Consider the following 102,411-nt stretch of genomic DNA (forward strand, 5'->3'; position numbering starts at 1 on the left):
CACTCACACACATAATACACACAAACATATCAATCATTCTATTGTAAGAAAGACCAATTTTTTCCAGTGCTTGCAGAAATTTGAACAGGAAGCATTTAGACATGCTGCGTATTGCTCTTGATACTTGTAGTGTTTGCCTTACTGCCATTCCTGTTATATCCTGTGTGAAACACAGATCAGATGACCAAATACTCTGGGACAAACATTATGCTTGTGTATATGTTGAAAACTCCAGCTGCCCCGAAAGGGTTCTTTACAGTTTCACTTTATAATGAATTTCTTACTTCTGCATACAGTATTTATGCCTCTCCACTTCCTGCTAAAGGACTACCCATGGCCTTTTTATTGTATTTTATCAATTTCAATGCAGAAATTGTGAAATATGGTCCTTTATTCCCCATCACTTGGTTCACTTAGTTGAATCGAGTGATAATCTAATGGTCTATAACACAATCTGTCCCAGTCCACAGCTCTGTTAAAGTAATAATAATAAATAATAAAATCTTTATTTATATCCCGCCCTTCCAGAAAGATCAGGGCGGCTTACAATATAACAATACAACAAATACAGATTAAAAACACAACAAGGTCAATAAAAATAACAATAAAAAGCCCCATTAGCCCGTCCTCATGGCCACGGAAGAGGAGGGAGGCCCACAGGATGTTAGTCGGGGAATGCCTGCTTAAATAGGAAGGTCTTAAGATCCTTCCTAAATTGGGCCAGGGTAGTAGATGAGCGGAGCTCGGTGGGCAGCGTATTCCAAAGGGCAGGGGCAGCTGTGGAAAAGGCTCTTCTAGAAGTAGAAGCAAGCCTAGCCCCTGGCACCTTCAGCAATTGCTGCCCAGATGTTCTGAGGGTGCGAGGCGGATTGTACGGGGAGAGGCGGTCCTTCAGGAAACCTGGGCCCAAGCCATTTAGGGCTTTATAGGTAATAACCAACGCCTTATATTGAGCTCGGAAGCGAATAGGCAGCCAATGAAGATCTTTAAGTATAGGTGTTATATGGCTGGTCCTGGTAGCGCCAGTGACCAGCCGGGCTGCCATATTCTGTACCAATTGAAGCTTCCGAGTTTGGTATAAGGGTTGCCCCATGTAGAGTACATTGCAGAAGTCCAATCTCGAAGTTACCAGAGCATGTACAACAGATTCTAGGTCCCTCCGGTCCAGGTATGGGCGCAGCTGGCGGATCAGCCGAAGCTGATAACAAGTGCTCTTGACCGTCGCATTCACCTGAGCAGTTAGATGAAGCGACGAATCAAGAAGCACGCCCAGACTGCGCACAGAGTCCTTCACAGGGAGCGTGACCCCGTTCAGGACAGGTGGAACCACGGCCATTCCTGGACCGGGGGAACCTATCACTAGTACCTCCGTTTTCTCTGGATTTAGTTTGAGTCGGTTTTTCCTCATCCAGTCCATTACTGACTCCAGACAGGCCACGAGAGGGGAGACGCCATCCCTGGTCACTGCATCAGTCGGAGACATAGAGAAAATAATCTGGGTGTCATCAGCGTACTGATAACCCCGCGCCCCATGTCTCCGGATGATCTCTCCCAGCGGTTTCATGTAAATGTTAAATAGCATGGGAGACAGAATGGCTCCCTGAGGGACCCCAGTTTTAAGGGCCCGCTCACTGGAGCACACGTCTCCCAGCTGCACCATCTGGGACCTCCCAGAGAGGTAGGACCGGAACCACTGGAGCACAGTGCCCCCGATCCCAACCTCCGCCAGGCGCCCCAGAAGGATACCATGGTCTATGGTATCGAAAGCCGCTGAGATGTCCAAGAGCACCAACAGGGACACGCTTCCCCTGTCGATGCTCAGACGGAGATCATCGACCAAGGCGACCATGGCCGTCTCGACCCCGTGACCCGCCCGGAAGCCAGTTTGAAATGGATCCAGATAATCAGTTTCATCCAAGACCGCCTGAAGCTGGATCGCAACCGCCCTCTCGATCACCTTCCCCAAAAATGGTAGCAGCGAAACAGGCCGATAATTATTATGTACCAGGGGGTCGAGGGAGGGCTTTTTTAGGATCGGTCTTACTATGGCCAATTTGAGATCCGATGGAAACTGCCCGTCCCTCAAAGAGGTATTAATTATTCGGCGTAACAATGTCGTTACTACCGGTCCCCCCTGGGCCGCTAGCCATGAGGGGCAGGGATCAAGAGAGCAGGTCGTTTTCCAAACACTTCCGAGGATCTTGTCCACATCCTCGGTACTCACCAACTCAAACTGATCCAGTGTAACACAGTCCACGGAGGCTCTGGACACTTCTACCCTAGGTTCTGCATTAACATCGGCGTTCAGACCTTCGCTTATGCGAGAAGTTTTATCCACAAAAAAGTCATTGAAAAGGTCACAGCAGGCCTTAGAAGGTTCAAGGATCTGGTTCGGGGCAGGAGGGAGCTGGGTTAGCTCCCTGACCACCCTGAACAACTCTGCCGGACGTGACTCAGCGGACGCAATACGAGCACCATAGAACGAATTCTTTGTTGCTCGTATTGCCTCTCCATAGTCCTTCAACAGCCGGTCTAGGAGAGTCTTGTCATTTAAGCGAAGGTGTTTCCGCCAACGGTACTCTAGTCGTCGCAGGACCCGCTTCCTTGCCCGGAGATCTTCCGTATACCAGGGCTTACGATTGGAAGCGGGCCTGAGAGGACGCTTGGGAGCGATTCTGTGTATAGCCCCAGAAAGACCGGTATTCCAGATACCGGTAAGGGCATCAACAGAGTCGCCGTCATTTCCAACCGTGAGCCCCTCTAGGGCTTCTTGGAACCTCTGAGGTTCCATCAGCCTTCGAGGGTGGACCATCCTAACTGGTCCACCACCCCCGGGAGGGATCTGGGTAGAAGCCTTGATTTCCACCTCTACCAGGAAATGATCCGTCCATGACAAGGGGGAAATTTTAGCAATTTCCACCCACGGATTTTCCGCATCCGTACAGAAGACCAAATCGAGGGTATTACCCGCACAATGCGTAGGACCCTGTATCAGCTGGGACAGGCCCATGGCCGCCATGGTTTCCATGAATTCCCGAGCCGCACCGGATGGAACATAGTTGGACGTGAGGGAGATGTTGAAGTCGCCCAGGACAAGAAGCCTGGGCGTCTCCAACATCAGCTCAGCGACCAGCTGTGTCAGCTCGTTAAGGGAGTCCGCTAATGCACGGGGTGGCCGATACACCAACAGAATCCCTAGACTGTCCCTAGCCTTTAGGGTCAGGTAAATACACTCGATATAGGTGGTCTGTCGGACGTGGTTCCTGGTGAGGGACACGATGTTCCTATGTACCAAGGCCACACACCCCCCCCGCCCACCTAACCTGCGCTGGTCCTTCACCGAGTACCCGGCAGGCAGGGCCTGAGCCCACACAGCATCCCCTTCAGGCCCCAGCCAGGTCTCGGTAATGCAAGCCAGGTCACACTTAGAGTCCTCCAGGAGGTCATGGAGGATGTGGGACTTGTTGTTAATAGACCTGGCATTGCACAGGGGCAGCGACAGGGTTTGTGGCACGGTTGGAGAGACCCTCAGGTTCTTTCGGTTGGGAGGGGGACAGGAAGGCGGGATAGATATAACGCATCTATCTCGCCTTCCCCTGGAACGCAAGTCCCTTCTCCCACCGCCATACCTCCCCCTGCCCCACACTACCTCAATAGGGGCTCCGCTCTCCCAGATGTCATCCCTGGCCCTGGCATCCCCCGCGCCCCTAGCCTCCCCCCAACCCTCTATGGTTGCGTTTAACATGGCTATTTCCCCCCCACTTCTTTGGGAGATACTAAATGCAGACACCACAAGTGTGAATGGCGTGTGTGTATTCACGGTGCATTTTCCTTCAAATATATGTGCATCATTTAATGTGCATTTTAAAGTGGAGATGCAAAAACTGGATGTACACACCATTCCTGTGATGCAGTACTTTATAAAGAGAATAAATATTTTGTAAAAATCTGGTGAGAAGCTGCTCTGGAGTATGATTTGCATTTGGATGTGTGTCAGTCATTGACAGTAATCACATACTTATCACCACAGACTGAAGATATAACCAATGCAGTCTCAACTCAAACAACATTTGTAAATGCAGACATTTCATACATTCCACTGAGAGTCTTCAAGGACTCCATTATTCTGGAATGAGGGCCAAACCATGTACATGCACATAAGTACCAGCCCTAATATATTTTGGGGGGTCAAATACTTATGTGATAGCAACACCTGTTCCACCTCAGTGTCAGAAACTGCAACATGAGGGTTTGGAGCTGGGTATTACAGGCAAATACGTGGAGTTTGGGATTACAGGATCAGAGTGTCAACGGACTTATATGCAGGTACTTTAATTTAACTTGAGCTGTGGGATTACTTAACTGCATATTTCAAACATGGCATGTCCTTGACATATGTTTCAAAGGATACCAATTCAACAGATTTCTGTTTAACTGCTGACAGCTAAACTCTGAGGTTCAAACCATGAGACTGAGAGACATATTTATTTAAAGTAGAATCTTCCCCAAATGGCTTGATTTTGAGAGCAAAAGGTGTTCATTTATGGAGACATCAAATCTTTCCTCCTCACAGTCTTTTCCTCGATTTTCACTGATCCCACATGGGAGAAAATCACCTTTGAGAGGGCAAATACGCTGTGGATGCAGACAAGACTTAGCACCCCAGTCACCCTTTTGCTTTAAATACTGGGCACACAAATGCTTCGCTATATTGGGACAGATCTGGAGTTAATAAATGGGACTGTGTTTTGAGCCTCAGTGACTGATTTTCTGACAAACAAGCACCCAAGCTAGGGAATAACTACAGCGTGTGAATATTCTGTGTGAAAGCCAATCTAGTATATACCAAGTGACTTGAATGACTTTTCCTAACTTGTTTGCAACCAATAGATCATATTGAATGTTTTTATGTAAACTTTGTATTGTTGGGGGAAGAACCACCCAATCAGAGATTTATATTTTCATAAATGTTAAATTTAGTTAAATTTTGTTACAGAGTTGTTAAATTAGAAATCTATTGCTGTCTTCAAACAATATACAGTCTTGTGTATGCATTGTTTGTATGAATAAACATAAACTATATGATGAACCTAATGCAGACATCTTAATTCTATTGGAAAGGATCTTTCCTTCTAGAGAGAATGAAATTTCAGCCCTGTTTCAGTGTTCTCTGCTGGTGCTCTTCCAGCTTTGTTGAGCAGTATAAAACTGGTTCCCAAGGCTTAGTCACTTACTGATATCACATCACAGATTGAACCAAGAGCTGGGAGTTCTTGTCTCCTTAGAAACAGAGAATACCAGCTTCAGGGGTGAGCTAAGCCCCCACACCATCTGACTACAGAGCTTTTACTGTAACACAAATACCCAGCTTTACTTTTTCCCCCACTATGTGAATGGCTGCTGTTGAATCCTATGAGAAAAAGTAAAATACTGCACTTCAGCAATGCTTTGTGACCTAACATGCCCACTGTATATGGCACTAAAGGACCTGCCATCCCTCTGGTTAAGAGTGAGAGATGCCACTAAGGCTGCAATGCAGTGGTTAACAGGACACAAGTTAAAACACAGATTTCTCATTTCATCGTTCACATACTACTGCAAAAACTTCTAGGCCAGAAATTTTTGAAGAGGCCGATTATAAAGCAGAAATGGCTACTGGTTGGCATATAATCAGGCTGATTGCAGTTGGTTTTAGGGTGAATTTGGAACAAGGATTTGTGGAGAGGATATTTCCAGGTCAAGACTAGGCCAAGATATTTGTGCTCCCTGGGTTAGATGAGCAAATCAACACCATCGCCACCCCCACAAACCACCGAAGTATACAGTACCCAATGCCAATCAAGTTTACTTTGGAACATGAGGCAGTACATCCCACAAGGACCTCCCCTCTTTCCTAGCAGTATATTGAACAGTTTGCTGCCCTTTCACATCATCCAAAGTTTACTATCTGCATCAACGTAGGGCCAACCCTCTTGTGGATCATTATCAGCAAGCCCAAGTAACATAAAGTCAAAATTACATTGTTCCTCCCCCCGCCCAGGTTTTGAATATTCCTGGGAACTACTATTGTCAGAATGACAATATTATTCTGAGAGTTGAATTGAGAAACAGCAAATCTGCAACAATTGTTAACTGTCATCAAGTTGAGTTTGATTTATGGTGACCCCCCCTGAATGAGAGACCTCCAAGTCACCCCATCACTGACTGCTCAGGTCTTGCAGACTTGGGGGAGGGTCTGTGTCTTCCACAGTTGAGTATCCATCTAGTTTGCAGTCTTTTCTTTGTCCTACTGCCTTCTACCTTATCAAGCATCATTTGTCTTTCTTAGTGTGAGTCATGTCTTCTCCTGGTATGACAATCTCAGTTTAGAAATCTTGGTTTCTAGGATTCAATTGCTCTATGAGCCTTTGTTTGACCTTTTTAGCCATGCATAAACTCTTCCCCAACATCACATTTCAAATGAGTTGAAATCAGCTTTCTTCACCTATCAGCTTTCATCTCTGTCCAGCTTTCACAACCATACATAGAAATGGGAAATACCATGTCATGAACAGTCATAACTTTAATATGTATTTTGACACTTCAGGATCTTGTTTAGTTCCTTCATAGCTTCTCTCACAAGTTCTAATCTTTTTCTGATTTCTTCACTATTATGATTAATGACTGGGCCAAAGTATAGAAAATCTTGAATTATTCCAGTGTCTTCATCATCTGCTTTAAAGTTACGTAAATTATCTGTGGTCATAAAAAAATACCTTGTGTTTTATGCAGGGGTTAGTTGTGTTGGCCATTTAGTAAATTCAAACAAAAAACCACCAAAGAGTGATACTTTTTATTGGCCAACTGAAATGCACAATATACTTGTTTCAAGCTTTCAAAGCGCCACTGGCTTCTCCATCAGGCAAGAGTTTACATTGGTATTTAACATCTTGCCTGATAAAGAAGCCGGTGGAGCTTCGAAAGCTTGCAACAAGTATATTGTGCATTTCAGTTGGTCAATAAAGGTATCACTCTTTGGTGGACTTTTGCTTGTGTTTTATGTAGCTATAGCATTCCCACTAGATGGCAGAATAGTCCTGCACACATTTCCCCCTTGTGACATCTTTTTCTGTGATGTCACAAATAAAAGACCATGTCATTGGAAATGGTTGTAACAAGCTAGGATTGCAATATGTTAGGAGAATATCAAAATCTAGTCACCCTTCTACTGAGTCAATCTCTGTTGCAACCAGTCCACAGAGCTGAATGTAGGAATAAATTCATACTACATTTTCATCTTCCACAGTTTTTCATGGCTCCTCTTTTTCCCCGTTCAAAGTAACCCACCCAATTGGCATATTTGTTGTTGTTGTTGTTTTAAGGAAAAGAAAATAAATTCTCACAGATAAACAGCCAGTGTTATCTCAAAGGGATGAGGTATATGACGTCCTTTACTCATTTCATGAGAAATCTTCTGTAACATATTCCTGTATTTTACAGGTAAGAAACCAAGGGGGAAAGCGGATGGATGAGTTCATACTTGAGTCAACCTTTCCAAATCAATCCCTGACAATTCCTTGACTGCACTCTATTCTGATTAATGACTGAGCCAAAGTATAGAAATTAATAATAATAATAATAATAATAATAATAATAATAATAATTTTTATTTATATCCTGCCTCTCCCTATGGATTGAGGCGGGTTACATGATGAATCATGCTAGTTAGTATACAGTGTTCAAAATTTTCTTTTAAAACTTTTAAAAAACCCCCAGTGTGCCATAGAAGATTCTGGAGCAAATCAGGGCACTTTTTACCTATTCCCTTAATTGCTAGTCATATGTATTGAGCCTAGATTGAATGTAAATGGAAAGTAAGTCCTAAAATATACTCCACACTCCCCTGCAAGTTCACACTGGAAAAGAAGTTGACGGTAGTCCTTCGGGTAGCTTCCCTGCCATTTCTGGACCAATTATAAATAATTTTGCTATTTAGCTTCTTTTTTAAAAAAATGCTTATTTTAGCAGTTTTTGTCCCTCAAGAAGCTGTGTGGCTCTTAAATCAGATCGTATTTTTAACTTGGATTGGGCCCACATGCATTTTTCAGACTGAAAGTCACCATACCCACCCATCCAGCTGCTATTTGGCCCTAAAGGTGTTCACAGTTGATAACACATTCATGGATTTATAAGCAATGGGAGAGAAGTACTTTTTGCAGGAAAATGAAGCAGGAGCCCATATGTTCTGGAGCTGAGGCCCAGCTGCTGCTTTTCATATAGCACTATATAACATGCATCAGGCAATATAGTGAAGAATCTTTTTTTGTAAGCTGAAGAAACATTGGATTTCTTTACACTGGTTTGGAGCTAGATTTGGGTGCACGCAACTCAGTTGCTAGAATTTGATTCTCACTTCCTTCCCATAACACCCATACCAGCCCCTCCACCAACATCATGCAAGTTACACATTTCATTATACATCATCATCATCTTCATGCATGTTACTCAGAACCTTCTCATCCTGCTGTATAAGAAATTCTAGTTTTGCCTGTGCACTTATGTTCGCCTAAAACTGGAGTTAGTCCATTTTTTAGGAAATGCTGTTTTTAGAGCGAGCCAGAAAAGATCTTAGGAAAGGAAATCCAAGGCAGTGGTTATTCAAATGTTTTGAATTTAAGTCCCCAGAATCAAAAAACACTGATCGTGCTTCATAGAGCCTCTTGGAGATTGAGTCCAAAACATTGGCAGGGCCAAAAGTCAAGGATCACTGATCTAAAAGATCTGGGCTAAATATGTCAGCCTCTGACCAAGTGGAAGAAGGAGCAGAAGATATGGCAAGTGGATGCAAATTAGCATTCCAGTTCATATAGTATTGTGTGCCTTCAAGTCATTTCTGACTTATGGCAACCCCAAGGCAAACCTGTCATGGAGTTTTCTGGGGTTGAGTGCAAGGTCACCCAATGGGTTTCTATGGCCAAGCAGGGAATCAAACCCTAATCTCCAGAGTCGTAGTCCAATGCTCAAACCTCTGACATTTGCACTATAAAACTAATTAAAATAACTACTTTCAGCACCATTTGTGAAACATGTTTATCAAAAGGATTCCCCCTTGAAGGTGTTTATAAGCAAACTGTGGGTTTTTATAAGGAGTGTGGAGGGTTGTGGTCTACTAAGGTCTCTTTAGAGGCTAATGCATCACCCCTTATTTTTTATTTACGGTATTTATATCCCACCCTTCAGCCCTAAAGGCTCTCAGAGTGGCTTACAATTATTATTATTATTATTATTATTATTATTATTATTATTATTCATTACACAGCTCCCTGCCCCCAGGCTTACAATCTAAAAAGACACAACACAAAAGGAAAAGGGAATGATGGTGGGGAAAGGGATCAAATCCAGTGTTTTTTTCTCTCCCTCTGAGGCCTGGCACAAGGCAGATGGACTACAGTGCATCCACATCATATGCAAGTTTGATATATGCGGCTTTCAGCACACACTGAAAGCCATGCCGGAAGAAGCCTCAGCGCGCCCAGAAGGGGTAATGGCTCACACGTCGCACCACAGGCACAAGCCCAATTATTTTTAATGGGGCTTGAGCATATGTGGAATTCCCCTTATGTGGGGGGGGGGGGGGTCTGGGAAGGGCCCACTGTACTTATTTACTTCCTTCCCACACTTCCCATAGTTGCCCACACCAGCTTTAAAACCAGCTGATGGATGCTAGCTGTTTGCATTGGCAGCCAACAAGCTATAGAACAGGGGTTGGCAGAATGCACACCTGCAGATGTTGTTGGACTGCAAATCCCAAGAGTGCTAGCCAGAATAAACACTGGTGAAGAGGGATGGGAGGTGGAGTCCAAAAAGACTCAGAGGGCTACCTCTTGCCCTTTTGGTATAAATGGCACTTTAGGTTAAGGTTAGAAATTGATTGCTTCCCCCCCCCCCCCACTTAAGTGTGCCACCAATTCACTTTGGGACCTAAGATGAGTACCAGGCTCTCCCACCATACCCCTGGGCTGGCTGTGTCTATTTCCAAAGATATGGGAGCAGTCCCAGTGTTTTCTTCTGCTGATCAAGCAACTGTGCTCCTTGCCATAGTTTAGAATAACAACCCCAAGGATATTGTTCCAAGGTTGTATGTAGGCATGGCAGGAGCTTGTTGTGTGCCTTCTGCTCAACTCTGAATAATGGTCAGGGTTTTGTTGACAAAATCAGTTTGGTGGAGGTTTGTCTCTAAGGCAGTGTCTTTCCAAACTTTGGTGTTTTGAATTTCACCTCAAAGCCCTATCCAGTTTGGCCAACAATTGCCAATCCTGGGAGCTGAAGTCCAAAACATTTGGAGGACCAAAATCTGGGAACCACTGCTGTAAGGCCTAGAGAGTGGGACTTCCCCAAGGTCACTCAGGGGGTTTCCATGGATGAGCTGGGGTTCAAACCCTGGTCTCCTGAAGTCCTAGTCCAACACTGAAACCACTACTCCACACTGGTTGGTGGTCATACTTTGAGGCAAAACAGTATAGGTTTCTTAGGAGGCTTCTACTGGAAGGGCCAATTGATCCCCACAATAGCAGCTAGTGGCTCCCATGTCAATAGGGCAGTGAATCTATTTATGGTACCGTCCACGAGGCTGCATATATAAGGGGAATATGGTTTAGCATATAGATAACTCTTTCAAAATAGATTTCAGCCTGGAACAGATTCACCACCCCAGTTATGGCAGTAACTAGCCTCTACTGGTTCCCCATTCATCATCCTACATGACTTATCAGAGAGTAAACCCCACTGATCTCAATGGAACTGAGTTCAGAACTGATACCTTCACAATGAAGGGGTCTGAAAACCATGCCCTATGAGGAGAGATTTGGGGAGCTGGGTGTGTTTAGTCTGGAGATGAGATGGTTAAGTGGTGATATCATAAGCTTGTTTAAGTATTTGAAGGATGTCATATTGAAAATGGAGCAAGCTTGTTTTCTGCTGCTCCAGAGAACAGGACCCAGAGCAATGGATTCAAACTACAGGAAAAGGATTCCACCTCAACATGAGGAGGAACTATTTGACAGTGGAACACACTCCTTCCTGGAGAGTGGTGGAGTCTCCATCCCTGGAGGTCTTTAAGCAGAGGCTGGATGGCCATCTGTCAGAATGCTTTGATGACAAGTCCCTGCATGGCAGAATGGGGTTCGACTGGATGGCTCTTGAGATTTCTTCCAACTCTACAATTCTATGATTCTATGACTACTCCGGCCAGAATTGTCAAGATATTGAACCTTTTTATACTCTGACCAGATGTCCTCACCGCAAAGGAGGGCAAGGCACCACAATTTGTCAAGTGTCAAGTACACAAGAAAAATTGAGGACATGACCAAAGATGAAGCTCAAAGCACTCATCGAACCGTCAGTCCATGCCTCTTAGTCCTGCTTGAAATGGAGGACATTTTGGGATTCCCTCCTGGACAGAAGGTAGAAATGTAGGACAGACCCTGGATAAAAAGGATGTGTCTGGTCAGCCTGTTTATACTCCACAATGATAGCACGATGTTTCCACCTGAGTGGCCTCTTGAATAGTGGGACCTGTGGTGGAGACTTGTATAGAACTCTTACCCAGAGAGCTTCACCATACCATAAATCTCAGGATTCCATCGGATGTTGCCATGGTGGTTGAAGTGGAATCATAGTTTAGAATGGGGCAAGGTTATATTGCACTTCCCAGCTCAGTTCACCTAAGAAGAGAGAGAAGCAGGGAGGGAAGAGGAAGGAAGGAAGGAAGGAAGGAAGGAAGGAAGACAGAAGAGAGGGAGGGAGGATGTAAAGAAGAATGGGAAGAGGAAGGAAGGGAAGAGGAGGGGAGGGAGGGAAGAGAAAACAAAAGAAAAAGGAAGGAGGGAGGGAGGGAAGAGAAAAAGGGAGGGAGGGAAGAGGACAGAAGGAAGGAAGGAAGGAAGGAAGGAAGGAAGGAAGGAAGGAAGGAAGACAGAAGGGAGGGAGGATGTAAAGAAGAAAGGGAAGAGGAAGGAAGAGAAGAGGGAGGGAGGGAAAAAAGAAAAGAAAAGGGAAGGAAGGAAGGAAGGATGGGAGGGAGGCAGGGAGGAGGAAGGAAAGAAAGAAAGAAGGAAGGAAGGGGTGGAGGGAGAGAGGGGGAAGGAAGGAAGGAAGGAGAAAGGGGTGGAGGGAGAGAGGGGGAAGGAAGGAAGGAAGGAAGGAGAAAGGGGTGGAGGGAGAGAGGAAGGAAGGAAGGAAGGAAGGAAAGAGGCAGGGAAGAAGGAAGGAAGGGAAGAAGATGGAAGGAGAGAAAGGCATGGAGGGAGAGAGGAAGGAAGTAAGGAGGCAGGGAAGAAGGAAGGGGAAGGTTTCTATCCTGTGACCTTCTGCCCCCCCCCCCAAGTGCCAAGGATGCCACCCGACCCCCATCCTGCCATTCTGCCCTTCTTGCCTTGCCTTGCCAGCCCTGTCGCTGGTGTGTCCAGAGCCATCCAGGAGAGGCTGTGGTTCCCTTTCCCTCCCAGGAGGAGGCTGGGCAGGGCTTGGGTGGCCTCCCTTCCCCCTGGAGCTTGTTGCAGGTAAAGGGTTACTACTCCTGGGAAGGCTCCCGTGCAAACTTTTGTTCCTCCTCCGTCACATGACGTCCGGCGAGTGCCACCAAGAACAAGGACCAGCAGCAGCAGGAGGAATAGTGTCGCTGGTGGCCAGGTCAGGGAGAGTCGCCTGGCAGGATCTGGCTGACTGTCCCCATTCAGAGGCAAGAAGAGCCTGGGACCAGAGATGAGGGACCCTGAGCCTGGGAGCTGGGCTGCAGGTAGGGCCCCCCTTGGGACACTTTGCAGGGACTTTCCCTGGCAGAGGAGGGACGTCTAGTCCTTGAATGGGACCTTGGTTTTCACCATCCCTGGATAGATCAGTCTGGGACTGCATCCACACTGGGGAAAGGATCCGTTTGGAGACCACTTTCCCTGCCCTGGCTCCATGCCATGGGATTTCTGGGATTGGCAGTTCGTTGTGGCACCAACAAACTGCCAATCCCAGAAATCCCATGGCATGGAGCCAGGGCAGGGAAAGTGGTCTCCAAACGGATCCTTTCCCCAATGTAGATGCAATCCTGCTTGCAGAGACGAATCTCTTAACCCCTGTGCAAGGATATGCACCTCTTGGTTGCTAGGACTTCAGAAAAGAAAGCTATTTCCAGAGTTTGGCAAAGGGAGTGGGGGGTGAACTATAGATCCCAGCATCCCTTCCACCCTCAGGTGCCACATCCAAAGCTCTGCACCTTTGGGAAGAGGTCTCTTAGGAGAGGAAGCTGCTTCACAGGATGCCTCTGCTGCCATGATCACTTTTCATCATCTGTGAGTGTGTGTGTGTGTGTGAATATATATATGAAGATGACATGCAAACTAGTTGCAATCTTTCAATGTGGTACCAATGTCAATGTCAAGTCTCCAGTGTAACATGGGAAAGGTTCTCAGGCCAGGAGGGAAAGGAGAGACCTTGAGGCCTGGGAGGAATGAGGGGATTTAAAGGTCAGAGAGTATATAAAGCCATGGGTGGGTGGGTGTGTTTGCAAACATATGTTGTGTGCCTTCAAGGCATTTCTGATTCATAGAGACCCTAAGGCGAAGCTACGGCTGGGTTTTCTTGGTAAGGTTGGTTCAGAGGAGGTTTGCCATGGCCTTTCCCCGAGGCTGAGAAAGTGTAACATGCCCAAGGTCACCCGATGGGTTTCCATGGCCGAGGGAGGATTCGAACCCTGGTCTCCTGAGTCCACTCAAACCACTACACCACATTTGTGTCTGAGAAGAATGTGTGAGTTGCACCTCCAAAGCTGTGGAGTATTCTCTTTGTTCAGAATGGACAAGGGCGAAGTTGCTCTTTTGACCTTTATGGACTTAGAATCATAGAGTTGGAAGTGACTGCAAGGTCTATCCAGTCCAACCCCATTCTGCCAAGGCACCCCCGACAGATGGCCATCCAGCCTCTGTTTAAAGACCTCCAAGGAAGGAGACTCCACTACACTCCGAGGAAGGAGTGTGTTCCACTATTGAACAGCCCTTACTCTCAGGAAGCTCCTCCTAATGTTGAGGTGGAATCTCTTTTCCTGTGTCTTGCATCCATTGTTCCAGGTCCTGTTCTCTGGAGCAGCAGAAAACAAGCTTGCTCCCTCCTCAATATGACACCCCTTCAAGTATTTAAACAGGGCTATCATATCATCCCTTAACCTTCTCTTCTCCAGGCTAAACATCCCCAGTTCCCTAAGTCGTTCCTCATAGGACATGGTTTCCAGGCTCTTCACCATTTTAGTCACCCTCCTTTGGACACATGGCTCCAGTTTTTCACACGAGGGAAAATTGGAAGGTTAAAGTGGTCCCAATGCAGGGTCATCCAGGGCTTAGGTGTCGTGGGGAGGAAGCATAACACTACGGAAAAGTGAGACACCTTCCCATAGTTACCAGTCGTTTAATCATTCAGCGTTTCTCTGTTTCCTGGTCTCATCATGCCCAAACGCTAAGGGTTTCCCTTCCATGACCTGCTTGCCAAAGTCTAAGCTTGCTCACCTTTTGGAAGTACAGTACTCTTAAGATCTACTTGGGTCTCAGCATTTGAGGAATTCTTTGTTCTTCTCTGTCATTGCCTTTATTTCCTTTTGGGAGGGATCAAAACCAACATAGTGAGACCTTAAAGAGGAGGTTGGGATCAGGTTAAAATGACCATTCCCTTGGAAGTTTAGTGGGTTACTTTGACCTTGGGCCAGTCTCTCTCTCTCTCTTTGCCTAGGGCTGTTGTGGGGACAGAAGAGCCTTCCAAACAATGTACTCTCCTTTGAACCTCTTGGGGGAAAATTTGGATCAAAATATAGCAAACTAATAGGACTGGCTGGAGGCTACCATGTCAGTGGCGTGGTGAATCTGCTCTGGGTTTTGGTCCAAATTTTAGAGAGGCTATCTACCTTTTTAAAGAAGGCTCATGTGAAATTCTGGTGAGAAGAAGGAAGAGAGGAAGGCCACATGCCAGATGGATGGACTCTATTAAGGAGGTCACAGGTATGGGTTTACAGGACCTAAGTAGGGCAGTGGCGGATGGGAGGTCTTGGAGATGTCTCATCCATAGAGTCGCCATGGGTCGAGTTAACAAAAACTCTGACCAGACTCACCATCCCAATGGTACAGAAGCCAGCATTGTGTTGCTGTTCGCCTTCAAGTCGTTCCTGATTTATGATGACTCTAACGCATGGAGTTTCCTTGGCAAGATTGGATCAGACCATGTTTGCCTTTGCCTGCCTCTGAGGCTCAGAGAGTGTGACTTGTCCAGTTTCATCCAGCGGGTTTTCATGGATGAGCAGGGATTCAAATCCATAGGAGTTTATCACACAGGACAGATCCCATGTAGAAACTGGATTTAAAAATCCAGAAACAACCTGCAAAAGTGGATTGATTTTCAGACACGTTGGGGTTAATAAGCAATAACGCGACATTAAACTGAATGGAAAGTCGACAAAACCTGCTCTTTTTTTACTTTCAGGATTTTCTGAATGTAAAAAGGAGAGGGTTTTGTCAACTTTCCATTCAGGTTAATGTTGTGTTAATGCTCATTAACCCTTATGTTGTATGAAAATCAACCCAATTTTGTGGGTTTCATCCACTTTCTGTTTGGTCTAACCCCCAACATCTCCTGAAAATCTACCCGCTTTTGCAGGGTTTTGCAGTTTAAATTCAGTGTCTGCACAGGATCTGTCCCATGTGATAAACTCCATTGTTGAACACTTGAACTACTATACTACACTGGCTCTTCCACTCACCAACGTTTGCTTGTTTTAAAAGATGTTTATAATGGCATAAACTAGACTTCATCTGACACTAATCCATGAAAGACGGAGCTGTAATAAAGGTGTCACAGGTCTCTGTTGTTTGAAGCAACTGACTGAAGAAAGTTACCCCTCTAGATACTGCTGCTTTTAGATAGAATAGCCTATAAATCTATTATCAGAATTGTTTTAGAACATAATGGCATATTTACTGAGTTGATGTGCTCTGCATCCTGTCATGTTGCTGGTTGTTGCAGTTATTAATGAAGTTGTATTTATTGATTTCTATAATTGATTTCCAGCAGAGATTTGGAGGAACGTAGATACACGTTGGGTAAAGCGCTATAGATGAAACTATTACTTTTCTCTTTTTAGGATATAAAGGGTTTTAGGAGTTCTCTAAACAAATCAATGGGAATGTAATATTTGTTTAGTTGCAGTTCTGCAGATCTAGACTTCATATCCCAGTCTGAAGAACTTTATAAAGGTCTTCCTGTTTCAACATTATGAAAAATATGGGCATACTGGCTCCACACATAACAGTTAAATATAGGATGTATAAGTGTCTCTGTTGTTGTTGTTCTTATTTGCCATCAAGTTGACTTTGACTCATGGCAATCCTTTCAATGAGAGACCTCCAAGTCACCCTGTCATCACCATCCTTACTCTGGTCTTGCAGACTCAGAGCTGTGGCTTTGTTGAATCCATCCAAATGTGGTGCAGTCTTCCTCTTTTCCTACTGCCTTCCACTTTACCAAGCATTACTGTCATTCTTTCTCGTAATATGTACTTTTTCTTACTGCCTTCCACTTTAACAAGCATTATTGTCTTTTCTAATGAGTCATGCTTTCTCATGATATGTCCAAAGTACGAGAGTCTCCCTTTATTTAGCTTGGCTCCTAGGAAGATTTCAGGCTTGATTTGCTCTTGGACCCCTTTTTTGTCTTTCTGCCAGTCCGCAGTATCAGTAGAATTCTCCTCCAGTACCATATTTCCAATGAGCTGATCCTCTTCCTGTCAGCTTTCTTCACTGTCCTGCTTTCTACACTTGATCTTAGCCAAAAGGCCGAGAAGCCTTTCACAACCATGCAGAGAAATTGGAAATATGTTGACATGGATAATCCTGGCTTTATTATTCAATTGATATATCTTTACACTTCGGCACAAGCATATTCCACGGTTTCAATCCATTTTCTACAGAGCTGTAGACATTAAATCCTGGGAGAGGAATTAGATGCATCTTTGCATGCATGTATTTAATGTAGAAATATATTTGCATGCAAATACATGCACACACCAACAGACTTCCAAGGCACTCATCCCCTGCTACCTTCATAACCAATAGCAAAACAGGTTTGAAATGAACACAAGCAGATTCATGACAAGATTAGACCTACTATTAAACATGGTTGAGTTAAACACCACAACTGGAGACAAACACAACCTGTTAAGGCCAGTTTCAATAACACACCCTGTTTCAAGATCCAGTGCAGGAGTAGAATAAATGAGCACAATATAGAGGAAGCAGGGGAGAAACCTCCTCCAAGTAGAGCAAGTGGAGGAGGCCCTTAGGCCCAGAGATCCTTGATCTGAGGATATAGGAATGTTAGAAGCACATGAGGAACGTCCCTGGATATGTTGTCAACATCTATACTGTGTCCAAAGGTTTATTTTCAAATACAGAATGGATTTCTTTGTAAGGTGGTTTATATCCAGAACAATCCAGTGATCAGGAGCGGGTGGCATTTGATGCAAAGCATGGAAGTAATGAATTCCAAGTTATGTGTAATAAGTGACTTTCTGTAATGCGCCCATGATAAAGTTGTTTCAAAAACAGCATAACACGTGGAAACCATGTGATTTGGTGAAGAAAGACACATTTTCTAATTCCTTTAAAAAGCTATTTTTAAATGACTTCTTAAAGACCTTTTCTAGATGCATTTTGAGTGAATGTTTCACGTTTTATGCCATTGTCTTATCACTCGTAAGGCTGTCTTTTCGGAAGAATAACAGGTGTTTTTAAACAAGTTATTTTTAAAATTGTAAAGAATGGAAAATTACCTGAGGGATTCAAAGTACATGCTTAATTATATTTAAAAGTAATTTTCCAAGCTTTGGCATGATTGTCAGATACTTTCTATATAAAAGAAGTTATTTATTCGAGGCAAGGCATTTACTATTTATCACTTGTCAGTCTCATGAGGCAATGCATTTTGAGTTATGCACAAACCCCATATGCCTATACACAACCCCATTGCTGTTGCTTTGTTCTTCCCTTTGCAAAAGATGTGACTGGACCTTCTTGACTTGTTTCCCTCTTCTTGCAAAGGAAGGAGCAAAGCAGAAGTGTGGTTTGTTAATCCACATTTGATTATTCTAATACCACCATAATATATATGTGTGAAATTCTGAGCCCAAACCTCTCAGAGACATTCAGGAAAGGCTTATAGGTTTAGTGCTGAAGACTTGGAACTGCGGTATTTACCTCCTTGGCTAAATATTTGCTATTCCTTTTCCCCCTGCAGTGTTCCAGGAGTATTATGTAACTAAAGTTCATCCCATCTGCCTTTTCAGAAAGTCAGTATGGGATGACCAGAATCCATCCACTTTATATACAGGCATAATTTAAATAAGAATGGAGACTATAATTTCAAAAGGGCCTGCCAGTTTCAACAGTTGGTGGCTACTCTTCCCTATTCCTCGCCCTTCTGTCCATTGGCTAATGGTTATACATTAACCAAACAGCAACATGAATAGTGTGTGCTTCCTTAAATAGGTATACAAAAATATTATTGCCACCACATAGTATTATATAAGGACACCACCCAGCTAAGCATTTAACTGGTTCCACAACAAACTACCATTCCCAGAATTACATAGCACTGAGCCAGTGCAGTTAAAGTGGGGTCAAACTGGATTATTTCTACAGTGCGGAAGCAATCTGTGTTACACCCCATTTGGATTATTAGATGCACTCCCCATATTTGAAGAGTGGGCAGAAACTTTAACTGATCCAAAATGCTATAGCTAGACCTTTGATAGGGGCTGGTTAAAAAAACCACATAACTCTCCTCTTACATCAGCTTCACTGGATATTGATCTTTTTCCAGAGCCCATCTAAATTTGGTTTTGACCTATAACTATTCAAAGTTGCCTGTTTCCAAAGCTGGTTGTGACCTATGAACACCAATACAACTTAAATCTAGGCTATCTAAGGCCCGGTACAGACCGCCACTTTGTGATGGCCTGGGGCTGAAATTAGGGCTCAGGATAACGGAGCATACACACACTCTATGCGCTCCCGGCACCATTGTTGGCACACGCATGTTCAGACAGCGCACCGCCAATGGCGTGCCTTGTGTACGTCTAAATGGGGCAGTGCACAAGAGACGTAACCATGCCACTCCAGGGCACTAATGGCACCTTGGCAGCGGTGCAGAAAAGAGCTGCTTTTCACAGCTCCTTTTTGGAGCAGGTCATTGTTGTGCCCGTGCAGTTGTTGCGGCAATGATCCAGGGCAGAAAGGAATGGTGTCTCGCCATCCCTTCCTGCCCATCTGTACCAGGCCTAAAATACTATGTTTTGCCCAGGTGTTACCAAAAGAATAGGTGGGGGGGGGGGCTGGAAGTCCCCACCAACTGTCAGCAATACCTCAAATGATGGGGAAAGTGGCTCTTGCAAGTTTCTTGGTAACCACTGGATAATTTGTACCAGTGTGCACCAGTACTGAAGAGGACTGCAGGTCTTAGATGAATTAAGAAGGTTTTATTTAGAAAAACGCAGATTAAAATTGCATTCAGACAGACATAACATACAGAGCTAACTGACATGGAAATATGGAAAGGAAAGGGGATAGTGGAGTTTTTAGGGGTTTGCAGTGGGGTTATAATGTGTAATAAGAAGACAGTGGAAAGCTGGAATGGCTCAGATTGGGAAGTCTAAGGATGACAGAGAGCATACACAGAGTGTGGGAGGGTATGCCGGTTGTGTGCCATCTGTATGTGCAGAGGTTAAGTTTTGAAACCACATTTATACCTTAAATGTGCAATCTGGCCAGGTAACAAATCACTTGTCCCAGGAATTGACAGTGAGGTTCTGGACTGCTTGTTGGATTTAATTTTAGTGTAACAAAACCAGTGATTTGATTGAGATATCCCTGATATAGATTGACAGGAAGGTTTGGTTGGGGACACAAAGGGAGTAGGCAGGGAGACTGGCTTACTGCTTTGGGTGCAAAGAGATCCTTTGCCTCAAGTTTGAAGAGGAAACACACATTACTTGGGGCCCAGAAGGAGCGCTTTAGAATTGATTATTTTGTTTACCTGGATGCTCCCATGCCTTGAGGAAACATTCTTTTTCCCTGCCGAACCTGACCTAGTGTTCTTGAAAGGTCATCCATCTCTCGTAAACATGCTATCTCTAGATATGAGATATAAAAATATGAGGACCCCAAAATACATGTGGGGTGTGCAGGGGTGCTTAGCATAGGCTTTGAATGCTACAAGAGAAGGATCTCTCTTGGTCATATTGCTGAGAGTATAGTCAAAATGAAAGATATGGCCATCTCAGTCGCTGCCCTAGATTATGGAACTCTTTTCCATGGGAAACTAGGCTAGCCCTCTCCCTCTTTTCCTCACCAATGTGCAGGACTGTTTCCATTCAGGACTGATATGGACAAATGCTTTAAATGGATGAGCTGGGTTCTCGAAATTGAGGAATGCCAAATTGTTTTAATTTTGTGTTTTAATGCCATGACCAGTTTAATTTATATTTTAGTATGTATAACTTATTTTGGTTGGGTGAGTCTTGGAGTTGTAGCCCCAAAAAAGTATCTGAGGCCCCATACAGACGGGCCAAAATAAAACTGCTTCGGGTCACTTTGGAGGTATGCTGTTTAAATGATGCATGCATCCTAAGAGTCTGGAAGTTGTGCCAAAGCTGCGCTCCAGTCCTGTGTAGTATTTCCTATTCTGCTTCCATGCTGAAAAGACCTTGCACTGATTAAAGTCTATTTATCATGCAGCAGTTAAAGGCACAGAGCTTGGGAAGTGTGTGGAATGGAAAGGTTGACTGATGGGTCAACTGGTACTAATAATTATTTCACAGCAGAGAGAGCCAGGAATCACAATGAAGCAGTATGTCTACACAAGAATGACTTCTGTTATAAACAGTTTGATTGACTTATATATTAAGAGCTTGGAAAGGTTAGGGATATTGTGATTAAAAGGTAAAGATAGTCCCTTGAAATGAATATCTAGTTGTAACCAACTGTAGGCGGCAGTGCTCATCTCCAATATTAAGCCGAAGAGTTAGTGTTGTCCAAGAACAACTCCAGTGGTCATGGGGCCAGCATGACGGCACCAAACGCTATTACCTTCCCACTGAAAAGTGGTACCTATGCATGCTTTCGAACTGCTAGAAAGCTGGGACTAGTGACAGGACTTCACCCCATCATGCAGCACTTGAGCCTTGCAACCTTCCGATCTTCTGAGCCTCAGAATTGGCATCTTAACCACTTTCAAACTGTTACTTTTCAAATTCTGGGATGCCCACCAAAGAGCAACATTTCTTTTGTTTAAAAAGACACTGATGTCTTTACTAGCCCAGTTGGTAACAAGAGTTCCAAGTTCTTTCTTTGACCTTTCATACAACCTCACTGTTGCTTATTTTTTTACTTTCCACAACACCATGGAAAGCTCATCTTGCAATGGATTTCTCCAATATTGGCATGTTGAACTAGTGAACCTTTGACTACAAATAACAAATTCACACCCCTGCAGGTGACATGCATGGTTGCAAACAATATGATCTTTAACAAAGAATGACTGCTTATTGTTTGGCTACAGAAAACAAAAGCTAAACAGATTAGTCACCAAGTACTTTTTCTGCTCCCAAGTGAATGATTAAGAATCAAGGTGCCACTTTGTTTTCTTTCTGGCAGCATTCTTTTGCCTTTAACAGTTACATGACAAGTGGAAACACTAGTTAGAATTATAGAATTTTAAAGCTGAAAGCAAATCATAGAGGTCCTCCAGTCCAATGGTTATCAGTCTTTAATCCTAGGAACTCTAGCCAACATAGCCAATGGACAGGAATTCTGGGAGATGAAGTCCTAACCTTCTGGAAAACCAGAGGTTAACAATTGCAGGTCTGTTGCCATCTCCCATTATAAGAATCTTTCAGCTACAACACCTGACATATGGTTGTACGATCCACATCTTGACAAATTACTTTCTGGATTACAACGCCCAAAATCCCCCAGCCAGTGTAATGACAAATCTTCTAGTGTCTGCTTATAATTATGGATTACAATTCCCCCAGTCCCACAAAATCTCCTAGTGTCTGCTTAAGTAACTCAAGAAAAGTCCAGTAACACCATATAGGATCTAGTCTAATTCACTGTTGAACAGTGTGCACTAGAAGTCATTTTGTCCTTACAGTTTCCTTACAGTTTCCGCCCAATAGTTTGAGTTCTTCCCCTGAAGCAACAGAAGTCTCCATCTGCTGTGTGACAACCATTCAGCTATAACTATGGTTGAACTATAGCACTGCTCTGACATTTGTCTGAATAGCATAGGTCTAAAACTGGGGACAGGGACATGAAGACACACAATCACACTCTTTAAGTACTGCAAGGGCTGCCACAAAGAAGAGGACACAGGCTTGTTCTCTGCTACCTCAGAGGATAGAACTAGGTCTAATGGTTTTAAGTTACAAGAAAGTGGATTTCAAATGAATATTAGAAGGATCTTCTTAACAGTGAGAGTAGTTTGGCAGTGGAACCAATTGCCTAGAGAAGTGGTGGGGTCTCTGGATGCCTTCAGAAAGAGGCTGGACAGCCACTTTCTGGGAGTTTTCTAGCTGGAGATCCTCTACTGAGCAGGGGGTTGTCCCACAGGATTCATTCCAGCTCTATGGTTCCATAATTCTATAAGCCATGCTCCCAGTGTTCCCTAGTAGTACTTGGACACAAATTAGATCAAAAGGCGGGGGTAGGGAAAGTGTGGCCTATGGGACACATACTATTCTTGAGACTCCTAAGGGCATCCCCTAAAGTCCCCCCCCCAACCCCCAGACCTCCCAAATGTTTGGGCCAAGTTGGGGGCCATTCTTCACCACAAAACTCACCAAAAACCTCCAAAACCACCCACAAATGCAGCAGTTTGTTTCACTTCAAACCACACTCCCCTACCCACAGAAATCCCAAAGGCCCAAAAGTCATCCAAGACAATGTAAAGTCAAAGGCTTTCATGGCCGGCATAAATAGTTTTTTGTGGGTTTTTCGGGCTATATGGCCACGTTCCCAAAAAGTTTCTTCCTGACATTTCGCCAGCATCTGTGGCTGGCATCTTCAGAGAAGATCATCCAAGACAGTAGCCAAATGAGTGCCAAAACACACCAGTATGACCACACACCTAGGCAGATGAAGGAGAAGGAAAATGGCCCCTCCACAGTTGTCCACCCCATGGTAACATGTTGAGCATGAAGATGTTAGGAGGTCTTTGTAACCACATTCAGCTGAACATAGCTACAAAGTTCCCATCAGCAGAAACCCTGAAAAGGTTGGGCAGGAATCCTGAAACAGTTGAGTTCCTGATTGTTGGTGCTTTAAAAACCACAATCATCCAACATGGTTACAGATCTTTCTTCAGTGTCTTCATGTTCAGCACATTATGGCCTAACGTACTTCTAGGTGCTGGTGAACATTGCCCTCCGGACTCATGTACCACCCTCATCCCCATCCCCACTTTTAACCCTACGTGTGTTCATGTGAATGCTTGAACACAGCTAAAGCCTTCTGTTAATGTTTTCCTCTACTGACTAAATGTACCCATCTCTTTTGAATGCTTGTTCACCATTCTATTCCCATACCAAGCAAAGCTGCACCTGTTTTGTGCCTTTTGTGCTTTGCTTTCTGTATAGTTACAGGAAGGCTGGCAGTATGACAGGGCTGATAGGTTATTTACCCAAGTGTATTTTTTACCAGGATGTGAAATTGTTTTTCACTATTGTGATAAAAACTACATTTTATAATCAGTTCTAACCTTTAACATTTTCTGTCCCAATATGATGAGATTCATGAATATGCTCTTTAATATTGTTATACCATTACATGCATCATTGCTGCAGCTTACAATTTAATTTTAGTTTCACATTCCAAAGTGCAATTTTATATAAAAACCCAGATTGTTGTCAGAATTGTGTATTCACCAGAGCATTTGCAGAAATGTTTCCAACTGTGTACACAGAGGCATTAGTAGAAATCGTTTATGTCCTAGCTTTAGATGTTATTCTAAGACACAATGTGGTTGAACTGGATGGAGGGGAGAATTGACAGCATCTCTTTAAAAATGGATATAACTACCTTTAGAATCAGGAACAGAACAAAAATTGTGATTAGCATTGTTCTGCCAGCATTATTGTAAATTTCTTCTCCATGTGCCAAGATGGCATTCTCTAGACACTCTCAGTATAACACCTATGTAATAGTTGCACTGATAAAACATATTTGGATTGAATTTTCTGTTCTAGGGCGCATTACAGACGCGCCTAAAGTCCGTACTAGGGTTAGGAAGGGACGTAGTAGGGTTGAGAAGGGGCCTCACTTCCTGACGCCCCTCAACCCTAGTATGGACCGAGTCCGTACAAAATGGCGGTGCCCATACACATGGAGGCTGTCATTTTGACGTGGCAGATGCATAGCATCCTGATGTCGGGCGGCGGAAGTGACGTCGCAAGTGCGTGACTAGCACCTCGCGGCGCCACCTCCAGGGTGCAGAAAGAAGCGCCATTTCGGCATTTTTTTTCTAGCTGCGTCCAGGAACCACGTGGTTTGGCCGCTGTGGTTCCTGGATGCACCAACCAGTGGCGGTGGCAGAGCGCCCTTCTTGGGCACTCTGTAACACGCCTATATTTCTTTTTCTAACACACCTCTCTAACAGAGAAATCAACAACTGTGGCATTTAGAGGGCCTATTCTGTTTGTGGTACCTTCTGAGCCTCCCATAATTCCAAAAATGCCACAAAACAAACAAAAGTGAGAAACTCACCTCTGGCTTTGTAAAGCAGCAGGTTTTAATTTGAAAGACTGCAAACTGGGTCTGAAAGGCCAGTACAGACAGGCAAAATGTGACGGTCTGTACCAGGCCAAAGTCTATTTAAAGAGATAGTTGTTGCAATTTTCTGATCCCCTTGTGAGGATGGTAGAAAAAGCATCTGGAGCAGTCAAGGGCTGCAAAAAATATTCTAGAGGCTTTGTGACCTGAGGGCTATATTTTGTCTGCTCCTACGCTAACATAAAGTGTAAAACAATGTAGTAAATAGTGTAAAAAGAGTTTAAAAGGGGAGGCTTTCTGTGAACAGAGATCATCTTCTCCATATGAAAAAACAGTTACTGTTGGATCCAGCCCTGTCTTTGGAAGTATGTGACTCTTGAGTGCCAATTCTTTTCATCGCACTTAGCAAAAATTTCCCCTCATATGGTCAGCTTTCCCATTCAATTTTCCCCTCTAATATATCTGTGTCTAAGGCTACATCTCATGTTATGATTAGTATTCTAGTCTTAAGACCTATGAAATCTACATGCATACTATCAAATATAAAGAGGACACAGACACAGAGAGAGATCCGCCATATTACATCTTTGGAGGCATTTTAAAAGGCGATAAAAAGGCGATAAAGCTGGATCTCTTCCTGCGGGCCTTTTCACACTAATCTCCAGCTGAATTAACCAAATTGATCCATCCACTCTTTCACTACCTCTCCCGATGGTCTCTTGAAATAATTCAACCTGTGTCAATCCTTAGTTCCAAAATTTGTAACTAAGTACACTGTACTGGGGATATTGTCTTGTATCTTGATGTTTATGTGCAATTTTAGCAGAAGGATGGAAGGTTAAGGGGAGTAGGGAAATTTTACTATTGTCTGTATATTTGTTTTATTGGAGTGTTGTTACCCGCCTGGATCCCGGAACGGAAAGTGACCAAGGTACCTCAGAAGTAGAAACATTTCTTAGGACTCCAGCAGATCTTAAAAAAAACACTTATTCAGATGGTGAAAATAATCCCAGTAGAATGTGGGTTGAATCTTTTTGTTCACATGTATTTCAAATGTACCTGAGTTAGGGTTTTTTTTTTTTTTTTTTTTTTTTTTTTTTTTTTTTTGGGCGGGGGGGAGCTGCCACCACCACCCCTTAACCCAGGATAATTGATCTAGGAGTTTTTTCTGAGTTTTCTCAAAAGATTCACATTCAAGTGTGTGAATAACCAATGCAAATAGACCTGGGATAAACCAGGATAAAACTCCGCATGCCTTGAATATGTTTTGAATACATTCACATCATTGACTCCATCGTTATTCAGAGTGCTATCACATGTGAGCAACAGAACATGCAGAGTTGCATATAGATGTGGTTTCGATAAAAAAAATTGGAACAACAAAACCAGAATGCATGGGTGAGATTATTTGCATAGTCGTGCTAAAAAATAATAATCTGAATAACTCCTTAGAAACATTGCTTTGGTTTTGGGTTAGGTAAATGCAACTAGGTTTCCCTGTTCCCTCCTCTCTATGTCAGCCTCTTTCCCCCTTTTCTGACATGCTACACAGACAGAGTTACTGAAGTCTGAGACTTGTTGTGCTTCTTGGTATCTCCGGTGGGGGAGGGAGCAAAATCTCTGGATAAGCAATACTCTATGAGGAAGAAGTTGAATTTTGTATTTGAAGTAGTTTTAAAGCCCAGGTACTCATCTCCACCCATTTCCAGCTGGTACCAGGCCTTTGTGGCTCTGTACAAAGGTTCTTGTATGTGTGCTGCCCTTGTGAAACATTGCTGCACAGAAAGGTCAGGAGGAACGGGAGAGGACTGGGGAGGGCAATGGTGAGTGTATGCACATGGTCTCACCCTGTCTTTTGGAGCAATGAAGGTTACGAAGTGCCACTGTTGTGACTTGTGAGATGGCACCAGCAACATCAGGCTATAGATGAATCACTAGGTAAGACTTTCACAGGCCTCAAAGCAGTATGCGACATGAGATCCAAACCCTGGTTGGAATGGCAACAACTTATGCAGATACTGAGCACATTTTACAGCTTGCTTGACTATTTAAAAATGTTTGTTCCTCACCACCACCACCACCACCTTTAGGTTCCCTATTAACCAGTTAGGTTGACCTCAATACCAGAAAAGGTTTGGAAACAAAAACATGAAACAGTTAGTCTGTACACACTTAGAAAGGAATGCTGTAATTACTAAGGGCCAGCATAGGTTTCTCAAAAACAAGTCATGCCAAGCCAGCCACCACCTCCTTCTCCTCTTCCTTCTCCTCCTTCTCCTCTTCCTTCTCCTCCTCTCCTTCTCCTTCTCCTTCTCCTGTTTGTTACAAGCTTTGTAACCCAGAATAGTGCTGTGGATATAGTATAGGTTTATTTCAGTAAGATTTTTGACTAGGTCCACCCAACCACATTATATTCTTTAAGGCAAGCTGGTGAATTGTGGAATAGACAGTGCTACTGTTAGGTAGACTTGCAATTGTTTGACAGACCAAACCCAAAGAGTGCTCACCAAACTTCCACTGCATCCTGGAGAGAGGCGGCTAGTGGGGTGCCTCAGAGTTCTGTCTTTAGCCCAATTATACATGACTTGGATGAAGGACTAAAAGACACACTTATCAAATTTGCAGATGACCAAATAAGGATTATTAGCTAATACCTCAGAGGACAGGATCAGAATTCAAAATAATGTGGACAATTGGAAGAGCTGGGTCAAAACTAACAAAATGAAGTCCAACATGGATAAATGTAAGGTAGTACATCTAGGCAGGAAAAAATGAAATGTACAAATGTAGGATGAGTGACACTTGGCTTAAAAGCAGTTCTAGGGCTCTGAGTAGACCATAATCTAAACATTACAGTGTGATCCAGTGGCCAAAAAAAGTCACTGGAGCCCAGTGTTCAGATAAAAGAAAGCAGTAGTTCCAGTCTGTTCTGCATTGGTCAGACCTCACTTGAACAGTGTGTCCAGTTCTGGGCATCATAGTTCAGGAAGGATATTGAGAAGCTGGAATGTGTCCAGTGGAGAGCAATCAAGGAGTTTATCGCATTGGCTTTGTTCCTGCAATAGACGCGGGATGTAACTTTAAGAAGGCAGATCTTATCACATTCTCGGGTCACCGAAGACTACGCAACCCATTTGAAACACAAGCTTCTGCTGCATCTTTTCAAGAACAGGAAGATCCCATTCTTGAAAAGATGCTGGAGAAGCCCAGAAAAGTCTAGGTTGCAAACAGGTTGTATACTCCCCGGTGACTGGGAAATGCTATGAGACCTGCCTTCTTAAAGTTGCATCCCAATTGCAAAACTCCATAGATGTTCAAAGTCTGGAAACCAAGCCCGACAAAGAACAACTTAAGGAACGGGGTATATTTAACATGAAGGGAAGACTGAGGAGTGACATAATAATTACTTTTAAATATCTGAACAAAGATAGCATAATAGTTATCTTTAAATATCAAGCAGAAGATGAAACAAGCTTGTTTTCTGCTGCTCCAGAGACTAGAACATTAAATCCAACAATAGACTCAAGTTACAAGGAAAGAGATTACATCTAAACAGTAGGGAAGAATTTCTTGACTATAAGAGCAGTTTAACAGTTTAAGAGACTGACTCAGAGGATGATGGACTGTCCTTTGGAGGTTTTTAATATTTTATACTAGACGGCTTTTGCAGTCTCTTCTCTAATTTAGCCAGGCTTTATCCCAATTCTGAGCCCATTAACCAACTGTCCCCATTACCATTTCCATAGTTATCTAGATGAGAAGCATTCTGATTTACCTTTCAGCTCTAGCCTGTTCTGCCTCTGTGACATTACCAGGATCCATCTACCTCTTCTTTCAGGTTTTGGCCCCAAAATCTATGGGAATGAATTCTTAGTGACCTCGCAAGCCCATAACACAGATCAACTCCCAAACTAAGTGGAATCGCCTTCAGAAAGTTATTGACTGGCTCTCTGATTTAAACCACTTGTGTAGTTTATCTTTTTTATAAACCAGCATTTAGCCAAAGATTCTCTGGGGAAAAAATGTACAGTTTAACATAGTTTTAAAATAATCACAAAGAGAGACGCTTATAAGAATCAGAAAAATCTAGTAGAAAGTCATAAAAACAGGTTAAGGAACCTCTTCCTCACACACTCAGTATTTTGGACTAGAATTCCAGAGCTCCTCCCAGCCTGGCCAGTGGGCCAAATGTTGCCCAGCCTTACCATAAGAAATAGACAAAGATGGAGTAAGGTGGATGCCAGGTGGTTTTCTCTGGTCGGCATTTTAGATGTATTCACTGAGGAAGCTCTCTCCCTAGACACTTATCTCCATAATTTCAGGTGGTAGGATGACTTTGTGCGTTCATTCATGGATTTAAGTAGGCTAATGTAGTTGAAACAGTTCCCTAGATTCTCAAAGTAACGGATACAGGATTTGAGACTGTCACTCTTTTTGCTAACAGGCTCTTTTATCTTAATTTGTTGTTGGTGTGTGCGTTCAAATTATTTCTGATTTATGGCGACCCTAAGGTGACCCTATCATAGGGATTGCTGGATCAGATTTGTTCAGAGGGGGTTTGCCTTTCCCTTGGTTTGAGGCTGAGAGTGTATGACTTGCCCAAGGTCACCCAGTGGGTTTCCATGGCTGAGAAGGAATGCATTCCCTGGTTTCTAGGGTCATAGTCCAAAGCTCAAAACACTACACCACACATAATCAGAAACTCAGAGCATGAAACTTTTTATTACTCCATCTCAGTTTTGAGGTACCTGTCTCCCCCTCCACAAGTTCTAGATAATGTGCTGTATTTTGGGGAGTCCTGATTTCACATACTATTCTTTTAAGTTCCTGTTATTTAAAGTTCTTAATCTGTAGAGCTCAAGTCCATAGATCCATGGATTCACAATTTTGTTTCTGTCTTTAGATACCCTCCGCTCACATCAGCAATATGATCTGTGAGACTGGTGTCTAATCCTCTTGCATGATTGTTGATCATTTGGTCTTTCATGGGACTAGTTGGGCCTACAGTGAAAGGAAAGCCAAATATGTGTCTCTGTTTCAGACTTTTGAAGGAATAATATTAATAACATCAATACTAATACAATCCTATTTCTCAGTATTTGAAACAAGTTATTGTCCCTTCAAAGGTAAAAGAAGTTATTGTCTTGATGTTCTATTTTAAGCTTGTCTGCTCTGGGTGGAGCATAGAAAAGGGAATATTTGCCTGTTGTGTGGTTCTGTTCTTTTGATGTTTGCGTGATATATTATATTTTTCTCCAATGAATTTACCAGATGTCACATAGATTTATGTCAGGCTTTCACTTCAGTTGTCAGAATACATGGAACTGTTTGCTGATATATTTCTTTAAAGTCACCAATAGTCTCTCTCTTGTATCAAATGCCAGCATGAGATTAGAAATGGAAGCAAAGTCCCCAGGTGGATTTTGTTTCTTGTTAGGCCTAGAAGACTTTCCCTCTTCTGGAACATTGGTTTTTAGGGATTTTTCAAGTTTTAGAAGGGCTTAGGAAAAATAACCTTTCAAAAAACAATTTCCAGGATCCATTAGCCAACATGGGGAATTCTTGAAACTGTATATGAACAAGTAACATTTCCAAGCTCTTTATTGTGGTTCTAATTTATGGCTAGCCAAGTGTTCTTGTTTAAAGAATATTGTGCTTGTTTAAAACCAGTTATAACCAAATAAATAAACTAACATGCCAGTGGGGGGGAAAATAAATAAAGATATTTCTTGGTGGTTCTGCTTATGTGTGTGTCACTGTTGCTGTTCTGAACTAAACTCATTTTGGCTTTCAAAAAAGAGCTCTTTATAGGTAGTGTTTGCATCCTTGACTCAGCATACTCCAGCACATTAAATGGCTTGGAACAAAGGTGACATTCATTTGGGGTTTGTGGGAAATATGGTGGTGGTGGTTGCTATTGTTGTAGGTGCTTTTGTGCGCATGGGCAACAGGAACAGGAATAAATGCTAGGTGACTCAAATTCTGGGACAGTTTATTACTGTATAGGTGACAAACATCCAAAAAGAGCCTTTTTCAGATTAGGGTTCTCTATAGTTCCCATGAGTCTGAAAAACAATACATCGCAAGTAGTCAGGCGTGATGTGCGCTGATTTTAAATCCACATACGTAAACCCACACATGTGCAATATTATTCCCACATATAGCATTTCCATAATTATATGGAGGTTTTCCCAGGCAGTGTTGTAAATAATTTGAAAAAATTAACCAGCGTAATTGCTTGGAGGTGTTCAGGGAGGCAGGCGCTTCTATGGACAGCATGAACAATGAAGGCGGAGGGGAGAGAGATTTGCCTATGTACACAAACCACTCCTGTTCATTTGTGCAGTCAAGTTATAAACAAGACGTTACTGGAAAAGTTTACACATTACTTATGGAGACGAGAGACCATAAGGTACCTTACTATATTGTGCCTGAAGTAATTGTGTACAGTTCTGGTTGAACAGAGACCCTATTCTTCTTCTGAGGGGAAAAACGGATTAAATGGCAAGCTGGCCTGACTCCAGACAATACTAAATCTCTCAAAGGAAGAAATGCTTTCTTGATCTCTAAGCATTGTTCCAATACAAGCCTGGAAAAGTCTGCAAATAATGTTAAGATAAAGAAATCAAACACCTTTCCATTGAATCATGGGATGGAAATAGAAACAATGTTTCAGAGAGGCCTCATAATTATAGATCTTTCCCTGTCTATGGATTGCAGCTTACCCCGTGGTCAATGAAGCAGCTTTACAATGCACTAACGAAATAATTGCTCTGATTTGGACATTATATTCCAAATTGTCACACTTTCTGAGAACGCAAATCCTCTTGTTACACATCTCTTAAGTCTATCAAGAAGATTGTCTTTTTAAAAAATCAATTGAGGAAAGTATCATAGACCAGGCCTGTGGTACAGATTAAATTACCTTTTTCTTCACAATCGCTAAAGCCTGTATTTCAAGAAACTGGGATAATACTGGATATAATGGTGATCTGGAACAATGCAATACAGTAGGAAAGGAATAACTGTTTTTCATAGAAAATGTAAAGAAGGCATTGCTTATTTGCATATAAACTGTTGATGTATAGGAAATGCGTCCTCCATCCCTGTCTAACTGAGTGCCTTAAAGGATTCACCTGCATGAAGACATCTGCTATGTCTCAAAGTACAAAAGGATCTAAATATGTACTTTACAAAAGTATCCCCATCAATGGATCAGAGCCTGATCATTGAGGGACTGGATTTTATTGGTCATAGCTTGATCATTGGTTTCCTTGAAAGTGGGGCCTATCAAATATGATTGCTTTTAGTTTGTAAAAGGATGGTTAAAATGTTATTCTATTTAATATATAATAATCCATTGCCATTACCTTGACTTGGAATGATAATTTCTTTGTATGTTTTCTACCTTTGTATGTTTGTGTGTTTAACGACTTTTATTTGTTAACCCCCTAAGGATACAATTTGAAATAACTGAACATTGCTATGATAGCTTGGATGATTTTTATGATGATCTATTAGGAGAATGTCACTCAAACTAGTGGGATTTGGTTGACTGACATTCATCTTGAGACAACATTTACAGTACTTAAGAACTTTTTGTGGTGGTATTAACTCTAATTGCATTGATATCTGTGCTCTCTCACACACACCTTTCATAACCTTAGATAGGTCCATGCTGTGTAGAAATGGCACCTCGTCCACCAGATGGAGATCTTTAAATCTCTTGATGTAATAGACACAAGACACCCTGCAGCTGTTCCCTTCTGTTCTCCCCTGGGTTGTGTTTCTCTCCCTCTTTATTCACCTGCTGTCCAACAGACCTGAGATTTGTTTTCCACAGTAGAGAAAGAGGGCTGGAAGGTTGGCCTGGGAAGAAAGACATAGGAGCCTCTGCAGCCATCTTGTCTGATGTTGCACAGGAGATATAAACCTCCATCTGAGGTAAGAAGTAACAACCTATCGAACTTTTAGACCACAAACACTGTGAGTCAGGGATCCTTCTTTCTCGGTTTTGCACCTCCAATGTACAATGAACCTACCTTATATGTTTGTGCTGTGAAGCATTTGTGTCAACATTAAGACAGCATTTCAAAATGTCTACAGTCAAAATGATGGATGCATCTGCACTGTAGAAATAGTGCAGTTTGACACCACTTTAACTACCGTGGCTCCATCCCACAGAATCCTGAGATTTATAATTTTGTGAGGCACCAGTACGCTTTGGCAGGGAAGCCTCTTGTAAAACTACAAATCCCAGGATTCTGTAGGATGAAGCTACAACACTTAAAGTGGTGTCAAACTGGATTATTTCTCCAATGGAGCTGCACCCCGTAGGCGCATAAGAACATAAGAAACTGCTTTATACTGTCAGGCCATTGGTTTTTCTTCTAGCCCAGTGTTTTCAATAGTGCTTTGACTGATAGCTGCTTCCCAGGCTCCCTGGCAAGACTTTCGTCTGACCTACTTGGAGATATTGGAGATTAAACTATATCTTGAAAAGTAACTTTTTAATGTAATTTGTTTAGTTGCTTTTTACAATGCTGAAACATAATTGGCCATTATTACTCATTCCAAAGTTTCCAAACCATCTTTGCAGTAATCATTGTTTTTCTCACCTTTTATTAATGGGAGGGAGCTTTAGGACTGAAATTCCTACTCAAAAGCCTAAAAATGCCCTTCGAAGGTAACTGTAAAAATAACTAGAAGACATATAGCACCAGTACAACAACATTGTTCCTATTTGTTACATTACTATTGAAATACAACTTCATTAAGGTCTTGCTACGAAGAAAGATAACTCAATATAGACGGGTGTGATGATGTCTGTGCTGGCCCGGATCCTCCAGGAGCAGCTCAGAGTATCCTGCCCTTTCTTTGTTCTGATACCAGGCAACTGTTTGCATATGTATCATTCTGTGCCACCTGACATATCCATAGGAGTGCACATCACTCACTCTGAGCTGCAAATGAGGCACCCAGCGACAAATACCTTATCCTTAACTTAGAATGAGTGACCCGACACCATGGTAGATTCACCAGGCAGCACAGCAGGACATGTATGTGTAAAGTTGCCCAGCATCAGAATGGAGGGCTCTGGATTTTCCAGGAAGATTGACAATAAACAGTTTTTTATTCTGTTTTAAGAAGGATATACTCCAGGTTTTGTGCTGAATAGACTGGATGTTGTCCAATCTGTATACACCACACTCAGGGATTGGGCCCTGCATCGTCTGGATTCCCCACTGAGCAGACAGAGAGGAGGCCATTTTAGTTGGCCTATGCAGACAGGACCTGTGTTGCATAAAAATTCCCAACTCTGCATCAAACATGCAACCATTTCCATGTGAAGCACATATGCTGCCATTGGACCTCCGTGGCTGTTCTTTAATAGCACTGTAAACTCATGAAATCTGCAGCTGGCTTTTGTCGCACGTGCGCATGTTTTTCTTATGGATCAGTGTGATGACCTTTGTTTTTCCTGTAAACTCTTTTTCTATTGTTCCTACTTTGCAGAAGAATGAACCAACACTAAAAGGCAATGACTTGCCCAAGGCCATCCAACAAGCTCCACAGGTGAACTCTGTATGTGAACCCACAGTGAGGCCAAATGTACTGCCTGCTGGGTCACTGTTTTTCTCATGTTTAGTCATTTCCAATGGAAAGATACAACTGAGGTGACAACCTGGCTGTTTGGTTTTTCCTAAATTTCCCTTTCCCCTTACCATAAGAAATGGAGAAATGCAAATGGCGAGTTAAATGGAATGTTGTGGGGAAAATTTGTCTCCACAAAAGGAGTTCCAGCAAAGTATTCCATCACCATTCCAATTCTATTTTTCCTTTCTGGTATTACTTTACATTACTTTTTTTTAGAGGAGGGACTATTTACTGTGATTTTTCTTTTCAGTTTTTTTTAAATGTTAGCAGCTCTGGAGCATTTGCCCCAGCCCCAAATGCTGTTGTTTTCCATTAAGACTATTCTAGGATATTCACCACTTGTGACTGATAAACAGATACACTGACTCCCTCACTTCCATGCCAGCATTCTCTGAAGATGCCAGCCAAAGATGCCATCAAAACATCAGGAATAAACTCTTCCAGAACATGGCCACATAGTCAAAAATCCCCACAAAAAACTATAGATACACTGACATGTAAAATTTCTGTTTACTGAATGGATGGTAGCCTTTTTCATTTATAGGTGGGAGGGAAATCCCCTCTCTTGTATATAAAGATCTGAGACCATCTACAGACAGAGAAAGGCACAGAGAATTATAAAATATATTTGTCTGGTATGTGAAAACCAGGATTCCATAAAGTAACACATGAACACTCAGGGCAGCCAAATCTTTGGTCTGGTTTATTTGTTTCATAGGAAAGTTGTATTGCCCCAGAGTGACAATTGCCAACCCACTGCAAACAGTTAATTTGAGGGATGGGTTATTCTGGCACTATCTGTTCTAGTTTTACTAGGAACATTGTTTTGGACCTGACACTATAGTTGCTTTATTGAAAGTATTCTGCATTTTCTGTAAAATAAGTATAGACTGTAGAATTTGGATTATACTGTTTCAGACTCCAAGTGGGCAAAAAGTCACATTGACCGTTTACGCACACAAAGACACAAACACAACCTGCCTATATGTAGTAACTAGTCAGGTGAGAGAGTGGATGTGCTTTCTTGATAGCCTTGTTTACTGTGTGTGTGAGAGAGAGTGTGTGTGTGTTTTAATACAGGGAAAATATTCAAAAACATTTGCATTCTTAAATGGCTCAATAAACCCTACAGCTTTCTGAACAGCATGTAGGTAGTATCTTAGTCTCTCCCATAGTATGCATATACAATTCATTGCAGAGATATTGAGATTCTGTTTCTCCTTCAGTTAGATTCTCAGCATGTACCAATGAACTCTTTTCATTTGTGTTCGTTTTACCTTCTACCTTTAAGATCTGATCAGCACTGAAAATGACATCTCTCAGCTGGTGTCTTTGTCTTTTGGGCAGTAACATATCAAGGGAACAAGTGCTATATTGTTCTCCATCCCCCATTGCCTCCGCCTAAATATCCTATTCAGGCTTCAAGGAGTTAGCAATCCTGTTTAAGTCTCTTAAAGTCTGTCTCATGATGCAGTGGCCTGCAATTGTTAGTTCTGTAAATTTCATGACACTTTCCCACCACCGCCTTGTTTCAGTTGGGGGAGGGACAGATGTTTGATACTTACAAACATTTGTTTTTCATGTTTCTAGCATGAACCTGAGGGTCATATGATTTGGGGCTACCTAAGTAATCCGTATTGGAATATATATAATTACTGTAGTGATAGATTCTTCTTAGGGCAACTGCAAACGTGACTGAATTTCTCTGAGGTTAGTCTAATGTTGATAATGCAGCAGCTTGACCAACCAAAAGGGGTGATATATGTCACATTATGTTCTGTAAATACTCTAGTATCACATCATCTGATGATGCCATAATTGAATAATGTTTATGTAAAATAATTTTGTTGTTAAAAACTGATGCCAAACTGAACATTAGTAGAGTGAGAAGATCCATCAGTTTAGTTCCATGGCAGAGAGGAAGAGAGGAGACCACACCAACACTGACCAGTGGGGGAATGGAGCTGTGTTCAGGTGCATAGTTGGCACCTCACAAGTATTATTATTATTATTATTATTATTATTATTATTATTATTATTATTATTTATATCCCGCCCCTCTACGAAATGCAATCTGGGTGACTTACAACATTACATGTAAACAGTATGTCAGCCCACTGTGTTGCACTACCCAGCTACTGTACAACAGTGGGAACCACATACACAAGGGGTTCTGGGATGCCTTCTTGTGTGAGCATGGAAAATATATAACTGTTATATAACAAGCAGTTTCATTGTGCCAGAATTAGAGTCATGCCTGGGAACTGAGTCTCTGTTGTATTTTAGGTCTCAGATGGCCCAAAAAGACTGCCATCTGGCCAATCCAAGGATGGGGCATGCACATGTTAAACACCCCTGGATCACTCTGAAGGAGAGGCTGCACCAGGGCCACCAAATGCAGCCCAAAACTGGCCATGAAAGGAGTGGTTTCTTACCACTCCTTTTCGTGGTCCATTGAGGACTGTGGTGGCATGCCCTTGAGACAGCAGCATCTGGTTGCTGTGGTCCTGGGGCAATCAGGGTGGGAGTAGCCGGAGACCCCATCTTTAGTCCCGTCTGCTTAAGCCTTTAGACTTCCATGGTACAGTATAATTTTTTAAACCTCATAGAAATCCCAGTTTAACAAGTTGTAACTCATCTATATCTCTCAATACATTGTGAGGTAAGCTCAATTGGGAGAACCAGTGCCCATGAATCAGATTCCTGTCTAGAGGGAAGCTTGCACCTCAGGCAAATATTGTCTAATATTCTTTTCATATGACTGAATACAACTAACCTTAAAAAGTGAAATAATTGTGAGAATTATTTTCCCAAACACAAATTCTGTATCCCCTACCAATCCCAACACCATGTAGCACATACTTAATCACTACTCCATTCAATATCTAGGCTTTGAGAGATGCCCAAAGTAAAGAAAAAATGCTCATTTTACTGGCCTGGAAGCAGCATTGTCATGTGAATCAGATCTGGTTTATATGTGGCATGTACATCACTTGATTATCTGACACTTCATGACTCCCAGATCAATGTATGAACCATCTTCATTGAAAAGGTTTGAGCTGGGAGTGAGAAGAAATGCAGATATGTGAGTTCTCTCTCTACTATTTGACCCATCACCCAGACAGACCATCACTTCATGCTGCAGTCATCTGATAATGTACATTCATGAAGGCCTCAGTCCTGTCAAGAGCCCTTTTGATCAAATGACCCATTTGTGTTTCATTCTGGATTATGTACAGATTCTTAACATTGGAGATATCAGGAAACATACAATACCCATTAACTGCAGCGACAGAAGCCCCCAGTGCTCCATCTGAAGAATCTGGCTTTCAGTGCAGGGTGTATTTTAAACAGTGTTTTGCTCAAGTTACAGCCAAAGCAGTAGTAATTAATCAGTGAAATACACGATTAATCACAGTAATGAATGAATTTAATGCTTTCTTCTCTAATTATTGCTCTCATATTCATGAGTTGGGAACTGAAGCAATCATAAGGAAGCAGTGCTCACAAGGTCAGAAAGAATCTGAGCAGAGAGTATGTTACCTGCCACCACTTCTCCGCCTGCCACACAGACACAAATTTTAAAAAAGAAAAAGCACAGAATCTAGCAAGTCCAAATGTTGTACTTGTATTTCCTGCTATTTCATTTAAGTATAATCATCACTTCATGACTGCACCATCAAATGAGGACATGCTTGTTTAAATAGTTCATGAGATAAGATATAATTCCATAGATGATACTTCCACACACATCCCCTGTAAACAGGTCAGTTCACATATTCATTTTCCAGTCTTCCTGTATACAGTTTCCACATGTAGAAGAACTTGAGTTATACATGTATGTGCATGCCAACCTAAAGATTCATGAGAGAGTGGAGAAATATATTATTCCAACAGGAGGACTACGAAGAAGCAATGTGAAACCAAATTACATTGTACCTACTGGAATATTAATTATGATTGATAGTCTTTTCTATTGTAAGCCTTTAATAATACTGTTGGAGATCTAATCACTTATCTGAGTAACAAGCTATCTAGGCCACAAATAACTCTCAGTATAAGAGTAATGACAAGGTACGAAGAGCGACTTGAGACAACCAGGTGGGAATTGTACAGAGGGAGGCTGAAGGAATAGTGATTGATTCCTGCAGTTTACACAAGGAGGACACCACCTTCGTAGGTAAAGCCTACAGCTATTTTCTTCAGATTGCCTCTCCAGACCAGTGCTAAGAGCTAGCCAACAGGGATTTCACTCTTGGAATGCAGCTTGACTTGCTAGGCAATTATGACAACTAGAAAGGGAAAATAGGCATCATGTGTAGCAACTCCGATTCCAGTGCCAATGTAACTACATCAACATTCAGCTCATAAATGCATTCCTCCCCACACATACTGACAGAACTCCTGACAGCTGGAATACTTGGTGAGTTAAAAAAAAATGGAGGTACATTTGGAATTTAAAACAGAAACTGTGTTTATTTGAAAGCTTTGCAGGGCACCCTGTTGTTGGATGTACCTCTCATTTGAAAGTAAAATGGATAGGCATTCTCCTCTGAGGTCAAGTAATGTTGCTGCGTCTCTGAGCAGAAAATAATTGAACTGAAGTGATGCAGTATCATCCCTGTGGAGAACAGCAGTGGAATTAGCTGCCTCCAGCAGAAACTGAATGAAAGGGCAAGAAGGTTTGTAGCTCAGTAGTCGAGTACACAGGTCCCAGGTTCCCAGACCTCTCCAAGTAAGGATTGGAATGATTTCTCTGTGAAACACTGCTGATTTTATGCCAGGCAAGTAAGGTGTGGAGAGGAAATCTGTGTGAGAGGACTCAAACCTTGCAACCCTGATTTATTTTTTGTGGCCCACTAGCAAGTGTGACACAACATAGGCCACTGCCTGAGACAGGAAGATATGTATTATCTGCCACTACTCCTATGCTCCTCTCTACAACTTCCTTGGTCTCAAATGTCTGACTCGGAGGAATCCATGCTTGAAAGAGGCAATTGTAGCTAATTGGCAAACAGATGGAATAGATTGCCTTACACCTTCAATTGTTTATTTTGTGCACACCCATTTTTAATTGTCATCAGCACCACCTTCTATGACATATTATTCTCTTTACAAAAGAATCATTTTCAGTTCTTCACAAACTTTACGCTTGCTATGCACTAGTAAGGCTATTGGAGCTTCGTCTGCAGACTTCTGACAGTGTGAGAAAGTAGTAACATACTATGTATGTTCAAGGAGTTTTACAGAGGAACAAAAACAAATGTCATGCCCCTGTCCCAAAGGACCTTACCATTTTTATTAGTAAGACTCAGAAATGGCAGATGAATAGGTGTATCTGTTGTTATCTTCACAGATTTCATTTGTTTCTTTGTTGGGTTTGTGAGGTTTAGAAAGTCAAATTTCTAAAACTTAGAAATAGCTCTGCAGTGGTTTAAAATGGGTTTAAAGAGATGGTCTAAAATGGGTTGGGATCTTTTCAGGAGGTGAAAGATTCCAAATTTTAAGCCTTCGGTGTCAGAATTCCCTATTCTTGTCTAGGCCATGACTTTTCAGGTTCTCCTTCCTGATCTATTTGCTCATCTATAAAATGGGATGATTATTCTATGCAGAGCTGTTGCAAGAATGGAAATGAAGATGGCTGACACTTGCAATGTTCTATATAAATGCTAATCATTTTATTATTAATGTTAAGAGAAGCTTACTTAACAGATGTTCAAGGACATGAGAGAACACATCACATCAACATTTTGACTTTTAATAGTCTGTTATATAACTTGGGGGTGTAGGAAATGACAGCGTCTTCAGCAGAACCACATAAACTATTATATTTTTTTTTCCTTTATGAAGAAATGAGTGTCTTCCCAGGAATGATCTGTTTGCAAAATTGTTCTGTTTAATAAAATCTCCATGGTGTGCATGAATCCACACACAGAGGGATGAGCACATGCAAACACAGACTGTTCTACTCTTGCAACCTCTTGTTGCTAAACTACATTTTTTTTCCTATAGCAAGTCAGACACTTTGAATTGTTTTTCTGCTACTGTTTCCTTCTGAAAGACAATTGTGTTTGAAAGTATAGGAAGCGAGAATTTGTGGTTGGTTTTGTTTCCAATAGTCACCATAGTAACAGCCTCGCTAAAACATTAACTTTTGCAAAATCCGTGTTCCTGCTGTCAGTGAAACAGATTATGCTGTGCCAAAGGTTTCCAGCAACTTTTCAGAGTGGCATGGTTTTATTTCGTGAAAAAGGAATCATTTTGATGATGCTTTCTGGTTATTAGTACAAAACTGGAGACCAAGAGAACCTTACTCTGTTCTATTGTTTTATCTCCAAAAAGAGTATAGCTTTATGTTAACAGAGCCACAATTCCTTCTGTCTAAGCATACAAACTGCAATGATAGAGACGTCTCTCATAGCAATAACAAGTACATTTCTATAACACTTACCAGTGAACTAACACTCCCTAAGTGGTTTACAATGTGTAAACTATTTGCCCCCAACAAGCTGGGTACTCATTTTACCGACCTACAAAAGGATGGAAGGCAGAGTCGACCCTGGTGCCCTGCCTAGGATCGAACTTGCAACTTTGTGGCTGTGAGTGGCTGCAGTAGTGTCATTTTACCACTGCGCCACCAGAGCTGGATAAATAATGGCTAAATAAATAACAAAATAAAAGGAATAGGAGGAGCAATTCAAGATACTCTTGACCTTACTCCTTGCTTGGAGAATGGTATTCTAGAAAGTAGATAACAAATTTCTCTCTCTCCCTCTCTCTCTCTCTCTCTCTCTCTATATATATATATATATATAATGAGAAAAGTGCTAATGAGGCAAGAAAGTGGTAATTCTTGCATTCTGCTGTAAAGGACGGCCCGAGGCAACCCTAGCACATATCCAGGCCGATACCGCCATAGAAAGGCTTCTCTGCCAAATCAGTATTTTCTTTATTCTAACTACCCATTTGAAATCAGTAATCTTAGCTTTAAAAAAAAATGCTTGCCTATTCTGTTTTACAGCTATCGTATGAAACTTCTGAGAATTTAGTTTGCTGCTTTGTGGTTATTATATATTACATTGCCTTATTTTGTTTGCTTGTGAGTCACCCAAAGAACATTATTATTAGAGAGTCTGAATAAATAAATAAATGCTTTAAATAAATAATGGACTATCTTGCACAAATAGGTTTTTCTTTACTCCCCAGCCCACCCCACCCCACCCATTCCATAAGCTATCAATGAGAACAAAAGCCATAAATGAGAACATAAAATGGACCACCCTCTTTCACTCAACCCAGAGCCAGAGGCAAGGGCAACAGCCATTTCTGTGGCCTGCCCTCTTGTTCAGCAACTACCAGGACATTTATTGTTTGCAGACACAGTGAGTAACACGCCTTTGTAGAGACAGGTATTCATCCAGATCTGAAAGGGATGGAACGGAGCTAGCCAGCTATTCTCAGTGACAAAATTCCTCCAACAAAAGGAAGTGTGCAAGATGAGCCCAACACTGAAAGCTGCCTCAAAGCAGTCTGGCCAGCTTGGTATATTTACATTTTTAGCTCCAGGGATTTAGCTCTAACTGGGTCTGTATCTACATCCACATGACTGTCACATGAGGAAACAAGAGAGTTCAGTTCATAAAATAGTGCCCGAATGAATCAGAATGCTCCAGGCTGTCTTAAGCTCATAGCCCTTGCCTGTATAAATAGCCCTTGGCATATTTTTCTCTCCGTCTTGTCAATAATCTTCAGTAACTAACTTGTACTTTGTAATGAGGAAGACATTGCCTTGTCCTGCCTCCTCCCAAAATATTCAGTGCCTTCATCCTTTCTGTGGATTAGTGTGAGCTTCCTAAAATAGTAACAAACCAAGAGGCATCTCAGTTTCTCATTTATCTACTTCTCAGCACCTTAATAAATAATCCTGACAAAAATGGCAAGAATGCTCCTTTTTGTAGGAATCAGTGAAAAATTCATTCTGTTCACATTTCAATGAGAACTTACCAAATGCACAGTTCTTGAACTTAAATGTGAACACATGTAGACCTCAAATCAATACTTTTTCAAAATGGATGGTGTAAGGCCCATACAGACAGGCCAAAATAAAGCTGTTTCAGGTCACTTTGGAAGTATGCTGTTTAAATGATGCATGTGTCCTAAGAGGCCAGAAACCATGCCAAAGCCACGCACCAGTCCTAAGCACTGGAGCGCAGCTTTGGTGCAGCTTCTGGCCTCTTAAGATGTGTGTGTCATTTAAAGAGCATACTTCCAAAGTGAACCAAAGTACAGTAGCTTTATTTTGGCCTGTCTGTATGGGCCCGTAGTTTGCAACAAAAAAGTGTACAAATCTGGATATATTTAAAACAGTCAATATTGAAAACTAAGATATCCAGCACTGTGTAGTAGTTTGAGCATTGGACTACAATTCTGGGGATCAGGGTTCAAATCCCCACTCAAACATGGAAACCCAATGAGTGACATTAGGTAAGTTGCACTCTTCCAGCCTCAGATGGAGGCAAAGGCAAACCCTCTTCTGAACAAATCTTGCACACAAACACACAAAAATGATAGGTGTGCCTTAGGGGAACCATAAATCAGAAACAACTTGAAGGCACAGGACAACACTGAGAAGTGTATTTATTTATTTATTTTTAGAAAATGCACACAGATATGCTTGATTCCTGGGAGAAAAAATAATATGGAATACACAAAACTATATCTGTTGAAAAATAGGGACACACTATATATGTTGAAAAACAGGGACAAAAATACACATTTTTGCAAAAGTACAGAATTTTGTGTGAAACGACAACAAACAAAAACAATTATCAATCCAGGACAGAAATTCACAGTCCAAGGTGTATAGAGGGTAATCATGGGGGAAAAATCTGAATGAATTCAAGCATGATAGATACTCCCATCCTTATGGAAAAACGTACAGGCAAGTTGCTGTGTCAGTCCATTACAGTAAAAACAAGAGTCATGTGACACCTTAACAATCACAAATTTCACGTGAATAATGCAGCTCACCTCATCAGATATGATTCACTTTATCAGCATCTGATGAAGTGAGCTGCATGCCAAGAACATTTTTACGCCACATAAGGTGTGTTAGTCTTTGAAGTACCATAAGACTCCTTGTTGGTTGGCCCAACTGGATACATATCAAAACAGGATACGTTTAAAAATTATCAGAATTCAAGAACAAATAGTTACCTGTTAGGTAATGGATACACATTTCATTGCAAATCTTCTACCTTAATTCTACCTTATCCTGCTGTGTCTTTCTTCCCATTGTTTTAAATTTAGATTGTAAGCTTCTTGGGACAGAGTACTATATTTTGTTCATGTTTCTCTGTTCTCTATAAAGCTATGGAGACCAGGATATATGAGAAGGGAGTATTATAGCTTGAGGGCATCCTATGTCCTAGTCTGTTCTCTATCCGTTCTTCTGTTTTCTTTGGACACTAGTTGGAAATAGGTGTGTGTTGGCTTATTGTGATGTTTTGTTTTCCTTATTTTGACAATGCTTCTATCGAAACCAAAGTCCATCTCTAGAAACATTGAGCTATTCCACATTATGTCATTCTCCTTTACTCACTGGGAATATAACTGCAAGCGAGGATACAGCTTTAGGCCACAATCTAACATATACAATCAAGCCCTTTCTATTGCAATCCAAGTGAGCATGACTGGGATTTGAATGTAACAGGCTGGGCCCATGTGTTCACTTAAAGTGTACAGAAGAGCATGAGAGAATATTAAAATGTAATTTTACAACAAGCATAACAAGGGAAATACAGTGGTCCCTTGCCTTATGCGGGGGATCTCTTCCAGACTCCTCCTCATAAGGCAAATAGCATGTATGCTTGAGCCCCATTGAAAATAATGGGGCTCATGCATGGCACACAGCGTGGTGTGGCATGGCATGGCGTGGCGTGGCATGCACACCATTGCCATTTCTGTCACACAGCTTTCAGCATAAGCTGAAAGCTGCATATAGCGCACCCATGTATGACACGGGTGCACTGTATTAGGTTCTGTCTGCCTTTTTATGTTAATTATTTGTTTTATCCTGCTTTTGATTTAAATTGATACATTAATTTTGAAGTGCTTATTTTTGTGCTCTATGCATTTTAAATTTTGTAAGAATGTTTGAGTTTATGTAATAAAGTGTGATAGAATTTTTCTAAATAAATTCAAACTTGAATGACATTAGGGTTGAAAATGTTAGCCTACTTACTGTTCCACTTTGATCCTTATCTCAAACAAGCTTGTGTGCTCCTGCATTGTCAAAAACATAGACTGGTTTCATGTAACTGTACATAACAGGAGTCCCAGTCTGAGGTGTGAACATCTTAAGGAATTCATTCCTTTACAAAAGCAAAATAATCTTTGCATAGCCTGCAAAGAAGAAAAAAAGAGGAGGAAAAAACAACCTGAGCAACCCAAAGCATTACATTTGAATTGCTGTGAAAACTGAGCACCCAAACCGCACTCCAGTGCCTCTCCGCCCCACAGGCTGCAAAAGGTCAAATGCCAAAACAACAACTGCTTTGATGACTTCTTTGCTCATGCCAAAAGAGAAACATGAACATAACCACGAACTAGTGTGAACTTAAGGAAGGTGCCAAAGCTGGCTTAGCATTTTTCATTGAGATTTTAACCATGTGATATGGAGGGAATGTATAATTCAGGAATGAAATGGAAGACTGTAGCAAATACTGAGAAATATCATAATCTAGACATTCTTGTATTCATTTATTTATTTAAAAGCCTTTCACGCAGTTTGCTTGTTTTTTCAATCACTAGTATGCTCACCAAATTATTCTTGAAAAAACATAACAGCCACACTTAATATTTAGAGCCAAAGTACACAACCTTTCAGCTGTAAATGTCAGCTATGGGGTAAAGAGGCACTCTTGCGTGAAAACACATGTATACCATACATCTTAGTGTAGACTCATACCCAAAATAAAATAGTTGCTTATTTTGTTTGCTTGTTCGTTTTTATTTCATCTATAGCCCACCTTTCTCCAACATGGGATCCAAGGCGGCATACATTCTTTTAAAAACATAATGTAACCAACAAGCTTTCAATACAAAACTTAAAACATAAAAAAAATCACAACAAAATAAAAGAAAATGAGATGGACAGGCTTTGAAAAACACTATTGCAGCTAATGGCACAACTGCAGAGGAGCTGTAGACAGGTAACACCAAGCAACTATGCATTCTCAAGAACTGCAAACTGCTGTCTTCACTGTTCCCCTAAAGAAGGCAGAGAGGATTCAAGGAGAGTGCATCTAGACTGTGGAAATAATGCAATTTGACACACTTTAACTGCTATGGCTCTATTCTACAGAATAATGGGATTTGTAGATTTGTAGTTTAGTGAGGCACCAGCACTCTTTGGTAGAGAAGGCTAAAGATCTTGTAAAACTACACATCCCAGGATTCCATAGGATTGAGCTTCAGCACTTAAAGTGGTATCAAACTGCATTATTTCTACAGTATAGATGCACCCTGTGTCTGAATACAGCCAGTACGATATTCTTTGTACAACTTGCCAGACTTCAAAGTGCAGCGAAACAATATGCAATCCAATCACGCTCAGATACATATAAATGTTCCATCCGTAACGTTCTGGATAGCTTAAATAAATGTTTTAAACTGGGAAAGGAACTGGGAAAGGAAACAAGTGCAATTTCTCTAAATAACCAGCACCCTGCAGTTATAACAAAGCTACTATTTACATGGCAACAGGAGGAGGAGAGTATAACACCTTGGCAGCAGGTGTTAGGCTGTTCTTCTGCCTCACCTCTGCCTCTATCGCACTTTTTAAATTTAGTTTAATTTAAATATTTATAACCCACCCTCTATCTAAAGATATCAGGGCAGCATCAGATCAACCTGACCAATTTAAAACAAGGGAAACAATAAAATGATTTGTAAGGGGATATAAAACAATTTACCAGGTTAAATGAAGACAGGTCAAAAAAGGATAAAATAGTTTTAAATGATTTAAAACCATGCATAGCTACATAAAGGTAGGTGGAACACAGAAAAATCTAACAGGGAAGAGAACAAAGAGGATATTCTTTCCTTAGAGAAAGGGGTCAGGGGAAGAATTTGAAGGAAAGTTTAATATTTTAAAACTGTTGTTAATTGGGTTTTTTTTTTTTAATGATAAGAAGAAAGGGGTGAAAGAGATAAGAGGAAATGAATGTAAAGCATCAGGAAGGGCAGCGAAAGAATCTGGCAGTTGGAAATAGGTTGTATGTTCAACGGGAAAAAGATAAAAGGAGAAGGAATGACAGGAGGTGAGAGAGAATACTTTGAGAGACACGAGGGAGGGAATATCAAATATAAAGTCTTTTTTACTGAAAGCCTCCTGATAAGCAAATTCTTCCTGAATTGGAGGAGCTGAATCATGATACCTCAAGAACCAATATTTGCACTTCATTCGAGGAAAACTGATTGAACTCCCTTCTACCAGGAACTCACTGTAGCAAAGAATTCAGCCATTTCCAAAGAAGGATCATATAAAACAACAATAACAATTGTCAGCATGTAGCAAAAAAAGTCAGCAATTTCCAAAGGCAGATTTTATAAAACAGCAGTAACTATTGTTAGCATGTTACACCAAACTCTGCTTCCACTCGCCACCATTTTGTGATGGGCTCTGCCTCAGTGCTACCATTTCATGGCCAGTAGGCCTCAGTCGCATTCATCTCTTTCAAGGGAGTGCTGGGGGGTTGAGAAAACCCAATGTGCCAAATCATCTCACAACCTCAAATGTCTTGTATTTTCCTGAGGTGGGGTTGTGTGATAGAATTATAACCTCACCACCTCCTGTTGTCTTCCCTCTTTTTATCCACAACAGGCTAATAAACCCATAACATAAAGACATATAAGAGAAGCACGGCCGCCATGTTCCTCTCAGATGTTCCCATTCCCAGCTCAAACACACTAACCCATAATAATAATAATAATACATTTTATTTATAGACCGCTATTCCGCAATGATCATAGCGGTGTACAGCAAAAAATTGCAATACAATACAAAATACAATGTGACAGTTAAAGGACACCATAACTTATAAGCAGCCCCTCATACTTACTACTTGAGATTTCCACACCTAAATTTTGTCAAAATGTAAACATTTTTAACATTTATATATTAATTTATTAACATTTCTGCATGTTTCACCTGCTGGCTAATGTGGGCTTGTGTGCATTTTTCAGACGTACACATATTTGTGTATATTTTTTCAGTTCAAAAAATGGTTTTGTGCATTTTGAAGGGGAGTAGTAATTGCACTGCAAACCTTGGGCATTTATGGATTCCAGAGGCAAGATGCACATTGCCTTGTTTCCAGAGGTAATAAATGCAAAACCAACACATTTATTTGCTGTCCCTAATACTATGGTAAGAAGGATGGTTAATTCTCTTGTTTGCGTAGGAGGAAGCAAAAGACCCACCATGTTCAGACAATTCTCATACAAGCACTGGGAATATAGACCTCATTTATCTGGCTATATATGTTAGCATTATCTACTTAACAGTTGGAACTGGTCTGAGGTTTCATCCACACATTTTAGGGATCATTCTTGCTGAAAGGGAAAGGAAAGAAGGAAGAGCTTTGGGCTATAATTAAGGTGAAATAGCTTCTTTCATAGTTTATCTTTTATTTTATCATCAGGGGAAATGTGTGCTTATAAATTCTACACAGAAATATTTCAGGCAATAATATAAAGAGGAGGTATGTCTGAGATAACCATCACTTAGCGATGAACTGTGAAATAGTGAAAATGCCCTAAGGTAATTCTTACCGACTTCTTGAAGGTACTTTAAGGGGGTACTGACAAGATTAAACTGTGAGGACATTTTTATAAATAGCTGCCTTTTAGTCAAAAGCACTTGTGTAACAGTGCATTTTGGAACTTGCTGGTTTATTACCTTTTTTAAAGGCTTGAATAACTCCAGACCTTGATATGCTGTTCTCTCTCCATGAAGTTAACAGGTGAGGCTATTTGGTATGTGCCACCCTCATCTCACATAGGTATGGATAGTGCGGAGGGGTGAATGAAGGCAAAAAGCTTCTCAGTTTGAACGCCCCCAAAGTGGAACTCTGTTCACCAAGGCATGGGTTTTAAATCCTATCCTCTGTTCCTGTAACATCCCCTGCCATTCCCTCCCATTTAAAAAAAAAATGTTTTGAAGATCTTTTGACTTGACCTTTTTTATTCCTTCATCTTCTGTTCAATTTCAGAATAATATTATGCTTTGATCTGCTATTTAAAGAAGTTTTTCTGTGTGTTAGAAAGAGAGAGATGGAGACACAGGAGCAAAGCAAAAAGGCGGCAAGGAGGGTCATCTGGCCACTCCAGCCACAATTGGGCCATGATCAGCCCAGGTTCATGGCAACCACACAGCCTGTTGTCAAAGCAGACTGCTGCCATGGTCACAAATAGGCCAGCAACAGGAGTGGGTTTTTTACCATTTCTTTCCCAGGCGGCTTTGGGCCACCTTTGGCAGCTTCAGAGTGTCTTCTGGACGCTTCAGGGGCATGCGTCATCTGCACGCCACACCCTCAAAGCATCTGGAAGCCGCTTCTTTTGGCCCATCTGTTTCAGGCCACAGAGAGAGATGCTTTAAATTTGTACAGTGCGTCCTCGCCTTACGCGGGGGATCTGTTCCAGATCCCTCTGCGTAAGGCGAATTCCGCCTATGCTCGAGCCCCATTGGAAACAATGGGGCTCGTGTGCAGTGGCGCGGCGCCACAGGCGCCGCGGCTTGAGCGCATACACTCAAGTCCGTGTATGGCGCGGGCGCACTGTACTTGAAGTTCTTTGGATATTAATGTACTACCTACCTGGAGTGTTTCATTTGGGTTGAAACTTCAAAATAAATTAAAATAAGGGTGGCTGGTGCTTAGGTTTACTAGAGTGTACTTGGTTGCATGACCAGCACCACCTGATGAAATCCATAGGCTTAAGTCTACTTTCTCAGATGCATGGAGTGAAGTGCCTAGGAAAGGACTTTGTAAGCAGGCTGTGGGTGTATGTGAATAGAATAAAAATGCAAAATTTGTGGGTATGACAACGACATGGCAAATTCAGTTTTAACAGTAGTTGTTGGGGGACAAGGTGCAGGAGGAAGGATATTACCTAAAGCCAAATGTGAGTAGATAACCATATGAATGGTGGTGGGTGTTACTGGAATGTAGTGTGATGTTGGTTTGGAACCAGAAGAGAACCCTCATGAGGCTAGATTGTTAACTAGCATTATAATGTGTGTAGTGTGCCAGGAAACTATTGTATCTGTTAAATCCACTGTCAGTGGACTGGAGTTTATGATATATTCTAATTCTGCTGTTTCTCTTTCCAAACTTCCTTTATAGTTTTTTTTTTATTCAAGGACCATTGTTCTGAGGTCCGAGATGGAATACCCAAGGAAGATTGAAATGTTCTGCAAATGCTTTTTGTGCATTCCCATTCCTAGTGTCCAATTTATATCTATTTATCTTCTGGTGTAGAGACTGGCCTGTTTTCCCAATGTAAAGTGCTGAAGGGCATTGTTTTCAGAAATGGTAGATATCACATTACACGATGAGCAAGTGAAATCACCTCTGATATTGTGGGTGATGTGATTAGGTCCTGTGATGACATTTTCTGAGTAGATGTGTAGGCAGAGTTGGCATCTGGTTTGTGATAAGGTCTTCTATCCATCTCTCCATGTCATGATTAACTCTTCTCCTTATCGATGACCATCACTAAAACTGAACTTGTCACCTCATCACCATTCCCACAGGTTTTCCATTTCTATAGCTATTCATACACACCACCTCCTAGGCACTTCACTCCATGCATCTGAGAAAGTAGGTTTAAGTCTACAAAAAATTATGTGAACAACCCCTTTCTTTCTGTCAGATAGTCTCAAAGTGCTACAAGATTCCTCTGCATACTGATCCAGACTAACACAGCTATGTCTTTGTCTTTCAATACTAGCTATTTTGTTTGGGGGGCCCTTTCCTGAGTTTCACCATTATCTGCCTTGATATCATTTTGACCTTTAAAAAATCTTTTCAACTGGTTTAAAGCAATTCTGTAGGCCTTGCCATGATTAGGCTTTTCTCAGACCTGCTATTGTGTTGTCAGAAGGTGAAAAGCATAATAATCATTGGATTGTTTTGTTTCTTTTATCCCTGCATAATTTCTACTATGTGGAATACAAAGTCATAAGTACCAAGGTTGATTCAAGAAGTTTAGATCTATGCTTCTTGTGTGTGTAGTGTCAACTGATGCTTGCAAATTATGTAAGTATTCACTTTGAAATTTCAGAAGCTCACCCCCTGGTACAAAGTTATGATGTTTACAGTTGGCAGACAAATGGAACACCAGCACTGGAACTGTGAGATCCATCTGAGAAATGGTTTCCTAACCCAGAAATTTGATGTGATGGTGGCTGTTAAGCAAATATAATCTGGTAAACATTTTGGTGATATCTGAACTAGCACCATTTTAACAATAAAATCTCACCCAATGGGCTTGCCCCTTTTCTTGCCCTGCATTATACCATATATGAAACAAAGACGCTCTTTTGTTTAGCTATATCAAGGATCACTCTGTTAAACTTGCCCCTGCTTTTGTTTCTGAAGTTGCATGTATTAGCAATGTTGTCCATACATTAATTTTAAAATCCTGCAGATCTGTACTTGTAGCATTCACCAATATTTACACTTTGGATAATTTGGTTGAAACTTAATTATTTGGTTGAGATGTAAGCAAAATAGCACCATGGCATTTTGTATTCATACACTTGACATTTACATGTATGTTCACCAAAGTCAAAAGGCACCTACCTTCAACCTGTGATCAGCAGCTGAGTGGACTGAGGGGCTGTGCAGACCGGCCATTAAGGCTGGCCTGGGGGCAGAGTTGGTGCATGGTGTCCATACAACGCATGCCTTGACTCCACCCCCATGGTGGTGTGATGCCACGCGCCACTTCACATGGCCACAGTGTCACGGCTCTCCTCTGGTTCTGCGTCCACATGACGCAGCACCAAAGGAGCATGTTAAAGTTGAGGCACTGCAGCACCACGGCTATCACAACCTTTCCAGGGTGCAAAAAGGAGCCACTTTTTGCGGCTCCTTTTTGTACCCTGGAAAGGCCAGATCACCTAATTTGAACAGTGATTTGATGTTTTGGCACAAGGTTAGACAGACAAGATGAGACATTCAAATAGCTTCTGTTAAAAAAAGTTATAAACCACCTTGTCAGATCTTTTTTCAAAGATTTCTGTTCCCACTCTTATCTATTTGAAGCTGAGAGAACTTTACCATCCTATCTGAAGCCTAACTAGCTCCTGAGGCTGGTGAAAAAAAACATTATAGCATTCCTGAGCTTACACTTTTATTTTAAGATCAGAACTCAAATTCTATGTCATTTTTACTTATATTACATTTGTAGCCATCAGTTCTTAAAACTTATCCTGGATGTTGAACATCAATCTGTATTTGCTTCTGTTACATCACCTCCAGGATAATATGTATTCCATCCACCCCCTTTTGCAGATCGCTGCTGCTCTCCTCATCAGTGAAGCTTCAAAAATGCAAATAAAAGGCAGCATTCTTTTGGTAATGTAAACACGAGAGTCCAAACAGAACCTCTCTCATTTGCCTGTTTGTTGTCTCAACTTTAAGGAGATAACAGCAACATTCAACCCATAGAAAACTGAAGGGTTGCTCAAAGAAAACATTCTACAGGAGAAAATTAATGCAGTGTGATGTAGTGCATGAAGACCCAGATTCCAATTAGAGAAACATAGGTTCAAATGTCAGCTCAGCCACGAAGTTCAATTGGTGGTGTTGGATGAATGACCATCACTCAAATTGGCATTGCTCAGGGGATGGTTGTGGAATATCAGGAAGTTCTCCCCATCTTTAATGCCTTGAGAATATGGAGGGGGGGGGGGAATGGATTATTTTCATACTATAATTTAAAATGTTTGTTGGTCTGTCTGTCATGCTATTTCACATGCTTGATCACAGAGTCATCAAATTCAATGTGCTATTTAAGAGGATCCAAAGAAAGACTGTGATAAAGTTTTGGACCCAATCCACAAAATAGGTCAGGTACCTTCCACACTTCCAATGTTGACATTATTATTTTCATTATTAATGCTCTAAAAATAACTTTTATCAAATATTTTTGATATTGTACTTAAGCTGGCTTCACCAGCATTTTTATGCTAGTTCAGGATTGATTGACCCACTCCAATTTTTTCTGGAAATGGCTGGCTGTGGTCCATTTTACATGGAACTTGGTATGCGTGGAACTTGCTTTTCTCTAAACTCTTGCAGGTTGGTGCCCAACTTCAGGACATCAGACATAAATCTCTCATGAGCATCCCAACTCTCAATTGTTGTGTTTGAGGATCCCAAGAAAATCTGTCGCCATGCACACAGTCAAAAGGAGAGGCTAACATGTCTCAAAAAATAGCTATTGTTCTTTTTCTTTTCTGTCTCGCACCACAGAGTATAGGAAACTGATTATTAACATCCTAGCCTTTTCATTTCTTCTTCAGCAGGTACCTACTAAGCACCATCTGTGCAACGTCTGGCGTGTGCGACTGTTTGGCCCGAACCCCCAAATCTAAACTAGGGTAAATGTGACTGACAGCAAAGCTACCTTTCTAGATAAATAGCAACCAGTTAAGTATTGTTGTAACTGCTGACAAAACACTCATAACTGGTTTTGCCTTGCAGCATCCAGTTGTGATAGCATTCTTCAGCAGCGACAAACTGTGAAATTTCATTGCAGTTCCTAAAAGAAGACTGAGTAGTGGAAGTAACTTAAACACTATGTGTTTTAGCGACAGTCCTTTGTCCTTTTCCATTCCTATGTCTAATTTGGCTTTCTCAAGGGAACCACCAGTTGATGCAAAGACAACTTCTAATCACACTTCAATGCAGAACACAGAACAAGATATAAAGCAGTGATCCCATGATAAATCCAGCTGGATCACCTAGCAACTTCCATGTCACTGGGGGCAATGAACCTGCTCCACACTGTACTCCTAACTTCAAAAAGAGATTTCCACAGTGCCAAAGCCTATCCCCAAACCACACTCAGCATCTTGGACAATTCCTTTAAAGTTTAGACTAAAACCCGCAGTGGATTCACTGACATGGGAACCACCAGCTGCCACTGAAAATTAGCTGTTCCTTTGTGCGGTTGCCAGCCTTCTTTTCCCAGCTGGGCCCCTGTACATTTGCAAGCTTTCCTGTATATCTGCAAGCTTTGATGTCTATGTAACAGTTGGAAACTATCACTAGCATGCCCACTCCCTAATGCAGAAAGCTGTAGTCTGTTATACTACTAACTTTCATGCAAATGTCAAAGGCACCAGAGCCCTGCCAACCTAAATAAAAGGTCTGAAACTCTCTTAATCTGTTTGCTTTCAGAATGTTCTCCATGGCTGATGCTGTTCAACAAAAGCTTGGGCTATCTCCCCGGTTCTTTTTATGATGGTAGAGGTGATCAAATAGGAGCCTTTAAAAAAATTATGTTAGATGATTTCAATTCTGCTTTTCAGTTGAAGAACAGGGTGCAAGATGACTAACAGATAAATCATTTAAAAAAATTTTATCCTTACAGATGAGACATTTGGGCCCAGAGTCACATTTTCTTGCAGAACTCAGACAGATCTAAGCACTGATGGCAGACATTTTGTGACAGTGTCACTTGAAGAGTTGTAAATAATGTCCCCCAGTTTCACCTTCCATGTATAAGGCGGTTTTAGCAGGAAAAAAATCTTTGAGAAAAATTGTCCAAACAAATCTTCAACATTTGGGATGCATTCTTTTTCTTTTTCTTTTTACGAAAAGTACTTCGAGCAACTCAGAATAAATGTTGCATTTCATTGAAACATGTTTTTTTGGCATTGGGTGTTTGGATATTGTGGAATATTCTTGGTTCTGCACCTACAAACAATCTTGTGGGTGTGGGGCTTTTTTGTATCTTTTAGCTTACCCTGCACTGGAATTCTTGGGCTGGAGATGATGTTTTCTGTTTTGCTTTGTTGTTCTTTTGGATAAGCTGTCTGGATGAATGTTAAAATCAAACAAGGAGATAATATTTAAAAGCTATGAGAGATGGTATACGAAATAATGAGAGGATTAGAATCCACACAGAAACCTACGATAATGAAAAGTTCACTTTAACTGCCTTACTTCATCCTGGTGCCTTCCAGATGTGTGTGACTGCAACTTCCATAAACTCTAAACTATTTCCAACACATCATGGTGGTATACACAAAAATAAAGTATTTAATATAATAAACCTTTTATAAACCTCAGACTGAAAAAGGAATCAAGCAGAACCTTGGAGGCTGCTTTATTTTAGCATGAGCTTTCATGGATATCAATCCCTTTCTTCAAAGGCACTTCCATTTTATATGCATGAAAGCTCATGCTAAAATAAATCAGTCTCAATGGTGCTTCTGTTCCATTTGATGCTGAAATAGGCTAGCATGGATGTTTCTTTGAAAAACAGTGTAAACTGAAACACAAATACATGAAAGTCATAAAAACTTTTCAACTAGGTAACAATGTAAATTTAAATTTAAATATTAAAAATTTAAAAGGCAAGAAAGAATACAGTGTTGCACCAGCTATATCTCCTAAGAAAGGATATTCCAAAATTGGTACCCTAAAGAGAGAGAAAAACTTATTTTGTTGAAGGAAAACATATTTCCATTAACACATAAGGAGATAAATCTAAGAAGAGGTGCTCCTTTAGACAACACAACTTCCAAACCATTTGGGGCTTCAAAGATAAGCCAAAGCTGGAGCAGTACAAATGAACATGAGAGTATTCCATCTTGAAGATTACCAAAGCATGGATCACTGCATCCAGTATGTGATATCAAGGAAATGCTCCAGGTGAGAAACCAAGCAAACATGTAATAGAATAACTGACATTGTTTTAATGTCTTACATTCAAATCACGAGTGAAGAAGCTTTCCAGATGTTTGGGACTACAACTCCCATAATCTGGGGTTGGTAGGAAACCCAGATATGTGGCAGGGCAAAAGTTTTCCACCTGATGTCAACTATTTTAAGTTTACCTTAGTCTTCTCACTTACAAGGTAGGCATGGCTGTGTTTGTGTCTTCACTTTTTTTTCTCCCCCTCCCCTTGCATCCTTTCTCAATCACTTAAAGTAAAAGCTCTGGTATAAAAACGGGATGTTTTTTCCTCAATGTCACTACCAAACTGCTATATATGTGTTGTTATTATCTGCCATCAAGCCATTATCTATGAATAAGAAACCTCCGGCCCTGCTCAGGTCTTGCAAATGCAGGGCTGTGGCTCCTTTCATTGAGTCTAGCCACCTGTAATGCAGTCTTCCTCTTTTGCTTCTGCCTTCTGTTTTATCAAGATTTATTGTCTTTTTCATGGCTTTTTATGATATGTTTGAAGTACAACAAACAGTCTCACTTTAGTTATATTGGCTTCTAGGTCAGTTCAGGCTTTATTTGCTTGAAGAATATTTCATTTGTCATTTTAGCAGTCCTTGATATCTGTAGACCTTTCTTCCAGCACCGCATTTCAGATTCATTGATTGTCTTCCTGTTAGCTTTCTTCACTGTCCAGCTTTCGTGCCCATACATGGAGGTCAGAAATTCTGTGCCATGGATCATGCAAATAAAAGAAATCAAGTCACTGGCATATTCTGCTCCGCTCCTTCTATGTTTCTAAAATGGACAGAATGCTGCTATTCTGAAGGGCAAGAGTCACTCATTAGCTGCAAATGCTCACTTTGCAAGCTGGCAACATGGAACCCTGACCATGCTACTGTCCTTCAAGATTGACATGGTGTCAGGCTAACCTCTCAGATGTGGACGTTAGTAGCAGAAACCATTTGTTTGCTTGTTTTTCCCTTGAAAAGCTGGCTGCTCTGAAACATTCAGATAATTTCACAGTGTGTTCTATTGGGCTCTGTCTTGGAAAGGCTTTTGAACTAAGGGAGGAAATTTACAAAGTGTTATTCAGTCTTTTAATAGCCTGTTATTGATTACTTGCAATGTCTGGCATGTTATCTGCATGAAGTCTTCCTAAAAGACCCCTATTGTTTATTTACAGTGTTCTGTCATATTACAGTAAATGCAGGAAGGTTATAGATAAAAATACACTTGTTTCCGGGTGCTGCATAGCCAAATATATTTCCTGGAGTTGGCATTGAAGTATTCATAGTGGGGCTGGTAATCATATTGATATTTCAGCCTAGTTAACACTCTGTGTGGTGCTTCGAGCCACCTTCTTTTACAAGATGGCTGTTTTGGAGAAGCAACACCACTTGAAAGCTATATGGCATCTCTGATGTTTTCAAAGATCAACAGTATCCATCAGTGGGAAGCACTTTTTCTCACAGATAGACTGAAAGTAATATTCACAGACTTTCTCGACGTCATTTAGAAAAGATGTCTGAACACATTATAAGATCTCTGTACATTATACACTTTTGTGCAAAGGTTTTGTGTATACAAGATTGTATTTTGCACAAAAAGCAACATTTGGGGGGAGGCGTAGAAATATACCTGAACAAAACATAATGCTTTTGGTTGAATAAACTGCACCAAATTGTCACCAATTTGTGAAAAGTTATTGTCTCTCAGCAGGGAGAAAACCTTTGACATTTTTTAGTCTTCGCTATTAGAGTCAAATAAGTTAACCTTGATATCTCTATTCATAAATGGCATCTTCACAGGAGCAGCCAAAACCTGTGCAGAACATGTGTAACTGTATACAGCTAAATTCCAGTACTAGTCCCAAGTAAAGTAGAGACACTGAATGAATGGGACATGTTAAGTCACTGCTGATGGAAGTTGCAATGATCTGATGGGTTTTCTTTATCTGTGATTAATAACTGAATTTAGAATGACACAGCAAACAATGTGCACAAGATATAGTGGCAGGCATTACGTTGAAAGGCAGATACAATATATAGCTGAAATCAATTGCTTATCCCAACTAAAGTAGATCTAGTCAATCAGTGGAATTTACTATAATGTTTACTGAACATTCAGCAGTTTAATCAGTGGGTCTGTTTTAGTTGGGACTAGCAATTGGATTCAGGCCTATATATAATATTAAACTCATTACAAATAAGCTTATCAGTGATGAGGAGCTGAATGGACCCTCCATGTTCAGAGGCAGTATAGTACTAAATACCAAATAGTGGGGGGAAACAAAGAAGGACGGCTGTTGCCTCTGACTCACAAACTGAAGCTATCTGGTGTCCTAAATACTAAAGAGAGCTGTGGCCTGATGCAGCAAAGCAACTTAAGCTGTCAACCCATGTCATTTTTTAAAAGATTCAAATGATTAGTAGGTTGCATCAACAAAACTGTAGTGTCCAGAACAAGGAAAGTAATATTATCACTGTATTCTGCATTGTCCATATCTCACAGGAATAGTATTACCAGCTATGGTCTCCTCGGCTTAAGAAGGACATTGACAATATGATCAGAGGAGAGATGAAGATGATAAAATGTCTAGAAACCAAGGTCTAAGAGGAACAGTTGAGTGGGTTAAGTATGTTTAACCTGGAGAAGAGAAGACTGGGAAGTGATATAATGTGTGTGTGTGTGTGTGTGTGTGTGTGTGTGTGTGTGTGTGTGTGTCGTCAAGTGGTTTTTCAATTTGTGGTGATCCCATGAATTTCATAGGGTTTTCTTAGGCAAGTGATATGATAGCCATCTTTAAATCAATCCGAAGGGTTGTCATATACAATCTGTTTTCTGCTGCTCCAGGGAAGAAGACTTGGGCCTTGTCTACACTGACTAAATAATCTAAACTCCCCATAGGCTTACCACGTCTTGTTTACATGATGCATACTGAAACCCCCAAATCAGATCCAGACTGTCTTTAATCTACATTTACTTAACTCAGCTTTTGCTGCAGGTTGTCCAGTCTTTTCACAGCAATGATGGTGGCTTACTTATGTGGTCCCAAGCCAACCACCACTGCCATGCATGACTGGGCACCTCGTTCTGGCCTCAGAGCAATGTGCCCATCATGGCAGAGGCAGCAAGCAGTCTGTCTCATCATTGCAGAGATTTAAGCCACCTCTACACTGCCACTACAGGCATGTCGCTCTGGGGCAATAACAAGGCCCCCAGTAGCCTGGGCAGCAGGTGGCTTGGACCACATATGTGAAGGCAGCATTTTCACTATGAAGCAGATAAGGGGCAAGTTCAGGACCAGAACACTTCAGGAACATCCCAGAGTATTCTGGAAGGTGTAGACAAGCCCCACAGACTGGTAGACTCAGATTACAAGAGATTCTACCTAAACATTAAGAACAAGAGGAATCGTGGAATACAGTGGACCCTTGTTATACACTGGGGTTTGGTTCCAAGATCCCCCATGGATAACAAAATCCGTGGATGCTCAAGTCCCATTAAATATAATAATGTAGCAAAATGGTGTCCCTTATTTTAAAAAATGGAAAATCAAGGTTTGATATTTGAAATTTATACTTTTTTTGAACATTTTCAAACCGTGGATGCTTGAATCAGTGTATAAAAAATCCATTTATAAGAAGGGCTGACTGTAGTCTATCTCAAATACTGGTAGACACTCCTTTTTTGGAGGTTTTAAGGTTCTCACCTCAGGGGTGCTTTAGTGATGGATCCTTGCACAGGCTGGGGGTTTGGATTAGATGGTCCTGGGGTCCCTTCCAGTTGTGTGAGTTTGCGTGTATGTTTATATTAAGTAAAGCAGTAATATTAAAGAAACAACCTTTCTGCAAAGTGGTTTAAGACCTGAGGCTATTCCCACCTTTTGCAGTTCCTGAGCATTTCAGATAAGAGCTCCTGATGAGTAAAACAGTAACAGTGACATGCCTGTGTTCACAAGATGAATAAAAGATTAATGAGTGTAGCATTTGCAGTCCAGAGGTAAAACGACAAGGCAACAACAGTACGTTGCTGACATCAGACTATGAGAATACTAGTCAAACCTGCTATACTGCTGCATAACATTGGTTCACGTCCAAACTGGCTGTGTGTTGCATATTCCAGTTGTGTATTTTTTTGGAGTGTGCCCTTTCAATGTTGATAGCCATCCCGGTCTAGATTGACTACATGCCAATGCTTCCAGTAATCATATATCTTCAAACAGATTAGCAGGGTGGCTCTGCCAATTGAGGCCATCCTGGGTTCTTCTGGAAGATTATTCAGAATGTCTCAGTGAGAAGACAGATATTGACTGAGAAGCTGCCTGAAGCCAGCACTGCTTATTATCAATAGGGAAGCTGTGACAAAGGTGATGAGTGAATTGGAGAGTTCACTGTGGGGTAACAGGCACTGTAGCCCTGACTGCATGAATGGTGACTCAAACCTAGAACACATCTCTGCAAAGTGCAAGATCTCCATGAGCAAACAAGACTTCTACCACAACCAAATTGATAAGGCACTGAACCTGCATTTGCAGCATGGCTGGTACTATCACAAAGAATGGCATGGCAAATGGGAGAGAATCTCTGCAAACTACAAATATTTATGAATGGAGGTCCTTCATGGTGGAAACAATGCAACTATTCTTAGATTGCCAGCAGTGAGGCATGGTATTAGCTCATCCTTCTTGTTCAGGTTACAGCTTCTTTATACCTTCCAGCATGCATCCACAACTCACTCCTTGACTCTCTGAAATAGCCTCCTTGCTATTCTTCCTTGGTTCAGCATTTATTGGGTATTAGTAAATCAGGACATTTACTATTTATAGCAGCCTGGGTAGTATAGTTGATAGCACTAGTTGTGACAGGAGTATGACTCCTTCTCAGCCAATCTATGACATATCTACACAGGCCAAATGAACCACCACCCTCCCCAGCCCTCGTGGTACTTTGCCTTCATGACACCGGCCAAACCCCCACTGGAATGTGGACTTTCTTCATGATGTGAATCCAATTCCGCACTGACTCTGGGCCATACCTCCCTTAAACCAAATTACAAAGACTTACCTTTTGCTCCAGATTTTCCAGGAACATCTGAACACTCTGAAGCAACACCAAGTGGTTGTATACACATACATGTTGCTGTGTCACCTGATGCCACTGCTACTGGCATAAGTTGCTATCTCTGATGTCACAACGAGGTGTCCAGCAATGTGACTGATGTTGGGCGCCTCATTTTCGACCTCAGAGAGAGTGACTCATGACAACAGTGGTGGAGGCGGGCAGCCACCCAGCATCACTCAGAGTTCAGAGGTAAAGGGGTGGGATTCAAGGCAGCTCTGGGGCCAGAATATTTTGGAAATAGACTCACCTTTAGAGACTCATTTAATGGCCTTTGGAAAGATATTCCTCAGGAGTGAAGAACTTGAGGCTCTCCAGATGTTTTTTCCCCTCTGAATACCATTCATCTTGGCTGATGATGAAAAGAGCTAGAGTGATCATCTGAAAGACCACCAATTCCCCACCAATTCATTCCTTAAATGAAATTTTAAAGTATAGGAAATTTTAAAGGTATGAGGTACCCATTCAGGCAATTTGCGTTATGCACAACAGGACTCCAGCCAATGCTTTTGTACAGTAGTGATGCTGCTAGAATGCAAAGAACAGGAACATGGTGAAATGTATTTGCTTTGCATTTTAATATAAATCAGCCTGAAGTGCAAATCTCAGACTAAAATGTGCAGTCTACAAAGTAATTGGGAGTATGATTTGTTTGTTTCATTTTTTCTGATTTTTACAGTGAAAATTTCCAATCATAAATATGTACAAAAATGAAACAGCTGAGAAATAAAATTCAAACATAATGGAAGATGTCCAAAAAAGCATATACATTTTCAAGTGGACTTTTTAAAAAATTGAAAACTCAGGCCAAAAAAGAGTGAAAGAAATGTGTACTTGAAAAAAAAATCTTAATATTATGGAATGTGAAACTGATTTTCACTCATCTGTTATCCAGAAATCTCAAAACAACATTGCTTTCTTAAAGTGGGACAGGAATCATTAGGACATATCATCAGGAGTATAATTTTATCTTTTAAGGGACTCATCAGGCTCACTTGTGAAATGCTAATATGTCTGGATTCAAAGTGCAGAATTTCTGCGTATGGGGGACCATCTGCATACAATAGAAAGATATTTTCTAACCAAGTTCCATAATTACTATTACAGGTGCCATTGCTCATCCAGACATTAAATCATGATTCTCCAGCTCCCACTGATTTATTGGTAAGTAGGATTTTTTTAGTTGACCCAGCATGATGTAATAGTTTGAGCATTGGACTAGGAGTCTAGAGACCAGGGTTTGAAGCCCTGCTCAGCCATAGAAACCCACTGGATGATCATATGTAAATCACACCCTCTTTGAACAAATCTTGCCCAGAAGACCCCATGATAGAATTGCCTCAGGGTTACCATAAATCAGAATTTAGCATGGATTCCACATTGTTTACAATTTTAGCTTGTCCACAATTTTCCCTTGTGAGGAAGTGTTTTGCTACAGTTAAGGGGGCTTTCTTTCTAGGTAACAATCTGTCATGCCAACTTCTGATCTCCTAATCCCTCAAACTAGAAAAGAATAATTTGACAAGAAACTCGGAAAGTCAAACAATGCACCCCTCCAAAGCCAGAAATTAACACACAAGAATATACATGATGATTATCCCAGAATACCAACTGGGAAGGAATGGGAAGTCTTTCTAAATTCTCTCAAGTGATGACAAATGTAGACTCCAAACACCAAATTATAGTGGCCAGTTATACATGGGGAAATGCCCCCCTAAAAGGTGGCACAAATTGCATAAAAGTTGCATGCCCTGATTTATATATACAAATGCAAATTTAAGAAATAATTACTGTTGTAACTTCATGGGGTAACATCAAGGTTTCTTTCTCTCGAAATTGGACAGCCATCCAAAAATAAGACCCTCTTACACAGGTCACATGGGTGCCATTTCTCAGCGTAGAGACAATAACTATTAAGCCAGTTTTAAGTCTGTAGTGTAAATATGTCCACAGTTAGTCAGGCTCTATACTAAGAACTGTGATCTCACTAACCATAAACAGTGTCCTTCTCATATGAATAGGAAGTACAAATAAAATAAATGTATGTTTGTGAATAGGTCCAGCTGTATCTGGGAACTTTTGTGAGTCAAAGGGCTGAGGCAGTAGGTCAGAGGTGGTGCAGAGAAGTCCATGCCACCCTCTGCCTAGTTGCATCTCTGATGGAAGGATGATAACACAATTTGTTAGCTTTATGATGGGAAGAAATGTAGGTCAGCATTGCAGCTTTGTGAAATGATTAACTTCCAGGCAAACATACAGTTACTCAGAAGTCCAGGTATTTTAGTTCAGGGAAAAGGCTTATGAAAAGTCCTGCTCTTTTTTCCAAGACTCTTTTGTCTTGACCATCTGACTGGATTAAATACTTTCCAAAAGGTTCTCAGGAAGCTTTGACAAGCTTTTCAGGTTTGGAAGCCTGAAACGCTACATTTCATTTCGGACAAAAGCCACTAAGTGGCGAAACATGGTACACACCAAGTGCTCAGCTATCTGCGGTTGTCGTTTTTCTTCTTCTCTTCCAAATGAACCCGTCTCATCATCTGTATTTGGAATATCTCCCCGATATCTGTTCAAAACATGGCTTGTATTGTAGAGAAACAACACCTTCACCACACAAAATGGGCAGCAATTATTTAATAAGAGTGGGTGAATGGCTGCAAAGTAAGTTGCAGTGCTGTAATTGCCATACACTTGTAATCATAGAAGCTGAATGTGCTTTTCCCTGCTCCTACCTCTCTTTTCAGGAAGAGTTTATATTTAATTTCAATTCCTTTTGTCAGGTTGAGTGCAAGATGGTGCTGGTTAATATTTAACCAAGGAAACAACTCTCAGTTTCTAGTTTTACTGTATTTAGTAACAGGGAAACACCCTTGCTTTTCTCATCCATGATAATAAACTTGAAATATTTTGTTCTCTCGGGGCCCTGACAGCCTGGGGGCAGATTGGGGGCGTGGCATCCACCAAACACATGCCCCGATGCTGCCCTGATGCCGCAGTCACACCATGCATCCGACCACACAGTGGGCAGCTTCACAGCACTCCTCTGGTGCTGTGTCCAAATGGTGCAATGTCAAAGGAGTGCTGAAAAACTACACTGGCGGTGGCTATGGTGCCATTTCTGCAGCACAAAAAGCAGCCACTTTTTTGCAGCTCCTTTTTTTTTTTTTGTGCCATGGAAAAGCCAGATTGGGGTGTGGCGTGTAGTTGCCACTACCCCAATCCATGGATTTTGGAAGGATGTAGAAGAGAAATGGGTGATTAAGGGCTGAACAGACCTCCCCTAAGGGACTGCCTGCAGCTGCCACTTTCTTCTCTGGATTGGAGCAGTGGCAACTACACGCCACAGCCCCAATCCAGCAAAGAAAGAGGCAGCTGCAGGCAATCCCTTAGGGGCAGTCTGTTCAGCCCTTAGCCACCCATTTCTTTTCTACGTCCTTCCAAAATCCTTAGATTTTTTTCTGATCCATACAGTTCTATTAAAATGAAGGTGAAGACTTGGGGAAATAGAGAGCAAACAACTGTTTTTTTTCAATTGGTCATACTTTATACTATACATGAAGTACCTGATCCCTTCTATCCCTTTCTGTCTGTCTTTTCAGATATTAAACAAGAAGAATCCAGATGGGGTGCAGGTGCTGTAAAATGTTACAAAGGTGAGGGCAGATTCTGCATTAATTGGGGGCAGGCTAATTTTTTAAGGGGGAGGGAGAATGATTTTTCTAAAGGTAATTCGAATAGTACCATGGCAAATGATGCATCCTTAGCATATACAGTACCTAGTTTAAACAGCCCCATCCATACAAGCAGCAGAAACAAGACAAAGTGTGGAAATTCTGCAGACTGTGAACCACAAGCAATCCATGAAACCCTTATTTGCAGCCCTAGTACCTCCCAGTTACTCCCATTCCTTCTACTGTCTGTCTCAGTCACCCATTCAGATATCACAATTTATTACTGAATTTCATCAGCAATCCTCTTCTTCCTCCCAGGTATTAACATGGCATTTTTCAAGAGCTAGCAAACTGCTCACTTTGCTTGAACAAGGAGGGAAGTCACAGCCATATATTCTCTCCTCCAACTGAAGCAAGCATACCTGCTCCCTTTTTTAAAATGCTGTGCTTGCTTCCAGGGATTCTGAGAGGGAGCATTTTTGTAAAAGGTGGCAGCCTCACTTTCCATGCAAAGGAAGTGTGGCTGCTGCCTTTAAAAAAATGCCTTGCATCTTTGGAGTAAAGGAACATTGCTTGAAGCAAAGATCCCCACCTCAGGACATTTGAAAGCAAGTGAGGCACTTAAAAAAGCCAACAGCCATGTGCTTCCAGCACCTGCTTTTTTTTCTACTGTGGCATGGAGGAACTGGAAAATGGGTGCCAAAAGAGCCTGAAACTGCAGGTGTTTCTGCTGTCGATGTGAGGAGAACTTGCCCCAATCTTCCCAGAGACAAAAATAGGTGGTGATATCTAGCCCTACTTTCCAAACTGCACACATAGCAACCATGCCACCATCAGCAATAGCTAAGGCAGGATGATGTCAACAAAGCCTTCATAGATCACTACTGCATTTCAACGAATCTTAATCTCTGTCCATTAGCTATGAGGGATGGGGTTTGTGGAATTTGTAATTCAAAAACATCTAGAAAACATCAGGGTACCACCACCTGCCCTGGATTATAAATACTGCTGAATCTTGGGACTCAGGTATTAGGTTTGAAGAATGCAACTAGATGTATCTGTTTTGTTTTCTTTCCATTAGAGAAAGAAAATACTAACTGGTGCTAACTGGTACTTTCAAACTCTCTCCAGCTACATCTTTGATCCCCAAGAAGTGCAGACATCTGACTACATCACTGAAATAACCAACTGCAAATTTGATGAGCAAGATGGAGGCAAATTCAAAAGCAAACTCATCAATGACATTCCAGTACACAAAAACGAATTGCAGAATTCTGAGGTACAAACAGCAGCAAACAGGAACAAATTAAACAGCACTAAAGATGCTGTTCAAAACCACAGAGGAACTGCTCTTCATGAGGAAGGGCTTGGGAACTCTACTGAAAAGTGCAATGGTATCCATTCCTACCCCAATCTCAACACAAACCAAAGTAAAGAGATCAACAGTGCACATTTATACTCCAATGAATTATCCAATTCTTCAATTAAAAGGGTTTCTGAACCACAGACTTATGATAACCATGAAACCATAAAGAATGAAGGTCCGCCAAAGCTATTGTTAGGAACAGCACAAACTGTCCACCTTAAGGAATCTCAGTGCGCAGATGAAAACACTTCTTCCATTCAAGGTGCCATACAGGATGGCCAAAGCAATCTGTCTGGACCCAGTGATCCCAGTGACATTGGCAAACTAAGAGCTGTCAAAAGCAAGAACCCATCAAGCCATCACACTCATGCAGAGCAAAGCACAGAATGCACAGATGTGAGCCAACATAGTAGAGACCTGTCATCACGGGAGTCTAAAAGCTGTGATTCAAGAGGAAAAACATGTAGGACAGGCCTATTAAATCCTTGTTTTGAGGACAAAATGGCCAGTGATATCATGTCTCCAGGTACCAAGGCAGGTGCAGTGTCTGAAGCCAAATATGATGGCCATGAAGAGGTTAACGGAGAACTAGAGGTGGAGGATGCAGATGTAGCTGAGGCTCTGGCAGCACTTGAGGCTGCCACAGCAGGAGAAGATTCAGAGGAGGAGGAGGGTTATTAGATGACAACTAGGATATTCCTAAGGATCTCTCCAGTTGTTTGAAATGCTATACTGGGGGCCCAGCCTTTAAGGACAACAGTTAGGATCTTTGCCCAGTACATCCACAACTGGAAAGAATATATTATCACTGGGTGACTTACTTAGCAAGAGAAGCCACTGTGCTACCCATCACTGTGCTTTCTCCAAAACACTGCTAAGGTACTCACATCACCCAGACTAATGCTTTTGTGCCAGCTGACTACACCAAAGTGAACAGATAATAGATCAAGATTTACTGGCAGGTCTCTGGGTGATTTGCAACAGACTTCAAACTTCCACCCTTTATTGTGTTTACAACAGCAGCAAAATGATTCTTTCATGGCTGCTGACATGAAGAAAACTTGGGGCAATCAGGAATAGACCTTTGTGTGCAACAGACTGTTGGCTCAGTCCAGTTCTGGTACCGATCATGAATTCCTTGGCTGCTCTTTAATTTTAAAAGTATGTATTTTGTATAAAGTAGTTTCACCAAACCTGAGGTCTCTTTCCGCCCCGTCCCCCATTGTGAGATGCTGCTCCTTCTTGCCAAGATAGTTTCTTTTTTCTATTTGCAGAGATGGTGGCGGCGCAGCTGTAAAGATTACCAAAAACAATTGTTAAACAACAATTGTTCTTTCACACAGAAAGCACTTAGATTCTCTTCCACTTGAAATAAAAAGAGGACAACCTTGATTAATATAGTCCCTTTAGGGCAGTAATGAAAAAGTATGTTGAATTTTTATCCTGACACACTTCCAGATCATAGAGGAATTTTCTTGATCCTCCAAGGCTTACATGGTCTAGGACATTCCACTATTCACAAAGCAAACCTGTAAAATTGTCAATTATTATTATTATTATTATTATTATTATTATTATTATGGCATTTATACCCCGCTCTTTAGCCCTAAAGGCTATCAGAACGGCTTACAATTATTATTTTTAATTAGATGGTTCCCTGCCCACAGGCTTACAATCTAAAAAGACACGACACAAAAGGAGAAGAGAGTGGTGGTGGGGAAGTGGATCAGTTCTTCTCTCCCTCTGAGGCCTGGACCAAGGCAGATGGACTGGAGGGAAAGCTCTGCTTTTTAAGGATTTTAATTAGCTATTATTATTGGCCAAAACTACTAATGAGGCTTGCCTTTTCAGCAGTGCCAAAAAAAAAAAAAAAAGCTCCCCTTTTCAATTTTTTGGAGGATGGGTAGTGGGGTGAGAGGATTACTCCAGGCAAAGGTGTTTGCTTGTTCATTTACACTGAACTCAGTGGCAGCATCATTGAGCTACATTTGATTGAATGCATATACTGTTGTGACGTCTTCCCACCCACAGTTCAGTCACTCCTGATTAAATTTAGGAATGTGGAAATTGTCACAGCCCAGGAGGTTAAGGAGATTGGATGGTGCCTTACAATATTAGAAAAATAAACGAGGAAAAAAAAGATCAGTATGTGTGCACTTTGGAAGTAACATGTACACTATAATTGTTGATTTCTACCCAAAAATCAAAGCAGAAGAACATTAGCTTTAGCTCTAGTTTTATGTATTTTTATAAACCTTGGTGTGTGTTTTTTTTAAAAAATTAGTGATTATTATTATAGGCTAAATACTCCCAAATTTCATCAAACCTTCTAAGCAGCTACAGGTTTCTGCCCTGCAGACATTTGGTTTAATTATTCATTCTTTCCACCAAAGCCTAATGGTGCTTCTCCCCCTTCCACCTATGTGCTGTATGTATACACAGCAATAAAGTGTCAGTTTACCCACGCAGCTAAAGTGCATCAGCTTCCTTACTACTAATTCTGACAAGTGTTAATTTTCAGCACTGACCTGCCAGAAACAAGCACGCTGTAGCTTACAAGCACAAGACATTCTTGCTCTAAGATGAAACCACACAAAAGCAAGGGATTTTTATGCTGCAGTCTTAAGTGTGACTAAGTGCAAATTAACATGGAACTCAAATTGCACACACTTGCAAGCAAATGACAAGTTGTGACATGCACTGGTATGACTACATTTCTTAATATTCACAAGAAGAATTTATGAAAGGAGTCCATTAAGAGCATTGTTTGACATGACCTAAAAGCTCCAATACGTCCATATAATGGTCATTTGCACCAGTATCAATGCAAATAAACTGCAAAATAAAGTGCCTTTTCATTGCCAGCATGTCTCCCTGAAGGGCATTGTTGTTTGAAATGTGTACCTACAGTAAATCAGAATAATTTCCAAATATAATAAATCTGTCCTTTTTCAAAATCCTTGGAAATCTTTCTTCCTTTCCTTCTTGCCTTCCTCCTCCTCCTTCATGTGTACCATCACAGTGGTTGGTTATTAGGCAGATAAATATTATTTTCACTGATGGGGGGTTCTGAGAGTAGTAATTCAAAAAGGTAACTTTAAACAAGCAATGCTTTAACAACTTGGTAAATCACTTGTATCTGAGGAAGTAGATCGGTCTGCAAAATCTGGTGCTACAACTTCTTTCACTCAGTCTCAAAGGTACAGCAAGATCCCTTTGCATACTAACACTAACATGGCTATGTTTCGGAATTGCTAAAACACATTCTTCAAAAAACACACAAATAACATAGGAAAACTCCTTCAAATAACTCTTTTTAAAAAGAGGCATAAGAAGGCTGAAGACATTGTGTTGTGTGCCTTCAAGTGGTTTCCAAGTTACAGTGACCCTAAGGCAAACCTATTATGTAATTTTCTTGGCAAGATTCGTTTAGAGGTGGTTGGCCATTGCCTTCTCTGGAGGCCGTGCAACCTGCCCAAGATCACCCAGTGGGTTTCATGGCTGAACTGGGATCAAACTCTGATCTCCAGAATTGTAGTCCAGCACTTAAACCACTACACCACTCTGGCTCTGTGAAGCCATTGGTGCTTTCATGTAAGACAAGCACAGTCATAAGAGAAAATAAAAGTAATAGTATTCTTCTTTAGTGCTTTTTTAAAGTGTTTTTTTCTTGAGCTCATTCTTGGTAATTAAACAGAACAGGCTATAGCTCTCAGGTTAAAGGTATGTGAGGGGGGAGGAACAGGCATGCACCTGCTCCATTACTTCCCCTGCCTTCCCTCCTTTAACTGGGTTTGGGAGGGTGGGAGGAAGAGATATAGGCCCGCACCTGCTCCTTCTTCCCTCCACTATCCTCTGCCTTTAACTGGCTTCAGGAAACCAGTTGAAGGGATGGGGAAAGAGGCTCTCTCTGGCTCTTCCTCTTCCCCTGCCCTCCCAGCCCTTTAACTACCTTCCCAGAGACAGTTGAAGGGATGGAAGGGCAGGGGAAGAGAATGAGCCGGTACAGAGCTCAGATTCTTTGTCACAGTATCACATGCTCCACATGCCAGAGATGACACGCATGCCATACGTTCACCACCACTGTCCTAGGTTCTTGCAACTAAACCAGGTAAAAAGCTCCTAGGGCTCTCATGCAAATAAATGTTCCTTTGTCACATGTGGAATGACTCATTTTTCTGGGTTTATTCTTTATCACAGTATCAGGCTTCCATATGGTTATACACATCAATGCTTACATTAGTTGCACACAATATAAATAATCATAAGTCTGACATTTATACAGCTCCATGTTAGGTAACAGTGGCCTAACCACTGAATCACAACCTCCTCTCTAATGGGTGTACTAGAAACTCCATTCAAAGTTTGCAGCAAAGAGGACACAACTGTATAGACAACACAAACACACACTTTCCTCTCTCTTGAAATTCCATTTTTCCTTTTTTAGTTAGATATAAATCCACAGGAGGTACTTTCTCACAAACATCAGGCCAAGCCTACATACTTTGGCACACATTAATACATATATGAAAATTTGATATGGTTTTGCATGAGACAGAAGTCAAATTCCAAATCACAAAGATTAAAACTAAACATATTACCTCTGTGGCTCAGAGTTTCACTTGTCCTTCGGAAAAGCTTTTTAAAAGGAAGGAAATGTGTTTGTCTTAGTGTCTGGAAAGAAGAGCCTTGACAGACCACATATATGCCTGGTGTTGTTCCATTCGCTCTTTTGGGCTACAAAATTATAGTGCTATGCTTTGACTTTAACTTCCATGATTCCATCCTGTGAAAACCTGAGAGCTATAGATTGGTGTGGCGCATTTAGACTTCTCAGCTAGAGAGCTCCAGTCCCCAACTACAAATCCCAGGATTCTGTAGGATGCAGTCATGGCAGTTGCAAGTGGAATCATAGTACTCTATTCATTTATGTTATTTATACCCTGCCCTTCAGCCCTAAAGGCTATAATTGTGTTGTGTGAACCTTGCCATACCTATCCATGAAACCCACCCATGCAAACCTTCACCATGGGGTGACTATCTAATCTGAAAGCTTTTGCATAGTTACACACTTCCTAGACTTTAAGTAGCTTGTCTCTTTTTGATACTATGAAAACAGAAAAGTTCTGAATAACAAGAGTATTGTGTGTTCTACTAACTTGTGACTACAGGTCAGGCTCTAACATTACACTAGCTTACTTCTGCTAGAACTAGACTTTCTCTGCTTTTCTTACTCCCTTGGCCCTCTACACCAGCAAAACACCCAATGTCCTTGCTTTATTGTGTGAGAAGTAACAGAAAGGCCCACCCCTCCCAGTATCTGGTGATTATTTCAATTATTCCAATTATTTCATTGGATACGGACTACTTTAAAAGCTGTAATCTATATATTGAGTTATATTGGGGGCTGTCTTGAAGCCCCCTCATATGTATGTTTACTTGGAAGTATGAACAGTTAAATATGGGAATGTGGAAACTGCCACAGCTCAGGAGGTCAAGGAGACTGGATGGTGCCTTATAGTATTACAACAATAAATGGAAAAAATAATCAGTGTGTGTGTGCTTTGGAAGAAACATATATACTATAATTGTTCAATGGAACTTATTTCCAAGTGAATGAGATTAGGAACACAAACTAAACCCAAAGGGCAAAAGTTAATCAAAAATTATTCTTGCTCAAGTTCAGTTCCCAAAACGTGATAACAATTTCCCTATTTTTCTTTTTCCCAATGTGTAAGAGAGCCATCTGCCGGTCTCAGGAATTATTGCATCGCGATCATGTTTAGCTGAAGCAATGGAACGAGAAAATTACTGACAACATTTGCCTGGATTAGTCTTTGCTAATACTCTACCACTGGCCTTGGCTTGCATTTGCACTTCGCAGAAATGTCACAGTAAAGTGATGCATGATGAATGCATACTACGAGGTCTGTGCTTGTAGCCAAAGTAGTGAATACAATATGCAAAGTGGAATGCTCCTGTCCAATATTCTAACCAGCAAAGTCCTCCTCTATTCCATTTCCCCTTCCATGGCTATTGAGTATAATCACTCAACATTTGGCTGGTTAAGGGCTCCCACAGCTTAGAAGTACGTACTGCATTAAAAGTTTAAAAAAAAAATTAAGAATGGGCAACAATGTTCCTGTTTAACACTACAGTGACAATAAGGTTAATATTAGGTTCCTTGCAGGCTATGTTTACTAATTATGTAGCATTTATTCATTACATTTACTTATTGCATAACTCATTACATAATATTTGTTGCTTCAACCCATTTTGGGAGACCCACTGGCGATGGGGGGGGGGGGGGATCCCAGCTATTTAAAATAAAGAAATGTTAGGAATGGCTCTAGGTCATTCTTTTTTGGAGGAGGCATTTTTGGCAGTCCATACATCCCCTCTCCACCCTGGATGGGTCCCGGAGGCAGAAGACTAGCTCCAGGCTTGTGGAATTTGCCAAGCCCAGCTTAACAGTCAGTAGATGTTGCATAATCAAGTCTGAAAGAGGAAAGGTTACACAGGGCAAACTATAAACTCTAAATAATAGAGTTTAATAGATTCAGAAGTAGGTTTTAAAATGGATCACAAGAGAAAGCAGTGCAGGAACATTTTCTTCCTGTAGGATTTTTGCCCTTTCAGGTGACTATATTTTAAATATAAAATAAACATAGGTTCAGAGAGGGAGCGAGAGAAGTGCTACAAAATTCCTCTGCTGCAGTCTCCATTATGTATTTTTTAACGTCCTATTTCTATTCATCTATCTTACAGCATAGAGACATTCTAGTATGGTCTCATCCATGTTATGCCAAATCTATAGCCTTCATTAGGCAATAAAGCTGTTTGAAAACAACACCATTAATAAAAGAAACCAGGTTAGTGGAGTGGGGGTATGAAACAGCAGAAGCGGAATTCATTGGAAGGTTTAAATCCACCCTGGTATAAAGTTTCCTCTTCACACATTCCATTTCAACCTGCACTTCAATTACCTTAGTTCTCATGACATTGTGATGATCACCGCCATTGTTACTACTGGATGGAAGATGTGTTTTTGGTCTGCAGTTACCATATTTCATAACTGGCTACACAAGATCTGAAAGGAACTGCAGTCAATCTATGGTGACCCCATGAATGAGAGACCTCTAAACCATCCTGTCATCAACAGCCCAGCTCAGGCCTTGCAGACTCAGGGCCATGGCTTCCTTGATCGAGTCTATCTACCTGGGATAAATAAATAATAATAAATTTATTTCTATCCTGCTTTTTGCCAGACAATCAAAGAGGCGTACAACAAGTTAAAATGCATCCATATATACATAGTGCCCCCCCTTAAAACAAGATTAAACCATCTAAGATTAAAAACTACATATTAAAATCTGACTAATGCAAATAATAACCATCATAGGCAGAGTTCAAAAGATGGGAAGTCTTATTCGTGGCTATTTTATTCCAGGAAGGCCTGAAGGAAGAGATCCATCTTAATGGCTTTTAAAAAGCTCTCTAGATTGGTAATTTGACGGATCTCGTCCAGCAGGCCATTCCATAAATTGGGAGCGGGTCTTCCTCTTTTCCTACTGCTTTCTACTTTACCAAGCATTACTGTCTTTTCTTGTGAGTCATGTCCTCTGATGATATGTCCAAAGTATGACAGTCTCAATTTAGTCATTTTGGCTTCTAGGGAGAGCTCAGGCTTGCTTTGCTCTGTTGTAGTTATTCTTGTTGTCAACTGCCTTCAAGTCAATCTTGACTCCGGGTGATCCGGATAAGACATCTCCAAGACTCCGTATCCTCCACTGCTCTGCTTAGGTTCTCCAAATTCATACTTGGGACCTCCTTAATAGAGTCCATTCATCTAGCATATGGTCTTTCTACATCCCTCCACCTTTCCAGTGAGTCATGCCTTCTCATGATGTGGCATAGTACAACAGCCTCAACTTAAATCATCTTGGCTTCCAGGGAAATTTCAGGTTTGATCTGTTCTCAGACTCAGTCATTTGTCCTTTTAGCTGTCCACATTGTCCTCAGTAGTTTTCTAATACCACATCTCAAAAGAGTTGATTTTCTTCTTATCCACTTTCTTCACTGTCCAGCTCTCGCATCCATACAATTCTAACTCTTATGCTGAATTGTACATATTTGCACTTTAGGATTTTTTCTAGTTCTTTCATAGCTGTCCTCCCCATTCCTAGTCTTCTTCTAGCCTCTTGACTGCAGTCCCCATTCTGACCAATGTTTGATCCAAGGTAAAGGAACTCTTTTACTATTTCAATTTCCTCATTGTCTAGGTTAAATTTATGTAGATCCTCTGTGGTTATTATTTTATTTTCTTTATGTTCAGCAGTAAGCCTGCCTTTGCATTTTCTTCATTAATCTTCCTTAGTAGTTGTTTCAGGTCTATGCAGTTTTCTGCTAGTAGTATGGTGTCATCTGGATATCTTAGATTGCTGATATACCTTCCTCCTATCTTCACACCTCCTCCTTCTGAGTCCAAGCATGCTCTTTGTATATTTTCTCCATACAAGTTGAACAGAGGGTGAAAGGATGCAGCCTTGCCAGGCCCCTTTGTCAATTGGGAACCATTCTGCTTCTTCATATTCTGGATTATGGGAGTCATAGATTCAAACATCTGCAAACCAAAGGCTCCACTCCTGATTTGAATGTAAGACACTTAGTAAAACAGTCACTTCTTTTACAATGTTTGCTTGGCTTCTCAAATGGAGCACATCCTTGGTATAATATCCTGAATGCAATAATCCATGCCTTGAGAACCTTCAAAATGGAATACTCTCATAGCTACTTGTGCTGCTTCTGATGTTGCTGGACTGAAACCTTCATCTTTCCTTGTCATTGTCCTTATTGGGAAGAGGTGATCAGTGCTTGCCAGACCTGAGCAGGACTGTTCATAACAGTGTAATTTGGAGGTTTGTTGTTCAAAGTTGCCATTAGTTAAGCTGACTTCACAGCAATTGCCAACAGGAGTGAGTCAATTAGGATGGTATAAACCTAAAAAATAGGGTCAACATGTTAGTAAGGAAACTTTGTATCCACTCTACAGAGTGGGAACTGCAGTCTTCTATATGTTTTGGATAGCACCTCTAAGCATTCTTCCCCATCATCTATGTTGGCTAGAGCTGCTGGGAATTGTACTCCACTGTCTGGAGATCTGTGCAATTCCCATCCCATTTAGAAGAAATAAAATGTTTTATATTATTTATATCCCACTTTTCTCCCAAAAATAATGCTCAAAGACAGTTTACAAGGTTTAAAAAGATACTGACAAAAACCTAATTTATACTATAAAATGTGTGTATGCACTATATGTGTGTGCATGCATGCACGCATATGCAGACTAAATAGTACAAAAATATTAATATTCAAATAGTAATAATCTTATATTGGATACAATTAATTAAGACCAGCATTGTCACCTGCTGCCAACAAACCTCTCTGGTAGAAACATTAGGGTTCACATAACCTTTTGACTAGTAACCATGTTGTTTGTCTTTATGGAATACTGGAGGAAGGGTTAAGAAACTTGAATCCATTTTTATAACACTGGCACAAACTTTTATAATGCTTTGGCTGTTACTGCTCCTCCTCAACCACCAGCTTTCTTGTACTTTCTGTATCTCTCCCATATCTCAGCCCAGCCCTGCTTTCGTACCTATTGTTGTAAGAAAGAAGAGAGAAAAGGGACTATGTAGGAATGGTATTGACCCATGGTGGTGAACCTATGGCAAGCATGCCAGAGATGACACATGAAGCCATTTTTTACTGGCACACGGAGGGCAGGGAAGAGGAGGAAAAGGTGTGCGCCTGTTCCTCCTCCTCCTCAGCCGTCTTGGGCCTACAACTGCCTCTAGAGAGGAAGCTGAAGACCCAGGAGGGTGCAAGGGGGAAGGGGAGGAGGAAAAGGCACACACCTGTTCCTCCTCCTTCCCTGCCATCCCGGGCCTCCAGCTGATGTCTGGAAAAGCTGCTAAATGCTGATAGCCACAATCTAAACAATAAGCAAAATAACACCTCATGGAGTTTGTGAAGTTAAAACAAAAGTAAAGGCAAAGTCCAGTACCAAAGATCTGTGGTAACAAGTCAAGGGGGCTAAACCAAAGGCATAGTTAAGCAGTCCAAGGTCAAGGGTTCCAGAGAAGCAAAATGATCAGCAGTCTGAAAATCAAGGTTTCAAGCCAAGAAATTGAAGCGACTATCTGAGTTTGCTAGTGAAAACACGCTTGTTTGGGTCAGGAACAAGTCTGCTTTCACTAACAAACTCAAATAGTCTCTGACAATCGGTCTCGTGTCCTCCCCCTTTATATAATCCACTCTCAAGAGCTCAGCTGTTTTGTGATTAGCTGTCATTTCTCATAAAGCCTCCTCAAGAGCCAGAGGCACGCCCTTTCAGATCTTCTCTGGCTGAAGGTAGGTATGCCAGCTTCCTCCTCCGTGTCTCCGGTGCCCAGACGCTCTGCTGCCAGGAGGTTTGGTTGCTGAGTCTCTTTTGAGGCCACAGACATTGCTGGTGCTCTCAGGGCAGAATTAGGGCCTGGCTCAGGTTCGAGCTGAGGCTCTTCTAGCTCAGCCTCAGAGTCCTCCCCTGAATCCTCAGCTAGGATGACACCTGAAGGCCTGGGAGGGTTCAGGGGGAGGAGGATGAAAAGACACATGTCTGTTCCTCCTCTTTCCTTGCTGTTACATGCCTTCAGCTGCCTCGCCAGGATGGCCAGGAAAGAGGAGGAATAGGTACACCCCAGAATTCCCACCCTGGAGGGTGGAAGTCCTGCTCCAGCAGCAGAAAACACCTGGTGCCAGAAAGCCTTTTAGTTTGGACACTCAGTCCCTAAAAGGTTCGCCATCATTGGTATAGACTCTAAATTTGTTAGAAACTGTGTAGTTACTTCTGTAAATGTAAAGGCAGGGATGTTATCAAAGAGTGATAATTCTTGCTTTATGCTATTTTTAGATCAAGGCTCAATAAAGCAGAAAGCACAAATTGGTACATACATGCTGCACAGAAGAATGGTTTCACAAAGAAAAAGCAAGCACAGACTTTCTTACCCAAACTTCAGGAATATCTTTTTTAGAAAAGCACTGCAGCATGTAATAAGCTTAACATTTTTCTGTCACAACTTCAGCAATCCCCCAATTTAGTATGGCAATACATTGTCCTTCAAGCAAATATGGGTCACAGAGAGGGAATGTGGACTCCCTGAAACTGATATTAAAACGAAGAAAAATGAAACAGATCCATTTACCATTTGTGTATAAGAAAGAGAGGGGGGTGTACAAGAGACACAAAAATAATTCAATAGAAACATATGGTTATCTGAATTGCCTCATCTAATACCTCTGTGCCCTGAGGAAAGATATCTCAGTGAGCTTGATTCATGGGCCATACTTTCCTTCCAAGCTTTCAACATTTTAATGTGAAGAACATGAACTATGTCTTGAAAGAAAACAATACAGCAGAGCATTTAAAAAGGGGACTGCAATTTTTATTTTTCAAGTAGTACAAAATATTCATACAAACTACACTGTTAAAATATATTTAATGCACATGCTTGTAAAAAGTGAGCTTTACTTTCTTAGGGCAAGCCACATATCATACAATCATGTTGGTACAGTAGCTTGTGTTATAAGAAGCCCATTTCAGGCACATAAACATCACTTCCACAATCTGCTCTGTCAACAGCAGAAGGTATATACATGATCTGTACATGAAAATTACCCAAACAGATGGTTACTGCAGTCTGATCTAGTGAAGCTGATCATAAATTTGCAGGGTGCCTGGGATGTGAATAAATCAGGTGCTACAAACAGGGTTTCATCCACTGATGCATTCCATTGCAGGACTGCACCCAAACAATCTTGTTTACACATGGCCTCTAGAATAGGAGTTATAGCTTTTACATCCATTAGGGCTTGATGTAGTAAAAAAAAATTATAAAATATTTTTTAGTAATGTTGGCCTATGTCACAGAAGGAGTAGTTTCTGGGAATTTGTTTTTCCAGCTTCTCTTGCCTCTCAACTGTATTTCATAATAAAAATTATGTTAATATTTCTAATATCGCATTTTTTAAAATGTAAATTATATAGTTCTAGCCAATCAGGGATTGCATAAGCACGTGGAGGACTTGAGCTAAAGGTCTACTGAAATCAACCGGGAAAGTCAGGTGTCACTAATTAATAATACCCTCTATATGCAAAGTTAAGAGCTGAATTTATATCCTTACGTAAACAAAATGACAACATCCACACATAAAAGTATAGTATTCAGAAGCTTCAGGGAATCCCAAGCTTCGTTGAAGTAGAAAAAAAGGTGTTTAGAAAAAACACTAAATAAAACTGCACAAAAAAGACCCATGAGACCTAAATCTGCTTAGTGGCACAGAATGCTCAGCCGCTCTTGTGCAGACACAAAAACCAAGGTGCAAGGGTAGTGCAATGGAATATCATGAAGAAAAGCATGGGTGGCTGAATGGAAGTACTCCACACTACAATACTTTACCAGAAGTACTACCCCTGTCCCCAAATACTCACAATCCATGTAAATGGGACTTTAATGTAATGTTTACTTGGATTTGGTGTACATGCCTTATGACAATATTGTGACAGCCAAATAAAAAGGCAGTTCGGTGTACAGGCAAAGCTTATGTTCCTCAATCTGTGTGAAGGCAAATATTTTCCTATTTTCATCCATTTATCTCTCCTCCTCTCAAAGATGAGGGGTTTACGGGATTCGTTCAAAGAGTGTTTGTCAATTCCACCTCACTGTTCAGCTCATGCAAGTGAAATGTAATAAAATTTTGCCAAGAAGAAATCTATATCATATTAAGATGCAGCCCTTTTTCATTTGAGGTTTTATGATATTTTTGGAATACATTTTCATTTACCAGGCAAGTAATGCACTATACCTAAAATGTATTGACTATCCAATAAAATTTCAGTTCTTCAAGGCCTACTCAATTTACATGAAATCAAAAACATTTACTTTTTATTTGAAACTTTTCCAAAAGGAGAGATTTTGACCAGATACAGCATTTTCCAAACTTTTCCTTTAAAAAAATGTCCTTCTGCACCTTTTTATTATAAACACATTGCCATTTTCGTATATTTCATCTGAATTTCAATACAAAGAGGTATTGAACATACAGAAAGAACAAAAGCACCTTTCAAAAAAAAAAACAGTTTTTTCCCTTCATTCCAAGATATAATGCATTTATTTACTGTAACAGTAAACAGATTACTGATTTAGGTGTCTTACATTGTTATATATTTAGCATTGATTGAAATTCTATAATGAAGAGTTTTTGTTCTTATAATGGAGGTCAGCTGGCTCTAATATAGTCAGTATTTTCTCGGGTAATGCCAACATAATGTGATGAACAGTGTTTCCCACATGCATCTAGAGTACATTCAACTTCTGAAATTCTCCAGTAGTGCCAACATCTTAGAGAACTCAGAAGGAAGTTTGCTTTCACAATTTGTCTGTAGAATCACCATCTCAAAAAAGTAATAAGCTAAGATTAACACACACACAAAGACAGGATCATGAAGTAGCTCCATAGTTATTCATCTACAAGTCAGCAAAGCTGAAAGGCTGTTTTGGGATTCCATCAGTATTTAAGACCATACATATCATGAATATACTGTGTGTGGGCAAGTGCACATGTACACGAGTGTACATGTACTCAAGTGCAAATTATATAGTCTTCCTTAGACTGCATAGATTGATTTGAACACAAAAATAGTAACTATGGAAAGGATACAGAGAAAATTTAAGTAAGTAAGTAGTGCTTAATTTAACAATCATTGTTATTGTAACAATAAATTAAGTCCTAAATATGGTTCAAAACTTTGGTCTCTGACATTGTTCCCAAACTTTATGTCTCTTAAAAAAAAACTAATACAAAATAATGCATTTACATTGCAACACAGCAGAAGACTATTTTGGCAAGCTGATAACTGTTTTCTCCATTCCAAAAAATATTTCATAAAATTCCCCTTTATTAGAAGTGAAAACATGTAATAATTTAAAATATAAAACTGCTGACCATATGTCACAGTAATCTCAAATTGCTAAAATGTCATTATGTTTTCAGTTATTTAAAAATGTTAAATTCTGGTATGCAACTCCACGTAAATTCAATCATGTAAGCAATGCGCACCAATAGTTCATTCACAAATATGTCTTTGGCGAGGCATAAGTGTCCTAGGTTTGATTTTTTGCAAATATGTTGTTTGTGCGTATTCTAAAAGCCTCCATCTGTAAAGGAAGAGAAAAAAGGAAGTCACATTTGTAGAGGTAACAAAGGGCAAGTTTTCAATGTGCAATAATTCTTCAATATTAATATTAAAGTTGGCCTGATAACCCTCTTTACTATACAAAACATCTACGTATATTACTATCTGTATCCATACACACTGTACGTAGATACACAGGAAGCATGCTTAAGATGCAGAATTAGCAAATCATTATACTATGAGTAGCATCCTAATAGTGAAAATAGCTGGAAGCATCCCCTGCTCCTCCCTTGCTCTCTAACAATGCAAAAAGGCCATGTTTTTTTTTTTTTGGGGGGGGGGGGGCTGTGTCATATACAAGATCAGTTTTTGGGGAGTCGCACTAGAGATGTAGTTATGGAGACGTAGTAACATGATACATGTATAGCTCCAAATGCAAGGTCTTGGCTAATATGTAATATTTTTCACACTATATAATGTAATTCTGAAAGCTGTGATAAGACCTTGCACTTGTAAACAAGAGGTGGAGAACATTGAGCCCATATCATTTGACAACAGCTCTAACTGACCCTCACCAGCATAGTCAGTATCTGTAGGGCCACCAATTCCTTTAAAGAATGTATAATCATCTTAAAGTCTCACTATTAAACATTTATGCCTTCTCTGCAGCCAAACACAGGTGTGCCCAATTCAACTGGTCTCCAACTCACACTGACTCTACTTACCTCCACCACAAGTAATGACGCCACTGCCAGTCTTCCCTCCCATTTATCAATTTTGAGGCTGCTACCTCCTCCCCTCCCAAAATGTTGATTGGCACCAAGGCTACCTGCCACTCATGCAGTTTCCTGCCAACTGTAGAAACCAGAATGTCACTCTTTCAAGGAGGAAAGCTGGTTTTCTTTCTCCATGTGCTTTGGTGAGATCTGACCTTTTTAAACTTGGGATATTGCTGTGGATCATTGGTGGGGGTGGCCAGAAGCCTAATTTTGTTTAAGTGCTGGGGGAGGCTATGTGGCCATGTTTTATAAGAGTTTATTCCTGACGTTTCGCCAGCATCTGTGGCTAGCATCTTCAGAGATGCTGAAGATGCTGGCGAAACAAATGCTGGCGAAACATCAAGAATAAACCCTTATAGAACATGGCCACATAGCCTGAAAACCCCACAAAAATCTATAGATGCCGGCCATGAAAGCCTTCGGCTTCACAAAAGGAGAAATGCTTCTGGTTTCCTTTTTTGTGTATTAGAGAAAAGGGGAAAAACAGACTTCCACAGACTGTTTGAATGAAACAAACAAATGAAAAAATAAATAAAATACATTAACACTGGATCCCTTTTGAGCTGTGGAGACATACCTTCTAGACATGCAGCCCCCAACAAATCATCCAAACCTGAAAGCAAATCTGAAGATGATTTGCACTCTGACTTAAAATCAGCATCATACTGACCTCATTTTGGGTCTGCATAGACTCTATGCCCACCTGTTATTCTGAACTAGATCTTGCTGTCTGTCCTTGCTGGGGAGGAGTGTGATGCAGTTCTTTGGATCCCTGTTTCCCAGCAGGTGTAACTGTCACTTCTTTAGAGCATTCTTTGACAGGAGTAGCTGGTGTTTCTCCACTGATGTTGTCTCCAACACTTACAGACACCAAGTTTCTACGCTCCTTTGAAGCTGATTTATGTTCCACCTTCGTGACTCTAAATCTGGAGGGAGGGGAATCACAAACTCTTAATAGGCTCCAGTTTTACCAGAACCCCTGAATCCTCACAGACACACACAATCAAAAATGAGGCACATCGTGTCTAAATCTTTTTTTTAATATGATTTAAGGTCACTTTCAATTTGAAAAACGTAAGTCAAAGAATACTGTGTGACAAGAGGGACTGCACTGAATCCTCTGTCTTATCATGAAAACCTTGCAAGTACCTTCTTGTTCCATGCAGAGGTTTCCAAGCACATAACTCTATTTGTGTATCCTCTCAACCTTGAGAGTTTTACAAACAAGGAGAAAACTGCAGACCTTGTATGGACATTATAGCAAAGAACATGGCCACTTATACCTGAAAAAGAGAAAAGCTGTACCTATTTTATGTGGTATTTATCTTAAAACTAAATGGCACAAATCATATACTTCCCCCCATTTCTGACATTTTCACAGTGATTTAATAAAACTGCAAACTAGCATTTTAGCCACAATGTATGCTATGCACTAAAGTATAAAGCCCTTTACCCATCAGGACAATGCAAGTCTGCTACCTTTTCAATACCAGTAACTAATATTTCCGCCCTGTCATGGACGGACCATTTCCTGGTTGAGGCTAAATTCAAGGCATCTACCCAACTCCCCCCCGGGGGTGGCGGACCTACTAGAATGGTCCACCCTCGAAGGCTGATGGAACCCAAAAGGTTCCAAGAAGCCCTAGAGGGGTATTTGGTTGGCACTGACAGCGATTCTGTTGATGCCCTGACAAACATCTGGGATACTGATCTCTCCAGGGCTATACACAGCATCGCTCCCAAGCGTCCTCTCAGGCCTGCTTCCAAAAAAGAGCCCTGGTACACGGAAGATTTCCGGGCAAGGAAGCAGGTTCTGCGACGACTAGAGCGCAAATGGCGAAGACACCAGGACTTAGCCGACAAGGCACTCCTAGATTCTCTTTTGGAGGACTATGGAGTGGCGATAAGCGCAGCAAAGAATTCGTTCTTTTCTGCACGTATCGCGTCCGCAGAGTCGCGTCCGGCAGAGCTGTTCAGGGTAGTGAGGGAGCTCACTCAGCTACACTCCTCCCTGAACTCTATTCTGGAACCATCCAAAGCCTGCTGTGACGAATTTAACAACTTCTTCGTGGATAAAACCTCTCGGATAAGGGCTGATCTCGACACCGTTATTTCTACAGAATCCAGAATAGAGGTCTCCAGAGCTTCCGTGGACTCTATTGTACTGGATCAGTTTGAGTCCATGAGTACTGAGGAAGTGGACAAGATCCTTAGAAGTGTTAGGAAGGCAACCTGCTCTCTCGATCCCTGTCCCTCTTGGCTAGCAGCTCAGGGGGGTGCAGCTGTAACTACTATGTTGCGCCGCATAATTAATTCATCTTTTAGGGACGGGCGCTTTCCATCCAGCTTAAAATTAGTCATTGTAAAACCGCTGATAAAAAAGCCCTCCCTAGACCCCGATTCACAATAATTATCGGCCTATCTCTCTGCTGCCATTCTTGGGGAAGGTGATCAAGGGCGGTTGCCATTCAGCTTCAATCGATCTTGGATGATACTGATTTTCTAGACCCATTTCAAACTGGCTTTCGGGCGGGCTATGGAGTTGAGACTGCCATGGTCGCCTTGGTCGAAGATCTCCGTCTGGGCATGGACAGGGGAAGCGTGTCCCTGTTAGTGCTCTTAGACATCTCAGCGGCTTTCGATACCATTGACCATGGTATCCTTCTGGAACACCTGAGAGAGCTGGGAATCGGGGGCACTGTGCTCCAGTGGTTCCGTTCCTACCTCTCGGGTAGATTCCAGATGGTGCAGCTGGGGGACGTGTGCTCCGATAAGAGGGCCCTTACATCTGGTGTCCCTCAAGGAGCCATTCTGTCCCCCATGCTATTTAACATTTACATGAAACCGCTGGGAGAGATCATCCGGAGACACGGGGTGCGGTTATCAGTACGCTGATGACACCCAAATATGTTTCTCTGTGTCTCCAACTGATGCAGTGACCAGGGATGGCATCTCTCCTCTAGATGCCGGTCTGGAGACAGTAATGCACTGGATGAGGGAAAACAGACTCAGACTGAATCCAGAGAAAACAGAAGTACTTGTGATAGGTTCCTCGGGTCCAGGTTTGGAGATTTGTCCACCTGTCCTGAACGGGGTCACGCTTCCCCTGAAGGTCAAAGTTCGCAGTCTGGGGGTGCTATTGGACTCGTCGCTCCACCTTACATCTCAGGTGGATGCGACGGTCAGGAGTACCTGTTATCAGCTTTGGCTGATATGCCAGCTGCGACCTTACCTGGGCCGGGGGGACCTTGAAACGGTGGTACACGCTCTGGTAACCTCTCGGTTGGATTTCTGTAATGTGCTCTACATGGGGCAACCCTTGTACCAAACCCAGAAGCTTCAGTTAGTGCAGAACATGGCAGCCAGACTGGTCACTGCATGTTCCAGGTCCAGCCATATAACACCTGTTCTGCGAGATCTTCACTGGCTGCCTATTCGCTTCTGGGCACAATACAAGGTGTTGGTTATAACCTATAAAGCCCTAAATGGCTTGGGCCCAGGGTACTTGGAGGACCGCCTCTCCCCATATAGTCCGCCCCGCACACTCAGGTCAACCGGGAAGCAATTTCTGAGGGTTCCACCCTCGAAACGCCCTACAACTGCACAGAGGGTGTTTTCTATCTCAGCCCCGCAGTTATGGAATTCGCTTCCCGAAGAGCTCCGCTCGACCCCCTCCCTTGACCAATTCAGGAAGAGACTTAAAACCTTTCTCTTCGAACAAGCTTTCCCCCAGTTGTAATCGCTTTTTCTCTCCCCCTCCTTTTGCACCTGCAGTTTGGCTAGTTTTTGTAAGGTTTTTAATCTGTGTTTTTAATTCCTTGTTTTAATCTCTGATTTTGTTTTATATTGTATTGTTGATATTTATCGTTTGTTGCTCTATGATGTTGTAACCCGCCTTGATCTCATGGAAAGGCAGGCTAGAAATAAACAATTTATTTTATTATTTATTATTGTCACCTGTGTAAAGGGAAGCTGAGCAGATAAGTAATACAGTGCAACAGGCTACTGAAAAAGAAGTGAAATATACACACCTTCCCACTGAGAGTACAGTGACTTCTCCATGCCGAGCTCTTCTTGCATCTTTAGATTTTTTTAATGGACTGAAAAGATGCCATCTTTTCTGACTGCAGCGAGAACAAGCACCTGTCCCTGCAATTCCACCAACAGTATGCAAATGATGGCCTCGACAGGTATGTTTCAACTGAGAATCTCCAGGTGAGGAAGGAGAAGCTGGAGTTGTGGGACTGCCTGGGGTAGTTGGACTGCCTGGACTAGTAGGGCTATTGTTAAGGGCAAGAGAAAAAACAAAAATATGAATATTGCAGAGAAGACATTATTAAAAAATCTGTACAGTATTTTCTCCCCCCCACCGCCTTATAATTTGAACTCTCTCCAGAACATCTAGGAGGTGCCATTTCTCTATATTCTTTTAAAATCTGCCTTTGTACAAAATCTTTGGATTAATCCTTAAAGTCCTCACTTGTTAAAAAAAATTAATGCAGTGTATGTACATGTCCCTTTAAAACAGGAATTACACTGGGCCATTTTCTTGTATATAAAGTAATCTCACTTTTTTCTTTTGTAGTGTAAATGGGAAGCATTGTCAAGTTCTATGCTATGTCAAGTTCACATGCACCTTGTACACATGTTTAGAATCCCACATATATTTGTATTCATTTAAATGTTTATTCAGGGAAAGAGTTAATACTAATATGGCAAAATATGAAATAAAAATAAATTATTAAAGGATATACATTTAAAAACAAATAGGAATTTGTGCACCACCAGCACAAACCAAACTTCAGCTTATGAAGCAGCTTAGGAAAGGGATAAGCGAATTACATTTTACCTTTCTGGATCAAATACAGAGTTGTCTGCCACCATGGCCTTCAGCACATCAGCATTAGCTGTCAAAGAGATAAGTATTTAACCCTTTCAGGGTATCCCTTATACCCAGATGGTTTAACAAGATATCAAGAAAGAATAAACCATAAGCAAAATTTAGGAATCATGACCCAAAAGCTGACTGAATTTTGAGGAAAACGTATATCTAGATGCAACCATATCCATGGTGTAAGTCATGAATGCATCATTTGGGCTAAACCTGTTATTAGTACATCAGACCTGAACTGTACATAGATTCTTCCATGAACACTCTTTAGAGTTAGCTCATTTACCACCTTTCTATACATATGCAAACTCAGTGAGCACAGTGAATTTGCCAAAGCAAATTCTGTTCACATATGTTAAAGGGCATAATATGAGGCATGCCATGAACTGAAAGCTATAAATGAAATGACCTTTAAATGTTTAAAAATCTTCAATACAATTCATCAAAAACCACAAAGATTAAAAAGTCTAACCACTAGATCAATGTGTTCATCTTTAAAAAGCTAAAGTACCTTCATTTCTCATAATGTAGTCAACGATTTTCCCCACAGTGTCACCATTATCATTTGTACTTTCATTCAGTTCTGAAAATATAAACAAAAACTGATCCACATTCTCCTGTATTCTTAGAAAATTAGAATACATGTAAGAAAGAAGTTAGAATTCCACAAAAATATAACAACAATATAAGCAAAAATGAAAGCAATCACCTTTATAAATATTACATACGTTCAAGGGAAAGAATTCTAGTTTGAAACATGTTATACACACACACACACTGTATCCCAGAAGATACCAGAGGCCTACTGTACTTAGTTATCATTTAACAGTTGAAGGGACATCAGTGCAGATGGAACTCCTTGTCCCTCAAGGTAACAGCCATCTTTCCCTACAGAAGGGGGGAAACAGCGGCTCTCACTTGGAGCCAGGAGTATATCAGTACTAACTTTATGTGGTGTTAAAAACCTTATGATGTAGTTAGTGTGTCTGAAAGCAAGCAGTGGGAACAGGCTGGGCATGGGAATGTTCCAACAATATGTTCCCATTTCTTTATCACTAAGGAATCAGAGCATTCCTGGGTATGCACCACATGCACACACAGCCTGACACAATCCCAAAAGGATGATTACCAATTTCCTTAAAATCTTCAGGGCCAAGGGAACCGGCTGTGGGGAACTGCTTCTGCACTTATATTCCAAGAAAGAACAGCTGAGTACATGAAACTATTTTCTGCTCCTGTTCTTTTGGACCTTGGATTTAGGGAATCCTGAGTCCCAAAGAACTATTTTCCACAATGACAGAATAGGCAATTAGTTGCAGGATGGGCAGTTACACACACCACTTTATACTGAATAGTCTTCTAAAGTGACTGGAAAAACAAAAGCTATGCATTTTGAATCTGGCTGCTTGAGCTATCTGTTCTGTTTTTATGTACATTTCAATCCTGCTTTTTCCCCAGGAAACTTAAGCATGCTTCATTTATTTTTACCTGGATCTATATTATCTCCACAACCATCATGCCATGTACGCTAGGATTATGGAATATAAATTAAGCCAAAATATATTTTCCCGCATCCTCATTATCAGTACAGAATTTAATCCTTTTAAGGTTCTTCTTGCCTACCTATCTTTTCTTGAAGTTTTTCCTCTTCTTGCTCAGCTTCTGTTGTACAACGATACCCTTTTTTCTTTAGTATATGGCAGATCAAAATCCCCAGGAGACCCATTAGGAAGAAGACAGGAATCAGCAAAAAAGCAATATACTCAGGGTGTGCACTACCGCCTGAAGATCCATGATCAGGTGTATTTGTCGTACTTCTTAAGCTACGGCTTAACAAGGCTTCAGGAAACTCTATGAAAACAAAGGAATGAAGCTACCTTATTATTCAGATTTTTACAGTAACAATATAAATTGATATTGATTGATAGCATTTGTCAATTAAGAAAGTAAAATTCTTCAGCAGACAAGAGCTCACACCAGCTAACCAACAAGTTTACAACTGGAGAGTAAACAGCCAAGTATTTATTCCATTTTGTAGGAAAGGCATACAAGTAACTTTAATGACTCAGCTGAGCCACCCCACTCTACATCTGAGGCACGATGTCTCAACTGGCCAACCATGATTTGCAGATGGATGAAAATAGGAAACAGAAACCATGGACAAAATTTCTCAGAGCCGTGGCTTTGCCTTCCAAGCCTCCTTTTAAAAGGGCTGAACTCATAAAGTTAAATGCACATCAGTGACTCTAACTGTGGCCTGTCTTATTTTTGGAACTGCAAGCCAGAGTTCCCTAAACCAGTTTAGCACAACACATGAATTGTCTCCTTCAGTGCTTCAGAAACACTTATGCACCCAACATTCAATCATTCAGTTTATATCAGCAGAATATATGTATTTGTTTTCTGTAAGCTAACAGAAAAGATGGGACGTATATAGTTTTGAGTAGCGCTAAAGCAATTCATTGATTCGAAAGTGAAGATACAACACAACCTCCATATCCACAGGGAGTATGTTCTCAGATTTATCGTGAAAATGAGAAAGCACAGAAAACAGTAAACCCTATTAAAATGAATGACTTCTGAAGGAAGTTGATGATAAGAGTCATGCTAGAGGACCAAAAGATTCCTAGTGAGAGAACACCTCTCTAGGCATGTCTAGGTCCTCCTGCATGACTCTATGGTCAACTTCTACTGGATGCATACCGTAGATGCATTCTGGCAGAAGATGACCATAGTCATGTAGGAGGACCTAGAAAATGCCTAAAGAAAACATATTGTTTCGAAGTGGGTAAGTGAAACTGTGGGTACTAGTACAGCTATATGTTTTTCTCCACACCCGGTGAATATTTAACACCTTTAATATTCAGAAGTGCTTCTTTTGTTTTTCACAGAACTGCAGTACATACATGCTTGGATTCTTATACATTCCATGCTTGGGAAAGTCTCCAGATCTCCAATTCTAAATTCATTCCAAACATCCAATATTGATCATTGTAGAAAGAATCAAAACACTGCTGCCAACATAGACAAAAATCTGCATTTATGGCATGCCTTTGTGTGTAATACTGGGCCCCTAGAAAAATTGTTCCACATTCAAGGTAAAATAATAATGACACTTGACCCATGTTTTCAAATGTTCAAACTAACTTGCATCCCTTATCTGGCTGTAATGTTTACAAGTTTCTAAACACAAGTCAGTCTTCCAATTCCCAATGTTTCAAGTGAAAATGGAAGGGAAAACATACACATTTTTATACAAAATCCTTCAAATTTATAATACACAGGAATGACACTGGAAAGTTTATAAGATAATAGATTCACTATTGGGGAAAGAAGCAGACGAATAATGCAATGCCACTATCTGACCACAATATTCATATTTTTTTTTATTATTTATGAAAATGTCTTTCCAGATAAACAAAAGTACAACAAAATACCAAGAACAAAACAAATACATAATTTAAAAAGAATTGAAGAACAGAAAATGAGAGACATAAAATAACTGGGCTTGTTTAAAAATGCAATGCCTTACCAGGAGCTAAAATCAAATTTTAAGAAGTCTTTGTAACTCTGCTAAAGCCTGAAGGACCAACCAAGACTTTTTCTGGAGACAGATCCATAAACTGGATGCCAATATCAGATGTTGCTTGTCTTTATCATGTATACTTCCAAAAGTGGTGAAACACATAGCAAGATATTGGAACAAGCAAGATTAATGTAGTCCTTTAGATAACATGTTCCCAAGCATTTCACAGAATTTTACAGGTAATAGCAGGCACACTTAACTGTGCTCAGAAATGAATCAGCAGGCAATGCAAATGACAAGGGAACTGTTGTAACATGTTCTGAGAAACTAACATCAGAACATGCTTTGGCTGGTGTATTTCCTCAACATGGAGGCTGGCCAAATTCAATCTGTCCAATGTTATTGGGCTGCAAATCCCCAAACCCCTAGCCAAAATAACCAATAGTGAAAATGGGTGGTAGCTGCAATCCAATAACATCTGGAGGTCCATCTTTTACCCACTCCAATGGGCACTCTTCAAGGGCAGCTCCACATAGATATGACCAGTACATATATTACTATAACCAATGCTGCACAATCCAAGAAAGGAAACAGATGGCAGACAGCTCAAAGCTATAGAAGGGCACTCCTGAACCCAATTGCTACTTGGTCCTCCAAGAACTATAGAACTACAGAACTGATCCTTCAACTCCACAGAGAAGAGTTCATACAGGAGCCCAGAATGCCTTTCCTCCTAACTAGAGATGTGAAGACCCAGAAAAAAGCAAGGAAAATCGGAGTGAGAAAGTTTTTTCCCCCAGCTTTTCCCCCAAAGCCTTTCTTTTTAGGAAAAACTGAATTATGGAGTATTTTCTTTTGGAATGGTAAATAAATTACTAAATACAAGGTTTATATATATTTACTTCCTCCCACGTTGTTTCCAAAAAACCAGAATGTAGCAGTTAGATATTCCTCTTCTAAATTCTTTTTATGGAAATAGCTGCTTTCTGTCTGTTTGCCACTAGAGGAGACAAAATAATTTTCTTTTTCTTTACTAGTGCTGATAGCAACTTTTGGTGTGTGTGTTTTTCCCTTCCCCCCTGCTCCTCATAAATTGGCAAAAGCAAAGAGGTTTCTTATAGTTCCAGTTTTCTTGCAGTTCAAGACTTTATAGTTTCATTTGTAACAATAGTATTCTTACAAGTAACTTCTGCTTATAGTTGTTTGCTGAATAAACGCTACATTTAACTTTTATACCAAGCCAAGTTATATATAACAAATACTATGCTCCTAAAGAAACAAAGTGATTTTCATTCTGTAAAGCATACTAATACTGCATTTTTTCATATCTTTTTCCATTTTTGGGAGGGGGAAAATAACAAAGGCATAAGGTTTGCAGAATGTGCCCTTCCAAAACAAGAGGTTATGCTCAAACAAGCAAAATAAGTACACTTGTTGGTAGCTCTGGTTAGTGTAACACAAGAAGGACAGTGTATGAGAGGAAGATAGCCAGTGTATTATAGCACTTTGGGTGTTGGACTAGGACTCTGAAGACCAATGTTTGAATCCCCACTCATCCATGAATGCCCACTGGGTGACCTTGAGCAAATCACACACTCTCAGCCTCCAAGAAAGGAAAAGGGGGGGGGGGGGGAACCTCTGAACAAATCCTTCCAAGAAAACCACATGGCAGGTTTGCCTTAGGGTCACCATAACACAGAAAAACCTTGAAGGCACACAACCACAATTACAACCACAACAAATGAGGAAAGTCAAGGGCAGGTAAAACAATCCAAGGGGCTGAACTACTGAAAAAGTTTGTAACATGCATGATTCCTCCCACATGGGAGGAAAGAACTATTAATGGTTATGGGTTGATATTTATTACCTCCAGTTATCACTGGCAGCATGTCTCTTAATACCATTTGGGGAACTTGAATGCAATAGGCCCCTCTTGTTCAAATCTCATTTGTGGCCTTCCCATAGGTCTTTGGTTGGCCACCATCAGGACAGAATGCCAGATTACATAGGTCTTTGGTCTGATGCAACTCATCTCTTCTGATGTGCTTATACAACAGGAGATGTGGGTTAATCTGTGTAGCTTAATTTTTAAAAAACAAACGAACTGGAATTCCTTGTTGTCTGCCCGTTGTTTTAATCTGGGACACAATAGTGCACACCCAACCTCATTTAAGGATAAAGACATAAACTGTTTTAAGTGAAGCTGAGAAAAGAAATCCCACCCCACATGATCCAGGTGCATTTAGCCCATCTTTCTTTGCAGGAATTTCAGCAACTAGCAGGAGAAGAGCAGGTGTAACAATTGGCCGGGGGCCATGGCCTCCATTCAGCCTACCCTTTTCAAGGATGAGGACAACTGTCCTCATACAGTCGGCTCTTCTTATACATGGATTTTTTTATACACGGATTCAAGCATACACGGTTTGAAAATGTTCAAAAAAAGTATAAATTTCAAATATCAAACCTTGATTTTCCATTTTTATAAGGGACACCATTTTGCTATTTCATTATATTTAATGGGACTTGAGCATACACGGATTTTGTTATACATGGGGGATATTGGAACCAAACCCCAGCGTATAACAAGGGTCCACTGTACTCTGGCCTGTTACAGACTGCCAAAATAAAGCTGCTTCGGGTTTCTTTGGAGGTATGCTATTTAAATGATGCATGGGTCCTAAGAGTCCGGAGGTCGCGCCAAAGCCACACTCCATTCCTAAGCACTGGAGTGCAGCTTTGGTGCAGCTTCCGGATTCTTAGGATGCATGCATCATTTAAACAGCATATCTCCAGAGAGACCCGAAGCAGCTTTATTTTGGCAGTCTGTAACAGGCCTCTGTTTCACTGTTTCACCCATCAAAGAATTTCAGAAGTAGACTGTAATAAGGTGGTTCAAGACAACATCCAGCAATTTGCTAGCAGAAACCCTCTAACACCAACCACTAAAGACAACAGTTTCAAGTTGAGGGCTTTTCTTTTGCAACAGCATAAGATATCTATGAACACTCACATCCACTGTATGAAAAGAAAGAGATCAGATCCAAAGATGCCACACAGGAAGATTCTCATTAATTACAGTTCTTACCCCACCCACAAACTGTTTCTGTTTTGAAAGAAGCAAGTTATATCACTACACGACTGCATTCTATGTCAACAGTATTCCAGACAATCAAGGGGGGGGGGGGAATCTTTACATAAGATACTGTATTTATATAAGAACCATTAGAAAGTAAGAGGAATACCTCCTCATGTAAATAGGGTTTTTAAAAATTATGTTACCTTTGAACATCAATTTGAATTGTTCTGAACAACATGCCAAAAAATCTTTTCACCAAAAAAAGCCAGTGTTCTGTGAGAAGTATTACTACAGCATCCTAAAACATGCAGAGAGTTTGAAGGCATGGAGAAAGCCATTCTTATTCTGATAAGAAAGCAAATAGAGCCATGGAAGCCCTATGCCTAGTATTACCTTTTGGCAGAATATCTCATAGTAACCCAAGTCTTCCTGATCTTGACTTTCAGAGTAAGCCATCAGTATGAACCTGCAATGCCCTACAAAAGGACCAAGAAGTTGCTCCAGGGCATTTCCAACAACATATATAGGCTGAAACTTGTTGGTTAGACCCTACTACAGTAACTCGGCTGAACCCCTGCTCTGTCAACACATAGGCAAATCCAATGGCTCTACTCTACTCAGGACTAACTGTAGGACTCAGACCACTGTTTATAAGACATCAGTATGTGCAGTTACATTTAATTTATTTGCTTAAACCATTGATCATTGCTAACACAGAGAAAGGTTATATACTATACACAGCTTAGCTAATGAAATGTAGCAGAGGGGAAACAGTATTACTGATTTCCAAAAATGGTCTACAGTTCATCAAAACCAAATACAAAAAAGAAAATGCAAAGGTACTAAGTGAAGGAGGAAGGGTGTGTGTGTGTGAAAGGAAGAATGCACATGAGAAACCTTTGATTACCTCAAAACAATGTTTTACTTTGGAGTACTTTCAGTCCAGTTTTATTCACACTGGTCTCCCAAAACAAGATCCTGGCTCACTTAAAACTATCCTCATAAGAAGCTGCCCAAATTTAGACATAAATGGAAAGTGAACACTCCTGACCATCTTTCAATAAGGATTGTTCCAGTAGCTTACGCTCCTCTTCACTGTTATATGCAAAATGCCTGGACTCTGAAATCACAGACCAACTTAGCAATGCATTTTCAATTCACTCCTTAAAGAAATGCATACCCAATCTCCTCACCAGATCTATGGTAGACCTCAGGCTCTCACATGGCTGTCTAAACACAGAAGATAGCAATGTCATCCATCTTGTGATGGGTCAATACTAGAGGTCTCATTCCCAACAACATCCTCTACTAACCCCCTAGAGACCTTCCATGTGAACGTAGAACCTAACACTCATAAGTGACAGCAGACGTTTCAAGCAGAAGTAGAGAAAAAGGAGTGACAAGAACTGGAGTTTTAATTTAGAAATACAACACACAATAACAATATAAAGGCTAGACTGAAATGCAGCTGTTGAAAGAAAGGGTACTTTCTCATCAATATCAAGTGAAGTTACAGAAATCAAATTCTGAACACATACCAATGTGTTACAGTGGCCTACAGCCTGGCCTGATGGATGCAAGTGCAAAAGCAAGACATTAACACAAAATACTCACTGCTAATTGCACAAATGAAATAAGGAGCTTAAGAGGAAAAGATGCTGACTTCATGGTGTTCTGGTAAATATAGCTTAATGCATTGCTTAAGCACTTGAGCAATACTTCCTTTGAGATGATTTAAATAGGCTGCTTCAACTCTTTAAATGGTTTCATATTGTATTGCTTCTGACTTATTTTATTGACTTATTTTATTTTGATTGCTGCCAGCCTGGGAACTGGCAGGATACCTTTTTAAATTATGAAATACAGACATAGAGCAGCATCAAAACAAATCACAGAAGTTGTACACACCAAATGCTAAAAATGGTACTGATTGTGAGCGCTACACTTGCATCCAAGTAGTACACACAATGACACCTGATTAAAGCCAGGAAAAGTTTCTTTTTGGACTACAACTCTGAGAAACTCTCAGCCAGAAAGGTCACCAGTTAAGCCAGCTGGGGAAGTCTATGAGTTGTAGTGGAAGAAGTAAATTTATCTAACTCTGCACTGCACATTATAATGTGATCCATTATATCAGAAAAGTAAACAGTTCATCCATGCCTGATTAAAATGGTCAAAATGAGATTTTGTATAGCCCTATTTACTCTTTATTTTACTAACAAAATGCTGTTTAAAGAACTAACTTTTAATTTGCCAGGAATCGATTCAACTGGACAGATTATTGAAGACAGCCTTAATGCTACAAACCGGCAAGCCCATCTGCTTGTGCATAGTTGTTTCAAAACAGCTAAAATTAGCTCCTTTCGTCAAGAAGAAACGCCGCACCAATCCAGGGAGAAGACTTTCTTTTCTTTAATAGCAGTAGCACTGACATTATGTTTGCCACCTTTGCAGATTAGGAAGTTGCAAGCAAGAACACAAAGAGAATATAGATGATGATGACTGACAGACAAGTAGTGAAAATGTCAAAATTTGTCACTGCAGATAAGTAGTGAAATTTCATCAAAAAATAAACCATTCCTGATAAAATACTAAGTCCTGTCCTTACACAGTCCTAAATTCTATCCTAGACATATACCCATGTTGATGTTAAGGCAGTCTGTGGTTAGAGAATTTGTAGTTAATTAGGTACTGCCTTGTCACTCCAGTAGTTTTCTTACTGTAAGGCAAAGACTAGAGCATAGTGTAGTTTTAAGCAATAAAAGAGTAGACACATGCCACCTGACATTTTATCTGGTCTTAATCTACAGACTCCTGCAGCTCTGGCATACCTGGCTAGTCTAAAGTTTATTAAAACACTTCTCTGCTATCGTTCAGTTCAGAAATCTCCCATGGCAGATTACATCAACTGAAAGCAATTTTTATTGTGTGCCTTTCAGACATTTCCAACTTCTGGCAACCCTAAGGTAAACCTATCATAGCGTTTTCTTGGTAAGATTTCTTCAAAGTGAGCCTCTGCCTTCCTCTTAGGTTGAGAGAGTGTGACTTGTCCACTATCACCCAGGGATGGCTGTGGGGATTCAAACCCTGGTCTCTAGGATCATAGACTAACACTCAAACCACTAAACCATGGTGGCTCTACCATACCATAGTATTAAAACAAAAAAGAGAAATCTCATAGTTCTACCCAACGTTGTAAAGCTTTTAAACTGTTTGAATCCATTGTGATTATTAAAATCATTTAATATTGTAATTGTTCAGTCGTTACTATTTTTTGGATTGTGTGAATTGTTTTGAATTTAAGTTGTTCTTAAAAGTACTTTGTTTATTTTATCCATATGCTATCAGGAGATCCTGTGCTATAGGGCACAATACAGCAATTTAATTTTAAAACAATAAAATTAATGTTTAAAAAGCTCAATTTAAAAAAGCAACCCATCAATAAAAGATTTCTTATTAAAATCAACCAGATACCTGTCAAAAGACTTGACTAAATAAAATATTGGAAGCGAATGCCCTAAAGACACCAGACTCCACTCCAAGCAAGTTTCTGGGTGGGGCGTTCCACATGCAGGGTACAATGACTGAATTCTGCCAACTGTATAACAATTAATTAACTACAGCCAACTAATCTATATATTAAAGAATGCTACTGGGTGGCAGCTTACCTTTGTATATTTCATTGTGATCATTCATAGTCTTGAGTACAAGAAAGACATGGAGTCTGAGCCCTAAGTAACCAAAACAAGAACACTCAATCTAGTGTTCTTTTCCAACAAACTATGCATTGCAGAAAAACCATTTCTATTTCACCACTGAAATTAATTTATTCCAACAAAGGTACCTTCTAGAAGTATACTCACCACTGAAAATAGAGGAGAATTTTCTACTTTTGACTACCCTTACTCACATACACAATATCTCTTGTCTTTCATATACCTACACACTTCACTAAGCACTGTCACGCAACCATGTGGCCCATTTAGCCATTACACGCACATACACACAACTTTCTTCTTGACCACAGTCATTCCTGATCACCCCATCAACAGAATGGGCTCTGAAGCACTCTCACTAGTCTCTTGGGCACCATGCAGTTTCTCCTCTAAGATTGTTAGCAGGAGACCTTTTCTGTGTTTTGTACATTTTAGCAGATCTCCTAACACAATGCAAAGCCAAGCACCTGATCTATGGTGACCTGAAATCTTTGCTCCCTGATAATAAAGATGAGTTCATATTGGAGTCAGAATCAAGAAAGATGAGGTGGCAAGAAACACTTTGCTCTGGAGGCACCCAAACTAATTATATTTAGGTATTTTTTTTAATGGGAGCAACAAAGAAACTTGATGGATACCATTAGTGATATACACTCCTGGCCTAGATAAGACCATTGTTGTTGTGTGGCTTCAAGACATTACCAACTTATGGTAACCCTAAAGTAATATTTTTCTCAGCAAGATTTATTCAGAGGGTGTTTGCCTTTGCCTTTCTCTGAGGCTGAGAGGGTGTGACTTGCCCAAGGTCACCCAGTGGCCTTCCATGGCTGAGTGAGGCTTCAAACCCTGGTCTCCACAGTCATAGTCCTACACTCAGACCACTACACCAAACTGCCTCTTTAGGTTCACCACCTTTATTAGGACCAGTTAAAATGTCAGGTGATAATGGGCATGGTGTGAGTTCTTCAAAACAATTCAATGAACCTTTTAGGTCGACTCCAAAAAAGCCTATAACTTTATTTATCTTTTAGGCTTTATACAGATGGGAGCAGCTGAGCTCCACTTCCTCAAACAGCAGAAGAGTTAAATAAAATGCATACAAATCTACTTTCGTTTTCACTGAATATGCTATTCAAAGCTAGACAAAAATAAGTAAGGTTGATCTTTCTGTCCCTAAAAAGCAAAACATCAGCTAGAAATGACACTTTGGTTCCAATTCCTTTCTTTAATAGCATCAAGCATTTGCTTCTCTTTAACTTAGAATAAGGGAGATAAAATTAAGTACGACAGTGCATGAAAAGCACAGTACATGCACAGAACATATAGTATATAATGTACATGTAGTACAGTAACAGCCTATTTTATATGAATGTAACAGGAACTACTGAAATAGCAGAGCATTTTTATGAAATGTATTACAGAATGAAAAGAGCACTGTTATATTTGAAGTCACACATGTAATTGGGGAAGAGTGGCACCGTTTGTCAATCTTTCCCCAAACACATGCCAATGAGTCATGAACTGAGATGTCACTAGTCTGTTGGTATGAACAGAGGTCTAATAAGTTATTAGCCAAAAGCAAGTTTTAAAAGCAATTTCCCTGAGATAGAGAGAAAGAATGACCAGAAATCCCATGGATAAGTTCAGCAGAGTAAAGCAGCAACTAGGATTTTTTGTGACTGACTGAAGGGGAATCGCATTTGAAACCTGCCTGATTTAAAGACATTTACTTCATGTTAAAATTAGTGTGTCCAGTTGAACATACTGGACATGCTATCTCTGAATATAGAGTAGGGAGAAAGGGAGTGAGATTTCCAATAGAAGGAACATTTAAACATATAACCAACTGTATCTTCACAACCTGGAAAAAAGTACAGTTGTTTGATTTTAAGTAATAGGAAATAATATCTGATTAAATTTAAAGCTTCCATTTAGATCTACTTTACTGCTTTGTGCTGTATTTTAAAATTTTACTCATACTGAGTATTTCTCAGAAAATGTTGTTACGGAGCTACATGTAAATGTGGCAAACAAATAAAAATATTATGTTTGTCAACCTGAAGATTAACAGAGGATCACTTGCAAGATACAGTAGATGCTTTGCCCATTTAAAAAACTTTAAGGAAAAATGTTAAGAAAATTAATGCTGCTGCCAACTGTCCAAACAGCAAAATGCAACTAAAGTTCACATACTGATTGTATGTGCAACCATGTGAAATGTTCTCACATCATTATATAACATAAATTATCCAGAATTCCAAAAATCAAAAATACTGCAAAATTCAAAACTTTTTGAGCTATGTTCCTGTACTGTATTTGCAAGGCTGGAGAGAGATGTGAGAATCTGGGAAAGGGCAGGAGGCATGGATTCATGCCAAGCACTATGCTTGGATTCCCGCCATTTCACAGATCCTCTGTCTCTTTCCAATCTCATTATGTCTCTCTCTCTCTCTCTCTCTCTCTCTCTCTCTCTCTCTCTATATATATATATGCAAATATCGGCATTCCAAAATCTGGAAACAAATCCAAAATGTGGCATATGTCTTGTCCCAAACATTTCAGACAAAGGACACTCAACCTGTATAGAATATCTGCTCCCCCATCATTCAAAAAACAAGCACCAGTTTAATAAATGTTTTAAATTTACTGTGCCAGGGCATTCAATAGCCCTGGCCATATCAGTCTGTGGAACAGGTTTTGGAGAGATTTCCAAAAACAGTTGCAAAAGAACTAACAGTAGTTTTCACTGTGTAGCCCATGTACTACAAGAAGACAAGAAATCTTAATAAGACACTTCCATTCCCAATTCAGTATTAAGACCTTGATTAGGGGAACAAAACAGGGCAGGAAGGGGCAACCTAAATCTGTTCCTGGCCTGAAGGGTGCTTGCTGCTGTGCCACAGCAAGAAGCAGAAAAGATCCATTCCTTTTTGGGAAGCCTTACGTGGTCCCAGCGCAGCTTCAGAGTGGCTTCTTCCACGCAAATTGGAGGTGTGTATCATGTAATCGCCAGGCCCCCAAGCCACGCAGAAGCCATCTTTTTAAACCTGTCTGTTAGGGCCTAAATCCTATAATATAATCCCATGTTAACTTGCCTCACTCACATAAAAATGGGGGGACTACCTATGGGGGAATAATTTGTAAGCAACCAAGGTCTAGAACCATCATCATATCTACCCATGTGACAAAAGTCAACAAGGTTGCACTCCTACACTCATTTACTAAATACTGACCTCTATGGCCCTTGTGGTCTCTTCCAACTCTATGATTACATGTAACTTAATGGTACTTACTTCTGAATATGTGTATAGGACTGCATTGATTAAAATACCTGAGGATAAGAAGCAAGGGAATTAGTATATAAAAAAGGACTTCTATACATGAGTTTATCTAGATTTTAAAGCAACTATTTCAAGGCCAAGTTTCTTTAATTCGACCACTAGTTCTCTTCCTTGGAGAAAAGAAATCCCACTTTTGCTGAATTCAGACCTACAGACTTGATTTACCACAAGAAGCTCAGCTACAGTAACCAATCCCAAACCCCTCATAAACCAAAGAATGCAACAGCTTAAAGTGTTCCAAACAAAGCTTAACAAACTCCAGCGAGAGACAACAGCTGTTTGTGATCTGCTGCTCTTACAGGAAGGAGTGGCAAGGTACTGTTTGATAAAAAGAAATCCTCCATCTCTCTTCCATAATCTGCAAAAGTGGGATGGGGAGGCTTTAAGAGAAAAAGAGAGAAAACGGGCAGACTGGAGGACAAACACAGATTAGTGTTATTTCAGATTAACCTAGTGACAGAACCACTGCCATTGCAATCATCATCCCCAACCCTGTAGTCAGGATTACACTTCCATACACCAGAAGAAACTAATATACGTGTGTGTGTGTGTGTGTGTGTGTGTACTACTAATAGCCATTCTTGATACTACAGTCCCATTTTAGTTATGGCAAAGATACCCAGCTACCCAAGGGTGGCACAGAGGGGTATGATTAGGTTTAAAAAGTGCCTTAATAGGCAATATAAACAATCAGGTTACAATCAGCACAATAAAGAACTGCTTCCAACTTTTGTGGTTTTGCCACATGCAACAATCCCACACAGACGTTTCATAAATCATCTTTCCTGCATTTATGGTTGCAAAGTAACTCCCTCTCTCTCTATATATATATATATATACACACACACACACACACAAAGAGAGAGAGAGAAACACACACACAAACATGCATACACACAAACACACACACAGAGAGCTGGACCTCTATACCCACAGATTCAAGCATCCACAGCTTTAAAATATCCCAAAAAGAGATAAATTCCAAAAAGCAAACTTTGATTTAGCTATTTTCTATAAGGGCCACTATTTCACTGTGCCACTGTATTTAATGGGACTTGAACATCGACAGATTTTGGTATGCACAGGGGAACCAAACCCCAGCGAATACCAAGGGCCCACTGTAGAGATACATACATAGACACATACGTATATATGGAATATCTGAATGAATTCAAACTAGACAAAATCTGCACCTGAGAACTGTACAAACAAGCATCTCCCTTGTAGGATGTTTGTAAAATGTGATCCGGCCCCTGAATCTGCAAGACCTGAGCAGGGCTGTTGAGGAGGGGATGACTTGGAGGTCTCTCATCCACAGGGTCGCCACAAGTCAAAGTCAACTTGACAGCAAATAGCAACAAAGAGGTTAGCAATAAACTTTACATCACAGTGAGACTGGCAATATCCCTGCATTGACAGATGTTACTCTGCAAGCGGCTGCTCAGGAAGAAGAGAAGAGAGATTATAATGGTAGTGCAAGAAGTATGGAGAGAAAAAATGGAACTGGAAAGAAAAATTGGAGCTTTACGGCTGCAGAAACAATCCCGTTTGACACCGCTTTAACAGCCATGGCTCCATGCTACGGAATCCTGGGATCTGTAGTTTATTGTGCCAACATAAACTACTTAGCAAGGCTAAGGCTCTCGCAAAACTACAAATCCCAGCATCCCATAGCATGGAGCCACAGCACTTAAAGCAAACGATGCTCATTCTGCAGTGTAGATGGAGCCGCAGAAGTTTTAAATTGGTCAATACTTCGTCCTCCTGAGAGCCAGCCACAAACTACCACCCCCAGAATGCCATAGCCTGGAGCCGTGGCAGTTAAAGCAGCATCAAACTGGATTATTTCCACAGTGTGGATGCAGCCAGTATCTACCTGAGGACCAAGCCAATCTAAATCTCATTCCTGGAGGGATGAGAAAAACTATGGTCCAAAAGACACTGCAGAGATCACCCAGTTTGAGACTGCTTTAAACTGTCCTGGCTCAATGCTAGGGAGTTCTGGGAACTGTAGTTTTGAGAGACATTGAGCCTTCTCCAAATATAAATAGGAAGAGAATGGAGAAACTGACATCTGGAGGAGAGAGAACAGGAAGGAAAACATTAAGATAAAAACACAGACACACACAGAGGGAAAAACCTCAAACCCTGATTGAGGAAGCACAGATTATCTCCCCAGAAACACCACCCACACGGTATAAGTAACCCGTTTTCATAGCGCTTTAAGTGCTTCGCTCTGGTGCCACAACAAACGACCATTCCCAGAATTCCACTGCCAGGAGCTCGTGGCACTTAAAGCGCGATGAAAACGGGTTATTTATGAAATCAGGAGAGACTTTGCAGACACAGAAAGCATTGATTTTTGCAAGATGAGGGGAAGCAGCTGAGGGAAGCAAGCTAAACGACCAAGTTTTCAGAGGAAGGCGATGCCTCTGCCCCCCAAGTTTCCGACTCTTTCCTGGCCATGGAGGGGAAGGAGGAGGAGGAGAGGGCGGCCGAGGGGAAAGCGCACCCACCGCGCTGAGGGAAGAAGGAGGAGAGGTCTCCTCCTCGGCTGAGGGGAAGAGGGGCGGCGGGCGTCGTCAAGGAGGAGGAGGCCGGTCCTGGAGGCGCCATGGCGGGAGGAGGAGGAGGAGGAGGAGGAGGAAGAGAGCCCCTCGCTGCCTGGGGGCCCTATGGAGCTTCTCCTAAATCTCCTCAGTCCTCAGAGCCGCCTCCTCGTCCTGGGTTAGTCGGGCGAGGCTGGTCGGAGCGCCACCCTCATTTCGGCCCAGGCCCGGCCTCCATTCCTCCTTCCCTCCTCCTCCTCCTCCTCCTCCCCAGGGCGGCCTTCGCTTCAAATTTACCTCGGCATTAAGCCGCCTCCTCCTCACAGAAAAAGCGGGAAAACAAATAATATAAATAAAATTAAAATAAAAAGTAAATGTTATACATTATATTTATTTAATATATATAAATTATAAATTTTATATATATTAAATAAATAAAACGTAAGTGATATAAATTATATAAATTTTATACATTAATTTATGTATAAATTAATTTATACATTAAATAAATACATTTATATATTAAATAAATAAATAAAGATCAAGTAATATAAATTAATAAATAAAAAGTAATCTAAATTATATAAATAATTTATATATTAAATAAATACATTTATATATTAAATAAATAAAGAACAAGTAATATAAATTAATAAATAAAAAGTAATCTAAATTATATAAAT

General features: G+C 40.9%; 2 protein-coding genes across 6 annotated transcripts; one reads left to right on the forward strand and one right to left on the reverse strand.

The window, feature by feature from the left end:
* Positions 1–12,754: 12,754 nt before the first annotated feature.
* PGCKA1 (PDCD10 and GCKIII kinases associated 1) lies at positions 12,755–68,551 on the forward strand. Of its 2 annotated transcripts, none has more exons than XM_089526939.1 (4): positions 12,755–12,775; positions 61,685–61,741; positions 64,174–64,227; positions 65,377–68,551. In XM_089526939.1, exons 3-4 carry the CDS (start codon positions 64,196–64,198, stop codon positions 66,290–66,292), a joined length of 948 nt encoding a protein of 315 aa, XP_089383065.1. In that variant the 5' UTR covers positions 12,755–12,775; positions 61,685–61,741; positions 64,174–64,195; the 3' UTR covers positions 66,293–68,551. The 2 variants fall into 2 exon arrangements, with proteins under 2 accessions (XP_089383065.1, XP_089383066.1); XM_089526940.1 differs by lacking the exon at positions 12,755–12,775 and adding an exon at positions 38,866–38,907.
* An 8,527-nt stretch (positions 68,552–77,078) lies between these two features.
* On the reverse strand, positions 77,079–101,976 carry RELL1 (RELT like 1). 4 transcript variants are annotated; one of them, XM_089525077.1, is made up of 10 exons: positions 100,373–101,680; positions 99,479–99,537; positions 99,132–99,169; positions 95,791–95,853; positions 87,144–87,371; positions 86,032–86,103; positions 85,479–85,536; positions 84,661–84,909; positions 81,333–81,555; positions 77,079–79,872 (listed from the first exon to the last, which is right to left on the reverse strand). In XM_089525077.1, the coding sequence occupies exons 2-9, from the start codon at positions 99,532–99,534 to the stop codon at positions 81,336–81,338; spliced, it is 984 nt and encodes a 327-aa protein (XP_089381203.1). In that variant the 5' UTR covers positions 99,535–99,537; positions 100,373–101,680; the 3' UTR covers positions 77,079–79,872; positions 81,333–81,335. The 4 variants fall into 4 exon arrangements, with proteins under 4 accessions (XP_089381203.1, XP_089381202.1, XP_089381205.1 ...); XM_089525076.1 differs by lacking the exon at positions 99,479–99,537; XM_089525079.1 differs by lacking the exons at positions 95,791–95,853; positions 99,479–99,537.
* Positions 101,977–102,411: the final 435 nt, after the last annotated feature.

This window comes from Sceloporus occidentalis, unplaced genomic scaffold (genome assembly GCF_023333645.1).
Source record: "Sceloporus occidentalis isolate IW3139 unplaced genomic scaffold, rSceOcc1.0.p SCAF_5, whole genome shotgun sequence".
NCBI classification, from domain to species: Eukaryota; Metazoa; Chordata; class Lepidosauria; order Squamata; family Phrynosomatidae; genus Sceloporus; species Sceloporus occidentalis.

Bases quoted from the DNA above. Each gene is read 5' to 3' on its own strand.
- RELL1 (XM_089525076.1), bottom strand. From the start codon at position 100,491: ATGAGAGACCTCCAAGTCATCCCCTCCTCAACAGCCCTGCTCAGGTCT. The intron at 86,104-87,143 runs GTAGGCAAGAAG...TTATATTTTCAG, and splicing joins AAAACTTCAAGAAAAGATAG to AACTGAATGAAAGTACAAAT. The intron at 81,556-84,660 runs GTGTGTATATTT...CCCTCCCTCCAG, and splicing joins ACTGTACTCTCAGTGGGAAG to ATTTAGAGTCACGAAGGTGG.
- PGCKA1 (XM_089526939.1), top strand. From the start codon at position 64,196: ATGGGGTGCAGGTGCTGTAAAATGTTACAAAG. The intron at 64,228-65,376 runs GTGAGGGCAGAT...AACTCTCTCCAG, and splicing joins TGCTGTAAAATGTTACAAAG to CTACATCTTTGATCCCCAAG.